Raw genomic sequence first — 144,179 nt, 5'->3', positions numbered from 1 at the left:
AAAAGCCTGCAACTGTTTATTTGTGCCCGCAGGAGATCTGAATCCCCACAGATTGGATGAGTATTCAACTTCAATGCATTACAGCTCGAGAATTCAATTGTTATCTAAACCAGTTGATATCAATTTAATTCCTAAGAGTTATGTACTTGTTTGAGTATCTAATGTAGAAGTTATAACCAAGTTCATTTATGAAACGGTCTTAATGAATGATATACTGAACGTATGTCCTCTTGATGTGTAACACTTTGTAACTGACCGAATATATACCTTTTGTATTCTGATAACCCTCTCGATAAGATCTGTTAGGTTTAAGGCATATTCTATGTATTAATAAATGTATCCTCGTGTATTAGTACCTGTGTGTGCGCGTTGTTTGAGTTATGTCGCATGGTTGGATTCTAAAGCCATCAAAAGAATCAACTTTGTGATTTACTGCTACAATTAATAATTGTCTCAGTAAATGCCCAAACCCTACAGAACTGGTGCCTTCAGAGAGCCACTATGATTACATATTTGGCGTCCCTGAGCCGGTTTTTCCCTACATTATTTGGCGTCCCTGGGTGGGCTTAATCTACATTATTTGGCGTCCCTTGCACGGGTGTGGCAAGACTGAAATGAGTCAACCAAGCGGAATAATTCAATATAAAACGCCGCGGGTTTCATTCACGACAATACAGTGTGCTGAAAGCCGAAAGGAAAACAGTTCCCTTTGCTCTTTAAGCAGTGCTTGATTGTTTTGTGATCTTTTGCAATCTACCGGGTTGATTGCATACTTGATCTTGTGGTTTTCTGTGGTAAAACTGCTCTCCACACTCTTTCACACACACTGAGTAAACATTAATTGATAAGAACTTTGATCAAGGGCTTAGAAGTTCACATTCTCACATAGGTGTGATGAATGGTATGCTTGGTATATATAGGATCTCACAGTGTTATTTCAAGATTAATTGAAGAGGAACTGCAGCACTATTTTTTATATTAAGGTGTCAGAAAGAATCCCCATTGATGAGGGATCCATGTGTAATGCCTGTCTAATGGTACTATCTTCAAGAAATCATGAAACATTACTGAGAAGATTCACAACCCAAAGCAAGGTTGTAAAAGGTGAGGGGGCCTAGTTTGTAAAAAACTTTGTTGCAGCATTGTGAATGTTGTGCTTAAAAAGCTATTGACTTGTGAACAGCATCCCCCATCCCCATGTACTGCCATCTAATGGTGCCGTATTGAAAAAATCATAAAAGTACTTGGTTACGGCATTATGAGTGTTGTGTTTAAAAGCTATTGAGTCATGAAGAAGACCCCCCCTATTCCAGTGTATTGCATGTCTAACAGTACTGTATTGAAAAAAAAATCATAAAAATTTAAATAAGGTTTCAGAAACCAAAGCCTAGTGTGTAAAACACTTAGTTGCAGCATTGTGGGTGTAGGGAAAACCGGTTCAGGGACGCCAAATATGTAATCATAGTGGCTCTCTGAAGGCACCAGTTTTGTAGGGTTTGGGCATTTACTGAGACAATTATTAATTGTAGCAGTAAATCACAAAGTTGATTCTTTTGATGGCTTTAGAATCCAACCATGCGACATAACTCAAACAACGCACACACAAAGGTACTAATACACGAGGATACATTTATTAATACATAGAATATGCATATAAACCTAACAGATCTTATCGAGAGGGTTATCAGAATACAAAAGGTATATATTCGGTCAGTTACAAAGTGTTACACATCAAGAGGACATACGTTCAGTATATCATTCATTAAGACCGTTTCATAAATGAACTTGGTTATAACTTCTACATTAGATACTCAAACAAGTACATAACTCTTAGGAATTAAATTGATATCAACTGGTTTAGATAACAATTGAATTCTCGAGCTGTAATGCATTGAAGTTGAATACTCATCCAATCTGTGGGGATTCAGATCTCCTGCGGGCACAAATAAACAGTTGCAGGCTTTTGCTGTCCAATCCGCGCTCTCTGGCTCCGTGCCAGGCTGTGATGTGCGGCTTGCGACGGTGCGCTGCTGATGCTCATTGTTGGCTTTAACTAGCAAAGTTTGTGCACAGGAGAAAAGATGACTGTGGGTCCCAGCAAGTCAGGAAGAGGACCGGTTCGTTCCTGATGAAGTTCTAGTTCTGAATAGTAATTCAGCTGTCCACAGTTCCGACCTGTTCACGAGGCCTGCTGCTGGTTACTCTCTGGCAACCTCCACTCTAGACTCTTAGAACAAAGGAAAGTTCTGGCACTCGGACACACTGGCCGTTCCGTGGTTGTCCGGGCTGAGTCTCAGGATGGTCAGGAGGCGCGCTGCAAATCTCAATCTGAATCTGAATCTCGCAGGCTCTCTGTGTTGCCTGTTTTTACCTGGAGGAACTTCAGCTCATTGATTGGCTGAAAGTTCCATGGGCATCAGAGTCCCACGTGGGTTACTCGGCCCTACCAGTCCCTGATTGGTTGATCAAGGTGAGATATGAGTCACTTAGTCCTGACACTTAGTAATGCAGTCCAGATGTCCAACTGGCACTCCCTAAACAGATAGGCGCCAATGGATGACCATTGATCATGATAGCCAGGCTCAGCTAAGTGCATCCCCCTGTGGGAGCTGTCCTTATCAAAATAAAACATCTTGCATGAATAGTTTCTCTGTGGCTGCACCACAGAGATGAACAGAGAAATGGGGCCTCATTTGGGAAGCTCAGAAACACTTAATTCTGCCTTATTATTAAGCCTCACCGCTACATATCCCCCCTTTTTGAAGGCCACGAGGTCCCGAGGCATTGTTGCCTTCAAAACAAAACAGAGTTAAGTGATGTCCCTTGCCATTAGAACATTAACCTTAAATGTCCACATTACTCCTCGAGAATTCATACCGGAACCAGCATTGGATACAAACAGGATGAATAACATCTGGAGTATGTATAAACACGGTAGGAGACATTATCTCAGTCTAGGAATTACACATGAGGAAGTTCACTGTCAATATCTGATACCTCTGTAGTAGATATTTGGGGAGAAGTCACTTCCTTTCTTTTGACATGCTACCTTTGACTCATTCATGCTACCCAGAGTACATTTTGATGCAAGAGTACTGCATTCAGAGTACACTGTCAGTCATGATCCAGCTACTCGGCAGTAGTGCTACAATAACAACAGTTCCTGTTCCCAGCCCCCGATAAACCACAACACCTGTGTTGGGTATCTGCTAGGGTCGTTTGGAGGTTTGTTCCATTAAAGCAAACTCAACTACCTGTACCTCCTCAGGGCTTACTGTTTATTGGATTTCTATCCAATTCAATAGTGTGGGACCTGAAGGCATCCAAGACCTCAAGATTGGTCTTATATCGTCTGGTTCCAGACCGTACAGTATTAAGTCACCATGCTGTACTATGGCCTCCTCGGGAACTTACAGGAAAACTATTGGTTAGGTAGCTGCATTGCGGTAGCTGTATCATGCCTGTCACAAGTCATAGTGTCAGTTAAATATGGTGTGCTGACCAGCCATTTACTTCCCACCTGCTCTTCATGGGGTTCATTAACCTCCCTCTGCTCGTTAGTAGCTTTACACCCTTCATTGGTGAATCATTTAGACACAGCCAATGGATAGCTTTGGTAGCCATACCCATCTCAAGATTTGGAACCAAATTCAATCTTGGATTGCCTTCTGGGTGAGCTATGAGCAATGGGGTTAATGTCACACACTCCTCTACTGAGAAGAGTGGAATCAAGTGGGTTGGGATTTGTGCCGTGGTTAGACTGGCTACAGTGGCACTAAACTCCCTTAACAGCTCTTGTGTCAACATTCTGGCCTGTTGCACACAAGCATAAACCCACTGTATAACACCAACAATCATGTCCACTGGTTGGGGAATAAGGTTTAACCCTGTTGCATAGGAAGTTGCCTTTAGGGTTTTCCCAAAGCTTTCCAACTTTTGCTGCTGTTGATACAGTCTGTCACTACCCTCTGCCATCTCTGACACCTGCCTTCTTGGGGCAGTCAGGGTGAGAGTGCCAGTAGCACACAAACCTACCAGAAATAGCAAACGTGCAACAGTGGCGGCAGCAATCAGTCCTCCCAAAAGTCTTTTCGGGTGGCTGATCCCAGTCATCTCCTTCTGAGTGACTGTTGCCTTTCTAAGCTGGCGCAGCATGTACTTTCCCAGTATGCCCTGTGGCATCTTGGGCACCAACATCCTGGAAATCTGTGGAGATCTGACGCAGCTGCTGATGCTGCTCCTCCTTTTCCAGGGCATCAGCTTTTTCGATTTGTTCATGTCTGTGCTCTAGGAACCCTGCAGGGGGCGGTGCAGCGGTGGAGCATGCCTGACCCTCGGCTGAGTGGTCATCTGGAGCACCTGAGTGATCTGGGATTGTTATCCCATTCTCACTGTTCAGGTCCACCCTGCACACTTCCTGATTGAGGAATCCCTCTATCGGCATGTTTACAATCGTTCGCTGGGTGTGGGTGTAGGACACCTGCTCGCTCCCCCCTTCCCTCGCTAGGGGTTCAGGGAGCTGCCCCAGCAGTGGGATAGCTAGTTCACTGTCTTTGAACTCACTATCACTCACCAGGCCCATGTCAGTGCAGGCGGGGATTCTGACACCTCTCTTTGCGATGTCCTGCACTGGCAGGCGGGTGACTTTACCATCCAGCTCCAGTCTGGCTGAACCACTGTTGGTCAGACTCAGACTGACAGACTGAGCTGGTGGCTGTAAGAAAACTGGCTCGGCTTTCATTCCCTGTCCCTTCTGGGGGACTGGGTGTTTTGGCAACCCTGCCGTTGAGGCAGGAACAACCAGGTCAGTCTCACTCACTACCTGGTAGTTGTGAGAAATAATGTTACCTGACTGCAGGTTCCGTAGGTCACAGCAGAGGGAATCGGCATCTGGGATCAGGTGTGTCCACAGCGCAGTAGTCTCAGCGTCGAGCTGGACCTCCTGTCTAACCTGTGAATGTTGCACCAGGGGCACCTGGCGGTGGCCCTGTGACAGCTGCTCAAGCAGATCCTCACTAATAGAGGACCTCTCAGGGCTAAGGGTGAGGGCTACATCACCAACTTGCTCTCCTGCCATCTGGATCCCTTCCACCACTGCGGGGTGGTGGTCCTGACCCCTCTTGGGTGCCAGGGTGCAAAGGGAAAGCTCCTTCTCATCGCCAGGTGGGGAGATCTGCTCCTCTTTAGGTTGCCGTGTGACATCAAACACCTCTCAACCTCAGTGTCAATCAGTGTCTCACTGTGTAAGACATCTCCCATGGCAGCCTTGAGGTAAAAGCTTCTTGCTTTTCCTCTGTGTTTTACTGCCTGCTCTGTGACTTCAGAGGTGGAGTCAGCACTCACTTGGGAGTGGCTGAATTCATCCAGGCAGGAACCCTTCCGCTCAATCAGATAGACTGAGGGAGGGAGAGGGGGCGGGTCTCCGCCTCCTCCAGTGGAGAGTATCAGCCTTGGGGAGCGGTTGTCCCTGTCCTAATAAAGCTTGTTCAAGCCTGGCCAGGCGGGCGGCTACTGAATCCTTTTGTTCAGCTTTTTCTAGCCCTTTCCCTCCCCCGGTGTTCTCATGGCACTTAGGACGCTGGGTGCGGTCCTGTGTGAGTGCTTTGGAATGGGGCTTAGCCAGCTCGGGAGCCTGTGATCCTTCGAGCAGGGGGGAATTAACCCTGCTGGCTCTGACGGCGAACACAGTCGCTTTAACAGCTTTTTGCTCAGAGCGACTTTGGACATCATACTCCCAGGTTTTCTGCACGAATCTCTTAATATCAGTCATTTTCATGGTCTGTGCATCTGTATGCATTAAGATCATCTTTCTGACTGATGGGTGGAGATTCGCAATGAATAAACCCTTGAAATGTGTGTTCTCTTCGCAACACTCATCATTTCGCCCTGCAAAATAAGTTCGTCTAAGTCTCTCGTAATATTCGCGAGGAGACTCTGCTTTCTCGTGCTTAATGTTATGAGCGGCGGCTATCGCAGCGGTCGGGTCAATAAACGCACTGTATTCTTCGATAAGTGCTTGACAAAGCTGCTCAAAATCATTACAGACTTCTTTCATCTGCCTAGCCATCCACTCATGTACAGCTCTGCTGGTAGTTTTTCTAACCAGAAACACTTAATCCTGTTCTGTGGCGTTTGGCAGGTACTGCAGGTTATACCTGAGGTCCTGAATATAACTCTCAATATTATTCTCTGACACTGCGGGGTCAAATCTCTCTATGTCCTTCGCTAGCTCTCTCAGAGAATGGAGATTTATTCTACTAGCTTCTCCGCTGACGGAGATATGACGGAGATCGTGGTCAGACCTGTCGCTGCTAGAGAGAGTGCTTAATAGCGACTCGAATTCAGACCTTTTAGCAACCATCGTTAACTTAAAGAGTATTACTTTTAAGTACGAAATCACAGTTTTACCACAGAAAACCACAAGATCAAGTATGCAATCAACCCGGTAGATTGCAAAAGATCACAAAACAATCAAGCACTGCTTAAAGAGCAAAGGGAACTGTTTTCCTTTCGGCTTTCAGCACACTGTATTGTCGTGAATGAAACCCGCGGCGTTTTATATTGAATTATTCCGCTTGGTTGACTCATTTCAGTCTTGCCACACCCGTGCAAGGGACGCCAAATAATGTAGATTAAGCCCACCCAGGGACGCCAAATAATGTAGGGAAAAACCGGCTCAGGGACGCCAAATATGTAATCATAGTGGCTCTCTGAAGGCACCAGTTCTGTAGGGTTTGGGCATTTACTGAGACAATTATTAATTGTAGCAGTAAATCACAAAGTTGATTCTTTTGATGGCTTTAGAATCCAACCATGCGACATAACTCAAACAACGCGCACACACAGGTACTAATACACGAGGATACATTTATTAATACATAGAATATGCCTTAAACCTAACAGATCTTATCGAGAGGGTTATCAGAATACAAAAGGTATATATTCGGTCAGTTACAAAGTGTTACACATCAAGAGGACATACGTTCAGTATATCATTCATTAAGACCGTTTCATAAATGAACTTGGTTATAACTTCTACATTAGATACTCAAAACAAGTACATAACTCTTAGGAATTAAATTGATATCAACTGGTTTGGATAACAATTGAATTCTCGAGCTGTAATGCATTGAAGTTGAATACTCATCCAATCTCTGGGGATTCAGATCTCCTGCGGGCACAAAGAAACAGTTGCAGGCTGTGGCTGTCCAATCCGCGCTCTCTGGCTCCGTGCCAGGCTGTGCTGTGCGGCTTGCGACGGTGCGCTGCTGATGCTCATTGTTGGCTTTAACTAGCAAAGTTTGTGCACAGGAGAAAAGATGACTGTGGGTCCCAGCAAGTCAGGAAGAGGACCGGTTCGTTCCTGATGAAGAGCTAGTTCTGAATAGTGATTCAGCTGTCCACAGTTCCGACCTGTTCACGAGGCCTGCTGCTGGTTACTCTCTGGCAACCTCCACTCTAGACTCTTAGAACAAAGGAAAGTTCTGGCACTCGGACACACTGGCCGTTCCGTGGTTGTCCGGGCTGAGTCTCAGGATGGTCAGGAGGCGCGCTGCGAGAATGTCCTGCCCTTGGGATTCTCCTTTTGAATTCCCTTTAGAATTGTTGAATCTGAATCATGTTGAATCTCAATCTGAATCTGAATCTCGCAGGCTCTCTGTGTTGCCTGTTTTTACCTGGAGGAACTTCAGCTCATTGATTGGCTGAAAGTTCCATGGGCATCAGAGTCCCACGTGGGTTACTCGGCCCTACCAGTCCCTGATTGGTTGATCAAGGTGAGATATGAGTCACTTAGTCCTGACACTTAGTAATGCAGTCCAGATGTCCAACTGGCACTCCCTAAACAGATAGGCGCCAATGGATGACCATTGATCATGATAGCCAGGCTCAGCTAAGTGCATCCCCCTGTGGGAGCTGTCCTTATCAAAATAAAACATCTTGCATGAATAGTTTCTCTGTGGCTGCACCACAGAGATGAACAGAGAAATGGGGCCTCATTTGGGAAGCTCAGAAACATTTAATTCTGCCTTATTATTAAGCCTCACCGCTACATATCCCCCCTTTTTGAAGGCCACGAGGTCCCGAGGCATTGTTGCCTTCAAAACAAAACAGAGTTAAGTGATGTCCCTTGCCATTAGAACATTAACCTTAAATGTCCACATTACTCCTCGAGAATTCATACCGGAACCAGCATTGGATACAAACAGGATGAATAACATCTGGAGTATGTATAAACACGGTAGGAGACATTATCTCAGTCTAGGAATTACACATGAGGAAGTTCACTGTCAATATCTGATACCTCTGTAGTAGATATTTGGGGAGAAGTCACTTCCTTTCTTTTGACATGCTACCTTTGACTCATTCATGCTACCCAGAGTACATTTTGATGCAAGAGTACTGCATTCAGAGTACACTGTCAGTCATGATCCAGCTACTCGGCAGTAGTGCTACAATAACAACAGTTCCTGTTCCCAGCCCCCGATAAACCACAACACCTGTGTTGGGTATCTGCTAGGGTCGTTTGGAGGTTTGTTCCATTAAAGCAAACTCAACTACCTGTACCTCCTCAGGGCTTACTGTTTCTTGGATTTCTATCCAATTCAATAATGTGCACCTGAAGGCATCCAAGACCTCAAGTTTGGTCTTATATTGTCTGGTTCCAGACCGTACAGTATTAAGTCACCATGCTGTACTATGGCCTCCTCGGGAACTTACAGGAAAACTATTGGTTAGGTAGCTGCATTGCGGTAGCTGTATCATGTCTGTCACAAGTCATAGTGTCAGTTAAATGTGGTGTGCTGACCAGCCATTTACTTCCCACCTGCTTAGCTAAGTGCATCCCCCTGTGGGAGCTGTCCTTATCAAAAGAAAATATCTTGCATGAATAGTTTCTCTGTGGCTGCACCACAGAGATGAACAGAGAAAAGGGGCCTCATTTGGGAAGCTCAGAAACACTTAATTCTGCCTTATTATTAAGCCTCACCGCTACACTTTCTATAGTGTATCTATAAAAGTTAGCGATTGTTACGAAGTGTCTTTCAGGACATATGCAGACGACACAATCCGGAAGGGAGTGAACACACGCAGGGAGGAGACAAGGAACAGGGCTGGTAGACGAACATGGGGGGGCGTGCCAAAGGTGCTACGAGGGGCGTGGTCCAGGCGAACTGTCCAAAAAGGGAGTCTGCAGGAAAGTCGTGCAGGCAGATGTCCAGAGCCGGGTGATCGATCCAAGACGAACTAGACAAAGTTAAAAGCCGAAGCGGGATCCGGCGAGGGGTTGTAGACAGACGAGACAAAGTTAAAAACCGGAGCGGGATCCGACGAAGGCTCGGGGGGAAAAAGAGGGAACGGAACCAGGCACTCCAGGTCCCGGACTCGGCTGGTTCAGGACACCTAAGAGGCGAAAGCCACCCGAGCCGCGGATGTAGGGCGACTCGGTGGAAGGCGAGGCTCCGGGCGTCCGTGTTCCAATGATTGTTTTATTGCTGTACTGATTGTTAAACCAGAGGAAAAGAGCTCTCTTTCTTCAAAGCATTTCATTTATCTGATCACATATTTGTTTCCAATTGTACTATATAAGTTTCTATTAAGTGATAGACAAAAAGCAGGGCAATTACTTTCTCTGTAAGCTAGAAGAAGAAGAAGTAGGCAAGTCAAAGCTCGAAGCCCAGTGGGTACAGCAGCAGCAACAGCACTAATAAATACCATGTGTATTCTCCTGTCACTGTCCCACATAGAATGATATAGGGTACATAACATGGTTATTTTTCGGTAAAGTTTGTAAATGTTCCGATAATTGTATAGGCTTTTGGGAACACTTTCGTTTTCGAGCGGGTAATGGCTCACTTCTGCTGTTGTACAGTGTGATGGAATCCACATGCACTCCCCGCATAGTTATTGACAAAATGTCTATGAAATACGCATACTTCTGTAGCACATTAAAATTGGAACATTTTTACAAGTGTAAAAAGAGGCAATAAACAATGTGTTTATTAAACAACAGCTTTTTAAAAACAGCACCCATGATGTTCAAACTGATTTGTTTACACAGAAGACTGACACAGTTTTGCATTGTGAATCTCTTTTTCTCATGGTTTTATTTAATGTGGCACTATGACACAGGCAATGCACTGGGATATGGGGATGCTGTTCACGAGCCAACAGCATTTAAACCACAACACCCACAATGCTGCAACTAAGTGTTTTACACACTAGGCTTTGGTTTCTGAAACCTTATTTAAATTTGTATGATTTTTTTTTCAATACAGTACTGTTAGACATGCAATACACTGGAATAGGGGGGGTCTTCTTCATGACTCAACATGAACACAACATGAACATTTAAACACAACACTCATAATGCCGTAACCAAGTACTTTTATGATTTTTTCAATACGGCACCATTAGACAGGCAGTACATGGGGATGGGGGATGCTGTTCACAAGTCAATAGCTTTTTAAGCACAACATTCACAATGCTGCAACAAAGTTTTTTACAAACTAGGCCCCCTCACCTTTTACAACCTTGCTTTGGGTTGTGAATCTTCTCAGTAATGTTTCATGATTTCTTGAAGATAGTACCATTAGACAGGCATTACACATGGATCCCTCATCAATGGGGATTCTTTCTGACACCTTAATATAAAAAATAGTGTTGCAGTTCCTCTTCAATTAATCTTGAAACAACACTGTGAGATCCTATATATACAGTACCAAGCATACCATTCATCACACCTATGTGAGAATGTGAACTTCTAAGCCCTTGATCAATGTTCTTATCAATTAATGTTTACTCAGTGTGTGTGAAAGAGTGTGGAGAGCAGTGTCATCACCCTTCCCCTCTGTGAGAGGCTGTTGAGATGTGGGGTCATTTCCCAATGACATTCTCTCCCTCAGAGAGAGGGGGTGGTGGAAACAGGATAGTCTATCTGGCAACATGCTCCTCACCTGCTGACCTCTATGGTACAAAGGTTGATGACTAGGAATCAGTCTCCGTTGAACACTCAGGTCAGAATGCCCACAACAGACTGTATACTTCGACCTCCGCCTCCTTTGGAGATCCTGGCCAGGTTATCCGCCTCTGGCACAGGGACCTGAATGCTGCATCTCTCTTACGCATTGCTGCTCCTGCATATCAGGGAGTTCCTGAGACACCTTCAGACCAAACAGAGCTCCCTACACAGCTGGTGCTGGTACTCTGGCAGACTGGCTTTGGCAGACTGTCTGAGAATATATCCTGATTTCTGCTGGGATTGTTGTTGCCAGTTATTGTAGTCTGCTCTGTGTCAATGGGAGACTGAGGGAAAGGCATCTGAAGAGCCTGCTACTGCTCCTGCTGATGATGTTCAGCTGTTACTGATCTGGGCATTTCCTTCCTATGTGTGCATCAGCCTGCAAAGACAAAAGAGGCTGAGTGCTGTGCTGACATTGTTTTAACTGATTTTCAAAAAAATATTTTGATAGAATTGCAGATGGGAAACAGGTGAAGATTAAACAACAGTTAATGTGAAGCATTACAAAGCTTTTAAGTGTAGCTTCATGAAAAGAACTAAACTGAAGTATTTCATTTTCTTCATTTTAAGAGCACGAGGTTCACATTGTTGAGATGTTCAGAACGTAGGAGAAATTTCACTTTCAGTGTGGCTCAGCACACAGACCTTTGAACTTTACCTTGCTGTTACAGTCTTATCAGCAGGAATTTAAATAAGTAACCTAGATGGCTCTATATTGCATAAACAAAATAGAGTTGATAACATTTTGCTCCAACTCATTAAGAGAGATATGAGAGATTTTGTTTTCATTTTCACTATGAATGGGAAGAGGGACATTTTCACAGTGAGCTTTGGAATGGATGCGTTCATTTTCTTTTTTCTAACCTTGGTTTCTTATAAGTTCAAGTTTATTGTCATTATACTCATACACAGGTATATGGTATAACGAGGTGCTTTTTAGATGGTAAGTAGTACAAAACACAACAATACAATTATAAGAAAAGAAAGAGAAGAAAGACAGACAACAGACAACATGCAAAACAACAACAGATAATGTGCAAAACATCAACAGGTAACAGGTAATGTGCAAAGCAACAACAGTTGTGCAAAATTGTACGTCAACGTAGATAAATAAAGCATACACAATTATGGAGAGTAAACGTCCTGACATGTGAGGTAGAGGTAGATTTCAGTGTCCGTTTGAGAGGGTTCAATCTGAGGGTTCAGAACTTAGATGAGAGAGGCTGGGAGTTTAATAGTTTGATAGTGTGGGGGTAAAAGCTGTCTCTGAGTCTGGTAGTCCAGGCCCAAATGCTCTGGTACCATTTTCCAGATGGTCAAACAGTCTGAAGCTGGGGTGTGTGGGTTCTTTGATGATGCTTAGAGCTTTCCTCAAGCACCGTTTGTCATAAATATCCTGGATGGATGGGAGAGCAACCCCAGTGATGGACTGGGCAGTTTTCACCATAGGCTGTAGGGCTTTGCAGTCAGCAATACTGCAGTTGCCATACCACACATCGATGCAACTTGTCAGTATGCTTTCTATAGTGTATCTATAAAAGTTAGCGATTGTTACAAAGTGTCTTTCAGGACCCTATGCAGACGACACAATCTGGGAAGGAGTGAACACACACAGGGAGTAGACAAGGAACAGGGCTGGTAGACGAACATGGTGGGGGCGTGCCGAAGGTGCTCCGAGGGGCGTGTTCCAGGCGAACTGTCCAAAAAGGGAGTCTGCAGGAAAGTCGTGCAGGCAGATGTCCACAGCCGGGTGATCGATCCAAGACTAACTAGACAAAGTTAAAAGACGAAGCGGGATCCGGCGAGGGGTTGTAGACAGACGAGACAAAGTTAAAAACCGGAGCGGAATCCGGCAAAGGCTTGGGGGAAAAAGGGGGAACGGAACCAGGCACTCCAGGTCCCGGACTCGGCTGGTTCAGGACACCTAGGAGGCGAAAGCCACCGGAGCCACGGACATAGGGTGACTCGGTGGAAGGCGAGGCTCCGGGCGTCCGTGTTCCAATGATTGTTTTAGTGCTGCCCAGATTGTTAAACCAGAGGAAAAGAGCTCTCTTTCTTCAAAGCATTTCATTTATCTGATCACATATTTGTTTCCAATTGTACTATGTAAGTTTTTATTAAGTGATACACAAAAAGCAGGGCAATTACTTTCTCTGTAAGCTAGAAGAAGAAGAAGTAGGCAAGTCAAAGCTCGAAGCCCAGTGGGTGTAGCAGCAGCAACAGCACTAATAAATACCATGTGTTTTCTCCTGTCACTGTCCCACATAGAATGATATAGGGTACATAACATGGTAATTTTAGGTAAAGTTTGTAAATGTTCCGATAATTGTATAGGCTTTTGGGAACACTTTCGTTTTCGAGCGGGTAATGGCTCACTTCTGCTGTTGTACAGTGTGATGGAATCCACATGCACTCCCCGCATAGTTATTGACAAAATGTCTATGGAATACGCATACTTCTGTAGCAAATTAAAATTGGAACATTTTTGCAAGTGTAAAAAGAGGCAATAAACAATGTGTTTATTAAACAACAGCTTTTTAAAAACAGTACCCATGATGTTCAAACTGATTTGTTTACACAGAAGACTGACACAGTTTTGCATTGTGAATCTCTTTTTCTCATGGTTTTATTTAATGTGGCACTATGACACAGGCAATGCACTGGGATATGGGGATGCTGTTCACAAGCCAACAGCATTTAAACCACAACACCCACAATGCTGCAACTAAGTGTTTTACACACTAGGCTTTGGTTTCTGAAACCTTATTTAAATTTGTATGATTTTTTTTTCAATACAGTACTGTTAGACATGCAATACACTGGAATAGGGGGGGTCTTCTTCATGACTCAACATGAACACAACATGAACATTTAAACACAACACTCATAATGCCGTAACCAAGTACTTTTATGATTTTTTCAATACGGCACCATTAGACAGGCAGTACATGGGGATGGGGGATGCTGTTCACAAGTCAATAGCTTTTTAAGCACAACATTCACAATGCTGCAACAAAGTTTTTTACAAACTAGGCCCCCTCACCTTTTACAACCTTGCTTTGGGTTGTGAATCTTCTCAGTAATGTTTCATGATTTCTTGAAGATAGTACCATTAGACAGGCATTACACATGGATCCCTCATCAATGGGGATTCTTTCTGACACCTTAATATAAAAAATAGTGTTGCAGTTCCTCTTCAATTAATCTTGAAACAACACTGTGAGATCCTATATATACAGTACCAAGCATACCATTCATCACACCTATGTGAGAATGTGAACTTCTAAGCCCTTGATCAATGTTCTTATCAATTAATGTTTACTCAGTGTGTGTGAAAGAGTGTGGAGAGCAGTGTCATCACCCTTCCCCTCTGTGAGAGGCTGTTGAGATGTGGGGTCATTTCCCAATGACATTCTCTCCCTCAGAGAGAGGGGGTGGTGGAAACAGGATAGTCTATCTGGCAACATGCTCCTCACCTGCTGACCTCTATGGTACAAAGGTTGATGACTAGGAATCAGTCTCCGTTGAACACTCAGGTCAGAATGCCCACAACAGACTGTATACTTCGACCTCCGCCTCCTTTGGAGATCCTGGCCAGGTTATCCGCCTCTGGCACAGGGACCTGAATGCTGCATCTCTCTTACGCATTGCTGCTCCTGCATATCAGGGAGTTCCTGAGACACCTTCAGACCAAACAGAGCTCCCTACACAGCTGGTGCTGGTACTCTGGCAGACTGGCTTTGGCAGACTGTCTGAGAATATATCCTGATTTCTGCTGGGATTGTTGTTGCCAGTTATTGTAGTCTGCTCTGTGTCAATGGGAGACTGAGGGAAAGGCATCTGAAGAGCCTGCTACTGCTCCTGCTGATGATGTTCAGCTGTTACTGATCTGGGCATTTCCTTCCTATGTGTGCATCAGCCTGCAAAGACAAAAGAGGCTGAGTGCTGTGCTGACATTGTTTTAACTGATTTTCAAAAAAATATTTTGATAGAATTGCAGATGGGAAACAGGTGAAGATTAAACAACAGTTAATGTGAAGCATTACAAAGCTTTTAAGTGTAGCTTCATGAAAAGAACTAAACTGAAGTATTTCATTTTCTTCATTTTAAGAGCACGAGGTTCACATTGTTGAGATGTTCAGAACGTAGGAGAAATTTCACTTTCAGTGTGGCTCAGCACACAGACCTTTGAACTTTACCTTGCTGTTACAGTCTTATCAGCAGGAATTTAAATAAGTAACCTAGATGGCTCTATATTGCATAAACAAAATAGAGTTGATAACATTTTGCTCCAACTCATTAAGAGAGATATGAGAGATTTTGTTTTCATTTTCACTATGAATGGGAAGAGGGACATTTTCACAGTGAGCTTTGGAATGGATGCGTTCATTTTCTTTTTTCTAACCTTGGTTTCTTATAAGTTCAAGTTTATTGTCATTATACTCATACACAGGTATATGGTATAACGAGGTGCTTTTTAGATGGTAAGTAGTACAAAACACAACAATACAATTATAAGAAAAGAAAGAGAAGAAAGACAGACAACAGACAACATGCAAAACAACAACAGATAATGTGCAAAACATCAACAGGTAACAGGTAATGTGCAAAGCAACAACAGTTGTGCAAAATTGTACGTCAACGTAGATAAATAAAGCATACACAATTATGGAGAGTAAACGTCCTGACATGTGAGGTAGAGGTAGATTTCAGTGTCCGTTTGAGAGGGTTCAATCTGAGGGTTCAGAACTTAGATGAGAGAGGCTGGGAGTTTAATAGTTTGATAGTGTGGGGGTAAAAGCTGTCTCTGAGTCTGGTAGTCCAGGCCCAAATGCTCTGGTACCATTTTCCAGATGGTCAAACAGTCTGAAGCTGGGGTGTGTGGGTTCTTTGATGATGCTTAGAGCTTTCCTCAAGCACCGTTTGTCATAAATATCCTGGATGGATGGGAGAGCAACCCCAGTGATGGACTGGGCAGTTTTCACCATAGGCTGTAGGGCTTTGCAGTCAGCAATACTGCAGTTGCCATACCACACATCGATGCAACTTGTCAGTATGCTTTCTATAGTGTATCTATAAAAGTTAGCGATTGTTACAAAGTGTCTTTCAGGACCCTATGCAGACGACACAATCTGGGAAGGAGTGAACACACACAGGGAGTAGACAAGGAACAGGGCTGGTAGACGAACATGGTGGGGGCGTGCCGAAGGTGCTCCGAGGGGCGTGTTCCAGGCGAACTGTCCAAAAAGGGAGTCTGCAGGAAAGTCGTGCAGGCAGATGTCCACAGCCGGGTGATCGATCCAAGACTAACTAGACAAAGTTAAAAGACGAAGCGGGATCCGGCGAGGGGTTGTAGACAGACGAGACAAAGTTAAAAACCGGAGCGGAATCCGGCAAAGGCTTGGGGGAAAAAGGGGGAACGGAACCAGGCACTCCAGGTCCCGGACTCGGCTGGTTCAGGACACCTAGGAGGCGAAAGCCACCGGAGCCACGGACATAGGGTGACTCGGTGGAAGGCGAGGCTCCGGGCGTCCGTGTTCCAATGATTGTTTTAGTGCTGCCCAGATTGTTAAACCAGAGGAAAAGAGCTCTCTTTCTTCAAAGCATTTCATTTATCTGATCACATATTTGTTTCCAATTGTACTATGTAAGTTTTTATTAAGTGATACACAAAAAGCAGGGCAATTACTTTCTCTGTAAGCTAGAAGAAGAAGAAGTAGGCAAGTCAAAGCTCGAAGCCCAGTGGGTGTAGCAGCAGCAACAGCACTAATAAATACCATGTGTTTTCTCCTGTCACTGTCCCACATAGAATGATATAGGGTACATAACATGGTAATTTTAGGTAAAGTTTGTAAATGTTCCGATAATTGTATAGGCTTTTGGGAACACTTTCGTTTTCGAGCGGGTAATGGCTCACTTCTGCTGTTGTACAGTGTGATGGAATCCACATGCACTCCCCGCATAGTTATTGACAAAATGTCTATGGAATACGCATACTTCTGTAGCAAATTAAAATTGGAACATTTTTGCAAGTGTAAAAAGAGGCAATAAACAATGTGTTTATTAAACAACAGCTTTTTAAAAACAGTACCCATGATGTTCAAACTGATTTGTTTACACAGAAGACTGACACAGTTTTGCATTGTGAATCTCTTTTTCTCATGGTTTTATTTAATGTGGCACTATGACACAGGCAATGCACTGGGATATGGGGATGCTGTTCACGAGCCAACAGCATTTAAACCACAACACCCACAATGCTGCAACTAAGTGTTTTACACACTAGGCTTTGGTTTCTGAAACCTTATTTAAATTTGTATGATTTTTTTTTCAATACAGTACTGTTAGACATGCAATACACTGGAATAGGGGGGGTCTTCTTCATGACTCAACATGAACACAACATGAACATTTAAACACAACACTCATAATGCCGTAACCAAGTACTTTTATGATTTTTTCAATACGGCACCATTAGACAGGCAGTACATGGGGATGGGGGATGCTGTTCACAAGTCAATAGCTTTTTAAGCACAACATTCACAATGCTGCAACAAAGTTTTTTACAAACTAGGCCCCCTCACCTTTTACAACCTTGCTTTGGGTTGTGAATCTTCTCAGTAATGTTTCATGATTTCTTGAAGATAGTACCATTAGACAGGCATTACACATGGATCCCTCATCAATGGGGATTCTTTCTGACACCTTAATATAAAAAATAGTGTTGCAGTTCCTCTTCAATTAATCTTGAAACAACACTGTGAGATCCTATATATACAGTACCAAGCATACCATTCATCACACCTATGTGAGAATGTGAACTTCTAAGCCCTTGATCAATGTTCTTATCAATTAATGTTTACTCAGTGTGTGTGAAAGAGTGTGGAGAGCAGTGTCATCACCCTTCCCCTCTGTGAGAGGCTGTTGAGATGTGGGGTCATTTCCCAATGACATTCTCTCCCTCAGAGAGAGGGGGTGGTGGAAACAGGATAGTCTATCTGGCAACATGCTCCTCACCTGCTGACCTCTATGGTACAAAGGTTGATGACTAGGAATCAGTCTCCGTTGAACACTCAGGTCAGAATGCCCACAACAGACTGTATACTTCGACCTCCGCCTCCTTTGGAGATCCTGGCCAGGTTATCCGCCTCTGGCACAGGGACCTGAATGCTGCATCTCTCTTACGCATTGCTGCTCCTGCATATCAGGGAGTTCCTGAGACACCTTCAGACCAAACAGAGCTCCCTACACAGCTGGTGCTGGTACTCTGGCAGACTGGCTTTGGCAGACTGTCTGAGAATATATCCTGATTTCTGCTGGGATTGTTGTTGCCAGTTATTGTAGTCTGCTCTGTGTCAATGGGAGACTGAGGGAAAGGCATCTGAAGAGCCTGCTACTGCTCCTGCTGATGATGTTCAGCTGTTACTGATCTGGGCATTTCCTTCCTATGTGTGCATCAGCCTGCAAAGACAAAAGAGGCTGAGTGCTGTGCTGACATTGTTTTAACTGATTTTCAAAAAAATATTTTGATAGAATTGCAGATGGGAAACAGGTGAAGATTAAACAACAGTTAATGTGAAGCATTACAAAGCTTTTAAGTGTAGCTTCATGAAAAGAACTAAACTGAAGTATTTCATTTTCTTCATTTTAAGAGCACGAGGTTCACATTGTTGAGATGTTCAGAACGTAGGAGAAATTTCACTTTCAGTGTGGCTCAGCACACAGACCTTTGAACTTTACCTTGCTGTTACAGTCTTATCAGCAGGAATTTAAATAAGTAACCTAGATGGCTCTATATTGCATAAACAAAATAGAGTTGATAACATTTTGCTCCAACTCATTAAGAGAGATATGAGAGATTTTGTTTTCATTTTCACTATGAATGGGAAGAGGGACATTTTCACAGTGAGCTTTGGAATGGATGCGTTCATTTTCTTTTTTCTAACCTTGGTTTCTTATAAGTTCAAGTTTATTGTCATTATACTCATACACAGGTATATGGTATAACGAGGTGCTTTTTAGATGGTAAGTAGTACAAAACACAACAATACAATTATAAGAAAAGAAAGAGAAGAAAGACAGACAACAGACAACATGCAAAACAACAACAGATAATGTGCAAAACATCAACAGGTAACAGGTAATGTGCAAAGCAACAACAGTTGTGCAAAATTGTACGTCAACGTAGATAAATAAAGCATACACAATTATGGAGAGTAAACGTCCTGACATGTGAGGTAGAGGTAGATTTCAGTGTCCGTTTGAGAGGGTTCAATCTGAGGGTTCAGAACTTAGATGAGAGAGGCTGGGAGTTTAATAGTTTGATAGTGTGGGGGTAAAAGCTGTCTCTGAGTCTGGTAGTCCAGGCCCAAATGCTCTGGTACCATTTTCCAGATGGTCAAACAGTCTGAAGCTGGGGTGTGTGGGTTCTTTGATGATGCTTAGAGCTTTCCTCAAGCACCGTTTGTCATAAATATCCTGGATGGATGGGAGAGCAACCCCAGTGATGGACTGGGCAGTTTTCACCATAGGCTGTAGGGCTTTGCAGTCAGCAATACTGCAGTTGCCATACCACACATCGATGCAACTTGTCAGTATGCTTTCTATAGTGTATCTATAAAAGTTAGCGATTGTTACAAAGTGTCTTTCAGGACCCTATGCAGACGACACAATCTGGGAAGGAGTGAACACACACAGGGAGTAGACAAGGAACAGGGCTGGTAGACGAACATGGTGGGGGCGTGCCGAAGGTGCTCCGAGGGGCGTGTTCCAGGCGAACTGTCCAAAAAGGGAGTCTGCAGGAAAGTCGTGCAGGCAGATGTCCACAGCCGGGTGATCGATCCAAGACTAACTAGACAAAGTTAAAAGCCGAAGCGGGATCCGGCGAGGGGTTGTAGACAGACGAGACAAAGTTAAAAACCGGAGCGGAATCCGGCAAAGGCTTGGGGGAAAAAGGGGGAACGGAACCAGGCACTCCAGGTCCCGGACTCGGCTGGTTCAGGACACCTAGGAGGCGAAAGCCACCGGAGCCACAGACATAGGGTGACTCGGTGGAAGGCGAGGCTCCGGGCGTCCGTGTTCCAATGATTGTTTTAGTGCTGCACAGATTGTTAAACCAGAGGAAAAGAGCTCTCTTTCTTCAAAGCATTTCATTTATCTGATCACATATTTGTTTCCAATTGTACTATGTAAGTTTTTATTAAGTGATACACAAAAAGCAGGGCAATTACTTTCTCTGTAAGCTAGAAGAAGAAGAAGTAGGCAACTCAAAGCTCGAAGCCCAGTTGGTGCAGCAGCAGCAACAACACTACTAAATACCACGTGTATTCACCTGTCACAGTCCCACATAGAATGATATAGGGTACATAACATGGTTATTTTTCGGTAAAGTTTGTAATTGTATAGGCTTTTGGGAACACTTTCGTTTTCGAGCAGGTAATTGCTCACTTCTGCTGTTGTACAGTGTGATGGAATCCACATGCACTCCCCACATAGTTATTGACAAAATGTCTATGGAATACGCATAGTTCTGTAGCACATTAAAATTGGAACATTTTACAAGTGTAAAAAGAGGCAATAAACAATGTGTCTCCTCTTCAGATGACAAATTCCCCCAGAGCCACACAATATTGTCCAACATTGCCCTTGTCTAATTTCCAGAGTATAACCCTGTTACAAAAGGAAACAGCACATCGATCCTTGCTTATGGTTAAACAGTACATACTATGTCCAGTGTTTTCAGCGTTCACTTTTCTTTTAATCTCTAGAAAACCGATACTTCACCGACTTCCTTCTTTGAAACCCCAGTAAAGTACCACAGTAAAGTTAGCTTGCAGTTTGAAAATGATTTTGGCACGTCAATAGCGTTTTCACGAAACTGTCACGACCGCCAGGCAGTCAAGACCATCTCTTAAGCGATCTAATCAGCATCAGCAGCGGGTGATTATTAACAAACGCCACCGCACGAGTTAAACCACCTGCAAACACTCCACCATGCGGTGCGCAGTGCTATTTATACTTTCTTTACCTGTTTCCTGCTGCTCGGTATTGAGTCTACTCCTAGAGAGCTCCACCTGGCGTTTTCTCGTACCTCATTTATTCTGGATATCGGACTCCCCTTCTGCCTTTTCGACTTTGGACCTCGCCTCTTGCCTCCGACTGTTTGCCACCGGTGTTCTCCCTGGATTACGATTTACCTTACGCCTTTTGACCACGACCTTGCCTCTCATTTTGGATTGTTCGCCTGCCTCATCTACTACCCGTGCCTGCATCTGCACAGGATCCTTGTATCTTCCCACCAGGGATTCGTAACAGAAACCTCCTAACTAAAACACTTGTATCGTGAATAAGGTACTGTAGCGGCGAGGCTTATTAATAAGAAAGAATTAAGTGTTGTGAGCTTTCCCAAATGAGGCCCCATTTCTCTGTTCATCTCTGTGGTGCAGCCACAGAGAAACTATTCATGCAGGCTGATTTAAGGTTTCCTTTGATAAAGTTTCCTAGGACAGCTCCCAAAGGGGGATGCACTTAGCTAAGCCTGGCTATCATGATCAATGGTCATCCATTGGCGCCTATCTGTCTAGGGAGTGCCAGATGGACATCTGGACTGCATTCCTAAGTGTCAGGAGTAAGTGACTCATATCTAACCTTGATCAACCAATCAGGGACTGGTAGGGCCGAGTAACCCACGTGGGACTCTGATGCCCATGGAACTTTCAGCCAATCAATGAGCTGAAGTTCCTCCAGGTAAAAACAGGCAACACAGAGAGCCTGGGAGATTCAGTAAGATTCAGGAAGATTCAGTAAGATTCTGGAGAGGATTCTGTGGACTGTTCTAAATGGAATTCAAAGGAGAATTCCAGGGCAGGACGGCCCAGGAGCAGAAGGCTCCCAAGGGCAGGACATTCTCGCAGCGCGCCTCCTGACCATCCTGAGACTCAGCCCGGACAACCACAAAACAGCCAGTGTGTCCGAGTGCCAGAACTTTCCTTTGTTCTAAGAGTCTAGAGTGGAGGTTGCCAGAGAGTAACCAGCAGCAGGCCTCATGAACAGGTCAGAACTGTGGACAGCTGAATCACTATTCAGAACTAGCTCTTCATCAGGAACGAACCGGTCCTCTTCCTGACTTGCTGGGACCCACAGTCATCTTTTCTCCTGTGCACAAACTTTGCTAGTTAAAGCCAACAGTGAGCATCAGCAGCGCACCGTCGCAAGCCGCACATCACAGCCTGGCACGGAGCCAGAGAGCGCGGATTGGACAGCAACAAGCCTGCAACTGTTTCTTTGTGCCCGCAGGAGATCTGAATCCCCAAAGATTGGATGAGTATTCAACTTCACTGCATTACAGCTCGAGAATTCAATTGTTATCCCAACCAGTTGATATCAATTTAATTCCTAAGAGTTATGTACTTGTTTGAGTATCTAATGTAGAAGTTATAACCAAGTTCATTTACGAAACGGTCTAAATGAATGATATACTGAACGTATGTCCTCTTGATATATGTAACTCTTTGTAACTGACTGAATATATACCTTTTGTATTCTGATAACCCTCTCGATAAGATCTGTTAGGTTTACATGCATATTCTATGTATTAATAAATGTATCCTCGTGTATTAGTACCTGTGTGTGCACGTTGTTTGAGTTATGTCGCATGGTTGGATTCTAAAGCCATCAAAAGAATCAACTTTGTGATTTACTGCTACAATTAATAATTGTCTCAGTAAATGCCCAAACCCTACAGAACTGGTGCCTTCAGAAGCCACTACATTACATTTTAGCTAAGATTACATATTTGGCGTCCCTGAGCCGGTTTTCTTACATATTTGGCGTCCCTGGGCGGGCGTGGCAAGACTGAAATGAGTCAACCAAGCGGAATAATTCATATAAAACGCCGCGGGTTTCATACACGACAATACAGTGTGCTGACAGCCAAAAGGAAAAAAGTTCCCCTTGCTCTTTAAGCAGTGCTTGATTGTTTTGTGATCTTTTGAGATCTACCGGGTTGATTGCATACTTGATCTTGTGGTTTTCTGTGGTAAAACTGTGATTTCGTACTTAAAAGTAATACTCTTTAAGTTAACGATGGTTGCTAAAAGGTCTGAATTCGAGTTGCTATTAAGCACTCTCTCTAGCAGCGACAGGTCTGACCACGATCTCCGTCATATCTCCGTCAGCGGAGAAGCTAGGAGAATAAATCTCCATTCTCTGACAGAGCTAGAGAAGGACATAGAGAGATTTGACCCCACAGTGTCAGAGAATAATATCGAGAGTTATATTCAGGACCTCAGGTATAACCTGCAGTACCTGCCAAACGCCACAGAACAGGAGAAAGTTTTTCTGGTCAGGAAAACTACCAGCAGAGCTGTACATGAGTGGATGGCTAGGCAGATGAAAGAAGTCTGTAATGACTTTGAGCAGCTGTGTCAAGCACTTATCGAAGAATACAGTGCATTTATTGACCTGACTGCTGCGATGGCCGCCGCTCTTAACATTAAGCACGAGAGAGCAGAGTCACCTCGCGAATATTACGAGAGACTTAGACGAACTTATTTTGCAGGGCGAAATGATGAGGGTTGCGAAGAGAACACACATTTCAAGGGTTTATTCATTGCGAATCTCCACCCGTCAGTCAGAAAGATGATCTTAATGCATACAGATGCACAGACCATGAAAATGACTGATATTAAGAGATTCATGCAGAAAGCCTGGGAGTATGATGTCCAAAGTCGCTCTGAGAAAAAAGCTGTTAAAACGACTGTGTTCGCCGTCAGAGCCAGCAGGGTTAACTCCCTCCTGCTCGAAGGAGCACAGGCTCCTGAGCTGGCTAAGCCCTGTTCCAAAGCAGGCACACAGGACCGCACCTAGCGTCCTAAGTGCCATGAGAACACCGGGGCAGGGAAAGGGCTAGAAAAGGCTGAACAAAAGGATTCAGTAGCCACCTGCCTGGCCAGGCTTGAACAAGCTTTATTAGGACAGGGACAACCGCTTCCCAAAGCTGCCGGAAGCGTGAATGAGCTGATACTCTCCACTGGAGGAGGCGGAGACCCGCCCCCTCTCCCTCCCTCAGTCTATCTGATTGAGCAGAAGGGTTCCTGCCTGGATGAATTCAGCCACTCCCAAGTGAGTGCTGACTCCACCCCTGAAGTCACAGAGCAGGCAGTAAAACACAGAGGACAAGCAGGAAGCTTTTACCTCGAGGCTGCCATGGGAGATGTCTTACACAGTGAGACGCTGATTGACACTGAGGTTGAAAGGTGTTTGATGTCACACGGCAAGCTCAAACGGGTAGAAAAAGAAAAGGGCATGTGACTCAGAGAGGAACCTTTGGTGGATCACCAGAAAGCCAAAGTGTGGAAACAGGTCAAGGCTCCTATGCCTTCTGTACAGAAGGAAAGGGGGGCCAAGAGGCAGACTGTGCTCACACAGTGCCCACCGAACACAGAAGCCTATGTGGAGATTCCTTCTGTTCCCTCTGGACAAGAAATAAAAATATTTTGTTGTTTACTGGATATACAGGGAAGTTGTGTCCCGGCTGAGGTCACAACAGCCTCCCTGCCACAGGAGCGGTGCCCCGAGCAGCCGCCTGATTCACCAAGTAAAGCACACCCCTTTTACATCCCTAAAGAGGAGCAGATCTCCCCACCTGGCGATGAAAAGGAGCTTTCCCTGTGCACCCTGGCACCCAAGAGGGGTGGAAGGGATCCAGATGGCAGGAGAGCAGGTTGGTGATGTAGCCCTCACCCTTACCCCTGAGAAGTCCTCTATTAGTGAGGATCTGCTTGAGCAGCTGTCACAGGGCCACCGCCAGGTGCCTCTGGTGCAACATTCACAGGTTAGACAGGAGGTCCAGCTGGACACTGAGACTACTGCGCTGTGGACACACCTGATCCCAGATGCCGATTCCCTCTGCTGTGACCCAGGGAACCTGCAGTCAGTTAACATTATTTCTCACAACTACCAGGTAGTGAGTGAGACTGACCTGATTGTTTCTGCCTCAACGGCAGGGTTGCCAACACACCCAGTCCCCCAGAAGGGACAGGGAATGAAAGCCGAGATGGTTTTCTTACAGCCACCAGCTCAGTCTGTCAGTCTGAGTCTGACCAACAGTGGTTCAGCCAGACTGGAGCTGGATGGTCAAGTCACCCGCCTGCCAGTGCAGGACATCGCAAAGAGGGATGTCAGAATCCCCGCCTGCACTGACATGGGCTTGGTGAGTGATAGTGAGTTCAAAGACAGTGAACTAGCTATCCCACTGCTGGGGCAGCTCCCTGAACCCCTAGTGAGTGAAGGGGGGAGCGAGCAGGTTTCCTACACCCACGCCCAGCGAACGATTGTAAGCATGCCGATAGAGGGATTCCTCAATCAGGAGGTGTGCAGGGTTTACCTGTACAGTGAGAATGGGATAACAATCTCCAGATGACCACTCAGCCGAGGGTCAGGCATGCTCCACCGCTGCACCGCCCCCTGCAGGGTTCCTAGAGCACAGGCATGAACAAATTGAAAAAGCAGATGCCCTGGAAAAGGAGGAGTAGCATCAGCAGCTGCGTCAGATTTCCCCAGATTTCCAGGATGTTGGTGCCCAAGATGCCACAGGGCATACTGAGAAAGACACCATGTACACGCTGCGCCAGCTTAGTCCCTGAGCCGGTTTTCTTACATATATATGGATCTATTACGAGGTGGACATCTTGAAAAAGGAATATTTCTGCACATAAGAGCACTGCCTCTATTCTTTATTTACAGATCCCCATCATGTAATTTTTGTTTTTGAAGAAGAAGAGTTAAAGTATTGAAAGCCTGGTTTCTAAAATGTGGCACCCAGTGTCTGCTTTCTTCATACTGGGGTAGAGAGATCGTGTGATGATGGCTTGAACCACTCAATTACTTAGATGATCTCCTACACTGGCTTCTAATTTCATTACAACACAGGGCTCTGTCTATTTGTACCTCACATGTTTTAGTATATGCAATCAACAATACCTCTGCTTCTTCTGTGCAGGTCTGACTAAAACCTTACCTGTAACTGCACTGAGGGTCGAACAGACTTCCATATCCATGACTGGAACATGTACTCGAAGTACATTGCATTGTACTTTTATCAGAAATTCTAGAATTGTTTACTCTTCTATTATTCATTATTTTGCTCCAGTACTAATATCATGAGAAAGTATTTCAGTGATGCGGCTTTTTGACCTTGACACCATATTTACTGTTTTAGTGTACTTTTTACATATTGTACACAAAAAGATGACTTTAATCAAAGATTAGGGGTAAGGTACTGTATGTTTTAACTTGCCAAAACCCACCTAGTGACCTGGAATGTCACTTCATTGAAATAAGACATGATTAATTCTCCTCTGAAACTTTTAAATAAATGCATAAAAACCAACAGGTTCACCATGAAGCCTTTATTTTATTTACATTTCCATTAGAATTAAGCTCTATTTCTTCCATTGCGGCTCTGATACAGCTGATACACACTGATACAGCTCTCTAGTGTACATTGTGTACTGTTGCTTGAACTTGTTTACTTTGGAATTATGTTTAAGGCTTACAACTGAGAAAACTGTAACTTTTTTGTTATTTTGTGAACTTTTCAAGGATGATCGTAACTTTGTGGTGTATGGCCCGAAACCAATCTGGGACAGTGACACTGCTAGGACATACAATGCTGATCATCTGATAATGCAGACTGACTCTAACCTGGTGGCCTTCAAGACTGAAAGAAAAGCCATGTGGCAGACCAACACCTACACTAGCAGCAGCTACAAAGACTGCGTGCTTCAGCTGAGAAACAATGGCATCTTGATTGTTGCAAGAGACGGTTATGAAGTCTGGTCTTCTGCAACATCTCGGGGTCTCAAGTATGGTGTAAACTTTTAGCTGAGCACTGCCGCCAATTAACAACTCCATTAAATTTTTCTGTTTTAGCTTGTTCAATGTTCACATAGGAAAGCATACAAAATAAAAAAATATATACAGTACACGTGTAGCATTTTATGTTTCTGTTTCTTGTGGTTTAGTCTCTAGTTTGGACTCATTAAATCCTGGACAAGGGGGACTAACAGCACCTCTTACAATTCTGTATTTAAGGCTGCAGTTCTGTGTAGGGATGTCAGAAGGCTTCACAGTTCTAGAATAGTTTGAGATAACAGACATTCCCACACTCATGGCCAATTAACCTATACGTATTGTATTCACAAGCCTGTCATAGGGCCACACACGTCACCAGAAGCTTTCTTGCCTCATTCATGGCAAACATGGCGCTGTGCATACTTGTAACAGGAGCCGGTCCTCCTGTGAAGTCTGTAGTTTAGGACCCTGTGCCGACGGTATAATCCGGAAGTGACTGGAGAAGAGCTACGGAGAAAATATGGTGAGGAGTGGGAGGGATGGCGAACAGGGGGCGGTGCCGACTGTGATCCAGGTGCAAGGGGGGAGAGCAGGCTAACAAGTCCAAAAACAGTCCTAAGGGGGAAATCAGGACGCAGTCCAAAATCCAAAACCAGGTGATCCATCCAAGACAAGGCAATTAAAATCCCTGGGAAGGGGGAACTTGATCAGGAATACAAAGGTTAAAAGGATAATGAGGCCAGGTGCTCCGAGCCCTGGACTCGGCTGTTCAAGACGCCATTCGGAAGCCTGTGCCTTCAAGCTGCAGACATAGGTCAACTTGATGCTAGGTGGGCCTCAGGGCATCCGTCTTTCAATACTTCCGGAGCACCAAGTTTAAATAATACTGGTGAATCCAAGGACAGGTGTATGTGATAATGAAACTAGAACACAAAAGAGTTGGAGCACTCTCTAGAAGAGGGATGATGATTGTGACAATACCTGGAAGTTTAATCTATTTTGAGATGCAAATTGGAGGTTTTAGAAGACACTGTATTTTACTCTTATTATGATTTGAAATGCACTCATCAATGCTGATTTTTTGCAATCCCAAAATCTGAAAATAGCGTTGCAGTTCCCCTTTAACTACTAACTACCAAACAGGCTAGATGGGCAAAATGGCCCACTCTAGTTTGGAACTCTTCTTATGATCAAAGTTCTCATAATAGTAGTGAAAGAGTTCAAATACTTCTCTCTGACATCTACATATTCTAATGGAGTGGTGTGTATAAGGGTGTATAGCACCTTTCTGTGTCAAACAAAACATACTTTACTTTTCGAAATTGGTTCATTTTGCAGATTTTCAGGTACTGAGATATTGCCTTCAATGCCACCACTCCTGTGAATATTACATACACTGTAGGTAGAGGGGTTTATTTCCAAATGTACATTGGGATTCTTAGTCGTACTGTTCTCTCAGGACATGCAAAGTACAACAAACAAGACAGTACAACAGACAACACCACACAATATAGACAGTACATTATAAAAGTGATACATAATAAATAGTGACAGTACTATCAATGTACAAATAATAAACAAACAGAACAATGAATATGTAGTAAAAGTCAAGTGCAGAGTGCAGAGGTGCATTGGCTTCTGAAGCATTGCACAGTGAGCAGTAGGGTAGAACCTGTTCTTAAGAACAGTGGTCTGTGCTTTATTGGTGCTGCACGGGAAAGAGCAGTTTGCGGTGGGGATAGTTGGGATTTAGGGGTTTTATTGTCTGTGCACAGATAGCCTATTACCCCTTCTGGGTAATTTTTGCAAAAACGATTTTGGAATTTTTGTGATTCTGTGATCCATGTTCTCCTAACTGAACTATTTCATGAATGTAGAAAGTTAGAGAGACATTAGCTTGGCACCTCTTACCTTCTGTTGTGTAGTTCCTGACCCCAAAAAAACACAAAAACTATCACTTGTGAAACTGTACTCTTTAAGTTTTGTTAGATTACAAAAGCAGAAAAGAAAATGTGTACCCATGTCAGTATTCCAGGACATTTATATTCTTTCTTTCCCCAGTACAAGAAAAAAATGGGGAAAAGATAGATAGGTAGATAGAAGTGTGGAATGGCATGAGGAAGATCTCCGGATACAAGCTGTCCGGAGGCCAACAGAGTGAGGGAGGCCTGGAGAGGACCAATGAGCTGAATCTTTTCTTTAACAGACACGATACAGGGTCCACTGTCCATTCACCTCACAGGCCTTCACCCCAGACACCCTCTTCATGTCCTCAGTCACCCCATCATGTGATCCCTCCTTCTCCATCTTCCCCTCCCCTCCTCGGCCTATCCATCACAGCTGACCGGGTCAGAAGGGAGTTGAGGAGACTCCATGCAGGGAAGGCAGCGGGTCCTGACGGTGTTAGCTCCAGCGTGCTAAAGATCTGCACAGACCAACTGGGTTCAGTGCTGTAGTACATCTTCAACCTCAGACTGAGATTAGAAAGCTTTCTGGTGCTCTGAAAGACATTTTGCCTGGTGCCAGTACCCAAGAAAGGGCACCCTAAAATCTTGAAAGACTAGAGACCAGTGGCACTGACATCACACCTAATGAAAACTCTGGAAAGACTTGCACTGGACCCCCTGCAGATCGCCTACTGGTCAAACATGGGAGTGGAGGATGCAGTCATCTATCTGCTACACAGAGCTAACTCTAACCTGGAGAAGACGGGGAGCATTGTTAAAGTTATGTTCTTTGACTTCTCCAGTGCCTTTAACACCATCCATCCACCTTTACTGAGAGATAAGCTAAGGGCGGCGCAGGTGGACACTCGCCTGGTGTCCTGGATTATAGACTATCTGACCTGCAGGCCATAGTATGTACGGCTACAGAGTTGTGTGTCCGAACAGGTTGTTAGCAGTACTGGGGCTCCACAGGGGACTGTCCTTGCTCCATTCCTATTCACCTTTTAAACTTCTGACTTCAGGTACAACTCTGAGGCATGTCATCTGCAGAAGTTTTCGGATGACTCTGCAATTGTGGGGTGTATTAGTGAAGGGAGGGAGGAGGAATATAGGAGCTTGATTACCAACTTTGTGGAGTGGTGTCATCTTAACCATCTCCAGCTTAATACCAGCAAGACCAAAGAAATGGTCTTGGACGTCCGAAGAAATAAGTCTCCGCTGAACCCTGTTTCCATCCAGGGTGAGGACATAGAGGGGGTACAGTCCTACAAGTACTTAGGGGTACACCTGGATGATAAGCTGGAGTGGTCTGGAAACACTGACGTCCTGTACAAGAAAGGTCAGAGCTGACTCTATTTTTGGAGGCTCAGGTCCTTTGGTGTGTGTGGAACACTGCTACACATTTTTTATGAATCAGTGGTGGCACCGGCCATCTTCTACGCTGTTGTGTGCTGGGGCAGCAACATCATGACAAGAGGTGCAAATAGGCTCAATAAACTTCAGGAAGGCTGGCTCTGTGTTGGGGATGATGCTGACCAAGCTCACAGCCATCATGAACAACGCCCCTAATCCGCTTCATGGGACTGTTACTGGGCAGCGGAGCACTTTTAGCAACAGACTGCTCCAGCTACGGTGTTCAAGGGAACATTTCCGCAAGTCTTTCCTTCCGACGGCTGTCTGGGTGTATAACGCTGCCTTTGGCTAGGACTGTTAGCCCTTCATTTGCTCATCTATGGACAGCATGTTGCTCCATTGTACTTTTTGGACAATCAATCTGTATGAACCTATGCACATTTTGCACATATTGTATTGTTTTTACAGAGACTATGATCATCATATTTTGCACACACCTATGTATTTATTCTTATTTATTTATATTTATTTTGTATAACTTTTCATCTATTCTGGTGTCTGTTTTTGCTTGTCTTGGGCTGGACTGCTGTAACACATCAATTTCCCTATGGGATCAATCAAGTCTTATCTATCTATCTAATTCAGATTGAGGTTTACCTTTAAAAATCACATAGAAATAATCTTCTTGATTGCTCTGGTTTCCATGTCTTAGTTTCTATTGAATTGATATATGATTGTAATTAATTAGTATTGATTCGATGATGTAATCATTTATAAGGTTATTCTGTTCTAATTTTTTATCTGCATGGCTGATTTTGTTAATAGGGTTGTGTGATTTGTAAGTTTATATGGGAAGAATACCTGTTACATTTGAACAGAAAATAATGATTGGGAGTGCTGTCCTTCTCCATTGACTAAGGGTCCTCTTTGTGAAGATACTCGTTAATCCCCACATGGGTCAGAGGTGACTTGGGACTTCATGACAGGTCTACTGGGCCTTTGACTGAAGACACAATGCAACGTTACACCTGAGCATCTGCATACAGCCATACAGCCCCAAGCCATTAGCTCTGCCCACACCCAGGACATCACACACTCACCCCAAACAACAGTCCTGAGCTCTGTTATATAAGGGCTTCATAGACCCAGTCAGGGGTCAGACAGAACACACATAGACTGAAGGAACACTTTGCACCACAGGATCCAGGAGAGGACTCAGACACCAGGGACTCTACAGAGAGAGCAAAGGAGGAAGGTCCGAGCACCATCTTCCTCCCTCTCCACCCAAACTGGTCTCGGAGACGAAGAAAGGGATGGGGAAGCATGCAGCACTGTGTTGTTCAGAATGGCTGGGATTGAGGAGGATGTCTGAAGCCACACAGGGTGTCTGTGCTGTGGAAGAAGGAAGCACACCAGGTCATCAACTGGAGTGAGAAAGGAGATCCTGGACTGCTCCCCTGGGTCATTTGGGTTGTGGTAACTGGGGTTCATGGAGTTCTTTTATTGGTCTATGAGTTAGTCCCTCCTGTAGGTAAGATGTAGTATGGGGGTACTTCACCAGTATGATGGGTAGGCTGAGAGACTGTAATAAAATGGGATATTATGTAGGATGGCTGTCTTGCCTGGTCTGAGGGTACATTGGTGGTTTTACAAGGATGAAAATCAACCTGTTGCAGGGGAAATGGGTCACAGCACCCTTTTAAATTGCTAGGATGCATAGTTGGTTAAAAAGGCTAAATTTTTAAAGCAGTCCCTGCATTTAGGAGTCTCTATCCATGATATTAATACAGATTGTTCATTCAACTGCTCACTTAATTGCTTCTGTGACTTATCAAACTGTTACTGTAAACCTTGTTTTAATCTGTTTCTACATTTCCAATTTTTTCATTGTTTTCTAAATTTTAAGTTGAGCTACAGCCATGTTGCTAGGAACTTGTGTTTTAAATAAAATACATGAGAACATGTATAATGAGAACTTAGAATAAATCCTTTTGTTGAGTTAGATGTCTTTTAGTAATTTTGAAGCTGTCTGCTTTAAATCTCTAATCCTTTTCTTCTAAAGATCTCAGTGTGTAACACTCAAGTTCAATTTGAATGATTAATTTTGATTCATGGACAAATGTGGTCCCTCCTCACTCCTGTTGTCCATGAGAGTCCTTCTTCTGTATTTGTACATGTATAGAGGAGACACGTTGTGTATCACCTCTTTTTACACTTGTAAGAACATTCAATGTTAATGCAACACGAAAGATATTAATAACCTTTTAAATCTGAAGCTGTTAACTCTGCTTCACACCTGCATGTCAAGATCACGGTTTCGAAATGAAAAAAACATCAAACCTTGGATTGGATGAGAACGTCAGTTACAGTTGTTACAGTTACCATCAGGAAAAAAAAAATATTTGTGGCTGCTGCAGTTGAACTCTTTGCAATGGCCGGATAGTTAACACTTCCCAATTGCTTTGTCAATCTGTCCGTGGGGGGAAGAGGAGAAAGGGGGTAGCCCTACCCCTCTTTAACAGCTGACATTCCTCCATACGCTTAAGTGAAAAATTAATAAAAACGCCAACGTAAACATCATATTTACAATTTGTTGAAAATGAAAATGATTGTAAAGTTCTCTAAAGCCTTTTCAGTCAAGAACCAGAATTCACGTAAGGAGCTGTGTCAGCATGGGTAAGCTGCACAAGATCAGCTAAACAGGGAAGAAAAAGCACTACCAGCTTTTTTCCCATCCTCCTGGTGTGTGATGATAATGTGCTGGCTGGCACAAAACATTCCCTCCCATTTTTAATCATTCTGTGTTTCATTCTGTGGGGAACGGAACCAGGCGCTTCAGGTCCCAGACTCGGCTGGTTCAGGACACCAAGCAGGCGAATGCCACCTGAGCTGCAGATGTAGGGTGTCCAAGTTCCAATGATTGTTTTATTGCTGCACAGATTGTTAAACCAGAGGAAAAGAGCTCTCTTTCTTCAAAGCATTTCATTTATGTGATCATATATTTGTTTCCAATTCTACTATGTCAGTTTTCATTAAGTGATAGACAAAAAGCAGGGCAATTACTTTCTCTGTAAGCTAGTTGAAGAAGTAGGCAACTCAAAGTTCAAAGCCCAGTGTGTGCAGCAGCAGCAACAATAATAAATAAAATGTGTATTCTCCTGTCACAGTATGATATAGGGTACATAACATGGTTATTTATCGGTAAAGTTTGTAAATGTTCCGATAATTGTATAGGCTTTTGGGAACACTTTCATTTTCCAGCAGGTAATTGCTCACTGCTGTTGTACAGTGTGATGGAATCCACATGCACTCCCCGCATAGATATTGTAAACAGTGTAAAAAGAGGCAATAAACAATGTGTCTCCTCTTCAGATTGCAAATTCCCCCAGAGCCACACAGTATTGTCCAACATTGCCCTTGTCGTGTCTAATTTCCAGAGAATAACCCTATTACAAAAGGTAACAGCATATTGGTCCTTGCTCACGGTTAAACAGAACATACGATGTCCAGTGTTTTCAGCGTTCACTTTTCTTGTAATCTCTACAAAACCGATACTTCACCGACTTCCTTCTTTAAAAATGCAGTAAAGTACTGCAGTAAAGTTAGGTTGAAGTTTGAAAATGATTTTGGCACGTCAATAGTGTTTTCACAAAACCTCCTAAAATAAATAAAACACTTGAATCGTAAATAAGGTACATTGTGAATATTTTAATATGGCACTATGAGACAGGCAATGCACTGGGATAGGGGGATACTGTTCACGAGCCAATAGCATTTAAACCACAACACCCGCAATGCTGCAACTAAGTGTTTTACACACTAGGCAGGTCCTCTGACTTTTCACAATTTTGCTTTGGTTTCTGAAACCTTATTTAATTTTTTATGATTTGTTTTCAATACACCACCATTAGACATGCAATACACTGGGATAGGGGTGTCTTCTTCATGACTCAATAGCTTTTAAACACAACACTCATAATGCTGTAACCAAGTGCTTTTATGATTTTTTCAATACAGCACCATTAGAAAGGCAGTACATGGGGATGGGGGGTTGCTGCTCACAAGTCAATAGCTTTTTAAGCACAACATTCACAATGCTGCCACAAAGTTTTTTACACACTAGGCAGCCCCCCTCACCTTTAACAACCTTGCTTTGGGTTGTGAATCTCCTCTGTAATTGTTCATGATTTCTTGAAGATAGTACCGTTAGACAGGCATTACACATGGATCCCTCATCAATGGGGATTCTTTCTGACACCTTAATATAAAAACTAGTGCTGCAGTTCCTCTTCAATTCATCTTGAAATAACACTGTGAGATCCTTTATATACCAAGCATACCATTCATCACACCTATGTGAGAATGTCAACTTCTAAGCCCTTGATCAATGTTCTAATCAATTAATGTTCACTCAGTGTGTGTGAAAGAGTGTGGAGAGCAGTGTCATCACCCTTTCCCTCTGTGAGAGGCTGTGGAGATGTGGGGTCATTGCCCAATGACATTCTCTCCCTCAGAGAGGGGAGGTGGTGGAAACAGTATAGTCTACCCGGCAACATGTTCCTCACCTGCTGACCTCAATGGTGTAATGTTTGATGACTATGAATCAGTCTCCTTAGAACACTCAGGTCAGGACGCCCACAACAGACTGAATACTTAGACCTCCACCTCCTGCGGAGATCCTGGCCAGGCTATCTGCCTCTGGCACAGGGACCTGAATGCTGCGTCTCCCTTACGCATTGCTGCTCCTGCATTTCAGGGAGTTCCTGAGACAACTTCAGACCAAACAGTGCTCCCTACACAGCTGGTACTGGTACTCTGGCAGAAGGGCTTTGGCGGACTGTCTGAGAATATATCCTGATTTCTGCTGGGATTATTGTTGGCAGTTACTGTATTCTGCTCTGTGTCAATGGGAGACTGGGGGAAGGGCATCTGAAGAGCCTGCTACTGCTCCTGCTGATGATCTGGGCATTTCCTTCCTATGTGTGCATCAGCCTGCAAAGACAAAAGAGGCTGTGTGCTATGCTGACATTTTTTAAACTGATTTTTTTTTTAAATATTTTGATAGAATTGCAGATGGGAAACAGGTGAAGATTAAACAAGAGTTAAGGTGAAGCATTACAAAGCTTTTAAATGTAGCTTCATGAAAAGAACAAAACTGAAGTATTTCATTTTCTTCATTTTAAGAGCAAGAGATTCACATTGTTAAAATGTTCAGAACGTAGGAGAAATTTCACTTTCAGTGTGACTCAGCACACAGACCTTTGAACTTTATCTTGCTGTTACAGTCTTAACAGCAGGAATTTAAATAAGTAACCTACTGTAGATGGCTCTATATTGCATAAACAAAATAGAGTTGATAAAATTTTGCTCCAACTCATTAAGAGAGATATGAAAGATTTCGTTTTCATTTTCACTATGAATGGGAGGAGGGATATTTTCACAGTGAGCTTTGGAAAGGATGCATTCATTTTCTTTTTTCTAACCTTGGTTTCTTATAAGTTCAAGCTTATTGTCATTATACTTATACACAGGTATATGGTATAACGAGGTGCTTTTTAGCTAGCTCTCAGATGGTAAGTTGTACAAAACACAACAATACAACTGTAAGAAAAGAAAGAGAAGAAAGACAACAGACAACATGCAAAACAACAACAGATAATGTGCAAAACATCAACAGGTAACAGGTAATGTGCAAAGCAACAACAGTTGACGTGTGAGGTAGAGGTAGATTTCAATGTGTGTTTGAGAGGGTTTGATCTGAGGGTTCAGAACTTAGATGAGAGAGGCTGGGAGTTACTGAACATTAAGAAGAAGTAAACTTCTCATCCTATGCTACTTATAAAGCTGCTCTCTGTCTAGTCCTGCTGCCCTGTGAGTATTCATGCTAAACTGCTCATCTTGCTCTTTCACAACACACAGCACCAAGCCTGTGTTTCCAGCACTGACTGGCTACAAGTGCTGCTGAACCCAGCAGACAATTTGCATAGAAGAGACACTTTGCATTGGCAGCACATGCTTCAGTGCTCTGGGAGTGTTTATAGCCCTGTGAGTTTAACACTTCATGGCTGAGAGCTGCCCTTCATGGCAACAGAACCCACAGCAACAATGACTTTCATCACCATCTTCATCTGGGCACTCGTCATCTCTGCTTAGGGTATGATTTAATATTTGGCTAGGTGTTGATGTTAACATATATACTGTTTATATTTTTAATTTGTGATGGAATATATAGCTTTTACAATATTATGTACAAAAGATTTACAGATAAGTGTAAAATAGCTTAAAGAAAGAAAGCATTCTAGTTATTAAATTCCTGCACTCACCATGTTTTTTTTTGTTTTCAGAATCCAGTGGACAGTTTACTGTGACTCAGACTCCAGCAGTGAAATCTGTTCTACCTGGACAGACAGTCTCTGTGAGATGTAAGACCAGTCCTGCAGTGTATAATAATGACTTTCTAGCCTGGTACCAACAGAAAGCTTGAGAAGCTCCTAAACTCCTGATCTATAGAGCAACTACCCATCACACTGGGATCCCAGAGCATTTCAGTGGCAGTGGATCTGGAACTGACTTCACTCTGACCATCACGGGAGTCCAGGCTGAAGATCCAGCAGATTATTACTGTCAGAGTAAACACTACCTCAGCAGAAAATGGGTGCTCACACAGTGTTACACAGCCGTACAAAAACCTCCCTCAGCAGGACTGCACAGTGACTGCACTGCTGCAGCTGGGACCTACTGCAGGTGCACTTACAAGTTTATTTTAAAACTATAAGAGATCATTTAATACAGTCACAGTATTCAAACAAGTGTGATTAAATGATCTCTTGTTTCAATAATTTTGAGTGTCAGGCTGGAGAGATACTGATTACATCTGAGATCTCTGATATTCAATGGGTTTTACTTTTCTGCTTATGAGAACTGTGTTCACTGGTGGCACCAAAAATTCCATTCATCCATTTTCTAACCACTTTATACACAGGGGAGCAAGGTCAAGATAAACACTCTTGCAAAAATAAACATTTTGGTTGCTAAGAATGTTTTTATGGTGTGCTTGATATAACAGATATAGATACAAGAACAGAAAGAAAAATCCTAAGGGAGCCTTTTTCAGGTGTGGAGCCTTCTTCAGGTGCATACCTCCACGGCCGAAACGTTGTGTTTTCTTTCTTCTCTTTTCAGCCTGGAATGAACCTATTACTTGTTCCATGTATACAGAATACAATGTGATGCTACATTACTTGTATAACTTGCAAAGGGCGCACGGCAGGATACACTCTGGATGGGAAGCCAGTCCACTACAGTGCAGACAGATACAAACAGACACACACTCACACACTCACACTGGGGTAAGGTTTCCAGCCTGCAGCCTGTTATTCTACCAGTATGACTTCTGACTGCGGCAGGAGCACATGAAGGAAACCCACATGAACATGGAGAGAACTTGCAAACTCCACCCAGTCAGCACCCCGGGAATTGAATCCAGGGCTCCAGCACTGCCAGGCAGCAATGCCATAACTCAAAAAATCATTCCTACAAACTGTAGTTTTACTCAGACCGCTCTCAGAATGACATGAGTGTGGAGCTCTTGTCAGCTTCATGATATTCATTGAACTGTGTATCACAGCTCTCTAACACTGAAGTCTCCTGCCCACTTTGTCATGTTACACTGTGCTGATGCTGAATTCTGTGCCCTTCATTCAATACCATACTGCAGCGCTTCAAAAAATGTTTGCAAAATCCCGTTTTGTTTATAATTTAGATTTTGAAAATTTCAAAGATATATTGCAGGGTTATATCTGCTTGCACTATTGATTCATTACTTCATACAGTTTTTATTTCTTATACTTTAGAAGAAGCTAAAGAAATTCACTTGAAATTTTATCAGCTCAGGAACACAGTGATGTCTGGGTATGGCTGTTAATACAATGTACCAGTTGTCTCTTCCGTTCTTGTGGGGCTGCAGTGGAGTTGGCTAGTTCTACCAGTCAGGCTGGTTGCCGCGGAAATGCAGTCAGACAGGAAGCTGGTGTCACCTGTGGATAACCACGTCTTACTGAACTTTGGTCTTTAAAAACAATCTTGCACAGTTTGATTTCCTGGGTTTGGCCACAAGGTAGACAGGTGGGTGAACTCGATTTGTCCATTCAACATGTCAATAAAAAGAAAGTGTCAAATTGTCTTATTTTGAAATATAAGGCAAAGATAAGAGTGGGTTCACCAACAGAAGATTTCCTTGGTTGCAGAAAGAATATCTTGGACAGAATTCTGTACGTCATCAGTGTGACACTGGAGATCTGGATGTTTTTCATTCAGATAAGTTAATCAAACAGAACCACAAGAATCAACAATGACTGCAATATTAATAATGACCACAAGAGGGGAACAGAACAGGTCATTGCTGTCTTCTTTGTAACAGAAAAAATGATTTCATCAGTGAAACTATCTTCTGAGACTCATTATAATAAATCTTGTTTTTATGTTTATATTTAGAGAAGTGTTTCAGACATGCTTATACATGACAATTACTGTTTAAAAATTGAAAGTTCAATAACTTGCAGTCAGTTTACATTTCATGAAATCCAGTCCACACTAAATGAAAGGACATTATGCACATAGTATCACATTGAAGTGTGAGGTCTGTTCCCCACAAAACCTCTTCTAATCTCCACATTTCTAATCTTCACTATCCTCATGGCTTCCTCATGGAATCACTGCTTCCTGGGGACACAGGGACTGCTACAGTAGTCTTACTGCAAAGACCCAGATACTGTATCTGCATGTATAATGTATAAAAACAAATGTTTCACACACAGGGTGAAGAAGAAAAATAATTTAACATAAGATACACTTTATTGGCCAAATACAATTTTCTTGTATTAGGAATTCATCTTTTCACCTATCCCAACTTACACTCCATGAGACACACAGACACATGTAGACGGGCAGACAGCTTGGGGTCAAAGTGCAGGGTCAGCCATTTATATGGCACCCCTGGAGCAGTTGGGGTTAAGGGCCTTGCTCAGGGACCCAACGGAGCAAAATTTCTCTGCTGGCCGTGGGATTCAAACCAGCAGCCTTCCAGCCACAGGCGCAGATCCTTAGCCACAGAGACATTTAATGGCTGAAACATCTGATTTACACCAGGACAGGCTCTGTGAAGATGAATAGTTTAGGAGTTATAGTCTCAGTCAGCAGAAAGTGACTCATATGTACTATTTTACTAATAGAATTACCTTACCAGGCTTATGGTAATCACCTTGTGGTCCTTTATACTGTACATGTTCCTAAAGTAAAGAGTTCAAATTAACACAGCCCATTTCAGTTCAGTAGTAACTCATTCCTCCCTCAGAGCCAGAGCTAGGCCACACTGATGCAGATTAAAAACACTCTGACAGGTGTACATATAATATTGTGCAAAACGCACATACCATGAACAGATATCCATAACAGATGCATATATAATCATAAATGTCGTGTGAGAATAAGATGTGATTGGGTTTAGGAACATGTACATTATGTACATAATTATCTAACTGTCCAAAGATTTACTGGATCAACTCCAGTGACCAGCTCACTGTCAATTCTCAGTATCCCCTCTAGATGTCACTATGGAATATGTAAATAGAATAAACAGGTTACACATCAACTGAGCACTCATTCACCTCAATATACTAATGTTCAATTAATAAAGTGTCTGTTTTTAAAGTTACACCAATAACCAGTCTTCCTACTTTTGACAGGCCGGTGAATTCCCTTTTGATATAAAAACAGTTAAAACAAAAGCCATACTCCTTACTGGAGTCCCACAGCAACTACATTTTAAACATTTTTTTTTAACTAATGAGAAATGAAGCAGGACTAATTACAAACCTAAGAACATCCAGACAATAACAGCTGTTTAAATATAACTGGTGTCTTTTCTGTCTCTGTTTCCACTGGTCCTTTTCCTAAAGAGGCATTTCTGCTCTCTTCTACCTGCTTGAATTATCAGCTAGTTATCCGCCTTTTTAGGTGAGTTTGAATTTTTATGCCTCAGATTTAAGAGGATCCTTATTCTTGGGGACATAAGTATACATATTGACTCCAGGTCTTCCAGTTTGGCAAATTATTTTCTAGCTCTATTGAGATGCTTTGATTTAACCTACTTTGTTCTCAGCACAAAACATAACACACCTTATATTTCATCACTGGAATTGGCTCTTCAGTTTCTCACTTGACTTCCCTTGAACTAGACCTCTCTGACCACTTTGCTATTCTTTTCAATCTAAAATTACCTGTTTCTAACACTTCACCCACACTCTCTGTAAATTTCCACAACTGGCAATCAGTTGATCAACCTAGGTTCACAAATTCTGTTCTATCCTCCTTATCTTGTTTCTCTTCGTCTGACCTCTAAAAGACAAAATACAATTGCTTAATAGCGCTCTTTTATCTACACTCAACACCTTTGCTCCTCTAAAAGCTCGAACCATCTCTTTTTCTCACTCTGCCCCCTGGTACACCGACCATCTGCAACCAATGAAGTCAGTCTCCCTGAAACTTGAGCATAGGTGGTGTCTTTTTGGCCTAAACGTACATTATTATTCTTGGAAAGATTACTTGTCTGAATATAAGGATACAATAGAGACTGCTAGATCCACCTATTTCTCTCACATCATTGAAAATAACCACAACAACCCCAGACACCTTTTCTCCACCATCAACAGACTGCTTAAGCCTAACTGCCCCACCACATTACCTGCCTCATCGCTACTTTGCAACACATTCTTAGATTTCTTTAGCCCCAAGATCCGGCATCACATTCTCACCACAGCGCATGTCACTTCCACACCTCCTCCCTGCTCGCCCAACTTTACTGGTTCCCTTCTCTCCACTTTCTCTCTTCTTGACTCTGTATCCATCAGAAAACTGGCTTCACATATGAAATCCAGCATTTGTATATTAGATCCCATCCCCACCACTTTATTTCAGTCCTGTTTCACTTCTCTCTGCCCCGTTGTCCTCAATATAATAAATGAATCATTGAGCACAGGTGTTGCACCAATGGTCCTCAAAGCTGCTGCTATTACCCCTGTAGCAAAAAAACCTAACATGGCTCTGGACAATCTAAATAATTGTAAAAATACTAGAATGTGCTGTTACACTTTGGTTAAATAACCACTTATACAGTATGCAAATAACTTTTTCAAACCCCTCCAAACTGGATTACACAGATATGTTATGTAATAAATGTAGTCACCCTATTACTGAAGCCAAAACAAAAGGTCAGGTGGCCTTATTTCAGTTTTTAGAAATGATTTGACTAATTATACACAACAGTCTTCTTATGAACACACTCTTCATACAGTGAACCAAACTGAATTCTAAAACCCAAGGCTTTAGATATAGTTTACATCATTGTTAATTATTAAATGCAAACTAGTCAGGTTCCTAAAGGACTCTGGTCCACACTTAAACCAAACTCAAATGCTATTTGCCAGTCATGCACAGCATCCAGTCACACATGTGGCTCATTTCAGACCACCACGTGACATAAATGCTGGGCTGAAATATAGGTCATCAAGACAGAGGAATATAAAAGCTACTAGCTGCCAGCAGCCCTTGATATCTTGGAACCTGCAGGTGCTCATGGATGGGGTCATGGATGGGAGAAGTCAGACTTGCTTGTGAGGTTGAGGTCAACAGCACAGATATGCCACTGTCTCAAATGAAATTAGAGCTGCAACAACTGCCTAATTATGCAGTGTCGAACATACAGTAATGCCTGTCACGACCACTAACCGTCCCAGACCAGCTCCGAAGAGGTCTAATCAGTCCCAGCAGCTGGGTGATAATTACAAACGCCGCCGCACGTGTTAATTCCTTAGACGTCTTACCGTGCAGCAGGCTGCATTATTTAAGCCGCCCTTACCCGCATCACTGCTCGATATTGAGTTCTCTACCTGTGGCTCTACCTAGCGTTTCTTTCCCTTTGCCTTACCGGATTTTCTGACTTCTTCGTTTTGCCTTCGGACTTTGTTTCTCGTCTCGCCCCGTGGAGTGTTTGCTACCCGTGACTATTTTTGGTATCGACCCTGTTGCTCTTGTTCCGACCACGAACCTGTCTCTCGTTCTGGATTGTTCGCCACCAGTTCCTTTTACGGATCTCGACCTACCTTTCGCCTTCAGATAACGACCCAGCACCTGGATAGCTCTGTCCGCCTACTCACCGCCCCAGGAATCCTGCATCTGCATCGGATCCTTTTCATCACAACCCAGCCTCGTTACAATGCCTAAATAGGCCAATAAGAGAAATGTGGATTGATTGTCTTCATATGTTTATTTTGACTTGTGTTACTATATACAAATTTCTGTCTTCAAAGAGGTTCTGTGATAGATGTGCACAAACTGTGACTGATGTACAGTAAACTGCACTTTAGAGCAAATTATTCTGTCTGAGGAGCCAATTTAAAAGTGACCATTTTCCTTTTTTTGTTTGAATCATTAAAATTGACAGTATTGACTGAATTCTTCACTTCCAATTATAGAATTTTTGCTCCTGTTTGAGTCATTTGAATCATTGTATTAAGAGTTTTGCGTACAAGACTGGTCTGTATAATGATTTTTTTTTCTCGTAAAAGGCTGCACAGGCATTACAGTATTATTAGTCAACAGAGGGCAGCACTGAAAACTGAATTGAGAGCCTCAGTCTCTGCTAGCAAACGCTGCTGCTCTTCTTACTGGTGTGACTCTTTCCCCAAAAAAAGCTCCTCTTACTGTGACACTTGTCTCAGTGTGTGAGAACAGTGCAACTCTTTCATTTCACCCTACCTGTCCAAAGGATTGTTTTATCCTATCAATACAGCCTCTCCTAAGAATCCAGTCTGCCTGATATTGAGATACCTCTCCTGTGAACCTGTCTGAGATGCTTTGCTGCCTCACACTTCTTCTTTGTACTTCAGGATGTTCACCAGTTTCAATCTGTTTCATCAGTTTCTGTATATGATGCACTATGATACATAGCTTCTACATGCGTTCAGTGCACAACACAACAGGTTGTGTATACACTTAAGTAATCATTGCTATCTCGTAAAAAAGGGCGATTTTTTTACCCTTTTTGGCAGCAATGCGCTTCCGTATTTACTGACACTGCGTTGTACTTCATGTATCCAAAAGACTGAACACTTAAGATTTTTTTTCGAAAAGAGGAGTGTGGAAGTATTCTACTGTTTAAGTCAATGCTACTTTGCAGGGGATAATATTATTTCACAGTGTGGCGTCCTCGCCTGGCGTTGCGGCCGAAGAGTGCGCGGCGAGGGGCAGGACGGGAGTAGTACTGTAGTAATGGTCAGGGCGGGGACTAGGGGAGCCACTGGCCAGTGCCGCTGACCATTCTGAACGGGTGTACACCCTTGATAGGTTGCTGGGGTCCCTGTAAATAGTTATCCCAGTTTTGCAGCCCCTTTTATATCTGTACCCACTTATCACTCTATACCACGTACTGTATACGAAATGACCCAGCGTGTTGTACGCTGTGTCTCTCTGTTCCTACTTTCCCTGTTGCTGGTGCTGAGCCGGACGCACGTCCGACTATAATGCGCTGAGATTTTAAAAGAGCCCAAGTTCCTGTCTCCATCATCGCTGACCCCGTCTTGTTACAATATTCAGTACAATGCAATATACAGTATTAATATAGTAGGCAACATTGTTCACAAATTAACTCTCGTGTAAATGCAATACATGTGTCATATATACAAGATACTTTTATCGTATAAACACAATGCTATCTCATATAAATGATACATTTTATAATAATAAGACTCCGTACGCTTCCGTGCTCCACTGTCGGCATTTCTATTGTATTTTACTTTGTCTTTGTACAATCACAATATTTTCCCGCTAATTGAACAAGAAATCCAATGGCACATATTACTTTTAAAGTAAATCTTTATTTCTTTATCTAAATGCAAAACTGTAAAGTGTGATTGTTACTATTACAAGTGCAACATTTGGGAATTTAATTTATAACTTATATCAGAATGCAAATTCTGACAATTTACTTAAAAAAGCAACAGTAAACTATAAAAAGTTCAATTACAGTTGAAGGAGAAGCAGACAAAAAAAAATAAAGGTTTATTTATCCCAGAACTCCCTGTGGATTGTAATTTATGTGATGTGAGTCTTAGTTGTGTATAATAAAGTACTGTATATACTGCATCTGAAATGCAAGTGAACAGACTGAAGACTCTCCTTTAATTCTCCTGCCATTTCCTGCCACTGCTGGTAACTCTGCTGAGTCACCTCCAGCACAAAGAATAGCAGTTGGTTACCTCAGCTTCAGAACTACATTAATCTTAATACAGGCTGGAACAGTCATACACAATCTGAAACACTGCAATTGTTTTCCAAGAATAATAGCTTTTTTCTACCCAGTCAGTGCAGTAAAATATTATCGCAACAGTACAGTACTGTACATGTATTTACAGCAGGCAAAATACTTGGTAGGATGTCGAAGTTATCATTTTACATTACTAATACCTCCATTTCCTGGGAAAGCAGAGATATTATAATTTCCACATTCAATTAAATAAAAAAAACTTTCTGAAAGATCACATACTGTATGTATCCACAGTATTTTGAACATTGTTCTGCTTTGTTAAGCTTTGTGTTCATCTTTCACTCTTTGCCACAGTTTATCCTAGATTAGTTCCTCTGACTTCAGCACATCTCTTTTGTTTTGCTGTGATCAGTACAGACAGATTCAACAGACAGGCTTAAAGTAATCTTTTTCATAGAGATTATTCCCAAACTACCACAAGATCCATCTGTCACAAGATACTGTACAAACTTTAAGTGGTGACATTCCTGAGAGAAAGCATAAAGACAATTAGAGCATAACAAGCTGACAGGAACAAGGAACAACACATTGATTAAAAATTACCCTGCTAACCAAATAACACTGTGGTGATATCATAAAAAAGATGCAACTTTGTATAAAATCATTGTGGCTGAATTAATTTGTAGAATCCAGGGAATGTTGAAAAGGTCAAAATACATCTTTGGCCCAATTCTGCTGCAATGACTAGGGATTCGATAACATGCTTACATCATTATAATGTGTACAAAACACCATCAAGTAACACTTTCTCAAATCAAGAATACAACATAAACATGGGAAGTATTTCCAAAATACAGCAGCATCAATATTATGTCTGGATGTCTGATATAATCAAACTGCATCTTTCCAATAAAACCATGTGAAAACATAGTGTCTAAGTAACCTGACCCCTGGAACGTTTTTTTTTTTTGAGTTGGGTAATCACCCTGCCCCCATGCAAGACCAACATCCCTCACACAGACCTCTCCAATCTTATAGTGAAAATTAAGATAGAAATGTCCAGATCTCAGGTTATCAAAAAAATAAATTTCTAAACCTCCACAATATCCATTGGCCTATCAACAGCCCAAGAATCAATAAACACTTCATTATTCATTCAAAACAAGGCATATACTGTATATAACAAGAAAAGACAGAAATCTGAGCAGTATACTATCTGGTACAGTATGTATTGTATGTTTTATAAGATTTATACTGGCATATACTAGATGTATTATAAAGTTCACACAGAGGTTCACAACTGGGTGTGGTTTAATAGGAGAAACAACACCAGATGAGTAAATAACACTGAGTAAACAGTGTTCAGTATGAATCGTTTCACAAAGTACTTGATGCCGTAATATTTAAGAAACAGGCTAGAATCCTAGATTCAGTGTGAGAACAAGCTAAAAAAGTAAAACTAATTCCTTACAAGCCGATTTTACAGGAGCCCAGGCAGATTAAGTCTCTTGAACTGTTTCTTAATGCTGTTGTCATCATTCATCAATGCAGTAAAAACAGGAGTTTACCAACATTCATACAGCACTCAGACTAAACCTGGGTGCAATTAAAGCGCATGTCAGATGTATAAATAAAATGGTCATTTTAATGCTCAAAATTACAGGTAGGAAATTGTAAATGAAGTTATATTAGTAAATTATTTGCTAGATATGATATATTATCTGTGTACTACAGATTAATAAGTAAAATTCAGACTCTGACACCTGGATAATATAGTAATTAAAATCAATAAAATGGGGAACCACAAAAGATCTACACAAATGTTAGAAAATAATCCATAGAAAAAGGCCAGTGCTAACAAACTGTGAATTAAGATTTCTGGTGGGAATTTAGACTAATTAGTCAAATTAATCTGTATTATTCTTTTAATATGTCAGATTTTAACACATATCTTTGTAAACGATCAGGTAGAGGTTTATTCCATGCTGAAAAGAAAGGAAACAGAACGTTTCAGCTGTGGATCCATCTTCTCTCACCTGAAAGGTCTTTTTTTCTTTTCTTTTCCCTTAAGCCTGGAATAAACCTTTACCTGTTCCTTTGCAGCCTACACATGCTGTCACAACTCCCTTCTTGAACTTCTTTTGTAACTGACAGTTCCAGATATCTTCAGTCTCAGAAAATTACATTTAATCTAGAAATTTGAATTCATTATCTGTGCACCGTTACGGCACCTCTCGTTTCTCCGTCTCTCACGTAGTCAAAGAGTTAAACAGCGCAACTGAGCTCCTCCTCCTGAGCTCCTGCCTCTGGCTCAGACAGCTGGGCTCTCCGAAACCACTGCACTATGCGCCCGGCTGGCTCTCTGCCAAGGCAGGCAAATCTCCCCGGCCGCGCTCCGCTGCCCCGCAGTCCCCGGGCTATTTCTGGCTGTGAAACTGGAAGACGGGGAGGAGAAAGCGAAACCGCTGCCGAGAGGATTTGCATATCGAGTTGCGCAGGTGCCCCAGCGTGACCGACGCGCTCCCGTAATAGACCAGCTGCAGGTGTGAGAGTCTCTCAGAGAGCAGCAGGCAGCTCCAGTCTCACAGACCATCACCCGTATCCCTTCATGATAGATGAATTGACTCTCTTTCTTCGGCACTTAGAATACTGTGCAGTTCCCCCAGAGGTTTTTAAAGACTTTAACACGATTAATATTAATATTCACACTGGCCATTCACAGTACAGCATGGTAATTAAAATAATTAAGATGAAACCCCCCCAAAAATCCCCACAAACGTTAAAGGCTGATCCCTAGGAAAAGGCCAGTGCTCACACACTGCAAATTAAGATTGATGGTAGGTACTGACGGTTTTGGAAATGACTGTTGTAGATTCAGCACAGGTAGTGTCAAAGAGACAGTAGCTGGGTCCTGGAAGGAGAGAGACAGTTTATTAGAAGGCTCTGTTAAATTGTACTTATGATAATGATAGCAGGGATAGTGTGACCTGGCAGCACTGGGGTCCTGGGTTCAATTCTGGACGTGGGGTGCTGTCTGTGTGGAGTCTGTATATTCTCTTAGTGGTTTCTCTGGGTGCTCGGTTTTCCTGCCACAGTTCAAATACATACTGTCAGGTTAATTGGCTTATGGGAGATTGGCCCTGGTGTGAGTGTGTCTGTGTTGTGTGTGTGTGTTTAAGTTATGGTAGTGAGTAAATGATATCATAGATTCAGTCCAGCTCTTTAGAGCCCAGCCTGAACTCCAAAAGGTGCCTTCACCGGTTGAGCCCTTTCTGTCGGACTGTCTGTAAGAGAAAGCTACAAGTACAAGTTAGAGGATGATCGTCTGCCCATTCTTACCACTTACATTTGCAAGTAGCTCCTTTAGATCTGCAGATTTTTTTTAATCTAATCACTAATCACTGAATTAATTAGGAACACCTTTTATTTGGTTTGTTGTTTATGTGCTTTGAAATGACTAGACATTTAAGCGGAGAACTTGAAGTAAAAACAATAACAGTGTCCAGTAGAGTTTAGTGAAAATGCACCTTGAAGCTCAAAATGGACCAGAGACCAAAACACCTCATGGCTTAAAAGGAAAGAAGGAACAAAGACACCTTTCTCTGAAATCTGAGTGAAATGCAACAGAACTCACGATGGTCAAGGCACAAAACATTCACAGCTCTGCAAAATTCACTATTCAGGTCTCCTTTCTTTATATATATGGATTGGTAACTGACTAACAGGGAACATAATGTTCATAGCCTTAAGCGCATAGTGCATAATCTTAAGGGGTGCCACACTTATCTGGGCAGATGAAACTAGTTGTGTACCTCAAGGATGTGTTTTTGGCCCATCATCTTCCTGTTCCATATAAACATCAGCTTCAGGTATAGTTATCAAACTAGAGAGAGAGAGTGGTTAACACAGAAACAGTTGTAAGGGAACTAAATAAGACTTTAAAGACAAAATCAGAAATTGGGAAGACACCTGGTATGAAATTTAACATTGTTAAGTGCACAGTGGCACAGGCAGGTAGGAGGAAAATGTTGTGTACATTGTGTATATTTAGCATGGATGAGTCTGGGCTGCAGGATGTTACACACAAAAGAGATCTGGTAAATTGTTCTATGTCTTCATCCAGACAATGTGGGGAATCAGTAAAGCAAACTGAACGCTAGAGTGTAGAGCAGGAAGTGTTGAATCTAATTCCAGGGAGGTTATACTCAAGGTTTACAAGGCAATTCTAAGGCTTCATTTAGAAAATTGTTTTCAGTTTTAGGCAACATATCAAAAAGGAGAATGCAGTCTGAGAAAGAGTTAAATGAAGAGCAACAATAATAAATTCTAGTTTCAGTGGATTATCATGTACAGACAAGTTAAAGGAGCTAAATCTCATCAGATTAAACAGAGGAAATTTAAAGATTTGTTCCAGATATACAAACTGTTATGGGTTATAGACAGATTCAACATAGGGACTTTTACACACTCAGAAGTCAAACAAGGATGCAAAGTAAGTAACTAAAACGGAAATAATACAGGATGGAAAATAAAAATTGATGCTGTAACCAAACTGTTCTGGGTATCTAGAATATATCACCCTGGTAGTTGAGGCCCAAACTCTAGGCACATTTAAGAAAACTTTTAGATTCAATTTGCTACTAAACTGTCAAATAAGCAGGATGAGCCAACTGGCCTCCTGTTGGACACTTCTGGGTATCTCCAGCCTCCTCAGGACCCTGCTGTCTGACTCTTCATTGAGCTGGCCTGAGGTCTCATTATAAGACCATATTCCTTATTCTGATTTATATCAGATGTGATACATGTATTCTGGTGATATATACTTATGGGGTGTGTAAACGTTACTACTAGATAAATAGATATGAAATGCAAAGACATGTTGCAAAATGTATACAAACTACGAAAGATTAGAAACAGGACAAGTAACGGCAGGACAAGCACAGAATGGCTCTTGTGTGCTGACTCTTTTTGTCACTATGCAGGAAAAACAATTGTTAATTTGATAACACTGTGGTACTGTAGATCCTAGCGTGTCAGTGCTCAGTTTGCAACTCACAGTAATGTGAAAAGTTTCACAGTGTCAGTACTCAATACACATATAATATATATAATCTCTCATTCTTCCCCCTCCTCTCTGTTCAAGCCCAGCTGTCGCTTCTCTTTGCTCTCCAGCCTCCACCCCTGAGGTGGAACCAGATCCCCAGACACACCTGTGTGTCTCCAGCCTCCTCAGGCCCCTGCTGTCTCGACTCTGCATCGAGCTGACCTGCGGTTTCACTGAAGTCTCTGTCCCTTGAGCTGCACTGCTTTTAGTCACTGAATTGTTTGATAATAACCCATTAAAGAATATTTTTTAATCTATCCAATCTACATATCATGTTTTATAATGTATATTATATATTATTATGTACTGTATGATAATACTTGATATCCTCTCTCCCCAAGGATATCAGAGAGTCACCTTCTCTAATCTCCTTCAAATCCAGACTCAAAACCTTCTTCTTTAGATGAGCCTTTTCTGAACTGGTTCCATTCTTTACCCCTCTGCTCCTACTAGACTTAGTACCACCATCCACGGTCTCCTCTGTATATTGTAATTGTGTTTTATCTTGTGTATTCTTTTTATTTATTGTTGTTGTCATTCTGTAAAGTGCTTTGAGAAGCCACCTTTAAAGGCGCTATATAAAATAAAGTTTATTATTATTTTTAAGTTCTTTAATTTTTGGGTATCTTTGATGATGAAGATGTCAGGTAAATCAATTAAATTATTATTTTTATTGTAATAAGAAGACTCCCTGTCTTTCAGTTAAGAGCTGCCAGCTGCCTTTGGTATGGTGCCACAGGGTCAAACTGGGGCCTTTCTCAACCCGGAGATCTTATATTCCTTTTCAGAAAATCAAACGCATACAAAAAGAGTGACACAACTCCAGATTCTGACTTCAATATTTTATTTGAACATCTAGAGCGAAACAAACAATGAAAAATGTCCTAGACTACACAAACACACACCAGTTACCAGACAAGCTCTAGTGACGGCCGGAGGCTGAGACTAACATGCGAGGCTACTGAGCTGCTGCGTGGCTCGACAGGATCTGCAGACACACTGGGGCCGAGGGGAGGGCGGCTCTTCCCCTCTTCTCCCAGGACAGCATCATGCCGCGGCGCCCGTGCACTGACTCCTGCGGACGCTGTAGGAGGCCGGCGAGTTGTCGTGGGTCACCGTGCACACGTACTCCTCCTTGGCCTCCCACTCGGCCTTGCTCAGCTTCAGGGAGCTGCTGCGGCTGAACTTGCCATCCCTCCCCTCCTCAGCGCTGGTCAGGACCCCGCTGGTCACTTTGGAGCCGTCCACCGTCCATTCCACGCTGGCCCCCTCGGGGGAGTAGCCGCTGAGCAGGCAGAGCAGTGTGGCCGAGTTGGCGGACAGCTCACTGGGGGACGGGGGGAACAGCGACACTGTGGGCTTCACGGTGGCGCCAGCTAGGAGAGAGCAAGACAGAGCAGGGAAGAGAGTCAGGACTGGTGTACAACAGAAGACTGAGCCTCACTAACTTTGACAACACACACCGCACTTTGGGACTCCTAGAAACACCACATGCGCTTCTAAACAAAGATCAGGTTTCCTTCTACTCCTGTATCTGTAGTTTTGAAACCCAACAATTAACATCAATACATATATTTTAAAGTTACACATATCATAAATGAGAATGCTTTCAAAGAAGCCCCTTGACATCCTCAGATCAATGTGCTACAGAGTAGCCTAGTGAGCAGGACAGGTCTCTGCTTGTTTGGAGCCTTTCTGAGGTTCTGATGACTCGTCACTGGAATCGTGGCGCCTGAGTTCTCTGCACCAGGTTTCCTGGACCAGCCTTGACTCCAAGCTGTGACCCTGAGCAGCCTGTTCGCCTCTGATACAGAGAGAACAGGTCTGCTGAATCAGCCAGCCCAGTTTCCAATGAGTTCACTGACACTTAGACAGAGCCACCAAGTGAACTAACTCCCCATTCTACCTGCTGCTGAAATTCAGAATCAACAAATAGTGATTATTTTAGGAGGAGTGTCTGCATGAAAGACTTGAAATAAGCCAATGTAGAATCTTCTCAATTTAAAGACAACATGTATTAATATATCTGCAACACATATCACTTCACTGGATCTTATTAAACATTATACTGTAAGTGTCACTTCTCTGCGCTGTAAACTAAACTTCAGCTGTGGAGGTATTTGTTAGCTGAGACTGAAAAAAGCACAGGCTGATGTTGGTCTGGACTCGATGTCTAGTGTTAGAATAATTTTCATTTGTTACAACTTGTGACAAGAATTGTGTAAACATAACATACTTGCAATGTATACGCACTTTAAGATGATTTTTAAAGTGTCTATGTCAATTGAAGTTTAATACTATCGTTAGGCATTACTAAAAAATACCAACTGTGCTGGATCTGTCATCGGTGTTCCACTACATGCTCTAATGAGCAGCTCAAGAAACAGCTGCAACAAAACCTGAAGATTTAAGTTCAAATACTTTCCCAAGGTTCATGAAATAACTTCAAAGTTTTTGATCCTGTGCTGATCTGTATATTAGAAGTAATCAATTTCTATATTTATAAAAATAATTTATAAAAGACTTACCAGCAGTTTGTCCGTGATTAAGTTTTCAAAAAATATGAATATACTGTAGGGCTTTATACTTATATCAACGTCATTATTATTTTAATTACTACTATAATAAGGATGATTAATCAACTGAAATTAATTTTATTTAATATTGAAAATAATGATGATGATTTGTAAATTCCAACTATATTCTGGTGTTACTAGAAGTAGTAGACATTAAATTTTGAGAATTTCTTTCTTTAAATCATGTCTCTGTCTAAGGAGAAAGCAGCAGTATCTTTAGAAAACCATACTTCTCAACTGGGGTTAATTTTAAAATGCCAACTAACCTCACCCTCAACAGTGACAGCAGCCCCTTGTTCGGTTAGATTCTGTTGCCTACAGATCAGTATTGAAAAAGAGCTTTACTTCTGAAGAAGCTCAAAACAGTCCAGCAATTCCTTTTAAACATATTTAAAAACTGCACTTCAGAGCCTAAAGAGGTTTTGCTTTTCTCTGTTAAGAAAATACAATAAAAGAAAAAAGAAACAGTGGTCTTCACCAGTCCTATCAGAACGTTAAGAGAAGTGATAAAACTGCAGTCTTTATATCAAATCGCTCTGGGAATAGGAATTCAATAGAATTAGAAGCAGCAGTACTAGTGGAGTTTTGTCTGTTTGTTTTTAGAATGCATAGAAAATTAAAGTTTGTAAGTGAAGTGCCTGACCTTGACTTACTTTTAGCGACCTGGCACAAAATACAAGGATAAGAAAACAATAAAACAGATTCCAGTCACTGACACTATGAGTGGAAATATTCTTACCTGTTTGAACATCATTAAAAAAAGAATAATAGTATTTTTGAATTTATGACCACAATTAAGAGAAGAAAAGCTGGGGTTTATGTAGAGTTCAGAAGACTGGAGCAAACTGTTCCCTGAAGAACACAACACACAACTGATTGTGATTATTACAGCTGAACATGTCACATAGGACACTGATTCAAAAGTAAACAGGTTCTAAAGTATAATGTAACAGCACAGTCTGGCTCCAGGAGAAATTAAAGATTCTATACTGCTGAAATGTAAAAATTCCAGAACTTCAAAGCCTGTTGAATTGAGAGAAAGAAGAGAAGTCACTTACATTTCACCACCACCTTGGTTCCTTGTCTGAAAGTGCTCCACAGTGTTTTATTACCGTAGAGAGGCTGTACAAAAACCTCCAGAGAAAGCACCCAGCTCTCCAGTGCACTGCCTGCTCTATGATCATTTGGATTCCAAAACTTTAATATCTCAGTTTAGTTAATAGTGATATTACTGTGCTGCTTCAAAATACCTCTTTTGTAAGTGAACATGCTGAGTTTGAGTCTTTCCTTTTTTGTTTCTATAATTAAGAGCATTAATTAAACTGTACATTCACATTTCTTAACAAAGAAAGTTTGTGTGAAAGCTTATTTTCCCTGTGAAAGAATCAGCGTTAATTTTATGAACCAGCCCAGAAGACTGGGTCACCCAAGATCGTTGAGGATCATGAGAGAGGAAAATGCCGCAGAAGAAGCTCGACTGAAGCAGCTTTTGTCCTGTCAAGATTTCCCTACTCTTCCACAAATATTCTGTACTGTACATCAGTTAAGAATGACCAAGATCAGGAGGCACAAAGCACACTGGATCACAGTTAAAACATAATAATAACATTTGAAAAGACAAGAAAAGTCTCCTGAGTTGAAAGAAAGAAGAGAAGTCACTTACATTTCACCACCACCTTGGTTCCTTGCCCGAAAGTCCACCACAGTGTTTTATTACCATAGAGACGCTGTACAAAAACCTCCTGCTGCTGCAGAGAGCAGACCCTGCTCTTCAACACGCTGCCTACTGCCAATAATGCTTTTCTTTAAGCTTTGCAGTTATAACATGTTATTTCTCTTTATCACATTTTTAAATGCACTTTATTTTCAAGGATAAACATGAGGGTTATCACTATCCTATGGATTCAAGTATGGATGAAGTGCAGGACGCTTACAGAGAGACTTTCACAGGTTTCTGTTTCACAGTTAAATGTTATCCTCATTCATATCCTTAAAGACATCATACATGTTAAATGTAGCAAATGACAATGAAAATAGAACAAAGTATTATTGAATTGATGACCACTTTTAAGAGAAGAAAAGTTGGGGTTTATTTAGAGTTCAAAAGACTGGAGCAAACTTCACTTTGAAAGGCAGCCTGCTGTTGCATTTTAGCCAAATGTCACTAAACAAGGACATCCTGCCTGAACCTGAGGCCTGAATGTAAACTGTAAATTAAAGGTATCTGGGTACAGTATATGTATAAATCAAGGTTGTTTAATTTGTCTTTGCTGAGAGAAGCATTTGTAATGTAAAATCTGTGCAGCGCAGTATATCCACCAGATGCACTGCTGAAGTTTTAGTAGATTGTGTAACACCTGGAGGTCATTTCTGATCACAGACTATTCGTGACTCACATGTGACTTATGTCTCTTTCCTCAGGATTGTGATGAAATGTATTCCAAGATGAATCCCCAGTCCAATAAAAATAATAATTCTCCAGAATATTTTTAAAAAAACATCCAAAGACCACACATTCCAAATATGAAACATTGATTTCAGTTCCATGTAAGGTCAGTAAAGAATGCAGTTTCCAATGTAAGTTATTCCCATGAAATACAGTCAAGAATGGACTTTGGACCAAGGGGTTTCAGGATCATTCAGTCATTTTTTGTAATATCCTTCAGGATTCATTAGAAGTTCTAAAGCAAAAGGTCACTCCGTGATTTATGGAATGTGTCCAGCATTCTTGTTGTTCTCTTAGAAACAATTTTAGCCCAGTGTCTGCTCCTGTCTTGTGTGTTGCTCACTCTGTCCAGCATGGATTGGACAGAAGCCATGTGTCAAAGACTAATTTCATTTGACACAAAGATCAAATCAAGCTGGATCTCCAAGACTCCGTGATGATGTCTCTCTTTGTATTTATCCAATGATGTGTCCGACTTCCACAAGTTAATAAGTCAGGAAATGGCCTTTAATTCATCCTCATCCTGGATAAACAAAGACATTGAATACATGAGTATCCTCTTCTAGGATACAAGAGACAACATTGCTCTTGCCAAGTGATAAATCTCCTTGATCCTAACGATGACTTCAGTAATAAAATAAACTGCTGGTTGGATTATCAATCTGATCCATAATCCATTAAGACTCTTTCAAAAGATTCCTCCTCCATGTTATGGTCAGTGTCTTTCTGCATTTCATTCAGATCTTGCCTTGACTAGGCATGCTCTTTGTTTCCATTTCCTATCCTAACACACCACCAACAAAACAACAATCCCCTTGTGAAGTAAGTAAGAGCCGTGAAGAACACAAGCAACCCTTTTAAGGCTGGAGTACTGAAGTGATCCTAGAAGATTCTCCCAACAGATCCCCCTGGTTTCTGCCTGGTTTACCAATTAATATATATCTTACAGTCCTGCAGCCTTCCTGCCCAGTGCCAGTGTTTCAAGAGCACAGAAACTGTGCACATCGAATCCCTTCTTAAATTGTAAGTTCACTGGTGCTTTGCACACACAGGTGTTAACATGGGTTGTTGACTATGGCTACAGTTGAAATAACAGTAATTAAATGCACCACAGATTACAAACAGTAAAAAGCTATTCAGGCAACCTCACTATCTAAAACAGCAAGATCACATATTAAACTGCAGAACCATTGTCTGTGAACTTCAATTGATACTGTCTGTTTTTGGAAGAGAGATTGTAAAAGGCTTGATCTTCTATTTTGTAGTTTTAGTAGATTGTATAACACCTGGTATGTGTACATACTGTGTTGTGATGTACAAGATGTTACAACATGATGTGTTGAAAAGCTATAATTTTTCTCACATGGAAACTAATTCTTTTCTTAAAAAATGTGATCAAGATAAATATTCAGTAATACAAAAAAAACAAAGAATGTGAAAAATCTAGATAGATTTCACAATTGTTTGTGAAAGAAGCTGTCTCCTGCTTTCTTCCTGTATCCTCAAATCCTTGTTTGGAAAAATGATGAACTCTCAAGTTTCAAGGCTAAAACTGGAAAGGTTGGGATTTAATTAATGTTCAGTTTATGAATCATACATAAGTAATATTCCAGACAGGCTAGCCTTCTCAAGTTGGAAGAAATTGCACTGTAAAATTCTGTAAACCTATTTCTTATATAACAAAGCTGATGTTTTCTTTGCTGCTCTAAAAATATTGTCTGACACCTCTTTCACTGCAATTTTGTGAAGACAGGTGTGTGTATTTTTCAGGGTATCTGTGAATATTGCGATGTTTTATTCATTCAGGTGCTTGTAATGACCTCATACAAAAGGAACAAAACAGTGGCTCAGATCCCTTGAGTCACATTGCAAATTGGGGTATAGTCTGGGGTCAATTCACACTGAAGAACATCAGACACAATCAAATTTCAAAAACACATATCATTCTTTAAAACTGGCTAAAGGAAGAGCTTTTAGCACGTACATGTAAATGACAGATTCCTGATCTACTATCTACTGATCTACAGATCTACTGATCTACTATCCCAAGAGGTTAGTGATCCACTAACCTAAAATGATTTGCATTAACAGGTAGTAGCCCTTACAGCAGCACACATTTGACAGTAATTCGTTTTTAATCTGCTGCTCAGAGGGTCAGTCTTCACTCTGGGATGAGCCGAGTGTGAGTGTGTATCATAGCCAACTTTACCACAGGGCACACACACAAGGGAATATCCACAGGGAATAATACCCAAGAAGGTTTCTGGAGTGTTCAGTGAAAATTTGGCTTCACCGTCCTGGTCCTTTTGGCCAGAGGACGGGGAGGCAGGGACCCCCTGCAGAGTGAGGAGTGACCAAGGGGCAGCTGCAGAGGTAGAGATGGTGTGGAGGAGGGATGTAAAAAGATGTATGAGAGGGAGATAAGGGGATCACATACAGTATTTATAATGTTTTAGGTGAGGAAGTGACGTCAGAGGTGATTTTGAATTACTGAGAGCTGAGTCTGATTGAACTTGGCTCTTGTCATCCCTCCTGAACTTTTTTTCTAAACTCCATTCATTAGCACACTGTGTAAAAATGATCCCCAGCAGTAGATGAATCTTGAAGAATAAAGCATTAGTAACTCCACCAGTTTAGCTACAGGAGTCTAATATGAGACAAAATGTTTGTCAATAATACTCAGAACATTGATGCTTATGATCCAAAAACTCTTTATTACTCTGACTGTTGTGTCACTAGCAGCAACAGACCATTTCCACACTCAGACATGAGCAGAGCTCTGAGAGGGGTCTAACACAAACAGCTCACTGGCTCAAGACAAAGGGCCACACAGGCGAGGGGGTGAGAGCCTTCTGCTTCTGAATCACAGTATGCACAGGTTATAGATAAACACCACTATCTGCAGTTCTAATCTGGGAATGAAGCTGGGAATCCGGGCTGGGCTATTCTGTACACTCGGATTTCTTCAGGGGTAATGAGACGGGAGTCTACGAGCTGTGGGTGGCCTCACAGACCACAGTGCCCACTGAGGACCACTCTGACAGTGTCAGGGTGCTGCTCCAGCTGTACAGGCCAGTGCCGTCCAGGAGGCCGGGGGTCTTGGTGACTTTGCTGGTCCACTGTCCACTACAGGCTCCAGCCAGACAGGAAGTCCCTGCTGGCCAGACCCAGTGGCGTGGCCAACTTCTTCTCCGACAGCTCCCTGCTGGAGGGAGCCAGGATGTCAGCGAGGGCCTAGTGTCACCTGGGAGAAAAGCAACATGGAGTGAGACTGGAGAGATGAGACACATCGTAGGACAGCAATGAGAGGTTTGGGAGAACCAGACATTAAGAAATAAAGATACATTTCACACAGGAATCAAGGGACATTTGAGCTAAAATGATCCCTCACACTTGTCCGACCTCATTTAGAATACTGAGATCCTAGAAGCATAAATAAATCAATTCAATGTGTGTAAGGAAGAGATAATTTCATCTCCAGTCTCAGATGGAGGATCTTATCATGACCAATTGGGTGAGATCTTAAAAAGCTTTTATCTGTGCTGTAACTTGCAGGGCATGTCTCAGAGAATGGGACATCCAGCTTGGGTCTGATACCTCCCTACCTCCCCAACACCAGGTTTGTGGTTCAGGTGCCCTCGCAAGACCTCTCAGTACAGGGGTCAGGAAGATGCACAGCAGTTTCATGGCAACGTCTGGGACAAACTTCCCCCCAAGGGTAGCGGCCTGTACAGTACATTATCTTTTCTGCTTCCAAACCAATAGAAAATGAAACATCATTCTCCCCACATAACAGTGTGGGATTGAGAAGGTGGGAGCTAGAAAATTCAAGATAGGCAAGAGCTTGACTTTAATCACCAGCACCTTCCCTATCAGGGAGAGTCTTACTGTCTTTCTGTTGCATGAGTTTCCATTTTGGATTGGTAGTTTGTTCTGCCAATTCACAGTTTCCAACCCGTCTCCAAAATATCTCCTCAGGATCTTAATCTCTCACATTTTCAGCTTCTTCTAGTTCCCATAAAAAAAATCTCACTCTTGGGTTTAATTTTTGCAGAGGAAGCCAAAGAGAAGCAATCACAACACTTCGAAGCCCTGCTGACTGACCCTGCTTTATTACCACCTCCTACTCTCTGTCACACAGTTGCTCACCACCAAACCACTGGAGTCCATTCTGTGGGGGGACTCATGGTTCTGCTGCTGACAGAGTTACAGACGGCGACCCAGTGAGGAATCTAACTAGGAAGATCAACTACAGGGAAGAAACAACCACACAAAGGCAACATATGCGCATACAGCAGCACTAAGTCCTTTTCCAGCAGCCCATCTAGGGCACAAGCTGCACAATTCATGTCTTGCCACTGCCTGCAGTAGCACATCAGGGCCACTAATATACGTACACTATACAGTGCCTTGCGAAAGTATTCGGCCCCCTTGAACTTTTTAACCTTTTGCCACATTTCAGGCTTCAAACATAAAGATATAAATTTTTTATTTTATGTGAAGAATCACCAACAAGTGGGACACAATTGTGAAGTGGAACGAAATCTATTGGATTTTTGAAACTTTTTTAACTAATAAAAAAATGAAAAGTGGGGCGTGCAAAATTATTCGGCCCCCTTGCGTTAATACTTTGTAGAGCCACCTTTTGCTGCGATTACAGCTGCAAGTCGCTTGGGGTATGTCTCTATCAGTTTTGCACATCGAGAGACTGAAATTCTTGCCCATTCTTCCTTGCAAAACAGCTCGAGCTCAGTGAGGTTGGATGGAGAGCGTTTGTGAACAGCAGTTTTCAGCTCTTTCCACAGATTCTCGATTGGATTCAGGTCTGGACTTTGACTTGGCCATTCAAACACCTGGATACGTTTATTTGTGAACCATTCCTTTGTAGATTTTGCTGTATGTTTGGGATCATTGTCTTGTTGGAAGATAAATCTCCGTCCCAGTTTCAGGTCTTTTGCAGACTCCAACAGGTTTTCATCCAGAATGGTCCTGTATTTGGCTGCATCCATCTTCCCCTCAATTTTAACCATCTTCCCTGTCCCTGCTGAAGAAAAGCAGGCCCAAACCATGATGCTGCCACCACCATGTTTGACAGTGGGGATGGTGTGTTGAGGGTGATGAGCTGTGTTGCTTTTACGCCAAACATATCGTTTTGCATTGTGGCCAAAAAGTTCGATTTTGGTTTCATCTGACCAGAGCACCTTCTTCCACATGTTTGGGGTGTCTCCCAGGTGGCTTGTGGCAAACTTTAGACGAGACTTTTAATGGATATCTTTGAGAAATGGCTTTCTTCTTGCCACTCTTCCATAAAGGCCAGATTTGTGCAGTGTAAGACTGATTGTTGTCCTATGGACAGACTCTCCCACCTCAGCTGTAGTTCTCTGCAGTTCATCCAGAGTGATCATGGGCCTCTTGGCTGCATCTCTGATCAGTCTTCTCCTTGTCTGAGCTGAAAGTTTAGAGGGACGGCCAGGTCTTGGTAGATTTGCAGTGGTCTGATACTCCTTCCATTTCAAGATGATCGCTTGCACAGTGCTCCTTGGGATGTTTGAAGCTTGGGAAATCTTTTTGTATCCAAATCCGGCTTTAAACTTCTCCACAACAGTATTACGGACCTGCCTGGTGTGTTCCTTGGTCTTGATGATGCTCTCTGCGCTTTCAACAGAACCTTGAGACTATCACAGAGCAGGTGCATTTATACAGAGACTTGATTACACACAGGTGGATTCTATTTATCACCATCAGTCATTTAGGACAACATTGGATCATTCAGAGATCCTCGCTGAACTTCTGGAGTGAGTTTGCTGCACTGAAAGTAAAGGGGCCGAATAATTTTGCACGCCCCACTTTTCATTTTTTTATTAGTTAAAAAAGTTTCAAAAATCCAATAGATTTCGTTCCACTTCACAATTGTGTCCCACTTGTTGGTGATTCTTCACATAAAATAAAAAATTTATATCTTTATGTTTGAAGCCTGAAATGTGGCAAAAGGTTGAAAAGTTCAAGGGGGCCGAATACTTTCGCAAGGCACTGTATATGTCACTATATACATATATGAGTTTACATACACAGATTGCTCAATAAAGCGCTACAGTATATCTTCTGTACCTATCAAGACATCTAATAATTCTAATTATAAATCAAACAGTTGTGTCGGTGAAAATAAAGTGGTGTGAAGTTTCATACGCAGCTGTACAAAACCTGCACAAAACTGCTCTTTCCCAGCCCTCCACTGCCAATGTCTTCCTTTCAGTTCTTCTTTCTTATTCATACTTAATTTTCTTTCTCTGCTATTAGACTAGAAGCTGTATTGATGTGCAGTATTGAAATAATTATCACTAAGACTTACAGTACATCTCAGACTGATGTCTCCACCGCCACAACAGACATACCTGATAATATGCAACCAATATGCATGTGGTTGTGTTCTTGTATCACACATCCTTTTGAGTCCATCCATCATCAGAAAGTCTCTTATTCCTGGTCCAGAGTCTAATCTGGAGGTCTACGCGCAAGGAGGGACAGCAGCTTGAATGCCAGTCCATCACAGCAAACTTTGATACCAGCAGACAGGGGCAATAACTTGCAGAGATCGATTATTCCAGCAATCAGGGCTCAGGAAGGCGAGAAGAACTGGAGGACAAAGACAAATCCTCCTTGATCAGAGTGAGAACATCCAGACTCCACACAGAAGGCATCCCAGGACCAGAGAGCTGTGAGGACAAATTTGCAATACAGTCAGATATACATCATGCTTTTAAAATATAGTAAAATGAAAGCCAACTCTCATCGAAAATGTCCTTAAAATTTCCAGAAAGATATGATATAAATTATACAATGTTCATTTAATATGATATGCTGAACATGCCTCCTCATAATAGACACACTTTATAAGATCATTTTGCATTGTCACCTACAGTACATACTGTATGTTAGTTCATTTCACATTTCAACAAAAAGTGAGAAAGAATTAATCACATTCAGTGCCAACATGGTATTTCACAGATAAATTACTCAACACTGCTGCTCACAAGCCAGTGAAATCCAGTTTAATTTGTTTTAAATTACCTGTAATTCAGTCTGTTTAATTTAGTCTGTTTTGCTTTCGGCAGAACCACAGAACGAAGGCAGAATGACAATCACAGAACGGCAGTAAAGAAACAATCCCAGAAGAAGAGATTGCAATCACAGAGCAGCAGACTGACAGTCAGTTTCAGGGCAGCAGCAGAGGGAGAAACCACACGGCCAGATGGTCACTGCCTCCACCTGCCTCCCCTCACAGCCCTGAGCTGAAGCCCTGCTCATCTCCCCCAGCTCTGCCTCACAGGCTGCATCTTGCTGCGCTGGGGGAACTGCATGAGCTTAACAGAGCGTTACACTCCAGCGCCTTTCATCCTCCCAGACTTTCACTTTTAACACCCGCAGCCTGATCTTAAAGAGGGCAATCTGCCCCATTTACACACGGGCTCCCTTTCAGCAGGTGTGTGAGGCAGCCAGGAGGGTTAGAGACACCAAACACCTGGCTTCTGCACAAGATCCCACACATCGAAGATGAATGAGAGGAAGAGAAATGGAGATTCTTCCAGACCAAGCATAACAAACAAATGCTTTCAATTTCAGATTTTTCTAGGGTGAAAGTAAAATAAAAACGAGCTGCCACACAGTAATTATGATCCATCAGGTTGTAACAAACCCTTTCACTTCACGGCATTGTGGGTCTATAATCAGCTATTCAGTCATGGTGCTGAAGCTGATCCAACTGGGTGACGTCCAGCATACATTCTGGGAAGGATCTTGACAGTTTCATCAGAGAATCATGTTGTGTCAGGGGCTGCTCTCACATGAGCCACAGGTCACAGCTCACATGGAATTTCCTGGGTCATGGTTGATTGGTAGACCTGCAGGATGCTGGTAACCACAGTCCGGGGTCGTAATACGAAACAAATGGGGGTCACTGGGGAGGCGCTGTAGTCACGCACAAGGGCTGATCAGGAGACAGGGTGAGGTTCAGTCAAGTTAAAAGCCAGGGGTAAAGTCAACTGACACACAGAGATCAGAGCTGAAGGGAGATCAGGGAACACAGTCCGGAGGCAAAGGCAAGAGGCTTTCTCAGGTCGGGTTATTTACACTGAAGTGCACCTGGAATGGGCTGTGTAATCCTGGTCATTGTTAAGGGCTATCATAGAGTGTGCACACAGAGAGGGACCTGAAGCTCAGTTATGAATGAGGAAGGGGCTGAAGAGTGATGTGCTTTTTAGGCCAAAGTTTTAGGCTTAAGGCTGGCACTCTTCCCAAGAGGAGCAGAGGTGAAAAGGCATGAATGACACCAGCACTCCTCCCCTGCTCCAAGTAAGGCTATCTTCTAGGACAGCTTTCTCCCATAGTTAGTATTGCTGTGGAAGTTGGGGAAGTCAGGTATGACGATCATGTTCAAATCTGAGAATAGCTGATGTAAGACATTGTTTTTCCTGCTCTTTAACTCTTTTATTACTGAGCTATGTAAAAACAATCCAGTCAAGCAAAGGAAAATCTAAAAAAGAGATCAAACTTCAAAGGAAAAAGAGGATGAATCAAACAAAGAGATTATCATGAAAGTGAACAGTCTTACAGACAGTATTCGAAAGCAAATATTAGGAAAGAAATGAGATGAACAAAGTGTTCTGTGTTAGAAAACACTGGAGTGAACAAGAATCTAGAAGCTCATTTGTAACTACTAAGTATTTACAACTGAATAAATCTGGTGGGGAGTGGTAAAATAAAGAATATCTTACATACAGATGTACGAGACGAACCGAGGACGTACAGTACAGTATGTACAGTAACACAGGCTAACTTCACATTAGATTCACTCCTAATGAGATAGAGATGGATTATGAGCAAGAGTATGAGCAAGAAGGAGCCAAAATGCCAACCTGAAAAAAGCAGAAGACTCATTGTATGTGTCCTTTCTCAGTCTCCAGAAGAGTATATCACCCTGCAACTCACAACTCAGGTGTGAGCCTGGTCAGTAGCTGGAAGGGAGTCTCCTGGGAAAAAGTAAAATTGCTGTTGGAAGAGATATTAAAGGGACCAGCAGGGGGCAATCACCCTGTGGTCTGTGTGGGTCCTAATGCCCTAGTATAGTGACGGGGACGCCAGACTGTAAAAAGGAGCCATTCTTTGGATGAGTAAAACTGCAGTCCTGAGTCTCTGTGGTCATTAGAAATCCCATGGTGTTTCTTGAAGAATGCAGAGGTGTTACCCTGGCATCCTAGTATAATTTCCTGTTGGCCTCCTAATAATCCCCATCTATTAATTGCATCACTTTGTTCTCCTTATTATTATGTATCACTCTGTGAAAGCTTCTATACTTCTGATAATAATAATCTCCTGCATTTTCCACCTGAAGTCCTGGAGTGATTTTGAAGGTAAAAACAGTTCTGGATCAGCTGTCATTAAATCAAGTTGGAAACCCGACTGGAAACACAAATCACCCATCCCCAGCTTTAATCAGCAGTTTAGGACTGTGACCAGCCTGGAGTTGGTACCAGACTAATTTCCAGTTAATGTCCTGACTTGCGCTGCATTGGAGACTGATATCTTGTCCAGGAGACACTGACAGTGTGGCTGGAGTCTGAGTCATTGTAATCTCACCATCAGTCCTTGCAGAAACAACAGAAACAATGTGTATCAGACAGATCCCATTTTATTGTAATATATATATTTAAGTGAAAATACAAAACAAATGTAGAGAAAGGAACAATTAATAGGTTTATTCCATGCTGAAGAGAGAAGAAAGGAAACACAATGTTTTTCACAACCGAAGAAGGCTCCACTGCAGAAACATCGTGTTTCCTTTCTTCACTTTTCAGCATGGAATAAACCTTTAACTTGTTCCTTTGCAGCCTTCACATGCTGACGCACCAATCTACTTGAACTAAATGTAGATAAATATTTCTTTGACTCACCATACAGTAAGTGTAGAATAAAATAATCCAGGTGACTGAAATGACTGACACCATGGCTGATGTCTTTTCCTGATTTGAAAAAAATGTCAGAGTGGTGATGAGTCTTCAGATTTAAAACTGACTCCCTTTATGCAAACCACGCAGGCTTGTGGTCTAAGCAATTTGCATGTGCTGTAAGTCACCCTTTTGATTAATGATGTCAGTAAACTGTGGATTATGTGAATCTGTATTTTATTGGTCCGCTCTGTCTCAGTGCATCTTCCTGCTCTGTGGTGGCAGAGTGAACTGTTCTCCACTATACAGTATATCAATAAACAGAATGCAGTGATATAAGTAAAAAAAACACCTAACAGCACCTAACAACAGAACAAGAATATATCACTGACATCTAGCATCTAAAGTAAAGAATTACTCAAGATCACAATGCCTGTCCGCTTAAAGAAAAATCTTTTACTTCCTTCACTGGCTTGGTAATATATTCCATTTCTCATTTTCACCCAGACAGTAAATGGGCAGTATTTCTTAAAAAAGGGCAGTTAAACAATTTTAAGATATTTCTGTATGTTGAAAAGAAGTTCTGGGAGCATGGTGAAACTTTCTTTAGTTACTGAATTTCTAAAGGTAGAGGATATTGATTTGTAGAAACAGACAAGGAGTGTGAAAGGACTGTTTCACTTCAACAATCAGAGTGACAGGAAAGGCACTGAGAGGCACTGAGGTGTCTTCAAGGCAAAGCGCAGCCATCTGGGAAAGTGGTCCAAGTTATTTTACCTGCAGCTGCAAGAAACACCTGTAGGGGGAGACAAAGACACAGAAATCTGTTTTTATCCGTGTCAGAGGCCCAGCATTGAAACTCAATAATCCCTGTAGTCAGGCATTAAGAAATGATAGAGCTAACCCGAGGACATAGTTAAAAAGCACAGGACATGAAACATCTAACTCTAAACTAAAAGGGGTTAAACATCTTGTTAATATGACAAAATAAAAATAAAGCATGCGTGCAAAAATAAATGATAAATATATGATAAAATGTTTTTTTAATCACTTTTTGTGAAAAAAAAACAGGGCTTCTACTTTAGTTGTATATCTCTGGTTAGTAAGATCGCCAGTGTTGTATGTTTAACATTGTGATGAGTCTTGATATTTCAGAAAGATATAATTGTTTATCTTTTCATCCATTTTCTAACCACTTTATCCAGGCTAAATGTTAATCTGTGTCTCTTTTATTTATCTATGTGGTAATTCAATAGGGAGCAGGGCTTGCACAATCTGCCCCCTCCTTATTTCATTTAAGTTCAGCTGATGAAGTAATTTCTCACATCTGCGCCTGATCTGCTGTGCAGTGGGGTAGCTGGAGCAGAAGAGCTGACCTCATATGTACTTTATATGGCTCTTTGCAATCCTTTGGGATGAAAAAATATGAATACGGCTATGATTATTTAATTTGGACATGTAGCCCTCTCTTTTCTGAAGGGGCTTAATAATGTTTTCAAGCTCAACTCTGAATTTGAAGGTACTGTAAGACACAGATAGAAAATGATCCCTCCATTGGGGCCCTCTTTTCTGACTGCCCCATCATCTCATATCGCCAATCACCTAATCTGTGCAACCTTCTTGTTCACAGCTCCCTTGACTGCCCTCAGCAACCATCCACACTTTCCCGTGCAACAGAGCTCGCTGTATCACCTGCAAGTACACATCCAACACCACACTCATTCAAGACCCCTCAGGACAATTCCAGATCACCCAGATGGCATCTTGTACCTCCAGCAACCTTATTTACTGTATCTCTTGCAGTAAATGCCCAGCCATCTACATTGGAGTAACAGGAAGGAGACTCGGAGACCGCTTCAGAGAACACGTCAGGGCTGTGAAGATTAAAGATCTCTCCAAGCCCATTGTTTCTCATTTCACCTCTGATGACCACAACCACTCTAATCTCTCTGTCTGTGTTCTCAAAGACTGTTTTCCAAACTCATACATCAGAAAGACTACCTGGACCAAAATTATCCTGCAGCTAGCATCACACCTTCCCCCTTGTCTTAACGACAGACTACTCTTCTTTTAAATTTTCTCCATTCATTGGAAGTTTCATTTCACACCTCTCTATACCTATTCTGACTCCACACCTCTTGATTGGCCTCTCTTCCTGTCCCCTGCTCCCGCCTCTCACTCCTTCTCCCTCCCAGCCTTTGTTCTCCTGCTACATTACCTACTGCCTTGTCTCTCTCACACCTGAAGAAGGCTCCAAGGCCGAAACGTTGTGTTTTCTTTCTTCTTTTTTTTTTAGCATGGAATAAACCTATTACCTGTTCCTTTGCAGCCTACGCATGCTAACGAAGCTACCCCCCTGAACTACTATAGACAGAAAATGTTAGTTACTGTATTCCTGCAGTACATCTGAAATTTAATCATGGAAGAAATTTACTTTGCCAATGGAAATAAGAACATAAGACAGACTCAAATGCCTTTGTAGCCTATCTAGTCTGTTTGTTGCTTGAAAGACAAATGTCCTTGTCATTTTTAGCTTTTTGGCTCAAAAGGGAAGCTGGTTGTTGTCCAGGATTTGTCAGTGATATACTGTACACTGTTCATTTTCCCATTGATCCTGATAACATGATAACCCCTGATAACTTCACAGAGGGGATGGTGTAACTTCGCTGATGTGTAGTGTTTGATTTGAGCCATACATACAGTACAGTACCTCTGCCATTCAGGCCAAAATGTTCCACTTTAGTCTTGTCAGACCACAAGACTTTCTGCCATGTCTCTGTAGTATCTTCTAGATGTGGTTTTGCAAACTCTTTGCAGGCAAGGATATGGGTTTCTCAGCCAGGGTTTTTTCCTTGCAACCCTCCCATAGACGCTCTTTTTGTGGAAAGCTTTGTTGACCCATATACATTAACTTCCATCACAGCGACTGACTCCTGTAGCTCATTCAGTGTCACAGTTTGCCTTGCAGTAGCTTCTCTGATAAGTGCACTTCTAGTCTAGCAACTAAGTTTAGGGGGGCGGCCTGATCTAGGCAGTGTGGCTGTAGTTGCATACTTTTCCACTTCTGTACAATGGACTCCACTGAGCTCCACTGAGGCAATAGGCTTGTACCCTTCACCAGATTCCTCCTCCTTTCTATAATAAAATCTGACTTCTTTTCTCTACCATGCTGTAAGATCTCACAGAAAGAGGGGTATTTATATTTACAAAATAATTGACAACAGGTGACCCAGTAAATTCTTACACTGGTGGAGTCAATCAACAAATGATGTAACTTTTGAGGTAATGTACTGTATTCCACCTGTTTGAACTTGAGCTTGGGGTATGAATACAAGGGGTCTGAATACCTTTAAAATGAAATAATTTCAGTTTTTCATTTTTAGTGAATTGTGGAAAGGTTTTGGAACATTTATTTTGTTGATGTATATGTTTGATTAATTAATTGCGTTCAATTAATTTATCAATCACATATGCTTTTCTGTTAACTCCTCTTCTTTTCTTGTCCCTTAAAAACATCTTGGAAAATAAAAATGGAAAAGGATATTGGTCTAAATCATGCACTTTAAAAAGAACATTGGTCAAAATTTACTTTAAACCATTGAGCCAAACCCACAGCCCAGTGAGTGATTGAATATAGGAATGTGGGGAAGTCCCAGGGAGTTAGACTGAGCGGTTTGCCTCTTTATTGAACTTGTGTTTAAAACCTTTTTGAAGGTCTGAAGGTCTCCAGGAAAGCAGAAGAGAAGACAGAGATGATGGGATCTGAGCAGGCATTGAAGGTGCTCAGGAGGAGAGCATTTGTGCTCCAGCATGGGCTCTATCCTCTTAGATCTTTCAATATGTGGAGATATTGTACGGGAGGGAGTGGAGGAATAAAATCTGTCTGCTGAGAGCTAATGTTGAGCTGTGTGTCAATGCAGAAATGAAGTTCAAGTAACAGCAGGTGGAGGGATGAAGAGGACAAGACCAGGCCAATGGCTCTGTCTGTCTGCTGACAGTTGATGTTGAGCTGAGTGTCAAGGGCAGGGATGAAGCTCAAGCAACAGAAAGTGGAGGGATGAAGAGGATGATGCTGAAGTCCAGGAGCACAGGTTGGACTAATGAGCAGGGAGATGTTGACAAGCACTGCCTTGTTTTGGAGCTTCACGCTAAGAGAATAAATAGCCAGGCTGTTGAAGAAGCCCAGCCATCACAAGCTGATAATAGAGTGTGGAGGGCTGCTTTGATGGCCTCAAAATCCCAGTGCTGGAAAACCCAGATGTTGACAAGCGCTGTGCTGGAACACCCTGCTCTGGAAGAGATGTGGCCCCTAGAGACTGAGGGACAGGTTAAGCCAGGACCCGGCAGTGTATCTTGGAGATGGTCCCAATTGTTAAGATTGGAGAAAGTAAATTCTAATAAAAATGAAGTTCAACTGGAAAAAAAAAGGATTTGAATACTTGGCAGTGGTCTGGGGTTTTGTATTGAACATTGCTTACTGTGCATATTGCATTTTTGCCTAATAAAACATATTTTCTACATTTCCATGTATTTCATTTTTTTAAAATGTATCTATTATGATTAGGATTTCTGTTAGTACTAAGATACAAGGACTAAAATTATCTTTACTAATTAGTTAACTGAAATATTAGACTGATGTTTGTTTCAGTTCTCTCTATGAGCGAAAAGCCTCAGTGTGCCCAGCAGTAGAATCGGTGGCATCGTTGTCTTGTGTGTGTCCGTGACTGAAAGGGCTGAACAGTGGCTGATCCACACTGTGAGTCTTAACTAAACACAAAAGTAATTGGCATATGCTGAATTTCATCAGAAACAATGGACTATATTTTCAAAAAAACATGAGGTACAACTGATAAGTTCTTTTAGCTGTAGTGATTCCTGGAATATTCATGTGATAAAGATACAAAAACCTTGTTTTATTTATCATTTAGAATGATGCAAGACCAGATTCCAGCAGACATTTCTTCACAGACCTCAGTGCACAAACTGTGTTTACAGCTCATCTTGACTAAAAGTCCTGCTCTATTAAGTGTAACAATTTGCATAGAAGAGACACTTTGCATTGGCAGCACATGCTTCAGTGCTCTGGGAGTGTTTATAGCCCTGTGAGTTAAACACTTCATGACTGAGAGCTGCCCTTCATGGCAACAGAACCCACAGCAACAATGACCTTCATCACCATCTTCATCTGGACACTTGTCTTCTTTCACGGTGAGCAGCCATTAAATTAATGCAAAGTAACACAATGCAAGGAGATTTGCAATGTAATTTTATATTATCTTTTCAAACTAGAAACTGGATAGAAAGGTTTGTAAGGTGATAGCACAAATCTGTAATAGGCATTTCAGGAATTTTTACATAATCAAATTGTATTTCTAGTAAGACATTTACTTGTTTATTTTGTTCCAGGTTCCAGTGGACAGGTTACCGTGACTCAGACTCCATCAGTGACATCTGTTCTCCCTTCACAGACAGTCACTGTGAGCTGTAAGACCAGCAGTTCTCTGGGTAACTGTTATTGTGGTAGTAGTAGCTCAATAGGCCCCTGTCTTGCTTGGTACCATCAGAAAGCTGGAGAAGCTCCCAAACTCCTGATATGTGGAGCAACATATCGTCAGTCTGGGATTCCAGGTCGTTTCAGTGGCATTGGATCTGGGACTGACTACACTCTGACCATCACTGGAGTCCAGGCTGAAGATGCAGGAGATTATTACTGTCAGAAGTATGGCAGCACTCCTCTCACACAGTGATACACGTCTGTACAAAAACCTCCCTCAGCTCTACAGGAGCTGCTCTGGCTCATCAACAGGAACCACAGAGGACAGAGGCTGGGAACAGCTGCAGAGCTGCTACAACACTGAACAGAACTGAGTTTATTTATAAATTTTGTGTAATACAGTAAGTGCATATAAAGAAGTTGTAGATATATTTAAGTCATCATCACTATGGAATGGAGCAGGCATAGGACTCAGGGAATGGGGTTGAACAACACATTTATTAACCAGAACCGGGGAAAGGGACACACACAGGGACAGGGGTTACAGCACTCCACCTATACTAACACACAAACACAAAGGGAAGAGGTTGTCTCCCAGCCTTCATCCCACTATATACAGTCCCGTAGTCCCGCCCCTCAGGCGCTGTTCTTAGCCCACCTTGCATGCGCATGACAAAAGCGCCCCACGTGGCGCTACAATATTAATGTTAAATAATTCTAATTTAAAATTATCAAACAGCACCTGTACAGTAGAGCTGGGGGAGGTATTTGTACAGACATGTATCACTGTTTAAGAGGGTAACTGCCATACTTCTGAATATGTATATTTAAGTAGATATATTTAAGTTACGAAACATTAAATGTTATGATATTGAAAATTACCAAAAAATCTGCTAATTAACATTTCGCTTATAAATGCCATCAGAGAAAATATTTCAATACATATTTAGCATTGCGAAATGTGTATTTTTTTATACTGTAATACTTATTGTCAGGTTGAAATCCAATCAACTCCATTTATAAAGGCAGAGCTCAGAAGCTATTGTTGAAACAGACGGGTTACAGTAGTTTCTAATTGATCAAATGAAGTAGGAGCAAGGAGAAACTGAAACTATGGATGTTTTTATTTCAGATGTGTTTATCGTTAAACAGAACAACAGCACAGACTGTAGTTATTATATCAAACCAGTAGAGGGAGACAGATCATGTCAGTGTGTCGCCTCTGTACCATTTTCTGTATTCTATAACAATAATAATAATAATAATAATAATAATAATAATAATAATAATAATAATAATGATAATAATAATAAAAAAAACTTTATTTTATATAGCACCTTTAAAGGTGGCTTCTCAAAGCGCTTTACAGAATGATAATAACAATAGATAAAAAAATACACAAGATAAAACACTCTCTGATATCCTTGGGAAGAGAATTCCAGAGCTTGGGGGCATAACAGGAGAAGGCCCTGTCACCCATACAATGTAGACGGGCTTGGGGGACAGTAAGGAGACCAGAGTTAGAAGAATGAAGGTTGCAAGGTTGGGAGTCGGGCGATAATAGTTCAGATAGGTACTGAGGTGCCAAGCCATGCACGGAATTGACCGGAAGCCAGTGCAAGGACTCCAGGATAGGAGTAATGTGATCATTTGCACTAGACCTGGTCAGGATTCTGGCTGCTTAATTTTGGACATACTGCAGGTTGTTCAAAGTAGATTTAGATACCCCAGCAAGTAGAGCATTACAGTAGTCAATTCAAGAGAACACAAATGTTTTGATCAGCTTTTCAGCCACAGTTAGTGATAGCATAGGGCGCAGTCTAGCAATATTTCTGAGGTGAAAAAAAGATGTTTTGACAATATGCTGCACATGTGGATTGAATGTTAAGCCAGAGTCGAATATAACCCCAAGGTTTTTCAATTTAGATTGAAGATCAAGTACAGAACCATCTACAGATAGGGTTACAGGACTGGCTTTACGAAGTTGATGGTGGATGCCAATAAGCATGACTTCAGTCTTGTTGCAGTTAAGATGAAGGAAATTTTGAGTCATCCAAATTTTTATGTCAGAGATGCAATTAGATAGAATAGAGACAGCCACATCAGTGTCAGGTTTGGTATGGATGTATATTTGAGTAAAGTAAGCGTAGAAATGAAAGCTGAGGCCATGTGATCTTAAAAGCTGACCAAGTGGAAACATGTAAATGCTGAAAAGCAAAGGGCCCAGTATTGAGCCCTGAGGAACACCAGACTTAACAAGACCAATTTCAGACCTATACCCATTAAGTGAGACAAAGTAACAGCGATCAGTGAGGTAAGATTTGAACCATTTGAGAGCAGTGTCAGAAACTCCTTTGACCAGGGCAGTTTCTGTGCTGTGAAGTTGACGGAAGCCAGATTGGAGGGGTTCGAAAAGGTTGTTTGTCATGAGGTGGTTATGTAACTGAAGTGTGACAGCAGGTTCTAGAATTTTTGCAAGAAAGGGTAAGTTGGAGATGGGGTGAAAATTGTTAAGATTGTCGAGAGCCATGTTAGGCTTTTTTGGCACGGGGGTAATGGCAGCAGTTTTGAGGACCGCTGGTACAGTGGTGCAGTACAGTTGGTACAGTTGGTACAGGTACTATTAACCCTATTTGCATTATTTCTTCTGGGAAAATAATTTCCTGCTTAACATCTACTGTATATTTTACAAATACCCTTACAAATGTTAAACTAGGACACCCTCTAGTCCGTTGTAGTGTTTATTGGGTGGTTATTTAAAAGAAAAACTTGGGTTCAGCACGTGTGCATATGCCTCTGCTTTGCTCAATCAGAATCTCCGCTGATGTAAACATCAATATCCCAGAGAGAACAAAAAATAAAGATTCTTCTGGGAAATGTAGTGGAGTAAAAGTACTGTATTTTCTAAAGCAATATTCTTTAGTAATTAAATAAAAAATAAATAAAATAAAATACTTAAGGACAGATCTCAGAAAAATGTACTTAAGTAGTGTAGTGAAGTAGTTCTAATTTGTTACTTCACACCCCTGGTCTTTACAAGGGATTGGATTTTTTTTTATGGTATGTTCTGCCTGGGCTTAAAGATCTCTCAGAGCTGGAAAAATGCTGTCTCTAATCTGAATTAAAGCTCGTCACCTTAGAACACTTTTTTGGGCTCTTTTTATGCAGACATCATAAAATGAATCACAGAAATAATTGTGTTTTCTTCTATGTACTGTAGGTTCTCTTTGAATTATGTTTGTCGAGTTCAACTCATGCACCACTGATGAACTAGAGGAAAACTCAGAAAATATTGCATCTGATCCATCAGAAGCAGAATTTAGAATTTAGAAGCAGTTGTGTCCGATTCAGACAGTAAAAGCTGCTGCTTACTGTATCTTCTTTATAAGCTTGCTGTGTAAACAATTTCTCAAAAAAAGGAAACATTGCATACTGTATGTGCATACCAATATTAAATAAAATATGCATTTTGACAATTCCTAAGTCAAAAAAAGAATTCACTATTTAGATGTATATAGTCCCAACAGCAACTGCACACCAACTACACAAATGTTGAAAACTGACCAACCTGCTCCACACAACAAAAAACAATCACCTTGTTTAGCATTGAGAAGAAAATGTCTCTTTTGGTAACAACTTTAATGTCTAATTACCTTCACATTTAAGAAATACTGTTTCCTTTTATTTTTATAAGTTGTGAAAAATATAACTTCCTCCTGGCATCAGTTTGATCTATTTTGTGTGAGGATAACATAAAAAAGTTATCGTTTGTTTGTTGTTAATTTGAATAAGTTGCTTCAGTTTTTGTTACTTGAAACAATATAATAACCCAGTGTAGCTGTCAGAAGCAGCTGAAAGGAATGGAATGGTTTCCTCACCTGTAATATCTGAGCCCTTATTAGAATGAAAATTAGATCTGATTTGTTGATTTTATGGAGGGGGATCCTTACCTGAAGCTTGAGAGCAAAACATGTGAAGAGTTTCTTATAGGTGAATGTTTCTAGTGACATCAATTGAAAGACCCTCTGTGTGTGAACAAGGGTTGTAAAGGCTCTGAATAAAGGCAAAAAGATTCTGGTGGAGTAAATGAGCTTTCAGGAACAGAAGCTGAAGCATCATCATATCGTAAGGATGAAGGTGACTTTAACTGTTCAGTATGACTTGGGTGAACTGGAGTGACCATTCTTAATAATGCCAAGATCTTGAGTCTGAACACAATACTAATGGAATCAACTAAACGTTTGTATTATATCTTGTTGACTATGTATCTCTTTACTTATATTTTACTAACTCTGTCTCAGGATGTCTGGTTTCAAAAGATAACAGAGCCACATGGTGTCTTAATGCATAGCTGCCATTGTTCTCATGGCAAGGACTGAGTTACCTCTCCTGGAATACATGATCTATTCAGCAGAAGGGGCTGCTTGTCATGCAAGCCAGCTTTAAAGAAAATATATGTACTGGTCAGCTTTCTAGAATTACCATATATAGCCAAAATGCAAGCAGAGAGTAATGTGGGAGTGTATCTTGTATCATTTGTTTCACTGTATAAAAGAGCACTGTAAGCATTGTCTTTTGAGTCTTGCATGCAAGAGCATGACTCCCATATGCATATGAAATAAAGATGACTTTCAACACCCAGACTCTCGGTTGATGCCTTTTGTTTGGCACAACAATACTGTATATTGATACGTTAGACACAGACAGATAGCTTTTTCATTTGGTCATCTTCTTGATAATTCTGTACGTAAGAGAATCAAGATGGAGAATGTTTCTATCACAGATAAGGTTTTTTTACATTTTTATTTTTATTTTATTTTTTACATATCAACCTGAGGGCTTTCAAAAAGTTGCTATGACATCAGAGATCTGCATTTAAAACTGAGAACAGGAGTTATTTATCCAAAGAGGAAGTAATCTTTCCGGCTGTGTTGGTGAAGCCAACACTCTGGTTTCTTTCAAGAAACAGCCACGCGAGCTTCTCAGATCACTGAGATAATAACAACCAAACAAGCTCAACGTGCCCAATGGCCACCTCCTCTAGACTACTGACTACCCCCTAGCAATTCATAGGTGCTTCATCCTAAACTCCGTACAGGCTGTCAGATCTCCCTGAGCCACCAGTGGACCCACACACAGCATAGGATTCAATACAGGACATTGCTTTTGTTCTTAAATCTTCACAGGTGGTGAACCATACTGTTTGCAAATATAGGTATCAGAAAAACAGAAGCTGCAGGAGAAGCAAAAGACAAATTTAGTGGTTTTTGTCAGCCCTTTGACACTGATCTCAAAATTCAACTGCCAAGTTAAGACAATGGTGATTTTAAGATGATTAAACAAGAGCAAAGGACACAAAGTGAAAGTCTAAAATCAGCTTTATACTGTAGCCAAACCAACTCTTTACTGATTAGGCTTGTTAAGAATTCTTTGTGGTACAAAAGACAGAGATACAAAGAAGAAATAACATAACATCATCACTTTATTAACCCTTTACAACTTCTTGCATTAGGAATTGTCTTTTTCGCATACCCCAGCTTGCTCTCCATCTATCAATAAAAAATACAATGCAATGCTACATTCACATTGCAGTGAAAATAGAGGTTCAAAAATTTAACAATACATAGTTTTATATCAATGTTGAGTTAAAAGCAATTATAGCAGCTCTGTAGCTGCTCTCAGCCTCAGTCATCTGTGGTTTCTTTTAATTAACCACACCTTCTCCTGTTCAGTAGAAAGAGGTTTTTGCACAGGTGTGTACTGTATCAATATATGAGATGGAAGCTAAAGCTCTTGTGACAGTAGTAATCTCCGTTGTTTACTGTCTACAGTATGTAATTTGTGTCTATGTGTGCTCCACAATGAGCTGTCATCCTGTCCAACCTGTATCCTGCCTTGCACCTGTTGCTTGCTGAGATAGGCTCTGGCTTCCTGAGACACTGAATTGGATGAAACAGTTAGAAAATGGATGGAATTATAGCAGTGAAGGAGTGAAGTGTTGAGATGAGCACCTCTTGTTGCCACTGTTGTTTCTTGGAACTAAGCAGCAGCTCTGTAGGTTCTGTTTTTCTCAAAAGGTTGGGTTTGTTTGAATCTCTTTATTATTAAGAGAACCACAATGTCACCTGTCCCAGACTCGGCTGGTTCAGGACGCTGATAGGAGGCCTATGCCCTCAAGCCGCGGACTTAGGGGGTCTTGGTGGTAGGTGGTCCTATGGGCGTCTGTCTTCCAATGCAGAGCCCAGAACAGAGTGAGCGTCTGGAACGCTGGAACAGGGAGCAGGTGCACAAAATCATCTAAAATGTGAAAGAACCAGAGCGCTGCTGCGACCCACTATGCCTTCCTCCAATTTTTTTCTAGATCTCTTCGTCATACCTTCTCTTCCTCCCTGGGCCACTTGCCCGCTTCTCTCACTAAACCAGCATTCTGTCCCCTGCTCCCGGCTCTCACTCCTCCTCCCTCCCAACCTTTGTTCTCCCGCTACTTTACCTTTGCCTACTGCCGTGTCTCTCTCACACCTGAAGAAGGCTCCACGGCCGAAACGTTGTGTTCTCTTTCTTCTTTTTTTCAGCATGGAATAAACCTATTACTTGTTCCTTTGCAGCCTACGCATGCTGACGAAGCTACCCACCTGAACTACTACCGCCTACAGCTGCTGCGACCCACTATGCCTTCCTCCAAATCTTTTTCTAGATCTCTTCGTCATACCTTCTCTTCCTCCCTGGGCCACTTGCCCGCTTCTCTCACTAAACCAGCATTCTGTCCCCTGCTCCCGCCTCTCACTCCTCCTCCCTCCCAACCTTTGTTCTCCCGCTACTTTACCTTTGCCTACTGCCCTGTCTCTCTCACACCTGAAGAAGGCTCCACGGCCGAAACGTTGTGTTCTCTTTCTTCTTTTTTTCAGCATGGAATAAACCTATTACTTGTTCCTTTGTAAGACTAATGTATGTAATGTAGTAGTATTGTTCACTGTTTTCCCAGGAAGAATTTGTCAGAGAGACATGCTGGGGCTGAGTAACTGACACTAGGCCTGGATATTGCTGTTTGTTCCAGAGAGGAGCTGAGTAGAACCAGAGGAGAAATTAAATACCGCTTTGGGATTAATGAGAAGATTAGAGTTATCATGAGCAACCGTTAAGGATATGGAATAGATCAGATATGATACTAAGCCTTCCTGTAAATTGTAGGCATTCAAGGTCTGTTCTCTGCACAGTGTTGTTGTGATGTGTTGGGATCTATAAAGAGCCTCAAACTACAATACAAAGTAATTTAGATTATTGCAGAAAATAAAACAACAGAACAAGTACCATATTCATAATGTTCTTGTTCATTTAGTGTGGAAAGTTGTTTAAGACGTGAAATGAACCAAGATTTGTTTGTTTTGTCACAGAGTACCTGAGAGTATGTGCCTCTACTTATGTCAATCGCTCGGGTATAGTGCTAGAAATCACTTAGAAGTTGGGGGTTATGAATAATTATTTCACTTATTGACTTAACCTCTCAGTCAGGTCCTGATTTTCACCATTTTCATAACCCCCCCCCCCCCACCTTTGCCATGATGTTTCAGGCAAAAAAAATCTTCAGGAAAAACATACCATTCTTCTGCTTTAATAGTAGTTTCCATGTTCCTTCTTTGGAAATGGAGCTTATTGAGTGGCAATTTGGCATGAAACAAAATATATCACAAGATAAAAATAGACATTTAGAAATGCAAAAAAGCTGTTCAAATATTTTAATGGCAAATATTGCCTATAATGTTAATTGTAATGTTAATTCACAACACTGTGCCCACTGGACTCTGGACGTAAAATGATGATGAACAACAGATTATTATAAATATAATAATTAAAATTGTGATAAATATGTTTGAATTTATGTGCCTATATTTCCATTTCCAAATATCTGGGAACAGGACTCTGGAAATGAAATAGTAGCAAATAATGAATTAATGCTTTCTTGCTATAAATATGTGTGTATTGATTTGCCTAATAAAACATATTTGCTACATTTCCATGTATTTCATATTTCTTTTTTTAAACTGTACCTATTAGTTAATTAGTTGAATGTTATTCTAGACTGATTTTTGTTTCAGTTCTCACCTTGAACAAAGAGCCCCTGTGTCCCCAGCAGTAAAATCTGTGGCATCAATTGTCCTGTGTGTGCCAGTGACTCTGAAAGGGCTGAACAGTGACTGATCCACACGGTGAGTCTTAATTAAATACAAAAGTAATTGGCATATACTTAATTTAATCAGAAACAATGAACTATATTTTAAGGAAAACATGGGGTAAAACTGATGACAATGTTATTTTAGCTGTATTTACTCCTAGAAATTTCCTGTGATAAAGATGAAAAAAACCTTGTGGTATTTATCATTCAGAATGATGCAGGACCAGATTCTAGTAAACATGTTTTCACAGACCTTTGTGCCCAAACGGTGTTTACAGCTCATCTTAGCTAAAAGTCCTGATCTATCAAGGAAGACAATTTGCATAGAAGAGACACTTTGCATTGGCAGCACATGCTTCAGTGATCTGGGAGTGTTTATAGCCCTGTGAGCTTAACACTTCATGACTGAGAGCTGCCCTTCATGGCAATAGAACCCACAGCCACAATGACTCTCATCACCATCTTCATCTGGACACTTGTCTGTATTCAAGGTGAGTAGCAATTAAATTAATATAAGATTTGCAGTGTACAGACATTTTATATTATGTTTCCAAATCTGACATTATTTGCCAGATAATGAAACACATGTATTATAAGCATTTCAGACATTTTAAATTGATTAAAGTATATTTCTAGTAATGCATTTGTTTGATTATTTTGTTTCAGTATCCAGTGGTCAGATCACGGTGACTCAGACTCCATCAGCGGTATCTGTTCTCCCAGCACAGACGGTCACTTTGAGCTGTAAGACCAGCAGTTCTGTGGGTTCCTGTACTTGTGGTGGTTCAAGTCGCCCCTGTCTCACTTGGCACCATCAAAAACCTGGAGAAGCTCCCAAAACCCTGATCTGTGGTGCAACAGTCCGTCTGTCTGGGATTCCAGAGCGTTTCAGTGGCAGTGGATCTGGGTCTGACTTCACTCTGACCATCACAGGAGTCCAGCCTGAAGATGCAGGAGATTATTACTGTTTGAGTGTACACAATGGTCCTGTGTTCACACAGTGAAAAACAGCCGTACAAAAATCCCCTCAGCTGCACAGGAACTGCTCCAGTTCTTAAACAGAAATTATTACTGTGTGCAATATACCAGCACTCCTCTCACACAGTGATACATGTCTGTATTGAAACCTCCCTCAGCTCTACAGGAGCTGCTCTGGCTCATCAACAGGAACCACAGAGCACTGAGCCTGAGAACAGCTGCAGAGCTGATACAGGTGGACAGTGTCATCACATCATGTACTGATATATGTTTTTAAACATTCATCATATAATTGTAAACCATACTTTAATCATGTCTCTATTTCCACCACTCTGCCTACTTTCCACCAGTTTGTTAAGTGCCTGACCAGAGAAAACAAAACACTGGACTTATTATATGCCAATGCTAAAGACGCATATAGTTCCACAGCCCTCACCCCCTTGGCAGATCAGATCACAACCTTGTCCTGGTTACACCACAATACAAGCCTATTGTCCATGCCTACTTGCGACCATGAGGACTGTGAGGAGATGGTCTCAGGAGGCTATGGAGGATCTACGTGGTGCTTTGGAGGCTACTGACTGGGATGTGCTTTGCGAACCACATGGGGATGACGTAGACAACATGATGGACTATGTCACTGACTACATTATCTTCTGTGTTGACAACACCATCCCCACCAAAGACATACACTGCTTTCCCAATAACAAACCCTGGGTCACCAGTGACCTGAAGGCTCTTCTGAATGACAAGAAAAGAGCTTTTAGGAGGGGGTACAAGGGAGAGGTCAAGTGTGCACAAAGGGAACTAAAGCAGAAGTTAAGAGAGAGCAAGGATGCATACAGGAGGAAGGTAGAAACAAGCTGCAAAGGAATAGGGTGAGGGACATATGGAGCAGCATGAGATAAATCACTGGCTTCAGACAGGCTGAGGGTGTAAAAGAGGGGAACCTGGAGATGGTCAAGGAGCTGAACCAGTTTTTTAACAGGTTTCGATTCAGGGTCCTCTTTGGCTCACCACCCACCCACCCACAGCCACCTAAGCCCTCGCAGCTGCAACTGCCTAACACTTCCTCCATCCAAAGGAGCTCGTGATAGATTTCAGGAGGAAAAGGGTCCAACCTATTCCTATCTACATTCATGGGATTGGCGTGTAGATAGTGGACTCATACAAGTACCTGGGAGTGCACATCAACGATAGACTAGAATTGTCTAAGAACAAGGCCATCTACAAGAAGAGTCAGACCCGACTTTACTTCTAGAGGAGGCTCAGGTCCTTCAATGTATGTAGTAAGATGATACATATGTTCTATCAGTTGGTTGTGGTGAGCGCCATTTTCTACGCGGTGGTATGCTGGGGCTCTGGGATTAGAGCAGGGGATTCTAACAGGTTGAACAGGCTCATCAGAAGAGCAAGCTCTGTCATTGGATCTGGCCTGGACCCCCTGGAGGTAGTGGCTGAGAAAAGAATGGTGTCCAAACTAGAGGCCATCATGGACAATGTCTCCCATCCCCTCTATGACATGCTTGTGGAAATGAAGAGCACGTTCAGCAATAGGCTGATCCATCCACGGTGCAACAGGGAGTGCTACAGGAGGTCATTCTTGCCTGTTCAACGCATCCACTTTGCGTCTGGGCAGAGGCAACATTGACAGTGACCTGTTTTTGGACTGAACAGTAAACTGTCTGCTACATCGGGTTTTTCCTTTTACAACCGTTTTTGTACAATATATGCTGGGGACTTTTGCAATACATTTATATTTATATTTATATTTATATTTATATTTATATTTATATTTATATTTATATTTATATTTATGTGGTGCAATACAACTTTTTGTGTACTGTTCTGGTTTGTTCTTTGTATGTTCTGGACTGTGAGTAACTCTTCTTAGTGCACTTCTCAATGTACTGATTGTACTGTATGTGTTGTATTATTATTGTATCATTCGCTACACTGTGCTGTGTCGACTGTGTTAAGCTGCTGTTGCACTGCAATTTTCCTTACAGGATCAATAAAGTATCTATCTATCAATCCTTGGGGAGTAATAGTGGAACACCCACAACTTGGTTGTTTTTGTTTGGTCGGACCTTTACTGCCTTCTTCACCTTACTGGCGGGCTGACACAGTCACAACAGAGGCTACTACTTAACCATGAGTCTTCCCTTGATTTGCACCTCAATGACTTATTATGTTTGGGAGCCTCCGTGCTCCTAAACTTCTCACATGGGGTCTACTCCAGTTCTCTACTTTCATCTCCCGGACCCTCCTGCTCCCTCTCTCACATGGAGCTTCTCCTGGTTCTCTCTCTCTTGGAGTCTGTCATGCACCTCAGGCTCATACAGGAGTCCACCTGCTCTCTTGTGCAGAGGTCTCGATGACTGTTGGCGGCTCACTCTCTGCCAGTCTGTCCTCAGACTTTGTGTCTCACTGTAGCCATTGACATCTCCTCCACCTGCGCCACTAGTCTGGGTCTCAACAATAACTTACTCAGCACTTGTACAACCCTCACTGCCTCACTCAGCTCTTGCAAACCCCATGTTTCATCTCATAATTCAACTGCATGTATCAGTGTTGCCCTCGCTTCTGTCACCACTGCATGCCTTCAACACAAGACTCTTCAATTACCAGCAACACTCTTTCACATCCTATCTTCCTAGAGTCAGTTAGAGACCAACTGTCAGAAAGGACCTTTCCATTACTCCACACGTCCTCCAGTTCACCTTCTGATCTTACACACTGACTCACATTTCACTCACATAAATCGCACACACAGCAGACATGTCTCTATCCGGGCAGCCCTTTTCTATCTCAAACTACAGTAGGCTATCTGTTTTAACCATCAAAGTCCCCTCTGGCACATTTTCATTATTCTCACAGCTCCTTCCAGGAAAAGATCTCCAATGCAGAACAGGCTCTTTAACAACTACAGATTTCTCTTAATGCTTTGTCCCCTCTGCGATTGCTGCTCTTACCAGGCCTCTCACTGGGATAGAATTACTACCCAATTCGTTTATTGCTTCTCTTTTCCAGCACACATCCACTAGCATTCTCCTGTTTAATGTATTATAAGCAGTTGTGACACCAACTCAGCTTGCTCATAGAAAGCTGCCTGCTTTCTGGACAGAAACATACACTACCATAACTCACTGCTGTAAAGGCAACTGCTGTATTCACATAATTTCTTTTGTCTTGTATTCTGCCATATTAGCACAAATATCCCAGGAAGTGGAGGATTTTGTCACGATCGTAAACCCCTCATCTTAAGGACGCTCTAGCCCTTACTTGTTTAGTGCTTATCTCCTGCACCTGCCTCCGGTTCTTGCCCCCCATGCTATAAAAGCCAGACGTTCCTGCCAATCTGGGCTCAGCTTTGGAAGATGGACGCCCAGAAGCCCGCCTACTTGCGAGTCCAGGAGCCACTTGATGGCATCGGCTTCACCACGGCGTCCTGACCATCTGGGTCTGGGACTGGAGCGTCTGGTCCCGTTACCCCCCTTTTATTCCCCCAACCCTTCACCAGATCCCGATCAGGCTTTTTACACTGTTTGTCTGTGTCTGCATGGATCTCCCGGTTTTGGACATTGGATCATTCTTGGATTTGCTACGGACTCTCTTGGACTTGTTTGTCTTGGACACACCCCCCTGAACACCAACGCACCTTGGACACACCCTCTGTTTTCCTTCCAGCCCCTTTGCATGCTTTTTTCCTTGTGTTTTCCTCACTCCTCCCCAGATTGTGCAGTCTGCATAGGGTCCTGAAAGAACACTTTGTGACAGGTTTGGTTACTAGTGTGGTGTTGTGATTGGATAATTGATCAATGTGCTGGCTGGATTACCCATAGCTGTGGTCTGTTTAGCGAGAGGTCGTTTATGGGATAGAATACGGTTGCTGGTGGATGTGACACTCAGCTTCAGAATAGTCACTCTCACTCCTGTCACTCAGAATGAGGTAGCCAGGGAGCTGCATTTACTTGCCAGTACCACATACACTCTAGCTCAGCTAACTCTTCTGTTTCACCCTTTTGTGCTCAGTCTACTGCTCCTTAATGTGCATTCTAAATGATAGACCCTGATCTCACTATCCCTCAGTACCGAGGCTAGGTCAGGACTGACTGGGCTTGTTCTCCCAGCAGGAAAGACAATTTGCTGTCTGTGTGTTAGCAGTGGGATTGAGATGCTACTGTTGTCTGGGCTTGTTCTCCCAGCAGGGAAATATCCAGTCTTCTCTTATATAAATTCCCCCAGCTGTGTCTTATTAGAGCAGAAACACTCTTTAGCTGTAGTAGTAATAAAGGCTGTTTCATTGACTTAATCAAAACACTGCTACAGTGGAGATGCACTAACATGATCAGTCTCCCTCTCGTGGTCTGTATTAATAATTGCATTCTCTGTTGCTTATTTTTCTATTTGATGATAAACACATCAGAAGGAGAAATATCCATAGTTTCAGTCTCTCCAAGCTGTCTTCATCAGTTTTTTATTCTAATAGATCCAGTCCAATCTAACATGTCAGAAACCAATCCTTCTGTTTTAATAAAAGCTTATGAGTTCTGTCTTTAAAAATAGTTGACTGGATCGGAACTTGATAAACAATACATATCACAGGATAAAAACAGACATTCGGAAATGCTAAAATGTGTTGAAATATTTCCTTTGATGGCACTTAATGGTTAAAATGTTAATTGGTATTATTTATTTTATTAGTAATTTTCAATGTTTTGGCCTTTTTAAGTTTAAAAATATAAAAACATCTACTAATTCTGCCTATGTATTTATTATACAATATGTATAAATGATGTACAAACTGAGCTCTGTTCAGTGTAATTGTCATACCTCTGCAACTGTTCTCAGGTTTTGTTGATGAGCCAGAACGGCCCTGTAGAGCTGAAGGAGGTTTTTGTACAGACGTGTATCACTGTGTGAACACATTCTTCCTATCAATATAGTGGTAACTCTGACAGTAATAATTTCCAGTATGTTTAGCCTGGACTTCAATGATGGTCAGTGTAAAGGTTGTTCCAGACCCACTGTCACTGAAATGCTCTGGGATCCAAGACGGGTGGATTATTGCCCCATAGTTCAGGGGTTTAGGAGGTTCTCCAGGTTTCTGATAGTACTGAGCAATACAGATCTACCATGAGCTACTATAATAACAGTTATCCACAGAGTGGCTGATCGTACAACTTGCAGTGGCTGTCTGTGCTGGAACACAGAACAGGTGTCACTGATGGAGTCTGAGTCACAGTAACCTGGCCACTGGAACCTGAAATAAAATAACATAAAATAAATATATTACAAATAAAATAATTTTACAAAGTTAATATGTCTGAGAGGGCTAGAAAATAATTGTTTTTTTGTCTTTCAAAACCTCCTCACTTTGTGCATTGAGGAACTAATTCAACAACTCCTTCAGCCCTTACACTGATGTTTGGAGGTAGCAGTGGGATGGCCAGCCACAAAGCAGTGCATCCTGGGAAGAAGAGGACAGGCCTGCGGTCTCAAGCAAAGGTATCTGAAAGCAGATGAGCCATAGGACACAGTATCCTCATCAGAGGAAGGTGATGATGATGAGAGAAAACAATATGAGGAATTGGGAGCATGGCCAAGACACACAGGACACAACCTCAGGCGGAGATGACGGCTCTACTCCGGGACTTCCTATCTGGGCAACAAAGAAGAGAAGAGGGGTTTTTGCAAGAATTGTGTGGGCTTAAAACCTCCCTTCAGGAAGTCCTGCCCACAGCTGCATTGTGCCTCAAGCTCTGGAAGCAACATCAGGAAACATGACATCCACAGGGAGTCCGAGACTGACACTTCCCACACCGGCACATGACAGCGTACCCCAGCACCGTCAGCGGTTTCACAGGATAATGGACCCGAGAACTCAACACCTGTGCCAGACACACACGCTCAAGCCCACGTATTGATGACCTCCTTGAGAAGATAGGGTCTGCCAGCTTCATTAGGACCTTGGACCCTTGGAGGAAGCACCTAGACCTTACATGGCATTCAGAACACCACTAGGCTTATACCATTTTACTGTGATGCCATTTGGATTGCATGGTTCTCCTGCAACGTTCCAAAGGCTAATGAACCGAGTCCTTGTGGGTTGTGAGGTGTACAGTGCTGCATACCTAGATTATGTGGTCATTTTCAGCAACACCTGGGAGCAGCACCTTCAACATCTCTGTCAGGTCCTGGGGAAGACACATTGTGCCGGATTAATACTCAATAGCTGAAAATGTGAGTGGGCCATAGGAAAGGCCCGGTACTTGGGCTACCAACTGGGTAAAGGTGAGGTTCGTCCTCTAGTGGACAAGGTGGAGGCCTTTTAGAACAGTCCTTGACCCCAAACCAAAAATCAAGTGAGATCTTTCCTGGGTTTGGTTGGGTGGTATAGACATTTCATTCCTCAATTAGCCTCCATTGCCGTACCGTTGACTAACCTCACTACCAAAGCAGCCAAAAATCCAGTTGTGTGGACAAATGAGTGTGAGAAGGCATTCAAAACCCTCAAGGATCTTGTCTCTGCCCCAGTACTTTGGAGTCCAGATTTCCATAAGAGGCTTCTGGTCCAAGGGGATGTCTCTGCAGTGGGCCCCAGAGCGGTGGTTTCTCAAGGGAAGGCAGGGGAGGAACAACCCATTTTGTATTTGAGCTGTAAACTTCAGCCCCAAGAGACTAGGTACTCCACCATCAGCTCTCTGTCATCAGCCACAGGCACTGGTTTACAGAGTACAGATTGTTATATATACTGTATTGTATGTGAACCTACTTAACTGCTGGCTAGTTGTGAGGGTACACAATCTTAGCTTGGCTAGCAGCTTCATATTTCATACAAACACAAACACACTTACATTTTACTCCTCAACCAGTATTCCACAAAGAAATCAGTCATACACGAGTGTTACTTTCTGTTTATTTATTTGTACAGTACTTATCTGTTGTTTAAAAAACGCTCTTGTCTGTCTGTCTTTTTTCTTGTTGTTATGCTGGGTGTCTAACTTCCAGGCACAGTGGCTTGGGATGTCCAAACCTGTACTCTCCTCACTGGCTGGCTTTGTATTGCTTGTGCTGAAGAGAGCATGCAGACATTTCTGCAATGGGAAGCACCATTGCAGTGAATATAATTCTAATAAATTATTATTATAATAAAGGAAATTTGTATTATTTTAACCTTATTGATACAAGAGTGTCATAAGCAAAAATTGTTTTGGGGCAAATTTTCATTTTGTGAAGTATGAATGTGAATAATTTTAAGAGACAATGGTATGTTCCATATTTAAGTGGCTCTTTAAGCTAAGAGGGGGAAGAGTTAATGGAGAGAGGATCCAAGTGTGGTGTGATTCCTTTTGATTAGAACTTTCTAAGCATAGCTTTGATGTGTTATCATTTTTTTGTTTTGTTTTGTCTTCAATTATTTCACACTGTATATTTGGTTTTGGGTGCACTGTCTACTAAACTTCCACTCTTGCACATAAGTGCTATTGCAGCTGGACCATCATAATTTATCCATTGAGGAACTAATTCAACAACCCTTCCCCTGACAATGTGCTATGTTAAGATGCATTAGTCTAATTGCTATTTACCGTGAGCACAGATGACAAGTGTCCAGATGAAGATGGTGATTAAAGTCATTGTTGCTGTGGGTTGTGTTGTCATGAAGGGCAGCTCTCAGTCATGCAGCATTAAACTCACAGAGCTATAAACATTCCCAGAGCACTGAGTGCTGTCAATTATTTTCCTTGATAGAGAAATACTTTTAGCCAAGGAGAGCTGTAAACACAGGGGTCTGTGAAGAAATGTGAACTGGAATCTGGTCCTGCATCATTGTGCACAGTTTACAAAAGTTTTACTGACATATTTTGCTCGCTGTTGTATTTAATGTTTAGTTCTGCCTTTAAAGCAATTTCAGATTAAGTAAATTAGTCAATCTTAGTAATAAGATGTTAATCATACTCTATCAGAAAACACAGTTCCACACCTGCCACCTGCATATATAACACATTGGCCACTGTGGCTGGACCAGATATGACCTTCTTAATCTTCTTGATAACAATAACTGACCCTGCTGACCAGAGTTTTGTTTCTAAAACATAATGAAGTTTTGTCTTACGGCTGCAAAATAATTAATAACAGTAGAGGGCACTGTTGCAAACCAGTAGAAGTCTCACTTTCAGCTTTTTTAAATACTTCGGTAGTGGAATCTATAAACAGGTAAAGCTCCATTCTTAAATTATTAACTGTTCTTCTTAGATTTGAAATAATCTCATGGAGTCAAAAACAGAATCAAATCACCCTGTGACAGATGTATTGGAAATACAATAGTTGCAGTAATGGTGCAATAGTTGCAGTAATGGTGTGGACTTTAAATAAGATTAAACTGTAAGAACACTGTTATTGAAGTTTTTGAATAATAATACAATTTAAAGTCACATTTATTTTTTTTAATTTGCAGCCCACAGTTTATATATAAGTATCATTCAAAATAAAAAGGTCATATTCCATTGCGAGACCATTGAACAACTTTTAGAATTTAAACAGTAATTTACAGTGTCACACATGGATTATAAAAATTATAAAAATACAATATACAATTTATTGATATATAATGAAAATATTTTTATCAAATGAAATAGAATATATTTTGTGAAACAATCTGATGTGATATGAAAGGCTGATTATTCATCTCGGGATTACTAGGAGTTAATAACTTCAGAGTTAAAATAAATCGACTACAAGCTTTATGGTCTAGTTCAGGTTTCATTAGTTTCATATTATTAAATCACATTCTCATATAAAAGTAAACTATGTATTTACTGTCGTGAGCTAAACGTCAAACATGTTTGGAATAATAATAACTCTTGAGAACTATAACGCGAATAAGGAAGTTTTATACTCAAAGATCCATTGGCCAAACGTCCTTTATAAATTAAACTTTCCTCTGAGAAGAGCTGGCTACAACTTGGTAGTTAATCACTCTATGCTGGAAGTGTACCTGGTGCAGAGAGAGACAAATAGGGTGTGAAAGCTTGCATTGGAATTAGCAGCTAGCATTGGCCCTCAAGCAGCTGTGCCATAGTAAACATACCTGAACTTTGGTCTTGAAATAACAATCTATGCATATTTTGTCTTCCTGGGTCCGCAAGGTAGATAGGGTGGAGAACTTGGTAAATTCTAGCAACAGCTTGGTTCTGAATATTCGCTATATTTTAGAATGTTGACAAAAAGAATCCAACTGTTTTATTTCATCATTCAGGCAAAAAAAAATCCCTATGTTGCAAAATTATTTGGATACTTTGGTCATATTCTGTACTTTACTGTCTCATTTTTTTGGGTCTTGTGTTTTTTGGAGAAAAGTTGCAGTCATGTAGTTGGAAAAGTCAAATTGCCAGTTCAGCTGGAGAGAGATGCAGAGCTAGTTAGTTAGCATTTGAAAAGGTGTCGGGTTCTTGCTTTTTTGATATTTCATGACAATCTGATGGTTGGCTGAGATGCTTTCAGGTATAGTTCTGGTATCCACCCTGTAGATCCCCATTGGTGAATCTTTTTTTAGGTGATGAATAGTGACCTTGGTAGCAGACTTGATGGAGTCCATCTGCACTATATATCATTACACTTTGATGCTGCTTTACTTTTCTGTAACCTCTTAGCCACATTCCTGTGCATCTGCATAGAGGACCAACGTATTAAAGACAAAACAATATTATTAGAAATCTTCAATAACTCTTAATTCTAGTTGAAATAATATACCTTGAAACTACAGTTGAATTAATAAAAGTACATTTGGAGATAGCAAAAAAATGATCTCCTTATTGTGATCAGTATAAATAACTGCAGTCTCTGTTGCTTGTTATGATTATATTTGAATATCAATACATCTTCATTAAAATCATCCAGGCCTTCAGTGTCTCCAGCCTACTGCTTCATCTGATTGTCACCTGAAGAGACAGTGTCCTGTGTATGGTACAGTCTCACGTCATTTACAAAATAATCCTTCTACTTTAACAGAAGCAAATGTCTTTTGTATATAAAAATGGAGTTTATTAGCATTACTTCTTTAATACATCATTTCAATTGCAAAGCCTTTGAAGTTTAAATGCTTAAATACATAATGTATATATATATTTAAAAAAGCTAAGTTAAAAATAATTAAAATCAATATGTTTAATGCTCAATATTTGAAAGTGATGTACAAACCAAGCTCTGTTTCCTCCCATTGCTCTGCAGTTGCTCTGATCCTGTTAATGAGACAGAGCAAGTCCTGTAGTCGAATGTCTTCCAATGTTACTCCCCAAAAGGGATTTGCTAGTAGGAGTGAGAACCACAGGCGCGAGCTTCACTTCATCCGAGAGTCCACCAGTGAATCTAGTGAGATGACCTTGAAGTAGGTCATAGAAAGGACTGACACTTGAGTGAAAGAGAAGAAATGATTTTTACAAGAATCAGTGTAGTAGATAATGCAATATGTGTCAGATGTATGAGATTCATACAGTACTTCATACCAGTAATATAGTATAGTGAGTAAACTTGTCAAGATCAGATATTAATATATTGTGGAAACAGTGATATAACCTATGTTTTAAGAGTTAAACTATGAGTTTATTTTGTATCAACTGCATCTCATAGTCATTTACATATTTCTAAAAATATATTTGACAACTAAGATGAATGTATTTAAAAAATTGTATATCAGTGTGTGGCATACCCACCCTGTTCAACTGCAGCAGCTCTGCAGCTGTTCAGAGTTTGTTCTTTGTGGCTCCTGTTGATGAGCCAGAGAAGCTCTTTTAGAGGTGAGGGAGGTTTTTGTACAGACATGTATCACTGTGTCACCCAGTCCAGTCCTGCCCACAGTAATAAGCTCCTGCATCTTCAGCCTGGACTCCAGTGATTTTCAGTGTGAAGACTGTGCCAGAGTAACTGCCACTGAATCGATCAGGAACACCAGACTGACGCCTTGTTGCACCATAAACCAGGAGCTGTGGAGCCTGACCAGGTTTCAGAAGGTACCAGTTGAGCTCATCGTTAATAGACTGACTGGCAGTACAGCTGATTGAGACAGAACTTCCTGGGAGAACAGACTGAGCTGGAGACTGAGTCAGAACAATCTGTCCACTGGAATCTGGAGGTGAAATGGTAACACATTAAATTATTAGTTTAAATTTCAATTTTGGCTTTTTAATTTACCTTTTGTGATAAAACATTTATGTTTTTATTCAATTTGTTATAAAGACTTAGTTTAATATCAAATAATAAGACTATTGAAGAACTGAATACTCTTTGTCAGAGTATTCAAGAAATAATTTATTTAATCCCCACCTTGAGCAAAGAGCTCCAGTGTCCCCAGCAGTAGAATCAGTGGCATCATTGTCTTGTGTGAGTCAGTGACTCTGAAAGGGCTGAACAGTGACTGATCCACACTGTGAGTCTTAAAGTGTTTGGAGGAGTGAGGAAGCACAGTTATGCAAAGCTCCTTCCTGTATACAAATCTTGTCACAGACAGAAAAGGCCTGAGCTGGAAAAACAAGTGTGACCTCATCGCGTTGGGTCACATGTACTATATTCTTTATATTGTGCTGCTTTCTAATCTTCATGTATTACTGGTCTCCTATGAATAGCACCAATGCCCAATGTTTACACTGTTACAAGGTTTTCAGTACTTAAAGTTCATATTTTTGAAATCCTAAAATGTTGTTTGAATTTTATGAGAATTAAGAAGTGCAATGTTGCGATTAGCACAGCCTTGTGGCCACTGTTGTCTCCTGCAAGCAAGCTGGGATTCTTAGTTTCTCTGCGGGTTGGAGGTGTTTGGGTCTCTTTTAAGAATTGCAGTGCTTCTATAGAGAGATCTAAGATGAGAAAGAGTATTTTTTTTTGTTTTTTGCTTCTAGTTAAGAAATGGGGAAGTTGCTCCATCTTATGGTCATTCTGAGTTGGAGTCTTTCCCTTGTGAAAATTAATTTCTGTACTTTGAATTGATCTAGATAGATAGATAAGACTTTATTGATCCAGAAGGGAAATTGATGTGTTACAGCAGTCCAGCCCAAGACAAGCAAAAACAGACATCAGAATAGACAAAAAATTATACAAAATAAATATAAATTAAATAAATAAAAATAAATACATAGGTGATTGCAAAATCATAATCACTGTAAAAACAATAGAATATGTGCAAAATGTGCATAGGTTTATACAGATTGATTGTCCAAAATGTATAATGGAGCAACATGCTGTCCATAGACGAGCAAACGAAGAGCTAAAAGTCCTAGTCTAGGGTAGCGTTATACACCCTGACAGTCGCTGGGAGGAAAGACCTGCGGAAACGTTCCCTTGAACACCGTAGCTGGAGCAGTCTGTTGCTAAAAGTGCTCTGCTTCCGAGTAACAGTAACAGTTCCATGAAGCGGATGAGAGGTGTTGCTCATGATGGCTGTTAGCATGAGAATTTTAAAATCTACACGGAATTTGACTGGAAACCAGTGCAAAGACTCCGGGATAGGAGTAATGTGATCATTTGCACTAGACCTGGTCAGGATTCTGGCTGCTGAGTTTTGGACATACTGCAGTTTGTTCAATATAGATTTAGATACCCTAGCGAGTAGAGCATTACAGTAGTCAATTTGAGAAAACACAAATGTGTTGATCAGCTTTTCAGCCACAGTTAATGATAGCATAGGACGTAGTCAAGCAATATTTCTGAGGTGCACATGAGGGTCGAATGTTAAGCCAGAATCAAATATAACCCCAAGGTTTTTCGATTTAGATTGAAGTTCAAGTAAAGAACCATCTACAGATAGAGTTACAGGACTGGCTTTACGAAGTTGATGGGGGGTGCCAATAAGCATGACTTCAGTCTTGTCGCAGTTAAGATGAAGGAAGTTTTGAGTCATCCAAATTTTTATGTCAGAGATGCAATTAGATAGAATAGAGACAGCCACATCAGTGTTAGGTTTGGTATGGATGTATATATGAGTATCGTCAGCGTAGAAATGAAAGCTGAGGACCTGTGATCTTAAAAGCTGACCAAGTGGAAACATGTAAATGCTGAAAAGCAAGGGGCCCAGTATTGAGCCCTGAGGAACACCAGACTTAACAAGACCAATTTCAGACTTGTACCCATTAAGAGAGACAAAATGACACCAATCAGTGAGGTAAGATTTGAACAATCTGAGAGCAGTGTCAGAAACTCCAAAATTCTCAAGATGAGAAAGTAGGATGTTATGGTCAACAGTGTCAAAAGCAGCACTGAGATCAAGAAGGATGAGTATAGAAAGAGAACCAGAATCAGAAACCTTTAGGAGATTGTTAGTCACTTTGACCTTTCTGTGCTGTGAAGTTGACGGAAGCCAAATTGGAGGGGTTCGAAATGGTTGTTTGTCATGAGGTGGTTATGTAACTGAAGTGTGACAGCAGGTTCTAGAATTTTTGCAAGAAAGGGTAAGTTGGAGATGGGGTGAAAGCCATGTTAGGCTTTTTTGGCGTGGGGGTAATGGCTGCAGTTTTGAGGACCATTGGTACAATGCCAGTGCTCATGGATTCATTTATAATATTGAGGACAATGGGACAGAGAGAAGAGAAACAGGACTGAAATAAAGTGGTGGGAATGGGATCTAAAATAGATGTGGTGGGTTTCATGCATGTAACTAGTTTATTGAGGGATGCTGAGTCAAGAAGAGAGAAGCTGGAGAGGAGGGAACCAGAGAAAATGGATGAGGAGGGAGGGGGTATGGAAATGATATGCGTAGTGGAGAGAATGTGATGCCGGATGTTGATGTTGATTATATCACTTTTATCTAAATGATAATAATAAGAATACACATTCGAAACACTGCAAAACATGACTTACAGACGTTTTCAACACTGCAAAAGATAACTTTTTTTTCAATACTGCAAAACATAACTTGTATACAGTTTTAAAAAGTACACATTTATTAGCTAATTACATGAATGTGTGTTTAAGCTTTTCCAACAAGTACTGTTCACTCGGGTGGGGATGAGTGTAATTGACACCTCAGTTTCAGCCATAGCATTCATAAAAGACTCACAGTCCTAAAGGTCCAACATACTTTGCTAGAGTTTACATTAATGTCTTAACCAAGTCAATCACACTGTATGGTTTCCAATCACAGGCTAGCTTTTATACACAGGTTCACCTTTCTCATTCCATCAAAGCCATAGATATTGTTTGAAAGCCATAGATGTGTAGGTTGGGGCACAAGAAGCAACAGTAAAGAGAATTCCTCACTGTCCAATCTCTCCAGCCTTTGCATTGGTCAGGCTGTATTTAGATATCCTCTAGAGCAGTGGTTCACAAAGTGCTATGGTCCACGGACCACTTACACCGAGTTACAGATGTGGTGGACCACCTATGCCTACATCCACTTCTTACCCTGTAAAAATGATCACCTATTATTGTACTAAAAATAACTAATATTGAATTAAATTTTATGAAAAGTACTAATATGGGCGGAGCGGTAGCTCTGTGGCTGAGGATCTGTGCATGTGGCTGGAAGGTTGCTGGTTTAAATCCTGCAGCTGGCAGAGGAATCCTACTCCGTTGGGCCCCTGAGCAAGGCCCTTAGCCCCACCTGCTATAACTGATGGCTGACACTGCGCTCTGAACCCAAGCTTCTCTCCGTGTCTTTGTGTCTCATGGAGAGCAAGCTGGGGTATATGAAAAGACAAATTCCTAATGCAAGAAATTGTATATGGCTAATAAAGTGATCTTATCTAATATTTTTACAAACAAAGCTGCATATTTTGCAAATGTTTTTATTACTTAAAAAGTTAATGTGAAGCTTGAACAAGAATGGAGCTGCTTTTGGTGAACAATCAGGGAAGTGATATCTGGAGACAAGCTGAACAACTTTAGTCTCATGTCCAGAAGCAGACGAAGACATCACATTAAGCACACCTTCTGCTTCCTGGCACATCACATTTATCAAGCTGTTGGAATTAGAATTTCAGCAATGCTGGTGTGATTCACAAAATACCTCACTCACATTTTCACTTCTATTCTGCATCTTACTCGCACTTGCGCTGTCACTGTCGTGGATATATTTACGTTTCAAAGTCCCAGATTTGAGCAAATGCTCCATAATAACCATTCTGCTTCGACTGCTTCTTTAAATTACACTTTGAACTTTCAAACTCAAAGTAAGATATTCGAAAGTAAGAACAAAACGGTACGGACAATAATTAGTGCAACGGTCGAACCACACTCACATATCAAAACTTAAACAGCCTAACCACGCAATCATGACAACTTGTGATGCGCGGGTTGACTCGGGTTCAAAAAAAGATTTTAGATCGCTTTGGGCAGGTGCGGGTTGATATATGACCAAAAGCAAAATATTAATTTGTATCTTAAATTAAGTGGGTTTAAGGTTTAAAATGGACGTTTTACCATATTTAAGCCTCATTTTGTTGTATCACAAGGCAAAGCGGGACAAAACGTAAGCAAACAGACAACAGTGTATTACAAAGAAAAAAACATAATGGCAACCTCGTAAGAGCAGATCAGGACGCAACTCCAGAACAGTGAGATAAAAATAAAGAAAAGAGAAGGAGAGAGGTGGGAGACGTTTGGCGAGCCAGTCAGCACAACAGAAGAAAAAAGCACAGGTTACGTTATCTGCATCAATTGTGAAGTACTTTACAAAAATCACAGTCACAAGACTAGGCTACGTTAGTCTGTTTAAAACAAGGAATCTGGATAAGCTGTTTCAATAAATGTTGATCAAATGAATGTTCGAATATTGTTCGGCGTAATTTCTCATGGAGCGGGTTCGGACCGCCTTCGGTCCGTACTTTAATCATTTTAAATCGGGTCGGGTGGGTGCGGGTAAAAAAAAGCTGACCCGTGCATCACTATTGACAATAGACTGCTGCATGGCAGCAAGGACATCACCGCCAAACTGACTGTCTCGTTGTCAGTGTGTGACATCATTTCATTCATGGTGTATAAAACTAAAACACTGAAGCGATAGGCGCTGATGGGGAGATTGAAGAGGCGAGGTGGTCTGCCATAACTCAAGCTTCATGAAAACACAAAGGCAACAGAAGGATACAGCCAAGGAGAATGAATGGAAACTTTGCCCTTTCGGCAGACCCTCAAGCCAGCCAAGCCAACTAGGCTGATGCTCGCCCCATTACTGACACACAGTCCCCTTAATGGCTGGTGAAACCCTGATACCTATAATCAACACACAAGTCCCTCCTCCCCCTTTTTACAGCTTGCAGTTCTTAACAGTGTTCCTAGGGGGAGCCCCTTCACAGCGAACACTACGATATTCTTTCCTCTGACTTAAACACCGTAGACTTGTTTTAAGAAAGATGATTAGGTCAGCCCGCAGACCACCAGCCAACACTCCCGGACCACTGGTGGTCCACGGACCCAACTTTGAGAACCACTGCTCTAGAGAACCCTTCTCTGTTTCCACTCTGTTCATTGTCTCAGTCTCAGCTCTCCTGACCAGTTTGTCTATATTTTGCCTGCAGAAAGAAACTCAGTACCTCAGTTCTGTCCTTAATATCTCCTTTGGTCTGCTGGTCCTCTCTCCTGTGGTCTGACAGAAGGGGCTTCCTATGTTCTGTCTGTCTGGTATAGAGGGGCTCTTAGCAGGAAGAAAGCAGCTCTTATTTGCACAGGTCAGGGTTTTTATGATTTTTTTCTGATGGCATTTATGTGTAAATTAACATTATTTGATTTGTAATTTTCAGTTTCACAGTTTACTAAGCTTAATATATAAATCCATCCTCAGATTCTTTCTGTTTGTTTATTACACAATGTTTCCAAACCCAGCTCTGTTCACTGTTGTAGCAGCTCTGCAGCTGTTCTCAGTCTCTGTCCTCTGTGGTTCCTGTTGATGAGCCAGGGCAGCTCTTGTACAGCTGAGGAAGGTTTTTGACATGTATCACTGTGTGAATGGAGTGCTGTCACTCTGCTGACAGTAATAATCTCCTGCATCTTCAGCCTGGACTCCAGTGATTGTCAGTGTAAAGGCTGTTCCAGACCCACTGCCAGTGAATCGATCAGGAACCCCAGACTGACGGGTTGTTGCGTAACGAACCAGGAGCTGTGGAGCCTGGCCAGGTTTCTGCAGGTACCAGTGCAAGAAGCTGGTACTACCACTGGTAACAGAGCTGCTGGCTGTATAGCTGATAGAGACAGAGCTTCCTGAGAGAACAGACTGAGCTGGAGACTGAGTCAGAACAATCTGCCCACTGGACTCTTCAGGTAAAATAGCCACAAATAATTAATTATTAATTATTAATACATACATTTTTAACATTTGTTCATATATTTTGCTTCAGAAAACACATTAACTACATTTCTGTTGAAGTTCTTTGAATTTTAGGTTTATTCTAAATTTATTCAAAGGTCTTTAAAACTTAAGTTAATATTGTGAAATGAATGCTAGCAACATAAAAATAATAGAATTAGAGAAGTATTTTATCCTCACCTTTAATCTGTAATCCTCACCTTGAGCAAAGAGCCCCAGTGTCCCCAGCAGTAGAATCAGTGGCATCATTGTCCTGTGTGTGTCAGTGACTCTGAAAGGGCTGAACAGTGACTGATCCACACTGTGAGTTTTAAAGTGATTGGAGCAGTGAGGTGGTACAGGTACATTTGCAAAGCTCCTTCCTGTATACAAATCCTGTCACAGACAGTTAGATGAGCTGTAAGGTGTGAAAACAGTTGGGACTTGAGTTTTGTGTCTATTAACATTTTACTCTGTTCTAACCGAGTAGAAGCTCAGTGTGTTTGTGATATAGTGAGAAGTGGTTTTGTGATAAAGCCACCATCTTGGCTCAAAAAGATGGCTCAACAATCCAATTGTTGTGGATTGAGCCAACACTGCCACCTGTTAATTGGGAAAACCTGCAGAATCCTGATCAAAACTCTTTAACCATAAGAGCTTTAGGCTATCTTGTACAGTTTTGCCTTTATTGAGCTCAATACAAACAGTAACGCAGAGTTTGGACAGCACCACAAGACAGATACTGCTAGCTTTTCCCCAGCACACCAATATGGTTTGTTTATCATTTTCATTATTACCCTGTTCTTTCAAGTTTATTACTTCTCCAATTCTAGCAGGAAATTACTTGCAGCTATTAATGCAAATCTTATTTTTCCTTACTTTGTGGTACATGCAATACATGGTTCGGTTAACTTATTGTAGTAACTACTCTTATTCTGTACCTCCTGCAATGTAATTAAGCAGTAATGCAGTAACACTGAATATGTGTCAAGAACGAGGCACAACTGGTCTGAATGAGTAATTGGCACACACGAGGGAAAGGAGCTGTTGGAATAGGATGTATGTGGAATTACCAACTCCTCTGGGCTGATTAAGAGGGTTGTAAGATCACTTGGGAGGATGTCACAGTCTCGTCCTTGCAGAGTTTAGAGACAACACTGATGACCTAAAGTCATGCAATTCCCTTAGAAACCCCTCATCTCGCTTTTGCTGTCCTATCAAAAAGTCTTGAAATAAAGGTACCAGTTTTGTTTCCTCTGTCTGCGTCGACATTCCTGGTTGCATTTTAGGGCATGTGCCTGCCTCCTTATTTGCATTCTCCTCTGAGCCATCCGAATCAACTGTATCCCAGGCCTCCATCTCTGGCTTCGTTGATCGGGCTTTTTGAGAGCACATTCCAGGCCTCCCTCTTTGGGAACGTAGCACTCTACGGCTTGCCATCCCACTACTAACACCATATATGTCACAGTCTCCTCCTTGCAGAGTTTAGAGGCATAGATAGAAGATAACAATAACGATGGCACAGCCACAATTGCAAAGATGTGCAATGGTGTTTATTATGAGGAACTACTTTCCCAGAGTCCACACCCCCAAAAAAACAAAGTGAAAACCACAAACTAACCAGAAAAAAAACAACACAAAGCTATAATACGAAATATATACATTAATTACTGTACAAAAAAAAAACACTAGATTGTTGCAGGCAGCTCCAATTCTACCCCACAATCCACCTTCTCCTAACTCCCCCCTCCTAACTTGAAGAGCTCCTTTTCTAGGTTAAACTCCTCCCCCTAGAAAATTTCCACTATAAAGCACAAAAAATAATTTGACAAAATAATAATCAGAATTCTGATATAAACATTTCTACATCAAATACACAATTAAACGATGAACATATTATCCAAAATAAAATATCATACTCCTTTTATGTACATAACTGTTGTTTAAGCAAATACTACCCCCTTTTAATGGTATTTTCATACAAATCAATCCACGCATGCGCAATCCTGAAACAGGCACTACTAAGCCAGCCCCTGTTGCCATGCCAAAGTTTGGGTCCTATAGATTTGCGGGGGAAACCATTTTACCGGTGAGAAATCCAAACAGCTTATTTATTTGAGATGCATGAGTTGATTACCAATTCAGTTCATTTCATTTCTAAAACAAAGGAAAACAGGTGTTTGGTTTGAGTTCAAGTTTGATTTTGATAATACGGGAATAAGCTTACTTTACTCTGTGTGTGCACCCACAGAGCAAGCAAAGCTATCCCCTAATTCCAGACTAGTGTGTTTATATTGGAAACCAGAGTTATTGCCTTTGTTTAGATAGAGAAATGTTTACGTATGTGTGTGTATGTGTTCATGTGGCTACCTCACGAGTGCCAGGTGATCGTGAAACAGAGTTTCCAGTCCTAGAGGAAAAAGGTCTCAGTTAGCATGAGGCTGGAAAGAGGAAGAGAAAGAGTAAGAGCTTGGTGGAGACTTGTTCCTAGTCCTGGACTGGGCTGGATTGTGGGAATCAGTAAACTAGGGAGGTTTGAGAAAAAACAGATCAGGCTGTAGTGAGGGGAGACTCATGTTCTGGACAGGCAGGCTGTGTGGTAGTTCATGTTCCAGACCCAATGGGGTTGAACACAAAATATGTTTATATTCTAAAATAATCAAATGTCACTTACAAAATGATTAAAACCTTTGATCAAGATGAGCAAAAAAGGCTATAGAAAAAGAGCAAGCTAACAAGGTAATAAGTTTATATTACAATTCTAAATCAAGTGGAATATATTTTACTTTATTAATGAGCTAATGGAATGAACCAAAAATATTTCTTTTTTTTTCACAAAAATAAAGTTACTGTTCCTTCAGTCTGAGCTTGTAGACTGTTCTCTACAATTCAAACTACAGGTTTTCAATGGGGTTCAAGTTCAGACACTGAGATGGCCACTGCAAAATACCAACTTTCTGGTCACATTTCTATTTCTTTGTGGATTTTAATGTGTTCTTCACGTCATTGTTATGCTGGAAGATTCACTTGTGACCAAATTTAATCCTCCTGGCAGAGGCAGCCAGGTTTTTGGTTAAACTGTCTTGGTACAGTATGTGGTAGGGTTCATGATGCTGATGACCTTAACAAGACCTCTAGTGGAAGCAAAGCATCCACCCCCAAATTTTACAGTAGATGTCATGTTCTTTTTTGTGTGGGTATTGTTCTTTTAATAATAAACCCATCTTAGTAACCATCATATGCTCTTAATTCAACAAGATCCCAAAGTAAATTTAATCATTAACAATGGACTACAGCTTCTGGAAAATGTGGTAAACTTGGGCACAAGGTTTGTTAGCTGTAGTGACTCTTCCTGTGTAGCTGAATATTCCTGTGATACAAAATGCAAAAAACGTTTTTTACTTATCATTCAGAATGTTGCTGGACCAGATTCCAGTACACATGTCTTCACAGATCTCAGTACACAAACTGTGTTTCCAGCTCTTCTGAGGAAGCTCTTCCAGAGGAGGAAGGGCCCCTAGGCACTCATTGTATCGCTGGGCATGCTGGGAGTTGTAGCCGGGAGAGTCTGAGGGTCAGCACGATGACCAGCAGCTGACCCTACATGTGTAAATAATGTCATAGTAGTTCTAGTGTCCTGTGTAGCATTATAAGTGTATAGCCTGTTGTTAAGTAATTACCACCCTAAAGATGTGTCTGTGTTCCATCAGTCTCCTCATGTGTGTGTACAGATGCAGCCATTCAAAGCAAGCGTGCATTATTTTGCAGTGCGCTTTACGCAGTCTACCACACTCCTCATGTGATCTTGCCAGTGGCGCTGTGGATTAGGTTCCTGACTCCTACATCACGTGTTGCGTGTTCAAATCCCACTGGAGCCATGACTTTTTTTTTAACAAACATTTCTTTGAAAAAATAAACGTTTCCCTGGGTCAGAGATTAAATAAAACTTCACTCACACCAAACAAATTTATATTTCTAAATATCACAACATGATCGAATTTAAGTCATTTTAATAACAATGAATAGTCACCTATGCGTTACAATATAAACATTTATATTGATTTAAATCGCGTTTAAATTGCCTTTATTTAAAACCCATAAATAAAGCTGATACTGTTTAGACTTTTAATTATTTAAAACTGTATTACAGCAGCACAATGCACAATGCAATGTAAATCGCTATCTTTGTCTTCTGCGAAATAATGTTCACCTCTCTGTCCAGCAAATTAACAATAGTAATAATAATGAACTTTATTGTATATGGCGCCTTTAAAGGTGGCTCCTCAAAGTGCTTTACAGGATAAAAACAATAACTACAATAGTGTTAGGCTGGGCAAACGATTTTTTTATAGAAATACAAAGTGAGATATAATGATGTGTTCCAGCTTAGACATTAATGAAGAGCATAACACGTGGGCGGCGTAGCGGTCGGCTCTGGCTTTCCCATCTATACCGATGCACTGCAAGTACAACCCCCCTCTCTGTGGGAGTGCTGGCTGTGACGAATTAAACAGGTTTCACAGGTATTTTCAAAGTAGAAGGGGGTGAGATTTCCAGCGAAAGACACCTCCCCCACTCCAAAACCACCCAGTACAGTACTTACTAGTTAAGAAAGCTAGGCTCCTCAATGAAATCGCTTTAACATGCTAATGCATTGGTGGAACAGTCCGGGCGTGGCAAGCTTCTAATGTCAACTCGACTATGGTGAAAGGAACCCTTTTTTCATTGGAAGACAATGAACGTATTTTAGCCCTAAATGAATTAATAGCAAACATGGTTTACATAAAATACATTTTTCCAAGAAAATTTAGCCTTTGTCACTAATGAAACCACTAAATAAAGACATAAATATAGGAATCTTCAGATTTTTAAAATACATTACTTTGCTAAAATTTATTTTAAAATAAAAATGATTACAATCTAATCTTTCCACGTTTGATCCCAAGATCCCAAGAAAAATAAATCTAAACGGGGAGAAAGCTATGCTGAAAGTTTATTAAGATACTTAGAAGATAAAGATATCAATTTATGTTGCATTTGTCTGATTGTGAATCAAAAAACACATATATTTAAACACGCATTTGCAATTTAAATCAAAACGTGATTTAAATCAATATAAATGTTTATATTGTAACGCATAGGTGACTATTCATTGTTATTAAAATGACTTAAATTCGATCATGTTGTGATATTTAGAAATATAAAAGTCAATTAATTGTCCATAATATTGCTATTCTATTTTTTCAAAGAAATGTCACAGTACATGAATATAATCATATCGTTATTAATTTCTTTAGATACATGATTCCATATTATAATAGCAGAAAAGCTTAAAACTACCACTTTTTTACACGCTATTTCACATGTTAGTTTAAGACTTCGATGCTTAAAATGTTTAGGGAGAAATGGAATGAAATGTGTATTTTTTCTTTAAAGTACCGATTCCTGGAATCTGACTGGCTGACACCCTTCTGAAGTGGTTCCATAATATCTGGTATACGGAAAAGAAAAGCGTTGAATTCATGAAAAATCAATTATGAAATTATGAAATGCCCTGTTAAAAGCAAGGGAGTTTTTAAGAAAATGCCTGACAAAGTAGGGCTTGGACAGATTCCAAGTGCTTGTACAAATGTGCTAAAGAAATTAGCAAAAAAAGTCATTCCTTTATCATTCCTTTATCGTATTGGCTAGCTAATGTCCTGTTTGTCAAAGAAAAAACTAAAAGTATTTTCATTTAAAATGACAGTTAGAAAGAATGTGGACCAGCATAATACTTTGAGTTTACAGCTTGTCCAAAGTCATTCATTATTAATACTATTAGTAATATCTTCGGTAAGGGCTTTGATGCATAAATGTTTCTGATACAGGTAGGTTGTGTACTTTTGTCCAACTGAGCAATCTTGCTTTCATAAAATCTATCAACTTTTTAATGACTGATGATTAACATGCTGTAATACACAGTTTAAATTTAAAAGCTCAAATGCTGTACATGAGAGGTTAAGCTTTATTGGCTCCTCCTGGCAGTTTTACAAGGTGATTCTGGATACTTTCCAGCATGACGTCATATGACGCGATGTACCGCGTGATACTGCGTTTTGATGCGACACGCCCACCGGGGTATACTGCGAAATACCCCACTCATTTTGAATGGCTGCATCTGTAAGACACAATAACACGCAGGAAGAGGGAACTTGAGCAGTGCCAAAGAAAAGAAAACAACAACAAAATAGAGCTGGCTAATAAAGTGAGGGGAAGCTAACCTAACTACAAAAGAAAACCCGAAACACACGGTCTTCGGCGTCTGCAAATGCCCTAGCTACCCAAAACCATACAAGAAAAAAAGAATTCACCCGTACTAAACTAGTGTGACTAATACAAAATCAAGCCAGCAGCCATATCACCCAGCAACTCACAACTGGGAAGGAGAGTCGTTTAACATGCAGGGTTCAAAGCACAGGGATCAGTCCAAGACATGGTCAAAGAGGCAAGGTCAAAGCACAGAGACAGAGGAGAAAACACTGGGGAAAGGTGAGAAAAAGTACATCAGACTCTAAGATGAGAGATTAACAAATTGACAAATTTTAAATAACTAACTTACTTCCACAGCTACATCCTTTCAGGTGTGTAAAGAATATTAGAAATAACAGGATGAATATATGAGTTAAGAGTAAAATGCAAGTAAGAAAAGGAGATTGGCACTTCCACAGCAACTGAAGAATCTAAAACCATTCAAATCTGCATAAATCCACCAATTCACATTCATGGAGGGAATGTGAGTAAAACATTCATATTCAATATTGTAAAAACACCAATTACAAGCCAAATATGATACATTTGGGAGCACAAACTGTTGGAAGAATGGCCGAGGACACCTGGCATATCCTAAACATTTTATGGTAGGATACCCTAAAATGAAAATAAATTGGGGAAAGATTCTTGAAGAAATATAAAACAAATCCTCCTTAGCAGTCCTTTTAATTCTTGGACAAACACCAGAAATGTTGGGTTCCAGAAGGAATAAGAAGGATGAGAAGTAACTGTCAGGAAGGGAAACGGAGACAAACGGAGCTATAGCGACTGGAAAAAGGAAAGAGATTTTGACTTTAAACTATAAAAAAATTGCTTCACATGTAGTATTGTATTTTATTATTATGTCATCTTCTTATAGTTATTACACTGGTTGTTGTTGTTGTTTTTATTCAAATGGTTTATTAATCCCAATGTGAATTATCAACACTGGAGTAAATCAACTGGAGACTTTTTACTGTTATTTGTAGATATGTTGAAAAAAACAACATTCCCATTTGAAGAAAATAAAGTATTTGAAGAAAAAAAACAAGCAGGGGTTTTATAACAACACATAAAATAATAATAATAATAATAATAATAATAATAATAATAATAATAATAATAATAATAATAATATGAAGCAATAACTAGCATACAGACAACCCCTACAGTATATTCTATACTGAACCCCCTAAAAAATAAAAAAATGATCATGAAACTTAACAAACCCCACTCCCCCCAAAAATATACAACACTGCACACTTTTTACACATGAAAGACTCTCTACACAGACTCTCACATGTATCATAGTCACAACGCACTGACACCTTCACACAAAAATCTCTACAGTTTTACTAGAGGAATTTAAGAGTGATCCTGCTCTTCATTAATCCCTCACTCTCCTCCTCTACAGACCCCCCACCTGAGACTGTGTTTATCCTGCTCTTGTAGAAGAGGAGTTGGGTCTGGCCCAGCAGAAAGTGCACTGGATACAATTCTCTTCTTCTTGACATAACTCACCCTGAACACAACAGCAGGGCTGCTGAAGGCCAGACTAAGGTTAGCGAAGAGACTCAACATGGGTGTCAGGCTGGAGCAGGTGCTATAGCAGTGAAAGTGTGCCTGTTTCTCAGCACATAATTGTAACCATAACCAGAGGTATAACAGTAAATTCATACAGAATATAATACATGAGATGATCTAGGTTCTTAATGTGGTCGATATTGTGTCCCACTTCGGTCAATTGCACAACAAAATGACACTTTTAATTTGGCAGTGCCTCCACCTGAAACAGCCCTGAATTAATCTGTGACTCTGTTAGGCTCTTCAGGAATTTTAACCATAATCCTACCAGTGATCACAAAATGACTTCACAAGGATTGTTGCCCTGTTTTACCCTTTACTGTGCAGTATATTACAATAAACAAATATCCTCCTTACTTTCTGTAATTTAAACTTCAAAAACACATATAGACCACCCTGCATTGTGAAATTTCTCACAACACAACAACATATATTCTGTATATATAAATAACCATTAGAGAAACCAAAAACAATATTCACTATAAAGAAACTTACTGAGTCTCTTAAACCAAAAATAATCGTTGGCACATTTGTTAAGTGGAGAAATGATGAATTCCCAAAATTCAGTTATTTCACAAACCTTTTTTTCAAAGAAATACTGGATGGTAAAAGTAAAGTCAGTAAAAAAAACAGGTTTGTCTGCAATAAAACGATAAAATAGATTGAGTCCTTACTAAAACAAAATCAGACGGTCTGGTGAGAATAATATGTATCCTGTGTGCACTGTTCTCTACTATCAATCGTCAGGTTTATCTGCAGCCTCTGTTAATCGATAAACCTGCAGCAGGGTAAAGTTTGCTTGAAGTTCGAAAACGATTTTGGCACGCCTGTAGCGTTTTCATGAAACCTCCTAGAGTTGCGAGAACACTTGCTTTGTGTGAAAAGTATATTGTGAATGTTTTCACAGCCTTCACTTTGTCATTTTTATGCAATTTTTTTGACCACTTTTTTGACCACCATATTCTTTTGTCCATTTCTTCACGAGGAAAACACAGAAAGCCTTCAAACTAAATGCATTTTAAAGACCACGACTTGTGAAAGTTTTCACAACCTCTACAGAAACGCATCAGTGAACTATTGTTTTTTTTGGGACACTCAGGGTTTCACAACACGAGAAATACTGCTCAATACAGTTTCATGCGAAAAACCCTTTTATGACCATAGGAAGCAGGAGGGCACAGTCTCCAATTATGCAGACTGTAAGCACGTGAATAAAGCTTTGTTATATTTCTGACACCCTTTCTTTATTTCCTGTTTTCATTCAGCAGGAAAATTCCTATTCTTTACTCAAACAGCACCCATGATGTTCAAATCATGATGTCCATGATTTTTTTACACAGAAGACTGATACAGCTTTGGGTTGTGAATCTTTTTTCTCATATTTTTATTGAATGTGGCACTATGTTCTGGGATAGGGGGATGCTGTTTATGAGCCAATAGCATTTAAACCACAGCACCCACAATGCAGCAACCAAGTGTATTACACACTAGGCAGGTCCTTTGACCTTTCCCAGCTTTGTTTTGGGTTGTGAAACTGTTCTTAATTTTTTAATGATTTTTTGAAGATAACACCACAGGTAATGCACTGGAATGGGGGGGGTCTTCTTAATGACTCAATAGCTTTTTAAGCATAACTTTCACAATGCTGCAACCAAGTGTTTTACACATTAGGCAGGCCCTCTCACCTTTCACAACATTGCTTTGGGTTGTGAAACTTTCCTTATTTTTTAAGGATTTTTTTAATAAGGCACCATTAGACAGACAGTACATGGGGATAGGGGGGTGCTATTCACAAGTCAATAGCTTTTCAAGCACAACATTCACAATGCTGCAAGCATTTTACACACTAGGCAGGCCCCCTCACCTTATACAACCTTGCTTTAGGTTGTGAAACTTTTCTTTATTTTTTTATGATTTTTTCAATACATAAAAATGTCACCATTGGACAGACACTACATGAGGATAGGGGGGTGCTCTTCACAAGTCAATAGCTTTTGCACAACCATACTCAATATGCTGCAACCAAGGGTTAATGATAAAATATGTATGCAATTCAGTGTTCTATACAGTAATATTAAAACAAAGGGGGGAAGACCATGTCTTCAGGGATGATGTTAAAGATCATGTTGTTTGGCACGCTGGAGCCAGAAATGTTTGGATTAATTAAAATAGAAAAGCATTGTGAAAGTACTCCAAAATGTGTTCAGTTGTACAGACAGAACATCATTTCTTCCTGTAAAAAAACATCCCTAGGCATAATTTGTTTGCTATAAATATGTTCCTAAAAATGAATAAAAAAGCCATTTGATTCAAATGGCTTTGGCAAAATCTATGGATACTTTGCCCTAGAGCTGTGAAGCTTTTAGATTCTTTGGGTCCTTTTAGATTCCTGCAGACCTCTCAACTGTAGGAGCACCCATTATTTAAAAGATTTAAAAAACTATAGCTTTCATAAAAATGTGAGAGAATCTTCATGCATTCTTCTTCATAGCACTTTACACTTAGTTTAAACTACTGAGTGAACTAGGTTTAATACAGAAGAACAACAGAAGTTTTACTTGGGCTTCTTTTAAAAAAAGCAGGATAAGGTCCTCAGATTAATATATTATTAACTACTACATTAGCTAGATTGAGTGAATGGCCTCCTGTTGTTTGTAACCCTTCTAATGGTTTTAGATTCCAGGCACTATTGATAAGTAAACAGCCACCACATACTGCACAGTATAGCATAATAGCTATGTTTGAAAATCAAGAAAACAGTAAAGAAAAGTACATCTTTTCTTAGGATAACTCCCCTACCAAAGAAAGCTAAGTAACAGTTTCAATATGTCCAAAAACAGTATGCATTGCATATGTGTTAACTTTCAGAACCAATGCAAAACTGAAATAAAACATAGTAAACTCAGAAATTACTGGAAACACCCCCCACCCCAGTGTATTACCTGCAGTGTTATCTTAAAAATAAAAACAAAATCTTATCTTAAAAAATAAAGAACAATTTCAAAACCCAAAGCAAGGTTGTATAAGGTGAGGTGGGCTGTCTGGTGTGTAAATGCTATTGAGTCATGAAGTAGGCCCCCCTATTCCAGTATATTACCTGTAGTAAAAAGAGAACACAACGCCGTGGAGGGTAGAAAGCTATGCTGAAAGTTTATTAAGATACTTAGAAGACAAAGATAGTGTATCAATTTATGTTGCATTAGCCTGATTATGATTAAAAAACACATATAATTAAACACGCGTTTGCGATTTAAATCAGAACACGATTTAAATCAATATAAATGTTTATATTGTAACGCATACTGTCCAGCCTCCATTTCTCTATAAAAATTTACTCTATTGCACACACACACACAATAGAAGCAGGAAGCAGAAGCAGGGACCGTTGTCAGAAGGGAAGAAGGTGACTATTCATTGTTATCAAAAATGACTTAGAATCGATCATGTTGTGATATTTTGAAATATAAAAGTCAAGTGATTGTCCATAATATCGCTATTCTATTTTTTTGAAGAAATGTTTGTTAAAAGAAAAGTCCAGCACCAGCTGGATTTGAACACACAACCTGTGTGTTGTTAGTTACACACGTAGACCAGTAGGCTACAGGGGAACTCACATGAAGAGGGAGGCGAAACAGCCCTACACAGCCCTGTCCCAGTACACGAATATAATCATATCGTTATTAAATTCTTTAGATACGCGATTCCATATTATATTAGCAGAAAAGCTTAAAACTACCACTTTTTCACACGCTATTTCACATGCTAGTTAAATACTTCGATGCTTAAAATCGTTAGGGAGAAATGGAATACTGGTGTGTATTTTTCCTTTAAAGTACCGATTCCTGGAATCTGACTGGCTGACACCCTTCTGAAGTGGTTCCATAAAATCTGGTATACGGAAAAGAAAGCGTTGATACATACAAGTATCTTTTAATACAGTCTTTGCTGTGCTCTTGAGGATCCTTGTGATATTTTGAGCTCTAGTTGAATGATAAGTGTCGCATTTTAAATCATTTTCGTAGTTAAAAATTATGAAACACCCTGTTAAAAGCAAGGAAGTTTTTATGCCCGTTGAAGTAAAACAAAATGCCTGACAAAGTATGGCTTGGACAGATTCCAAGTGCTTGTACAAATGTGCTAAAGAAATTATACTTTAGTATACAGCTTGTCCAAAGTCATCCATTATTAATACTATTAGTAATATCTTCGATAAAGGCTTTGATGCATAAATATTTCTGATAAAGGTAGGTTGTGTACTTTTGTCCAACTGAGCAATCTTGCTTTCATAAAATATACCAACATTTTAATGACTGATGATTAACATGCTGTAATACACAGTTCAAAATTAAAAGCTCAAATGCTGTACATGAGAGGTTAAGCTCCCCCTGGCGGTTTTACAAGATGACGCCGGATAGTTTCCGGCATGATGTCAAATGACGCGCGATTAACCGCGTGATACTGCGTGACACTGCGTGACACCGCGTGACACAGCGACACGCCCTCCGGGGTATGCCGCGAAATACCCCACCCATTTTGAATGGCTGCATCTGTAGTTGACCCTTACTTGAATGAAAATAGGACATAAATAAAGGGTTTCAGAAATCAAACAAAGCTTTATTCCCATGCTTATAGTCTGGGTAATTGGAGGCTGCACTGTTTTGCTTCCTATAGTGATGTATGGGTTTTTCGCACAAAGTCGTATTGAGCAGTATTTCTTGCGTTGTGTACACAGCAGTCCCCCCAGGTTCCAGTTAGTGCGTAATTACGCATCAATGAATAACCGGAGGTTTAAAAAAAGAGAATTAGTTCACTGATAGTTTTATGTGGAGGCTGTGAAAATTTTCACAAGTCGTGGAAAGTCGTGGGGGTGGAAAGTGCCCACGGTCATTTAATTAGTATTTAAATTCACACTGTTTCCCTTCCAAAGATATAGACAGAAAAATATTCTAGTGTGGTAAAAAAATGGCTTAAAAACGATATAGTTAAGGCTGTGAAAACAGTCACAATGTGACACAAAGCAAGTGTTTTCGTAACTCTAGAAGGTTTCGTGAAAAAGCTACAGGCGTGCAATTGTAATTGTTTTTATTTTTAAATAAATTTTAGAAAAGTGTCATCTATACAAAAAAGTTGCATTTAATACCACTTGATAGTTATATTAATAGAGATAAGCTCTCTATTAAAGCTCAGATCAAAGATCAAGCACAGATCAAACAGCAGTATCTCACACACTGGGACTGATCTGTGATCTGTGATGTGGTTGAATGTAAGTTGTGGTGCTCTAGCAGTGCTGTCCTGAAGCTAGCTGGTATCTGTGTGGCTCGGGAGGGCTGGCTGTGCCAAAAAATAAAAGCGCCATCTTTCAGTCAACGAGTGTCTGAATCACTGTGCCCATCCTCGCCAAATCCGAAAATACTACAATAAATATTTCTAAATATCACCTATGCGGGTTGTTCGCATGAAGTTGTATTGAGCAGTATTTCTCGCATTGTGAACGTATGTACACAGTGGGCCCACAGGGTGTAGAGCGCAAACCCACGTGACCCTGAAAGTGCTACATTATTAATAATATCTTCTGTGTCTTATTTACATTGGAATGTTCCTATTTACATGTGTAAAAAGAGGCGATACACAATGCGTCTCCTCTTTAACTCTTCAGTTTACAGAGGAATTCCACCAGGGCCTTACAACATTGTCCAATAATACTCTTCTTGTGTCTAATTTTTAGTTTAGCAGGATTTGAGCTACAGTATATGAATATAATTATATCGTTATCAATTTCTTTAGATATGCGATTCCATATTATATTCCCTATTAATCAAATTCTAAAAATGTCAATATTGTGTCCATAATATTTGCTATTTTAGATTTTCAATGAAGCCTTTCAAACGCTTGAGGTGTCTGTTAAATTGCCCCACTGAATAAAGTGTTTTGAATTAAACCAGTTTAACAGCTCTTAAGCATACTCTAGTTTTTGTTCACACAACTTTGTCAGTGAAAAAAATTACCGCTGGCACTTTTCCTCCCCCTCTAATTCTCAGAGTGGAATAGGCAAACAGTCCCCCTTCCCCCCACGGACAGACTGACAAATGTTTTCACTGCCTATTTACTGCCTATTATTTGAGCTACAGTACATGAATATAATTATATCGTTATTCATTTCTTTAGATACACTTTCCCATATTATATTCACTATTAATTCTAAAAGTATGCTTTGGTTTACTCTGATAATGAGCGTATTCGCAGAAAAGGTTAAAACATTATAACTTTTTACTATTATTATCAAAACCCTCAAATCATTAAATTTTGGTTATTTTGGAAACATTTTGATGTGTTCCTTGTAACTGCTGTAACTGTTGCACTGCTGTCGATATTTGAGCAGTAGACAAAATGATGCACTTGGAGTTTGCAATGTAGGGATTTCTATATTTATGTCTTTATTTAGTGGTTTCATTAGTGACAAAGGCTAAACTTTCAGCTTCAGTAACACGTACACCGTATGGCCAACATTACAGTTATTAGGGATTAATAATACTAGCTGGTTCCCTGGGGTGACGGGTGGGTTCGATGTCCCTGGTAGTGGGAGCACAGCCTGTCCTACAGACCATATAAAGAACAGGCTTCCCTTTTTTTCTCTTTTCTCACCCACTGCGATTCGGGCACAGAAGGGTTAAAAAGAGCTCAGATAGGCAAAGGGAAGGGGGAGGGGTGACACTGTTACCTGCCCTGGATAAAGCTGTTAGAAAATAGGTGGATTTACACCTCTGAAAAGCATTCCAATTTTAATGCAATACAGAAGACATTATTCATCATAAATGATCTTGGACTGTCTGTAAACTGAAAATTTATAGAGGAGACTCATTGTGTATCACCTCTTTTTACACTTGGAAGAACATTCCAATGTTAATGCGACACTGAAGATATTATTAATAACCTTTTAAATCTGAAGCTGTTAACTTTACTTCAGACCTACATACCTCCACACCTGCATATCAAGATCATGGTTCATCATGCGTGAATGAGTCAAATTAAAAATATAACATGTTTACAAAGAAAGTAGAATACAGTAATGAGCCGGGGACTCAAACCCGGGCCTCTAACATCACTACCATCTGTATCAGCCAGCTGAGCTAAAGGACGATCTCTCCTTACCCTGGCAGCTGAGGTCCCTGCTAGCTATTCAGAGGGAAAGTCGGTGACGTCACCACGTTGACAAGCTCATTTATAATAAATGAGATAAAATGATGTGTTCTTGCTTAACTTAGACATTGCATGATTTTAAAAGCTCGAGGCCTGTGCTATATCATGGATATAGTCACAGTTAAAAGGGTTTCCAGCCCTCCGCATCACGTCGGGCCTAACAATACCTTTTAACTGTGACTATATCCATGATATAGCACGGCCTTTTGTGACTTATTGCTTAAATACATTTTGCAAAGTTCTTTTACTGTGATAACGAGCGAAAGTGCTCATGGAAAATGGTAATCACTTAACTCCTTTAACTTTGAACGTTTTATGATATTTAGAAAGACAAACAAATTCAATATAGTGTCGATAATATTTATTATCAGTAATAATGACAGTTGGCACAGCTTCAAATTAATCGTTGTTATAAATAAATGACTTAGCTTTGAACATGCTGTGATACTTAGAAATATAAAACTTGTCAATATACAGTAGTCTCCATACCATTAGCTATTTTAGTTTTTCAAAGAAGTGTTTATTTGTTAAGAGAAAAATCATGGCAACAGACTATGACCTAAGGCTTATAAGTCACACACTTAAGCCATCACACCACAGACATAATCACATGGGTAGCACTGAAACTGAAGCACACATAGAAAGTGTATTATACTACTAGTTGAGCTACAGTACATGAATATAACTTTATTGTTATTAATTTCTTTAGATATGCGATTCCACATTATATTCCCTATTAATCAAATTGTGAAAAGTATGCTTTTGTCTACTGCAATAACGAGTGTATTTGCAGAAAAGGTTAAAACATTTTTACAAAGCATATAAACTTAATATGGTTTACAGTTTAAAGTTTACATAATATGTTTATGTTCGTAAATTAATATAGTTTATGACCATCAGACGCATTATGCTCCTCTTCTTTTTACACGCAGCTACTAAAATTTCCCTTTAGTTGTAAAATTCCATATAAATATTCAATACTAAGCGGTTTAAAACATGCACAGTAAAGAGATTAAATGATTAAATCTTTTCACTAATGACCAATTAGTGCCCCTTTCGATCATTTTGGCCAGCCAATCACGTACCGTGGTACAATACAGTTTCTTGTGTGTAGTTGCATGCGGTATGGGTTTATCCATGCATTTTGAATAGCTGCCTCTGTAGATAATACACCTCTTACATACATCTACTGTAAATCTATTGCGAGAACAACTATAAAAATTCCAGTCTCCTTTCTACACCCAGTCTGTTATGCAGATGAAACCTTGTAGGGCTGACTTTACACTATTTTTCATGCTTAGAGACTGTTCAGCATAATGAGTATTTTGCTATTCCATTTTTTTGTGTGTCTTCTGCCTGTTTTGGGGGACATTAGAGGGGAAGGAATTCTATATTCCATTCCATTCTTGGGAAGGAAACTCAAAAGGATATCAAATTTCGATAGAGTTAGGAACACTCAGATGCTGTAAAAAACAGTACAGATAGGGAAACAGAACATACAGTTTAAATAATGTAGAGATACAATATGCAACTCAGACCTGCTCATATAAAAGCAAACATATCAAGCATGTGTTCAAACTGCCTGATAGTGATAGACAGATTATAGCAATTCATTACTGAGCAAGAGTTCTGTGTTACTGTACTTTTACACTGTACATTGGTCTTCTTTTTATCTATAAAACTATATATATTCTTGATTACTGTTCTGTGATTCAAACAGAATATCGTTAAGCTGTTGCCATCACTTACTTACTGAATCATGCAGTATTCATCCTGTCCTTTTCTACACTTCTTTACAATCTACAGTTTTTTATGGTCTGCTTTCCTGACCTTGTAAACCTTTAACATGGGCTATATTTCAGATTCAAAACATACTGTATTTTAATTACTCTTATCTTAATGTTTCTCAAAGTTAAGTTTCCCCCCATAGATAGAATATTCTGTATATTTAAAAAGGAGAAGTCTCAAGGACGTTTAAGTAAAATGTATGCTGCCGCACAAGACATCAATGTTCATTAATGTAAAAATAGTAAAGTACAGTAGCAGCCCTTAGCTAGAAATCATTCCCTGCTTTATAAATTGGATTAAATGTGCAGTAATAAATACAAATCTAATTGTATTAAGTTTACAATTACATAATACAACTTAAGACATGTTTTTAGGTAACTTAAAAGTGTATATGGAATACTGTATGTAAGTTAATACACAGGTCCTGTTAAAGGAAATTGAAAGTGAAAGTGCATCTCTCTAAGATAAAAGCTCTGCAGCTTTGTATCAGTATTGTGTGTATTACTGGGAACTGAACTCTCAGCCAGGAGCCCACAGAAGCACGAGAACAATCTACAGATTACACTACTCACAGATCTTAACAGTGTTAACAAAGGTAAGCAACAACAATTCAATTGTCAGAGAAAACATTTTTTTTTAATTTGAGAAATGCACTGATTGTTAGTAAAATACATACCCAACACTTTGTGAGTCAATTTGAGTTGTTATTGTAGTTTTTCCTTGGAAACTATTTTACTTAACTTACTGTATCTAATGAACTATTGGAACTGTGCACCAACTCTTTTACTGGTATTGTAGAGGTATTGTAGAGGTAATTGAGGTTATTGTAGAGGTGGCTAGAATAGTCCCTGTGCAAAAATCTGTGACTGTTGCAGCTGCAATACAAAAACAAATAGTGAAAGTTAATGCCATTATGCATATGGGAAAATAAGCAATAAAAGTTTTTTTATATGTTGCAATCTGTGAACAATCTTGTATTATTTAATTATGTCAGGGATATGAAGTGTTTATCTACACCTAACAATAATTCTTAAATCTAAAAATAAATCTTAAAGGATAAACAATGAATTACTTAAAAGATTACTCCAAAAGTAGTCAACAGGCCTAAGTGCTTGTTTTCCATGGTAAAGGATTCTGGTGGCTCTGGTATTATGTGGGGTGCTTTTTCCAGACATGGTTAAGGGCCACTCAATCCCCCCAGGGGACAAGAGGACAAGATAAATGCCAATAATCACAATAATTACAAAATCATGCTGAATAACTGTCACATCCCTCCAGCAGAGTTCTAGATCTTTGTAGAATGTATGTCAAGGCACATTGAAGCTGTTCTGGTGTCACATTGTGGCCCTACACCTTATTAATACACTTCATGTTGTTGTTTCCTTGATTTTTATAGTTACCTATAGTTAGGCTTCACAGCCTGCAAGCAGCATGTATCATAAACCAACCAAGTTAACATCTACAGTATTTCACTCCACTAACAGTGTGAAAAATACAAAAATTAAACTTCAGTAAGTTGTGCACAAAAAGTTGCGGCAGTTAGCTGACACCCCTACCTTTCGCGAATCATAAGTTTAATAGACCTATACCTATTGTTACAAATGTTCTTTTATGAAAATTCAATGCTTTGAAACATGAATTGTTACCCAAATTTGAAATAATGAAAGCTGACTTCAAACTATGAAGAAGCAATACAAAGGAAATTTTAGAAAGCTCCAGTAAATGTAGAGAGTAAAGAGGAAGGTGTCATGCAACTCATTTCATATCGAGTGTACACCTCATATTCCACTAACTAGTATGGGTGAGAGCTAGCAGAGAGCCTGTGGAGTAGTACAAGCCATGTGTGATATGAAATATAGATGACATTCATAAAAAGAGGTATGGGTGTAATTAATCTGAAGAGGCAATTTGCCACTTTAAATAAATATACTGTACACTTCTTAAGATACCTGATGGAGCAAATCAATGGTTTGTCTTAATAAAAAGTAATTGAAAACTGACATATTAAGATAGTATCTAAAAATAAGGCAAGGAAAGAAGAAAAAATATCACATTCATTAATAGATGATAACATTAACTGGTAACAGAAGTAAAAACATACAATACATGCAAATACTATATTTAAACATGCTCAAAACTATAATATTAAGATTCCAGTATGAATTCGATCTGTAATCTGTAAATAGCAATCTTTGTGTGTTTCAGTTTGTAAATCCAGTAATTGGAATCGTTTGTCTTTTAACTTGCTGAGTAGCAACCGGTTGAAGAGTTAACAGTATTCACGTTTTTTATTTCATTATTAATATAACTTAACAGTGAATATGTTATAATATATATATACAAAAAAATGTTAATATAGTGTACATAATACTTTAACATGCGTGAATGAGTCAAATTAAAAATAAAACATGTTTACAAAGAAAGTGGATTACAGTAATACTACCAGCTATAAAGATAAATAGATTTAGATCCTTAAATTAATACCGTTATTAAATTCTTTAGATACACGATTCCATGTTAATCAAAGTATTAATCAAAGTCTAAAAAGTATGCGTTTTTTTACTATGATAACGAGCGCAAATATCCATAGAAGAGGTTAAAACATTATAACTTTTTATGAATGATATAAACTTAATATAGTCAGGATCACATAAAAACTTTTGCAAACTAACCACAGCATGTAACCAAATGAAAGACTTTAAAATGTTTAGGAAGAAAGTGAATACGGTTGTATATTTATTTTTATTTAAACTACCAAAACCAGACATATACAGTTTACATAATGTTTATGTTCCTAAATTATGGGAACATGACCTTCAAACATGTTGTGCTCCTCTTTTGTTTGTGCTCAGCTACATATATTTCCCTTTAGTTGTAAAATTCCATATTAATATTCAATATTAAGTGGATTAAAACATGCACAGTAAAGAGATTAAATGATTATATTGTTTCACTAACAACCAATACATCATGAGACCCCTGTCGTTCATTCTGGCTAGTCAATCACGTACTGCGGTACAACGTGGTGAACTGTAGATAATTTCGCGCGATACGGGGTTGTACCATTCCTTCATAATGGCTGCATCTGCATGTTTCACAATATTGAACTTAAATCTGTAGTAATAGCTGTTTTATTGAACTCTAATACTTGAATCTTCTCTTCTGTAGAGAAATCATGTCAGTGTCAACTGTAGAGACACTCGCTGTCATCTGTAACGAAGACTTGGAGGAATTTGTTGAGGCTGTTATATCATCCATGAAGGAAGGTGTCCTCTCACTGCAGAATCTCTTTGCGATTCTCCTGGTTGTGGACAGAAATCACATGGAGCAGGAACATGCAGACATTAGGAAACTGATTCTGGCAGCAAAGGAATGGCTGGAACGATCAGATAAAGCTGCAACATGCAAAGTGGAAAAGGTGGACAAGCACTGTGAGGAGCTGACAATGGAGAAGGGCAGGCTGCAACGAGAATGTGTTAGCAAGAAAACAGAATTGGCCAACCTGAAAGACCAGCTCACAGCCAACACTGAAATATTGGAGAGACACAGAAATGAACTGCAGTCAGCAAAAAGTAATTTTCAGTCCAAACAGCAGATTGTTAATGACATTAAAGCCAGAATGCAGCATGATGAAGCTATTAGAAACACTGGAATTGGACTGATGTTTATTCCTATTATTGGGACTATAATAGGTAAGTGCTGAAAGGGGACATGTAGTGTATAGTAATAATAACATTTGGTAGACAGAAGTGCCAAAATTGCTTCTACCACTGAATCAACATATATACGTATCCACATTATACTGTACATATGTATACAGTATCTTCATATTTTGGTAGTTGACCCCAAAGTTACTTGAAATCAGAAGTTTGTTACAGCATTAAGGTTAAAAAATACTAGTGTTCTTTATTTACACTACAGTGAAATAAAGAAAAAAGCAGCCACAACCAAATACCAAAACGAAACCTTCATTGAAAAGTGTAGTCAGAAGCATAAAGTCTCTGACTATCATAGCCAAGCAGCTAAGCCACTTACTGGCTTCAAAACAATATTTACACAGTCTCAGTCTCCCTTTGGTGGTCAGTCAGTCCTTTTCTCTATGTTGAGTGGAGCCAATAGGCCTTCTATTCTCCAGATGGCAGACATAATTCCATTGACTTACCCAGAAAGCCTCCACTTCCCACTTTTAAATTTCTCCTGGCCAATTATCTTCCAGCAACTGGTCAGGTGACTGAAAGAAGAAGGTTATTCCCCCAGAGGTTTCTGGTGAATGTGCTTTCACACAAGGATGAGAATAAAATATGAAAATATCAATTCTTATTGGTCTTTCCTGGACACAAAATAATACACTATTGTTTTTTTTTCCTTTTTTCATTTTTCAGGAGCTACTCTGATTGGTGTCTATCAAACGGACTTAAACAATGCCACAGAGGCTGCCAACACTGTTGAAATGGCTTTGAGGACATCTGAGGAAAATGTCACCACATCTCTTAGTAGAGTAGAGGAATATGAGCAAATGGTTGAAAAGAAGAGAGAGGAGCTCAGCAACACTGATGCATGCTTAAGACAAATTCAGAATGACATTCAAGACATTTCCTCTAAGATCTCATACGTGGTGACTGTCCAGCAAGACTTGAGGAATGCCACACACATGCTCAACGCATTGTCAGGGAAAGCCCAGGTGTTGGTGAAACAGACTGAGTATGTCATCATCTTTGATGTGGTGATTAACATTCTACAGGACATCTCTCTGAATCTGTGTGAAATCTTGGGCATGGAAAAATACCATCTTCTCTGTCAGGAAGATATTGCAACACTCATAAGTGCTTTGAGAGAAGACAACGAGAAACTGAAAGCTATTTCTTTTCAAGAGGATCAGGAAACTATTGTATCATTAATATGAACAGGCTTGTCATAAAATCATAAAATTAATGACTTACTCAATTAAAAAATAAATAAAACAAGGTACTGTTGTTGTGTAATACTAGTGAGTGGCTTTATAGTTGCAATGGGAAAAAAGTTTAACTCTTATACAGTACAGAGCTCTAATCCTAATCTTTACCATCATTGTTCCAATGAAAAGTGTATAAATACTGTATTTTTTGGCTACAAGCTCACTGTGGATGAAAGTTATATTGTACTCTGCTCTCCCTGGAAACAGTATTTGGTAGAAATGTTGAGATGTCTGCTGACATACTGTATAGATTTGCCTCTACTGTATGTTTTACATTCACATTTATCAGTATTTGACACTCAGTAAAATGCAAATATGTCTAAGAATATCAAAGCATTAGCGTTAGTTTTGTATCTGCAATCTTATTTTGACATTTATCAAATTATTATTTTTAAATGTCATATACAATGCTTTCTCAATGTAATTTTTTAATAAAGTAGCAGTGAATGAGGAAGCCTGATAATGATATTATTGGGATAAATAAAACAAAGCAATCACATTGGTTTTGTGCACATTAGTTTGCACAAATAATGTTTTACATTTATATAACACAATAACACTTAAATCCGAAATGTGTCTTTCATCAGGGGAACTTCTAGAAACATAAAAATAGTACAAGTAAACATTAAATTAAATATATTATTGCATAACAGACATCAACCATACAGTATATTATAAAACATTTTTATTATATCACAGTACGTGAACAGTGTACTTACAGAGAGGGGCTAATACAGTTACAAATAGGGAGTTGTGAAAATGAAAAAATCAAAATATCAGGAAATGACCAAGCAGATTAATCAATAAATGAAATAAATAATCATAATCCCCAGACTTGTAAAACATTGTGGCCAAAAATACACCAGAGTTGTTGGTATAGTTAGTGGCACATGAGCTCTTTGTTCTCCGGGACAGCTTTGGTGAAAAGAGTAATAATTCAGGCACACTGGGATTAACAAATATTTATTAATAATGACAATGCACACACTAACGCACACACAGTATAAACATACCTCACACAAGTTATACTATTGTATGTACAAACTTTCAAATAATGTGTCTCAGAGGCCTAAAGTTATCAAGAATTTTTATAATGTCTACAATATCCCAAAATAAAAGATAAGTCTTCTAAACTAACCAGAATACAACCTGAGGTTAAATCTTTCACTGTAAACCCAAATGCCACTAAATGAAGGGAACCTGCTGAATCTCTCCATTTTAAAAATGCACTCACCAGCCAGGAGAGGCCATTTATTAACCAAAGGATTCTTTACACAGGAAAACAGACTTCCCTAGAAAACAGAGAATAGCAAGCTCTGTTCAGTACTGTACTTACAGTAGCTCCAGTCTGGTCTTTTTGGGTGATCTGGAACAAGAAGCTCTCGAGATTTAGGATTTGTTAGTGTCATTAAATTGTTGTCCTCATAAAAAAAATATTTTATATTTGCCATTAGGACTGACTCCCTGGATGTCATTAAGATTAAAAAGAAGAGGGGGGAAGAGAACACCCTTGTCTTGTAATCTATGTACAGTATAATAAAGGATTTTTATATAGATAATCTAGTAGAAACAGAAGCACTAGATACAGATGCACCCATTCAAAATGCATGGTAAAACCCCATACTGCGTGAAATTATCTGCAGTTTAGCACATTATACCACAGTATGTGATTGGCTGGCCAAAATGACCGACAGGCGATGTACGTGTGTAATTGGTTGCTTCATTTAATCTCTTTACTGTACATGTTTAAATCCACTTAATATTGAATATTAATATGGAATTTTACAACAAAAGGGAAATTTTAGTAGCTGAGCCTAAAAAGAAGAGGAGCATAACATGTCTGAAGGTCATAAACAATATTAATTTAGGAACATAAATATATTATGTAAACTGTATATGGTTGGTATTGGTAGTTTAAATAAAAAATACACACCAGTAATCCACTTTTTTCCTAAACATTTTAAGCATTAAAGTATTGTATTCGGTTACATATTGTGTTTATTTTGGAAACGTTTTTACTCCTTCTGACTATAATAAGTTTATATACTTCATAAAACGTTATAATGTTTTAACCTTTCTATGAATATTTGCGCTCGTTATAACAGTAAAAACACACATACTTTTTAGAATTTGATTAATATGGAATATAATATGGAATCATGTAAATTAATAACAATATAATTATATAAATATAGCTCAATTTAGCATGGTAATACACTTTCTTTGTAAACATCTGCAACATGCTGATGGTGTTAAGCAGTGTGTAGGTCTGGGGCTTAGGCATGTGCCTTACATGTGAAAGGTCAGGGGTTCAAACCCAGCTGTTGGGATGAATTTTCTTTGAAAAACTAAAATAGCAAATATTATGGACACTATACTGAATTTGTTGATATTTCTTAATATCAAAATATGTACAAAGCTAAATGATTTATTAACTACAATGAATAATTTCAAACTGCTACTGTACTGCCACTACAGTATAGCTTGAGGGAAATCATTTATTTGTCCTGCATCAATCTTTAACTCATTCAGAGTGCCCTACATTACAAACTCCAAGTGTTTCATTCTGTCTATTGCTACAATATCAACAGCAATGTAGTTAATAGAAACATGTCAAAATGTTCCCAAAATAACCACAAGTGAATGAGTTGAGGGTTTTGATAAAAACAGAGAAATCATAACAATGACCATGTGCTGTTTCATGCTAATCAAGCTTACCCAACTGAAAGAAGGACACTTAATTCAACACAAAAATAATTTGTTATCTTGTAATTACGAGATACTGTTCTCGTACTTAAGAAATAGCAATACTTACGTCAGTGTATGTACAACCTGTTATGTTGTTCACTAAACACATTTAGAAGCTACAGTGAGCTTGGCTGGTTTAATGATGGTCTCAATATCCAACGCTGCAGAATTTGTATGGATCTACTTTTGACTGGGGTTTAGTCAAAATGAAATCTTGCAATTTTTAGCAAATATAAAACAGAATAATGATAAGCATTAGGATCAGTTGTGTGGGATTTAGAGATAAAAGTAATGATGGATCCGTTATGAACAGCTATAAGTGCTCAACCCTGCTGAGCTTCAGTGGGTAGCCAGTTGAGAGCTGCAGGGTGATATAACTGCAAGCAAAAATGACTTAAGAAAATAAAGTAGAAGAGAAATTTAAGCAAGGCAGGACATTAAAACACAATATCAGTGAGGGCCAAACAAATTCATCCACGTGGATGGAATTATTAGATATACCCGTGCCATGATTGGGTGACGCTGCCTGAACTGATGTCTCCATATATAACGGCATAGGCTGTTCTCCTGAGCTGGGTACACCGGGAAGCACTGCATTGTGTGCTGGAGAAACATAGGACTCAACAGGAGATACTGTGTACAGTATCCTGTAGGCTGCTTCAGAAGAAAGCACACTTTACCTGAATTCTCTTCCAATGCAAAAATACCTCAGATGAGACCAGAAATGAATTCACACTGTATGAAGGGCGGAGTATAGTGTATGTTTAAAGTAATGAAGCTGTTTTATTTTCATCTATACAATGTTTAATACAAAATCATTGCACTAAATAATTATAAAGATAATCAATTGCACAGTGTACTATACCTGTGTAGCTATAGCTACATGACAAGATAATGTTGACTGACATAAATAAAATTGAAGTTTATGATCCGTAGGATACAGATTGCATTGGTTGAATAGGAAAAATCAGAATCCCTTTTAAAAAATGCCATGTATTAAATGTCATTAATATCTATATTTCTGGCACCTTGAAGTTTAGGATCAGTAAGATTTTATTCCCTCCTTAAGAATCTACACTAGGGTTGCATTTACTGTTTACCTAATAACTGTATGTGTTTCTTCATAGTTTAGATCAGTATCTACCACCTCTAAAATAATTTGAAAGTTAACATTTCAATGAGTCCCCCCCCGTTGCAATTTGGGCGGGAGTTTCACTCGTGAGTTTTCTTCCCACCGGGGCCAGACTGTCGTTTCAGTGCGTCACAGGAGGTCAGGTAGGCTTCTGCTCTCTGCTGTTTAATGCCTTGACGGGTCATGGCTTCGCCTGTCTGGTTATGGATGTATTGAGTTCCACTGTTTCCTACTTGCACACCTACTGATCCTGCACTAGATCTCCTGTCTGCTGGTCTCGTGGGCCATGGTCCGTGGTCACTCCCTGACTGCCTGTGTTCTGTTTCCCTGTCTGTGTGGGTGCAAGGGAGAGCCTGGGAGCAGGGTGTGACCTGGACAGGGCAGGAGGACCATCTCCGCCCTCTGCCCCTCATCTGACTGTTCCAGAAAACAAATGTTGGAATGAACCCACCAGTGGGGACCCACTCTGTGTCTGAACTTTGCTGCTGCCCCTGAGTTGAAGACTGTTGCCTCACAGGAGACGTGACCTCTTGCTTCCTGAAAGTCTCTGCGCTCCTGTTTGTCAATATCCCCCTGTGAGCTGCATTGGAGTGGCTTTCTGGGGACGAAGACACGTGCTCCCCAGCTCCCTTGCTCCTTAGCCCAGGCTGTGAGGTCAGAGGACCTCTCCAGCCCCAGTGTGGAAGCCTGTTGTCAGTTTGATGAACTCAGGTGTCAACGTACAGTAGCTGCTCTGCTCATTTGTTTCTGCAACACTTTCTCCTCCTTGTCAGTTTTATTTCTCCCTCTTTTCCTTTATCCCTCTGTCTCAGCAGGGTAATTGAACTGCGTCTCCATGGTGCAGGAATTATTTGGTGTTCTCTATGATGGGGGAGGTGCAGCCCCTACTTCCACTAAGTTTCTCTTTTTTTTCTGATCCTGATCCTTCCCCTGCGGTGCTGGCTGGGCTCTGGGGAAGCAGGAGCAGCTCAACTTGAGTACGTTTGACCAGCCATCTTGTTCCACATCGACAGGTGTTTTGTCAGGTGGGAGAGCTGCTGGCATTTCTGCCACTAAATCTCTCTTTTCCTTCGTGCTTTGAGTGCTCCTTCTCCTCTGTTATGTCTGGGGCTCAGAGGAAAGTGAAGGACTCTGTCTGCCTCTGTCTGGGGTACTTGACCTCACCTTGGAGGTCTGTGGGGATACTGAGTCATCACTGATATTTCTCCCTCCTGCCTTTGGTGCCGTCTCTTTCTTTTTCCCTTTGTCCTGCTGCAGAACAGCAGTGGCTTCACAGGGACTTGGAATCCTTCTTCCTGTGTCTGGTCTGCACACTGCTGAATTTATGTTTGCTCTACATTTGTCTTCCCATCCCATCCTTTGTCATATCTTCTACTCTGAGTGTGTTTGCTGTAGCACATATTTGTCCTGCATCTTTTGCTTATTTCTCCTGGCTACTGTCAATACATTCAGACTCATTTCTAACTTCCTGCTTCTCCGTTCCTGTCGTCTGTCTCTCCATATCATTCTCCTGTTGGTGAAGGAGCAGTGTGGCAGGAACAGGGCTCTGTGAAGCTCCAGTAGGGCAGAGTGTTCTCTGTTTCTGTGATTCGGGCAACAAGAGGGGTTCAGTGCTGTGAGGTGTCACTTCCTCGCTATCTTATGACACTCTGCTCTCACCTTTGTCATTATTTAAAAAAAACATCAGCATTTCTTTCTGCTGGCACCAATGTCTTTTTCCTCTTTTTGTGCCCTGCTCTACATCTCCTGTATTTCCTCACCTTTGTCAATTGTGTTGCAAACAACATTTTGTCTACTGGCTCTTTCTTTGTTTTTTTCAATCTCATCCTCACCCCTGGCACCATTTTCACCATGTTGCTTATTTTCGTCCTTTGGTGTTTCATTGTTATCTGTAGGTTCTCCCTCTTTCTCCTTGTTTCCCATGTCCTTATTTTCTTTAGGAGTCCTTTCCTCATCCCTGTCCTCCAACTCTTTCATTCTTTCTCCTCCTTTGAAGTTATTGTCATTGTTGGCCAAGACTGCTTGTTTGTGTTTTTGCTGATTATCTTCTGTTGGAGTTTTCTCCTGTTCGTCTCTGTGCTGTGTGAGCTCAGTGGGGATGGAGTTGCTCTCTAGTCCAGATTCCTAAGTGGCCCAGGCCTGTTCTGTAGTTCTGTCCGAGACACTGTAGGGTCTGTGTTCTCTCTTGCTGGCACTGAAAGCTTTGCTTCTCTTGTCTCTGAGTTTTGGTTGATAGAAGTTCTTGCTCCTTCCTCTTCTGTTATCAACTCAGCATTCATCAGCTTTCTCTTCTGTGTTTCTCTGACAGTCCCATAGTGTACAATGACAGGACACACACTGGAAACAGCTCAGTATATTTCCCATTGCAACTCTGGCTTCAGACTGAGAAGCAAATCTGCTTGTCTGGTGACTCAGCAACCTTGATCATGCACTTAATGGAGAGATTGTATTACATTTTATAACTTTGCCTATTGCCCTGTTTGGCATTTTCCCCCCATTTCTTCATGTAAATAAATTTCGAAACCTTTTAAAACATGCATGTTTCTGTTTTGGTAGAATTGCAATATGTGCAAATATCCATTATCGTGCAAATCTACATATTAAGCAGGAAATCTGACAGCTACAGTATGTTATTCTGGCTCTAAATAAAACACTTTTTAGATCTAAGTGTGTTGTGATTAATATAATAGAAATTCACAGAACGCAACTGGTAATTTATATAGTACACCATCGGTTTAGCCTGCGTCAGTACTTTGCAATGAAGAACTGCTGGTGGGAAGGAGATAAGTTCTAAAATATTTTCAATGTTTAAGGGAGCAAAATACTGTTTCATGTACCTGAGCTGTTACTAACATGTTTTATTCATTAACACCATCTTTCTGGTAGTGCTTATTATCAAACAGTTTAATAGCACACAAACTCCTGAACCGTCACTGCACTGGTTCACACATTGTCACATCCAGCAGGGCACAATTTGCATCCTCCTGTTGCCCCTGGCAACGGCAGCATCCGCCCCAGGCCCCATACCCATCACTACAACTCGATCAGGATGCCCTTCAATTAAACCAAACCTTTTTCATCATCTTGTTAATTAGATGCCCTGTTTAGTTTCTTTGAATTGCACTATCGTTGCTCTGTCATTAGAGCTCCAATCTCTATGCGAGCGGTCGCAGCTCTCTAAACAAAAGCTTGTTTTTCCTGCTTCCCTGTACTACGAGACGGCGGTTCTCATTTTCCCCTTTCTGTCTTGTTCGTTTTTGTCTCTCTTCCTTATGTATTCTTTTCATTTTGTAAACTATTCATCCTGCGTTGGCTCATCAGCCTCCTTTCTTTATTTTTCTTCTGCACTTTTACGTTTCACACAAAATGTAAAAAAACGTAAAAAAAACGTGTTTTCGCTGCTGATGGTCTTCAGAGCCTGATGGCTTGTGAATATATCCTGAGGGCTTGAACACCAGCAGCAGTGCTGTGGAAACAAGACATGAGCTGAGTCCTCACTAGCTGGGCAGTGACAGCACTGGGCTCCTGGCTGGCTTGCCTGGACGCTCTCCACAGGCTCAGGGCAAGCATGGCCTTATCCTTCAACGGCATCCTGCACATCCACATGCCGTGGATGTGCAGAAAGAAACGCACATCCAGCGTTCATTCTCTCTCCATTAGAAGAAGTTTAAAAGGTTGGCTAACAGTTTTAATTACCCTGCCCCTTTTGTGTGAAAATAGAAGCAATAAACCATTGCTGGCACCTGGTACAGTAAAAAAAAATCCAAACATGAGCCCAGAGTCTAATTATAATTAAACAGTTCTGCTCTGTACTGTACCTCTTCTTACCCTTTGTAACATGGCTTTTTGATATTCAGTGTGCATTTTAGTGAGGTCTTTCGTTTAAGATTTAATAAGCATTTTAATGAACATATTGCATAGTGCTCATGCAAGGCAATTCTGTTTTTGAAGTGCTAAGTATTTTTACACTAAAAATTGCTGTCAGTTAACATGTTTTGAACTACAGTCCACACTAATTAAGTAAGAGGATTAAATACAGTAAACCTGAAAGAAGCACATTATGTTCACAAGCTATGGTATAATAATAAACTCTTTTTTATATATACAACTGAGCAATTTGCTTCTGTAAAATATACCTCCTTTTTAATTAGTTCAATATTTAATATGCTATAATACAGTTTAAAATTAATACAAGTCAACAGTATAAACAACTTACATTATATAACTGGAAAAAAGATTGTCCCTCAGCATTGACTGGGACTTGAAATGGCTTGCTAATTACATGGATCTGACAAACACAAAACAGAATGAAATTATTACATTATCATGCATATTATACATTATTATAATACTTTGAGTGTACCTCTATTTTGTGATCACTTATCCCACTCTTTTTTTCTGTGCTTCGGAAGCATTACGATCATTATTATGATTTGCCATTTTTTAGGATAAGTCACAGCAACAACAGAAGCCACTATAGGGACTTTTTTTGCTCACTTTAGAACTTGTTGATTAGAAAGATGTTGTGTTGCACAATGAGGGGGCCCCCTGGTGGCCTAAGGGCCCTGGGCAGTGTCCTAGTTCCCTGCTCACTGGACCTATCACATGATTTCTAGTGGCATTCCAGTCATACAGGGCACTGTCCAGGCAGTTAAGCCAGGTGTCTCCAATTCTCACTCCTAGGAGAGGCCCTGGACAAAGCCTTGGCTTGAGCCACCACAGACTAGAAAGAATGTTTATAGCATCAAGACCAGGAAGTAACTCTTTACACACAGAAATGTAGGTGCATGGAACAAGCTGTCACAGCTGTGGTGTTTAAGACAGGTCTATTCAAGAAGAGGCTGAATGTGCAATTATGATCATCAAAAATCTCCAACTAGTTCACTTTTAAGACAGCTCATTGGCCCAGCCAAGCATTTTACTGGAGAAATCTGGGTGATGTGCATTCTAAGAGGGCACAACAGCAGTGGTCTAGTTGGGATTTTAACCCACAACTTGTTGGGCCCACTAGCCTTCTCGTTTATAATCTTTCTTGTGTCTCTGAGCAGCTTTTACGTTCTTTGGTCATTTTATCTAAGCAGTCAAGACAAGCGTGACCCCATTTTGAAACACAAGGTCTCAGATCATCAAAAATCACCAAGTCATTCGCTTTTAAGAAAGGGCATCGATCCACCCAAGTATTTTACTGCAGCAATCTAGGTGAGGGGCATTCTAAAAGGGCACAACAGCAGCAGTGGTGGTCTGGCTGGCATTTAGAAGGTAACTGAAACCAATGTTGTGTGCTCTCACGAGGCACCAGTTCTGTAGGGGTTTGGGCATTTACTGGGACAATTATTAATTGTAGAAGTAAATCACGAAACTGATTCTTTTAATGGCCTTAGAATCCAACCATGCGATATAACTCAACGCACACACACAGGTACTGATACACAAGAATACATTTATTAATACATTAAATATGCATGTAAACCTAACAGATCTTATCGTGAGGGTTATCAGAATACAAAAGGTATATATATTCAGTCAGTTACGAAGAGTTACATATATCAAGAGGACATAATTTCGGTATATCATTCATTTAGACCATTTCGTAAATGGACTTGGTTATAACTTCTACATTAGATACTCAAAACAAGTACATAACTCTTAGGAATTAAATTGATATCAACTGGTTGGGATAACAATTGATTTCTCGAGCTGTAATGCAGTGAAGTTGAATACTCATCCAATCTCTGGGGATTCAGATCTCCTGGAGGCACAAAAAAGCAGTTGCAGGCTGGTTGCTGTCCAATCCGCGCTCTCTGGCTCCATGTCAGGCTGTGCTGTGCTGCTTGTGACTGTGCGCTGCTGATGCTCTCTGAAAACTGGCTAGTTAGTTTTGGCTGGAACCAGTTAGTTTGTGCACAGGAGAAAAGATGACTGTGGGTCCCAGCAGGTCAGGAAGAAGACCGGTTCGTTCCTGATAAAGCGTTAGTTCTGAATACTGATTCAGCTGTCCACAGTTCCGACTTGTTCACGAGGCCTGCTGCTGGTGCTAACCTCGGGTGGATCCTCTGGTTACTCTCTGGCAACCTCTGCTCTAGACTCTTAGAACAAAGGAAAGTTCTGGCACTCAGACACACTGGCCGTTCCGTGGTTGTCCGGGCTGAGTCTCAGGATGGTCAGGAGGCGCGCTGCGAGAATGACCTGCCCTTGGGAGCCTTCTGCTCCTGGGCCGTCCTGCCCTGGATTTGTCTTGCACCCCTGGAATTCTCCTTAGAATAGTCTTTAGAATTTCTCTCCAGGCTCTCTGTGTTGCCTGTTTTTACCTGGAGGAACTTCAGCTCGTTCATTGGCTGAAAGTTTCATGGGCATCAGAGACCCACGTGGGTTACTCGGCCATACCAGTTCCTGATTGGTTGATGATGAGTAACCATGCCCTCTGACCTTGAGGTTGTAAACCACTTGGATGAGGCTCTCCCTTGGAATCTTGTAGACTTTTAGGCGCCAATGGATGACCATTGATCATGATAGCCAGGCTTAGCTAAGTGCATCCCCATTTGGGAGCTGTCCCTTATCAGAAGTAAACACCTTAAATCAGCCTGCATGAATAGTTTCTCTGTGGCTGCACCACAGAGATGAAGAGAGAGATGGGGCCTCATTTGGGAAAGCACAGCAACACTTAATTCTGTCTTATTAACAAGCATTGCCGCTACACAAGGAGGCGGTGCTAAGGGGCAATGTTGACTGACGGGATCACCTTCACATTGGTCGGCAACTTGAGGTCTCACCGCTGGAGTAGCCAAAAGTCGATTTGGGTTGCTCGCCCGCCAGATGTGTAGGTGATCAAGTGCACCGGTTTCTTCTTAAAAAAGGTGCTGGCCACAGTGAGGTCGTGTGTCTCCATGAAATCCAGGATGCGGCTGCCATCGTCATTGCGAGCACCGAAGCCTTGGCCTCCATGGCACTGTGTGTAGCCATCCCTATGCCCGTTGAGGTCACTAGCAGCCATATCACCCTGCAACTCACAACTGGCAACCCACTGAAGCTAAGTAGGTGTGAGCCTGGTCAGTACCTGGATGGGAGACCTCCTGGGAAAAACTAAGGTTGCTGCTGGAAGAGGTGTTAGTGGGGCCAGCAGGGGGTGCTCACCATGCAGTCTATGTGGGTCCTAATGCCTCAGGAAAGTGATGGGGACACTATACTGTAAACAGGCGCCGTCCTTCGGATGAGACATAAAACCGAGGTCCTGGCTTTCTGTGGTCATTAAAAATCCCCGGGCGTTTCTTGAAAAGAGTAGGGGTGTAACCCTGGTGTCCTGGCCAAATTTCCCATTGGCCCTTACCAATCATGGCCTCCTAATAATCCCCCCTCTATGAATTGGCTTCATTTCTCTGCCTCCCCACTAATAGCTAATGTGTGGTGAGCGTTCTGGCCCACTATGGCTGCCGTCGCATCATCCAGGTGGTCGTGGTGGAGGGGAGTCCCCCTTACCTGTAAAGTGGAGTGTCCAGAAAAGCGCTATATAAGTGTAAGCAATTATTATAATTATTATTATTACCTCCAATCACAAGGAATCAAGATTCCTTCTTTCAAAGAGCTTAAAACCTTCTTGTTTAGAAGGGCCTTTGCTTACCTGGCTCTGTTTATACCCCTTTGCTCAAACTTGTTGCCTTTTGGGTTTGTTTATATTTACATCTTAAACATAGTTGAACGTAACACAAGGACTGTGTTTAACTTAACTTTGTACTTGAAGGATTATTTAGTAGTTTGTTCGTAGGTCAGCCATCTTCGAACTCACACTAGTTTACTCTAGGGAGTTTCTCACAATTACTAGACTAATTAGAACACAAGGGAGTGTGTTAAAACTACCTATCCTGACACAACTGATTTCAGTAACCCCATCTACTGTCTCCTCTGCTGTGTATTTTCATTGTGTATATCTTGTGTATTTTTAATTGTTGTCATTTTGTAAAGTTAAAAGGCTCGTTTTCCACAAATGAAATATGTTCTGTTTGGCGCTCCCCATGGCTCTGAAAATAAGAAGCTTATACCGAATTGTGGGGTGTGCCGATCCCATCCTGGAATTTGAAAGGTAGAGGTGGATATATTTGCAGCGATGATAAGGTTGCAACGACTCCATCCAACCAAGTGCAGACCATTAGCATGCTGAAAACATATGTTTCCCTCACGTTCCTTATTTAGAGTCAGGTATGGTGGTGTATTTATATTTATGGTGGCTTCTGTTATATTTAGGAGCGTAAGAGCCTGTGAAACTCGTGGGCTCTAAGCCTCGCTCCTGTAGATATTGTAATGTTGTGCAGGTTAAAGTCGTGTTATGGCAACCCCCATAGTTTGTTATATTAAAATCTCCTAAATTATCCCTCCAAATGATCATGCCCATGACTTCCTCAAGACGCCAAGGAATGGCCCCCATGGGAAGTCCTCCCAGTACATATTTGGTTAATGCGGCACACACCCTGCAGGCACTTTGGTTGGTTTTCTTAGCTGTCAGATAGGAGAGGCCTAAAAAGGAATTAATTCCATGTTCTCCTTTGTGGGAGAGATGATCATTAATCCCTGCAGAACATAGTCCTACAGCAACAATTATCGTTATTAACAGAAATGATTTCATTCTGAGTCTGCAACTGGGGATGAGGCTCGTCGGCAGTGTGACGCGTGGATCCAACGATCTTTTCCTTCCACTCGAACCGCAGACTCGGTTGTCAACAGGATCTGGTAGGGTCCATCCCACCTGGGCTGGAGAACCTGTGAAGGAAATTTCCTGATCCACACCCACTCTCCTGGGATTAGGTTGTCCCCTCCTTCAGGTGGTGGTCCCCACGCCTCCAGGACCTGCTCGCGGGCTCCTTGGGTGGCCTCTGTCAGCAACTTGCAATAATACAAAGGAATAGTTGATCAATCTGAGGAAACCCCAGTCTCAGCACCTGTAAGAGAGCTTGTTTCAAATTATTACAGGCGGCTTTTGCTGCGGGAAACAAGGCAATCTTGTCCTTGTACTGCACTCCCCCCTTAAGCAGATCTGTTAAGAGCTGTGCTCACCCCGTAAAAACATTGCACCCAGGCCCTGTTAAAATTTCACAATGCTAGACACAAAAGGGCCTTATCATAACTGCTTCTATTAGACACTCTAAAGCTGAAGCAACTCAGACTTGTGGGTTTCCTCATCAGGGGAAGCACTCAGAATACCATCAACATACTGAGTGATCACAGTCAGTTGAAGCCACGTGATACCCTGTTCTGGATAGTCATTCTTTGTAATGCATAATATTCCACCCCAATAGATCCGGAATAAAACCACCCATTAAAATCTGTTACTCAACTTGCTGTCCCAATACTCCTGTGGCCTCCTGCCGTCTTCCCATATACATTAATCTATAGCACACTGTTGAACAGAGGAGTGAAACAAGCATGACAGTAGTGCTCCAGTATCCCCTAACAGAGAAACCAACACTCCATTAACAGTACATTTTTAACCACTGGACTGGGACAGACTTAGGGAGGCTACAAGGGATTTACAGGATCTAATCATTAGGTAAACAGATCTTCTCACAAGACGTTATTCTCCCCAGTCTCGATTCTAAACCTACAGCATTTCAGCATGTCTGGTTTTGAGACATTCGAATAAAACCAAATTGTTTCCACTATTGCAAATAATTGTATAAAAATACAAAAACTGTTTAACTATTTTTACGTCCACCTGTCCTGTACTTATACGTTTCAGACGCTCTTATATTTTCCAATCTCCTTAAGTTGATTTTCGTCAAGTCTCTTTAGTTACGTCTCTAGCCAGTCCCGCTGGCTAAACACACTCACACCGTCATTTAGTATACCAAAACTCACAGTTACACACATACATGCCCGCACACAAATTCATAAAACACACATACACATCGAGAATATATTTTTCTCTTCGTACTACAATGTGCTGTATTCTTGTTTTACTTCTACATTAATCCTTTTAATTCCTGAAGCGCACTCCAGGTTCGCTGCATTTCTAATTTCAGGTGCGGTACTTTAGCCCACCGGTCAATATCTTCCGGTTTTGGATTTGATCGTATGGGGGAATCAGGGAAGGTAGGTGCGAGTGCGGACCCCCTCGACAGGGTGCGAGACAGTTAGAGTGACGCTGTCATCAACAGCGCCAGCCCCCGCTACATCAAGTCCTTTCCCACTTAGGGTGAGAGTACAGGTCTGCGGGCGCCCTCCCTTTAAGAAGGGAGTCCTTGTTCCGTCTCTATCACACTCGTTCCAGGTGTCATCCCACCCAGTCCCCCCCTCTCCATATAGTCACTGTGAGAATTGATCCCAATTATTTTTATTTCCTGCCTGTCTGTTCCCCTATGGGAGAGCAGGATATAATTTAGTTGACGGCTGTAACACATTAACTAGTGCAGTGCGACCAGGAACTAATTCTTCCTTTAGTTTCTGATTCTCCTGCACTGCCTCTTTTCGCTTTTGTTCATACTCTTTCGTAGCGAGTAAAGTATCTTTTCTTTTGGGTTTTTGTTTTTCCCATAAACACACTTTTAAGAAGTCACATCCCAATTTCTTTTTTTTTTCTTATGTATCTGCCACCACTGGTGCCGGCCGTGCACCAGGGTGGAAGCTACATGCTTGTGCTTTTGCCAATCAATACTCATATGCTTTCTTTACAGGCGTCTTCGCCCCAAACTCCCTCTGACAAACTCAGCTTTTCCCATATTTTTCTCCTTCTTTTCCGTCAATTTACACTTTTCCGATATATAAACAGACCCTTCCACCACTTTCTCAAACCATCAGTTAGCACACATGTTCGGTCTCTTTTACTTTTGTCGTGTGTGAGGTAACAGCTCATACAGTAAGGGGATGCTTTCACTTGAAAAACCTGTGCATTCCTACACTCATTCAGCCAAGGGCGTCTGTTACCTCCAGATCTAAATACCCCTCAGAGACTTTAGAGAGGACTTACACCGCACTGTTCACAGGTAAGGGACGAGACCTCGAAAACCCCCTTTCTTGATCAGTAATTCACCATCCCCAGAACGCCAGCATCGCTGCTTTTGCCCCGGGATGGACTTATGCATTGAGCTCAATCAGGGCGATTCTCAGGTCTCAACGTCCTTTAAATCCTGCTACTTAATGCTTTGCTCTTTTATTATGAGGTGTGTTTATGTTAGTGTCGTGCGTGTGTATATGTATTTCACAAACAAGGAAAACACCAAAAACATACATACATATATATCTCTTCTACTCCTGTTTCCTTTAAAAAAAAAAACCACGCCACGCCAATCCGTGCACGATCAAGGCGTAGCTAATCTCAGGACCCCGGGCGCAATTAAGGCCCACACCAATCCTGGATTATACGTGCATTTAATGCACCACTCAGCTCCAGAACCCCGGGCGCAATTAAGGCCCACACCGATCCCGAGCCACAGAACTCCGGGCGCAATTAAGGCCCAAACCAGTTCTGACCTTCAGAACTCCGGGCGCAATTAAGGCCCACACCAGTCCTGAACTTCGAGGTAAGGGTCCAAAACCCGTTCAAAAACTCCACGCGCAATTAAGGCATACACCAGCTTCGAACACCTGTACACAATACTGCGGACCGCCTGCCAGACCAAATTCTGGGCTTACAGCAAACAACCCCTTACATACACCAGTGGCTTCCCCGGGCCAGAGGAATTCAGGAACTTACGTTTACTCTGTCATCTCGGGCGATTCTCGCAGGGAGCAGAGACTTCCCAATTGGTCAGAGAGAGTCGGGACTTTTAAATAAAAGAGGAGTCCTTACCTCTTAGTAATGTGCGCGCTGACCGTCTCTCCTGCCAATGGGAAGTTCCGCGCCTTCTGGAGCATCCTGTCGACTACGCCAAATTTGTTGTAACAGAAGGAATAAGGTTCTTGATCCCGAGATGAAGTAAAACAGATGAGTTTATTGCATGCAAGGAACAATAAAGCCGAAGTCTTGTTTCCCGCAAGAAACAACAAAACTGAAGTATTGTTCCCCGTACTGTTACAAACTTTTGGGGTATATAGTGTCTTCTTCTCTGTTTCTGACGTCACTCGGTCTGATGGTAAAGAGGGGGGTTCATGGTATTTGGCCAGTTTACGATGTTCTGGCCAAATGGTCAGTTTAAGATTACACCCAGGGGGGTTCCTAGCTTGCATCTGCAATCCTTATCAGTTAACCCCCTTTCCTGCCATAAACCCCAGCTTGTGACTTAGAAGTCTAAACCTCATACAGAAAGGATTAAATTCAAACCCCCATCTTCACATCTTTCTTCATTGTTTTATTAACCATAATTTAAAAAAACAGTTTAATGAGTGTCCAGAAGACCACACTAATCTCATTTTAATTCTACTCTGAATACCTGTACTATGTATTTAGCCAGTGTTGCCTGGGTGTTGCCCCAGTGTGGTGACCATAGACACTCTGCTGTAAGAAGTACAGTACCAGCCCATCAGATGAGGGTTTAAATTGAGCTCCTGTCTGCTCAGTCAGTAGGGGTGTGATGGTATAGCTGCTACTCTCCTCTCCCCAGAATCTGCTGTGTAGTGGGGCTGCTGGTGCAGAATGGCTGCTGCTTGTCTCCCAGCTGGTGCTGATCTTCAGTGCAGTGGGTCCCTCCTGTGTGTGAAGGATCCTTTGGCATGAAAGGTGCTGTATAAAAGCAGGAATTCTCCTTCCTATTATTAACCCTCTGACCTGGGAGTGACCATCGGGGCAGTTATTATCCTGCTCCCTCTGAACATGCAGTGTCAAGTGCTGCTCTGAAGAGTCACTCCTTACTTCATCCAGCTGTGTTAAGTGGATTAAGGGTTCAGCTTGATTGTGTCTCATCATCTCCTGCACCTTGTCCAGCCCTGTTGTCCTTGTTCTGTCTGAGCAGGACTCCTGTGCTTAATGCACTACTTGTCCAGAAGCATTGATCTATGTGATAATATGCACAGGGCACAGGCAAACAAAGCAACTGCCTAGGGACTCGTCGCCACCAGGGGGCCCCCTCAATGTGTAATGAAAAACTCCCTACAGCTTTCCTGTTGCTGATGTGGATCATCCTAATGGATGGTCCAAAAATGAGCAATCATAATCAAGTACATAATGTTTCTGAAGCACAGAGTGGGATAAGAGATCTCACGACACAGGTACACCAAATCAGGTCGCTGTAATAATGCACAATATGTGGAAAAATGTAATAAGCTGTATTTCACTTGGTTTTGAGTCTGTGAGATCCATGTACAGTAACTAGAGGATGGTAGAAAAGCCACATTTTCAAGCAAGATAAGTAGATTACTTAATGTGTTTTAACTAGAAGTTAACAGATTCAGCTTTCCCACAATTGTACTCATGTGTGTGGGGTCACTGAAAATCAGCACTGCACAGCCAAACAAAAATGTGAAAGTGAATGTACAGTAAAAAGACTGCTCAAAGATGATATGTAATTGGCATTAAAATGCATGTTTTTTTTAAGTTTCCCCTGTATTTCATTAAATGGGGGTATTGGGAACCCAGCTTATACCCCTTCGGATTGCAGTCGCTCTCCCATGCAGGAATCCATTTTTGGAAGTAGGCGTTGTCACACCTACAGCTAGAGGGTGCTGCTCTCCTGTCCTGTTCCTAGTTCCCTATGATTATTCATGTGTCTTGTTGTGTAGCCTATTTACTTCCTGCTTCTGCTCTGCTCCCTGCTCAGCATTGAGGTTCGGATGTCCTGAGACCCGCCTAGCACCAGGTCACTCCTGTCCTTGACCTGAGGGCATAGGTTTCTATACGGGATGTCCTGAACACCTGAACCCAGGCTAACCCCCATTTCTCCGCTATGCATAGGGTCTTTTATGATCTCCTGCCATTCCATGGTTCGTCCCTTCCGACATCCGTGTCAGGCGTATGCCTAAATTAAGTCTCTCTCTCTGGATTGGTTGAAGAGAGCGGTCCAGTTTTAAATGCCGGTACAGGACTTCCTCAGGTGAGTTTGAAGTGAGGTGTAAGAAGAAGAACGGTGAAAATGAGGTGTCAGACTTGTTTTCTTAGCTGTGGTGTTGGGATTGTTGTGGAACCTGTGTTTTGTTTATTTTTTTCCGTTATAGCTTAGTTTAGTACAGATTAGAAAGATAGCTTGGTAAAGACTTTTCTTTGGCTTTGCTTCTTTCTCGGATACATGGGTTGTGGAATAGTGTAGTTAGTTGATTTTTTTACTTCCTAGTTTTTTCCACCATCGTACACATAGCTGGGGGTGCATTTCTGTCTGTTAAACCTTGGCTCATATGTTAGTCCCCATTCGCTCCTAGACTGAGCCATTTTGGCGATGTAACATATGTGTTCATCAAAGCTGTATAATTAAGGTTTTCTAGTATATAATTCATTTATCTTAAAGTGATATCTTATAATCTGTTATCAATGAAGGCCTGTTTCCTCACTCATCATGCTGTCTACACCAACACCTGTGGCTCCAGCCCATCACACTATTACACTTAAAAAGCTCTTGCAATGCCCACAAGAGGGTGCTCATTGCCAACATCAACAGTATCAATATCACTGAGCTGCTCTGTTTCTGTCTCTACCTGGCGTGACTGGGTTCCAGCCTATCAGTCTTCTTCCTCTTCTCTCCAGCTCTATCAGGCTAATCTCCTTGTCTCCTATCTCCTCTCACACTGGGCATATTTTATCCTCATGTACTTTTCAAAACAACTCACTTTTCACACAACATTACAGGGCAGTTAATAAAAGCTTAACTGTGGCTATCTTTACCTGTACTCACGAATGAATAAATTGGACAACTTTTACATCCCTGATTTCTTCTGAAAATTATTATATTATATTTGCAAAAGATCTATACATTTGTCAAATTACACTTTGCACAGTGAAAATGAAATGAGAAATGCATTGCAATGAGAAGCAATATAATTATTAATATTGCATCTATATTGGTATAATATGGGAACATTTAGATGGTCAGATGAAGATCAAGACTGAGAAAGAATTAAACTGCAAGGAATCTGGGAATCATACTTATTGAAGGACACTTGGATATCTTTGACTGTTTGTGAATTTTTTTTCTGGTTTGAATCCCACCTGTGGGATATATAATATAATATATTTATATATAATATAAATAATATAATATAATATATATATATAATTATAATAAATATAATATATATTATATATATAATATATATATAATACATATAATATAATAAGTGTGTCCTCTCTCTTTTTGCATCTTCTAAATGCTTTTTTGAAACATTCAAAAATAAATAAACGAATTTAATCCCTTTTTTAAATCGTGGGCAACTTTACCTCTTTACTTCGGGAAATATTTTAATACAGAGACGACAGAAGGACAGTACTGGAGATCTTGAGTGGGTCCTCCCTTGTCTTTTGTACTGTACCACTGATGTTTTCTTTAACTTATAGCTCAAGGGCTGTTTGTTTTACTGCTGCTATCAAACATTCCTAATCAACAGCAGTGTATTCTTTAACTCAAATTTTACATTCCAGGTGTTTACAGCTGCCATTTGTACCATACACATCTGTCCCATGGTTGTGCATGTCCCAACATGTGTGGCACAGTTCCATTAAAAGTATTAACTAAAGTAAACCAGAAGCTTAATAATAATAATTGCTTACACCTTTATAGCGTTTTTCTGGACACTCCACTCAAAGCACTTAACAAGTAATGGGGACTCCCTTCCACCACCACCAATGCACAGCATCCCCCTGGATGATGCGACAGCAGCCATAGTGTGCCAGAACGCTCACCACACATCAGCTATCAATGGGGAGGAGAACAGAGTAATGAAGCCAATTCAAAGAAGGAGATTATTAGGAGGCCATGATTGGTAAGGACCAATGGGACATTTGGCCAGGATGTCGGGGTTTCACCACTACTCTTTTCGAGGAATGCCCTGGGATTTTTAATGACCACAGAGAGTCAGGACCTTGGTTTTACGTCTCATCCAAAATACAGCCCATTTTTACAGTATAATGTCCCCATTACTATACTGGGACATTAGGACCCAAATAGTCCACAAGCTGAGCACCCCTTGCTGGCCCCACTAACACCTCTTCCAGAAGGTCTCCCATCCAGCTATTGATCAGGCTCATACCTGCTGAGCTTCAGTGGGTTGCCAGTTGTGAGTTGCAGGGTAATATAGCTACTGTCCCCAATGTTTCTTACATTCTGGGTAAATTATTAAGATTGGCAAGTGTAGGATAAAAGACAGAAGACAAGCCAGTTAAAAAAGAGACCAGAACAGAAAGAGAGAAAAGAGTGGATAAGAGGGTACAGAACATAAATTGGTGGTCAGCTAAGAGGTCCTTGTCCAGGTAATCCTTAAAGACTAGATCGGAGCTGAGTATTTGTACCTTGCTAAGAGCGAACTATGATTTCCTGAGTGAGGAATCCCTTGGTTAAAAACAACCTTTCTTAATTAGTTCATTTTCGAATAGGAAAATAGGTTCCCATTCATTTTATGGCATCCAGACTTAGAGACTTAAATTTAACCACAGGTTGTAATCTATTTACTTTAGGCAGTTTTATCTTATTCTAGTAAGCGTAAACAGAAGGAAATGTCAGCAGGTTGTCTGCCCTGCAGGAGTGTCCCAACACTGAGCTCAGTAAATACTTACATTGAGCAAGACCATCTCCTGCTCTTCTGCTGAAGAATTTCCCAAAACATTCATCAGGTTTTCTCAATTACCAGGTGGCCAAATCAGCTCATGGCCATAACACAGCCAAGTGACAGCAAGCCATATCTCTTTGACTGCAGAAGAAAAGAGGAAAACCAACACAAAACCCTAACAAGCTCCAACTGTTTTCACAGCTCAGATTTCATCTAACTCTCTGTGACATGATTTGTAAACAGGAAGGAGATTTGCATACCTGTGCCGCCTTACTGCTCCAAACACTTTAAGACTCACAGTGTGGATCAGTCACTGATCAGCCCTTTCAGAGTCACTGACTCACACAGGACAATGATGCCACTGATTCTACTGCTGGGGACACTGGTGCTCTTTGCTCAAGGTGAGGATTAAAGTCTTTGTCTTAGACTTCATATTAACATGTATCATAAGTACAAAAGGTAAGTTTTAATTCCACAATGTAAATGTAGCACATGTGTTTTCTGAGACAAGTTCGTACACAAATGTTTACTGTATAACAAGCAAGTATTAACAATTCTTTTTGTTCCCATCTCACTTTCAGAGTCCAGTGGACAGATTGTTCTGATTGTTCAGTCTCCAGCTCAGTCTGTTCTCCCAGGAAGCTCTGTCTCGATCAGCTGTACAACTAGTCAGTCTGTTAGCAGCTATCTCAACTGGTACCTGCAGAAACCTGGCCAAGCTCCACAGCTCCTGATATATTATACCTCCAACCGTCAGTCTGGGATTCCTGACCGTTTCAGTGGCAGTGGGTCTGGGTCACAGTATAAACTAACCATCACAGGAGTCCAGGCTGAAGATGCAGGAGATTATTACTGTCAGCAGGGTGTAAGCTTCCCTTTCACACAGTGATACACGTCTGTACAAAAACCTCTCTCAGCTCTACAGGAGCAGCTCGGGCTCATCAACAGGAACTACAGAGGACTGAGAGCAGCTGCAGAGCTGCTTCTTCTGCACTGAACTGATCTGGGTTTGTATATCATTTATGAAATGTACTCTTACATTAAATTTAAAAAGTAATCTGTAACAAAGGTACAATTACAGTATTGTTCTTAACAATATTCTGATACAGAATATGAAAATATGTTATTTTCTTCAAAGAGTTGCATTACTTTACTGTTTAAAATTTACAATAAACAAAAACCTTTCCTCAAGTTAAACAATGAAAGTGATAGAAAGTGGACAAATCTCTAACTAGAGCTTAACATTAGATTTACTCCTCATCAAAATAATATTACAAATGGGGGGTTACAAAAAAGGGAATAGTAGACAATGACCAAGCAGATTAGTCAATAAGTAAATTAAATAATCAAAAGCCCTAACTTGTAAGTGATTTTGCCAAAAAAATATACCCAAACAGTTGATATGATTAGAGGCACATGAGTTCTTTGTTTTCTGGGATAGCTATGATGAAAAGAGAAATAATGAACACTCACTGGGTTAAACAATATTTATGTCATTTATGTCATTATGTCATTTATTGTTACAATATTTATGTCATTTACATATTTACAATAAAAAGCCATTCAAGTAGGGGCTGCGTCAGCATTCGTAGGCTACAAAGGAACAAGTAAGGATTTATTCCATGCTGAAAAGAGAAGAAAAGAAACAACGTTTTGGCTGTGGAGCCTGAAACACCTTCCACAGACACCCGAAGAAGGCTCCACAAATGTTATGTTTCTTTTTTTGTCTTTTCAGCAGGGAATAAATTCTTACTTCTTCATTTACAATAAAAAGAATGTGGATTTTAAAATGGCTAAAACTGTTACATTTATTGTAACATGATAGATTTTGATATGCATATGTTAAAGATGGCGAACCCTAAATACAGGAACTGCTTTTAAAAATTATCTCTGTAGCATTTAAGACTCCTTTTCCCCCACAGTAGGGTCTTTATATCTCCCAGAACCACCAGTGCACCCACAGTCCAGCACCAGACTTTAGTCTTGCATAAATGCAATTTATTCTTTAGTGATTACAACATGTCTCACTGTGTACTCAAAAACATCGAACCTACGACACACAAAGTTTCTCCGAGGGACACACTCGATCACCAGAGGTTCAACAGCCCGTTTACTGTAGGTGGAAAAGAAAATGGTCCTTCAATATTATTTTCCCTATACAGAGCAAGTACATCAAACAGGAACTACTTGTCCCCAGTAGTTCCTGTTTGGAAGAAGAAGCAAGAACTCCCCACAGTCCAGTCTCCCCAGTCTCTGTACTGGAAATCCTCCCGCAGACATTGCTCGACTCTGTCTGTGTCCTCAGTTCCGACTCTGCAGCCCCGTTCCTTTGTTCTGCCCCCAGGAAAACAAAGTTCTAGCACAGGGCCTCAGTTCTGGCACTAAGGTCTTTACTCTCTCCTGTCTTACAGAAAACAGCTTCACCTGCTCTGCCCATCATACATAAAGGCCGGTGTTTCCTTTTCTGCTTCCCCTCTGCCTCGTTTGGTCCGAAGTGGATCAGCACCACCTCAACTTTCCCCGTGTCAATTTCCAAGGTGTAATAATTGTAGGGACAAGGCCTATTATTTCACTTAGAATTAAGTGATATTAAGTATTTCTAAAAATCTTTGGGTGCCTGGACCAAACAGCCTGTTCCCTGTACAGGAATGTAGTGAAAGAGGTCCTTCTCTGTGTTCAGCCACAGTATGACCTAGAGGTCTTTGGGTGAGAGCAAGTGAGGGAGACCATTTTATCTTTTGGATAAGGATCTCTCCCAGGACAATGCAGTACCATTATCAATTCTCCCTTAAGATGGATGTTGACTGCTAGCATCTGGATGTCTGGCAGAGGGACATAGGCACATCCAGAAATAATCAGAATCAGAATCACTTTTATTCTCCAGTATTTGTCAGTTACAGGAATTTGCCTTGGCACATTTGGAATCTGCTCAACACAAAAATCATAGAGGTGCAAAAGGAGCATTAACATTAATAACATAATTACTTTGGACAATATACAAAGATTGTAAGTCACAAAAACACAGTCACAATATGTGCTCACAGTACAGTACAGATATGCAGAACATGTAGACATTACAGTATATACGTATAAGACACAAGAACATTCACATTTTACAGTACAGTGATAAATGTACAAATAATACACATTATAGTATATGCAGGACACATGGTAAGTTCAGAGCATGTGCGAAAGTACAGTCTGAGGAGTTAGCTGCAACTATGTAAAGATGTTGGGAAAACGCACTGGTTCTTGTGCAAAATCTACAAGATATACTGTCTGAACAAAGTTGGCAATAATACTAACTCAATGTTTTTCAGCTGAAATAGGGAGTTGTAGGAGGAGAATGCTGGTTAAGCAGAAATATGGCATTGGGTAAGGAACTGTTCAAGTGTCTGTTGGTTTTGGTTTTTATTACCTTGAAGCATTTTCCGGAGGGAAGCTTTTGAAATAAGTGATGTCCCGGATGGGAGGAATCTGCAGCAATCTTATTGGCCGAATTTACTGCTCTAGATTTGTAAAGCATGGCGAGGGATGGAAGATAATGCGCTGCAATTGGTTTTTGGACTGTGCAGTAGCAGAGCCAAACCCGACAACAATAAAGGAAATGATCACAGTTTCAAAAATTGCTCTGTAGAATATGAGAATAGATTGCGCAATACCAAGCTTCTCGGGATGTCTCAAAAAGTACATGCTCTGCTGTGCTTTCTCTATAATGGAAAAATGTTTTCATCCCAGTGGAGAGTGTTAGAGATAATAGGACCCAGGAATTTGCAGGATTCCACCACATTGACAGTAATGTCCTTAATTACCAGGGGAGGAAGGTGCTGGAGGGTGCTTTCTGAAGTCAATTATCTACAGTTTTAGTGGTGTTGAGATCCAAGTTGTTAGTGATACACCACGTTGTGAGGTGATCCACTTCCTTTCTGTACCGGCTCTCATTGCCATTTGTGGCGAGGCCTACAGATGCAGCCATTGAAAGTGTGCGTCACAGACACATACCGGAGGTTATTGGTTACGGCCTCGCGGTACGTGATTGGTTGACCGACAGGGGCACTCGTGGTGCATTGGTCGGTCTTAGAAAGATTTAAATGTCTTTACTGTGCCCGTTTTAGAATTGAATATTTATATGGAATTTTACCACTGAAGTGAAATCTTAGTAGCTGAGCATAAAAAGAATAGGAGCATACTGTAACGTGTGTGAAGGCCATAAACGATATTAATTTTGGAACATAAACATACAGTATATGGCTGGTCTCTGTACTTTAAAGAAAAAATACACACCAGTATTCCATTTCTCCCTAAACATTTTAAGCATCGAAGTCTTTAACTAACGTGATACCGGAGTCAACAAGCATACTTTTAGAATTTGATTAAAAGGGAATATACTATGGAATCGCGTATTTAAAGAAATTAATAACGATATAATTATATTCATGTACCGCAACACAAGCCGGAATCCAGCCGGAGCCATGACTTTTTTTTTACAAACATTTCTTTGAAAAAAGAAAAATTTTCCCTGGGTCAGAGATTAAATAAAACTTCACTCGCACCAAAAAAAATTATATTTCTAAATATCACAACATGATCGAATTTAAGTCATTTTAAAAACAATGAATAGTCACCTATGCGTAACAATATAAACATTTATATTGATTTAAATCGCGTTTTGATTTAAATCGCAAACGCATGTTTAAATATATGTGTTTTTTGATTCACAATCAGACAAATGCAACATAAATTGATATCTTTGTCTTCTAAGTATCTTAATAAACTTTCAGCATAGCTTTCTCCCCGTTTAGATTTATTTTTCTTGGGATCTTGGGATCAAACGTGGAAAGATTAGATTGTAATGGTTTTTATTTTTTAAATACATTTTAGAAAAGAGTAATCTATACTAAAAAGCTGTACACCACTGCTATAAAGATACATATTGTAATACTTTCGGGCACAGATAGGACAGACACAAGAACTCAGACTTGCGGAGTTAAAGCAAGTTAAAGCCTTGATTTTATATATCACCTTTAAAAGCGGCATCTCAAGGCAATACTGTAGATGTAAAAACAGTTAAAAGGACCACAGATTACAAAGTAAATACCCAACACTGATTGTACCCATCTGTCATGCTAATAAAGCACCTTGAATTGAATTGAATTAAGAGAGAAGGGGGGGGGGGGTGAGCGAGAGAGCACAGCCAGGACAGACAGGCAAATAAGAAACACTCCACAGACTTTCACAACAGCGACATATCATAAAACTTTTGCACATATTGTTAAATTATTTGTTGTTTTTCAGAAAGTTAAAAAAACACTTGAATTACTTATCCAGTCTCTCGAAATAAAATTATTTTTCAAGCAATGCAACTAATGTCAGGAAACGTGTTTTTTTATCACATTGACAGCCACATCTTA

At 40.8% G+C, this 144,179-nt stretch overlaps 1 protein-coding gene, 3 long non-coding RNA genes and 1 gene segment (V, D, J or C); 2 read left to right on the top strand and 3 right to left on the bottom strand.

Moving 5' to 3' along the window:
* Positions 1-50,422: 50,422 nt before the first annotated feature.
* On the bottom strand, positions 50,423-96,761 carry LOC138223976 (Ig lambda-3 chain C region-like). The segment is given in 2 exon segments: positions 50,423-50,971; positions 96,691-96,761. Coding segments are annotated over 2 exon segments (378 nt in total).
* LOC138223981 (uncharacterized) lies at positions 57,312-62,174 on the bottom strand. The gene is made up of 3 exons (XR_011182370.1): positions 61,686-62,174; positions 61,010-61,330; positions 57,312-57,861 (listed from the first exon to the last, which is right to left on the bottom strand). It is a non-coding gene; the product is annotated as an uncharacterized lncRNA (long non-coding RNA).
* LOC138223950 (uncharacterized) lies at positions 69,687-79,226 on the top strand. The gene is made up of 5 exons (XM_069180129.1): positions 69,687-69,766; positions 69,965-70,301; positions 76,291-76,303; positions 78,635-78,713; positions 78,889-79,226. Exons 1-5 carry the CDS (start codon positions 69,697-69,699, stop codon positions 79,224-79,226), a joined length of 837 nt encoding a protein of 278 aa, XP_069036230.1. The 5' UTR covers positions 69,687-69,696.
* Positions 87,893-90,615, bottom strand: LOC138223984 (uncharacterized). 3 transcript variants are annotated; one of them, XR_011182375.1, is made up of 4 exons: positions 90,526-90,615; positions 89,916-90,328; positions 89,404-89,613; positions 87,893-88,872 (listed from the first exon to the last, which is right to left on the bottom strand). It is a non-coding gene; the product is annotated as an uncharacterized lncRNA (long non-coding RNA). The 3 variants fall into 3 exon arrangements; XR_011182376.1 differs by having other exon boundaries at positions 89,404-89,584; XR_011182374.1 differs by having other exon boundaries at positions 89,404-90,328.
* Positions 96,762-113,831: 17,070 nt separating the features above from the next.
* Positions 113,832-118,623, top strand: LOC138223985 (uncharacterized). The gene is made up of 3 exons (XR_011182377.1): positions 113,832-113,921; positions 116,495-117,018; positions 117,709-118,623. It is a non-coding gene; the product is annotated as an uncharacterized lncRNA (long non-coding RNA).
* The last annotated feature ends 25,556 nt before the right edge of the window (positions 118,624-144,179 follow it).

This window comes from Lepisosteus oculatus, chromosome 18 (assembly GCF_040954835.1).
Source record: "Lepisosteus oculatus isolate fLepOcu1 chromosome 18, fLepOcu1.hap2, whole genome shotgun sequence".
In the NCBI taxonomy this organism is placed as follows: domain Eukaryota; kingdom Metazoa; phylum Chordata; class Actinopteri; order Semionotiformes; family Lepisosteidae; genus Lepisosteus; species Lepisosteus oculatus.
Note: the sequence above shows the minus strand (reverse complement) of the source record. Positions and strands in the feature narration are given on the sequence as shown.

What these genes read in the sequence shown, in the direction of transcription:
- LOC138223950 (XM_069180129.1), top strand. Translation starts at nt 69,697, where the DNA reads ATGGCAACAGAACCCACAGCAACAATGACCTTCATCACCATCTTCATC. An exon ending in GACACTTGTCTTCTTTCACG is followed by an intron (nt 69,767 to 69,964) that starts GTGAGCAGCCAT and finishes ATTTTGTTCCAG; the next exon opens with GTTCCAGTGGACAGGTTACC. An exon ending in GACACTTGTCTGTATTCAAG is followed by an intron (nt 78,714 to 78,888) that starts GTGAGTAGCAAT and finishes ATTTTGTTTCAG; the next exon opens with TATCCAGTGGTCAGATCACG.